Source organism: Pungitius pungitius, chromosome 12 (genome assembly GCF_949316345.1).
Source record: "Pungitius pungitius chromosome 12, fPunPun2.1, whole genome shotgun sequence".
NCBI lineage: Eukaryota > Metazoa > Chordata > Actinopteri > Perciformes > Gasterosteidae > Pungitius > Pungitius pungitius.
In genome coordinates, this window is record NC_084911.1 from 11,975,086 (window position 1) to 12,096,509 (window position 121,424).

At 44.1% G+C, this 121,424-nt stretch overlaps 14 protein-coding genes across 21 annotated transcripts; 7 read left to right on the forward strand and 7 right to left on the reverse strand.

The window, feature by feature from the left end:
- Positions 1-3,362: 3,362 nt before the first annotated feature.
- Positions 3,363-11,347, forward strand: csf2rb (colony stimulating factor 2 receptor subunit beta). Its single transcript, XM_037475274.2, has 15 exons — positions 3,363-3,492; positions 4,891-5,048; positions 5,534-5,651; positions 5,763-5,944; positions 6,070-6,224; positions 6,740-6,884; positions 7,829-7,961; positions 8,042-8,196; positions 8,647-8,780; positions 8,866-9,040; positions 9,221-9,317; positions 9,706-9,772; positions 9,871-9,938; positions 10,067-10,229; positions 10,969-11,347. The coding sequence occupies exons 2-15, from the start codon at positions 4,931-4,933 to the stop codon at positions 11,344-11,346; spliced, it is 2,088 nt and encodes a 695-aa protein (XP_037331171.2). The 5' UTR covers positions 3,363-3,492; positions 4,891-4,930; the 3' UTR covers position 11,347.
- Positions 11,348-15,622: 4,275 nt separating this feature from the next.
- On the reverse strand, positions 15,623-26,196 carry pdgfbb (platelet-derived growth factor beta polypeptide b). The gene is made up of 8 exons (XM_037477112.2): positions 25,522-26,196; positions 21,485-21,581; positions 20,509-20,562; positions 19,104-19,306; positions 18,815-18,997; positions 17,590-18,427; positions 17,234-17,384; positions 15,623-17,088 (listed from the first exon to the last, which is right to left on the reverse strand). The coding sequence occupies exons 1-7, from the start codon at positions 25,585-25,587 to the stop codon at positions 17,251-17,253; spliced, it is 1,575 nt and encodes a 524-aa protein (XP_037333009.1). The 5' UTR covers positions 25,588-26,196; the 3' UTR covers positions 15,623-17,088; positions 17,234-17,250.
- An 18,235-nt stretch (positions 26,197-44,431) lies between these two features.
- On the reverse strand, positions 44,432-47,536 carry tmem150b (transmembrane protein 150B). 2 transcript variants are annotated; one of them, XM_062565899.1, is made up of 6 exons: positions 47,420-47,536; positions 47,067-47,126; positions 46,866-46,933; positions 46,560-46,687; positions 46,289-46,457; positions 44,432-45,551 (listed from the first exon to the last, which is right to left on the reverse strand). In XM_062565899.1, exons 1-6 carry the CDS (start codon positions 47,482-47,484, stop codon positions 45,349-45,351), a joined length of 693 nt encoding a protein of 230 aa, XP_062421883.1. In that variant the 5' UTR covers positions 47,485-47,536; the 3' UTR covers positions 44,432-45,348. The 2 variants fall into 2 exon arrangements, with proteins under 2 accessions (XP_062421883.1, XP_037331926.1); XM_037476029.2 differs by having other exon boundaries at positions 44,432-45,554.
- Positions 47,537-47,771: 235 nt separating this feature from the next.
- On the reverse strand, positions 47,772-52,497 carry adsl (adenylosuccinate lyase). Its single transcript, XM_037476027.2, has 12 exons — positions 52,222-52,497; positions 50,698-50,901; positions 50,502-50,546; positions 50,152-50,231; positions 49,850-50,021; positions 49,705-49,751; positions 49,432-49,522; positions 48,928-48,997; positions 48,689-48,836; positions 48,347-48,527; positions 48,085-48,261; positions 47,772-47,989 (listed from the first exon to the last, which is right to left on the reverse strand). Exons 1-12 carry the CDS (start codon positions 52,363-52,365, stop codon positions 47,903-47,905), a joined length of 1,446 nt encoding a protein of 481 aa, XP_037331924.1. The 5' UTR covers positions 52,366-52,497; the 3' UTR covers positions 47,772-47,902.
- A 3-nt stretch (positions 52,498-52,500) lies between these two features.
- si:dkey-110g7.8 (GTPase IMAP family member 8) lies at positions 52,501-59,222 on the forward strand. The gene is made up of 6 exons (XM_037476026.2): positions 52,501-53,804; positions 54,551-55,109; positions 55,840-55,937; positions 56,037-56,168; positions 56,552-57,142; positions 57,241-59,222. Exons 1-6 carry the CDS (start codon positions 53,774-53,776, stop codon positions 57,312-57,314), a joined length of 1,485 nt encoding a protein of 494 aa, XP_037331923.1. The 5' UTR covers positions 52,501-53,773; the 3' UTR covers positions 57,315-59,222.
- A 1,150-nt stretch (positions 59,223-60,372) lies between these two features.
- On the reverse strand, positions 60,373-63,297 carry atf4b (activating transcription factor 4b). Its single transcript, XM_037476922.2, has 3 exons — positions 63,125-63,297; positions 61,793-62,251; positions 60,373-61,684 (listed from the first exon to the last, which is right to left on the reverse strand). Exons 2-3 carry the CDS (start codon positions 62,145-62,147, stop codon positions 60,717-60,719), a joined length of 1,323 nt encoding a protein of 440 aa, XP_037332819.2. The 5' UTR covers positions 62,148-62,251; positions 63,125-63,297; the 3' UTR covers positions 60,373-60,716.
- Positions 63,298-67,878: 4,581 nt separating this feature from the next.
- On the forward strand, positions 67,879-71,867 carry napsa (napsin A aspartic peptidase). Its single transcript, XM_037476008.2, has 9 exons — positions 67,879-68,088; positions 68,550-68,703; positions 68,780-68,903; positions 69,175-69,293; positions 69,431-69,630; positions 69,740-69,862; positions 70,143-70,287; positions 70,412-70,510; positions 71,106-71,867. The coding sequence occupies exons 1-9, from the start codon at positions 68,009-68,011 to the stop codon at positions 71,265-71,267; spliced, it is 1,206 nt and encodes a 401-aa protein (XP_037331905.1). The 5' UTR covers positions 67,879-68,008; the 3' UTR covers positions 71,268-71,867.
- A 68-nt stretch (positions 71,868-71,935) lies between these two features.
- mief1 (mitochondrial elongation factor 1) lies at positions 71,936-75,919 on the reverse strand. The gene is made up of 4 exons (XM_037476004.2): positions 75,773-75,919; positions 75,488-75,668; positions 74,833-75,104; positions 71,936-74,642 (listed from the first exon to the last, which is right to left on the reverse strand). The coding sequence occupies exons 1-4, from the start codon at positions 75,917-75,919 to the stop codon at positions 73,803-73,805; spliced, it is 1,440 nt and encodes a 479-aa protein (XP_037331901.1). The 3' UTR covers positions 71,936-73,802.
- Positions 75,920-76,199: 280 nt separating this feature from the next.
- LOC134132956 (mitochondrial ribosome and complex I assembly factor AltMIEF1-like) lies at positions 76,200-77,367 on the reverse strand. 3 transcript variants are annotated; one of them, XM_062565946.1, is made up of 2 exons: positions 77,241-77,367; positions 76,200-76,449 (listed from the first exon to the last, which is right to left on the reverse strand). In XM_062565946.1, exon 2 carries the CDS (start codon positions 76,410-76,412, stop codon positions 76,200-76,202), a length of 213 nt encoding a protein of 70 aa, XP_062421930.1. In that variant the 5' UTR covers positions 76,413-76,449; positions 77,241-77,367. The 3 variants fall into 3 exon arrangements, with proteins under 3 accessions (XP_062421930.1, XP_062421932.1, XP_062421931.1); XM_062565948.1 differs by having other exon boundaries at positions 77,237-77,354; XM_062565947.1 differs by having other exon boundaries at positions 77,145-77,353.
- A 1,203-nt stretch (positions 77,368-78,570) lies between these two features.
- Positions 78,571-86,714, reverse strand: LOC119220976 (uncharacterized). Its single transcript, XM_037477351.2, has 4 exons — positions 86,659-86,714; positions 83,562-84,024; positions 83,028-83,432; positions 78,571-82,875 (listed from the first exon to the last, which is right to left on the reverse strand). The coding sequence occupies exons 2-4, from the start codon at positions 84,003-84,005 to the stop codon at positions 78,976-78,978; spliced, it is 4,749 nt and encodes a 1,582-aa protein (XP_037333248.2). The 5' UTR covers positions 84,006-84,024; positions 86,659-86,714; the 3' UTR covers positions 78,571-78,975.
- A 4,719-nt stretch (positions 86,715-91,433) lies between these two features.
- On the forward strand, positions 91,434-98,532 carry LOC119220688 (uncharacterized). Its single transcript, XM_037476864.2, has 4 exons — positions 91,434-91,560; positions 93,053-93,515; positions 93,633-94,037; positions 94,387-98,532. Exons 2-4 carry the CDS (start codon positions 93,072-93,074, stop codon positions 98,278-98,280), a joined length of 4,743 nt encoding a protein of 1,580 aa, XP_037332761.1. The 5' UTR covers positions 91,434-91,560; positions 93,053-93,071; the 3' UTR covers positions 98,281-98,532.
- Positions 98,533-100,178: 1,646 nt separating this feature from the next.
- On the forward strand, positions 100,179-102,317 carry mpst (mercaptopyruvate sulfurtransferase). The gene is made up of 2 exons (XM_037477319.2): positions 100,179-100,811; positions 101,611-102,317. The coding sequence occupies exons 1-2, from the start codon at positions 100,223-100,225 to the stop codon at positions 101,904-101,906; spliced, it is 885 nt and encodes a 294-aa protein (XP_037333216.2). The 5' UTR covers positions 100,179-100,222; the 3' UTR covers positions 101,907-102,317.
- A 1,762-nt stretch (positions 102,318-104,079) lies between these two features.
- Positions 104,080-108,716, forward strand: LOC119220754 (SUMO-conjugating enzyme UBC9-like). Its single transcript, XM_037476977.2, has 7 exons — positions 104,080-104,429; positions 104,708-104,793; positions 104,903-104,986; positions 105,478-105,550; positions 106,129-106,238; positions 107,019-107,098; positions 107,443-108,716. The coding sequence occupies exons 2-7, from the start codon at positions 104,728-104,730 to the stop codon at positions 107,504-107,506; spliced, it is 477 nt and encodes a 158-aa protein (XP_037332874.1). The 5' UTR covers positions 104,080-104,429; positions 104,708-104,727; the 3' UTR covers positions 107,507-108,716.
- Positions 108,717-112,262: 3,546 nt separating this feature from the next.
- On the forward strand, positions 112,263-118,947 carry il2rb (interleukin 2 receptor, beta). 5 transcript variants are annotated; one of them, XM_062566312.1, is made up of 11 exons: positions 112,263-112,447; positions 113,161-113,258; positions 113,635-113,779; positions 113,879-113,945; positions 114,123-114,216; positions 114,361-114,506; positions 114,708-114,891; positions 115,742-115,847; positions 115,931-116,009; positions 116,983-117,455; positions 117,541-117,715. In XM_062566312.1, the coding sequence occupies exons 2-11, from the start codon at positions 113,174-113,176 to the stop codon at positions 117,587-117,589; spliced, it is 1,428 nt and encodes a 475-aa protein (XP_062422296.1). In that variant the 5' UTR covers positions 112,263-112,447; positions 113,161-113,173; the 3' UTR covers positions 117,590-117,715. The 5 variants fall into 5 exon arrangements, with proteins under 5 accessions (XP_062422296.1, XP_062422292.1, XP_062422295.1 ...); XM_062566308.1 differs by having other exon boundaries at positions 116,983-118,947; XM_062566311.1 differs by having other exon boundaries at positions 115,742-115,832; positions 116,983-118,947.
- The last annotated feature ends 2,477 nt before the right edge of the window (positions 118,948-121,424 follow it).

Here is a 121,424-nt window from a genome sequence, read left to right on the forward strand (position 1 = left end):
AACACTGATTTGGATTCATTAAAATTGAATTGTTCTTTTTTCTTCATTTTACCTGTAAAATGTTCTTCCAAAACAATGATATCAGAAGCGGAACACACGCCTTAAATATGATTTATGATTTATTTTCATTTGCAATGCTTGTTTATGCTGTGAACCCTAAACCAGTATCTTGAAGAGAAAGCCAAGGTCCATGACTGTGTAACACTAAATACAATATTTTGCATGAGAATGAATGAGCAAAACAAGTAGTACATCTCTGTGAATGTGGACCTAATGAGACCTTCAATTGATGCTCAGATTTATAACTGCACATCTTTGTTACCATCACAAACCACCAGAATAAATGGCCGTAATTTAAAAGCAGTTCACAATGCGTCGCCTCATCCGTATTGTCTTGAAAAAAAGCTGTTACCCGATGAAAAACACATGAATAATAATGCACTCTAATCTGATTCATTTATACTGTATGTATGTACATTGCCCAAACAAATATCACTTTAACATTAAAGCTAATAATATTAGATAATCTGTAATAACTTAAAACAACCACACAATGTCATTTTTTTAAATATGAATCTTATAGTTGGATGATATACATGACATGCACTGTGTAGTCTGCAAAATAAGTTTTTCTTGGAGTTCAAACTATATAAATAAAGGAGCACGAATGTGTCGTGGCGCGTGTGTCTGTGGAATCACACTGTGGCTGATGACTTTTCATTTTGGAGGTGAAGGTCTGTCCAAAACCGAGCTAACGTCATTCCAACAACCTTTTGAACCTATAGAGCTAGTTGCATAATTACAAGCCAGACCTCTGGCGCCACGTGAAATTGTCAAATTCACTCCAGTTTGTACAAATGAAAGGCTTTGTCCACTCCAGGATAAGATCAAAGACTGAAATAAAACACTACAATTGTGCCATTGTGTTCATTCCTTTCATCCACGCTCCGAGCCCGAGGCAAAGAGCAGTGACAGTCTGCCGCCAGTAGGTGGCCCGGTAGAGGATTATGACTGAATGCTAAGTAGATGAGAGATGTGCCAGTAGTGTTTACAGAAGAGTTTGCCCAGTATTTGTATTCATGGTGACCTGTGTGCCACATGGGACCTGTATAAATGACCTGTACCGTACTTTTATGTCATGTTACAAATCGACATTACTGATGGCTCTGTTCACTTTTTTGGACTTCATCCGCTCATGTGGGGTTCTTTTGGGCAGCGCAAAGAACATTTATTAAGCACTGGCTGAAACATTTCCTCCTAATTGACTCGAAAGTAGCCGCTATCTCAAAGTTGATGAGCGAGTTCCTTGTTGTTTCTAAGAAAGAAGAGGAAGTCTTTTTTTTCTGTAAGCTATTCTCGTCTCGCAAACACTGAAGTTAAGTGAGAACACGGACTCCTGTGAATCAACAGGTCCCACGAGTCACATTTTGTTTTGGAGTGAAAAAGAAAGACATCCTGCATTTTGAGAGAAATAAAGGATATATCATTGTTTTGGATTCCGATAAATTCTTAATCACAGGACTTGAATGTCAATCGTAATGTCAATCGCCCTGAGTCACAGCAAAGTGACAGCAGCAGAAATGAGGAACTGGTCGTGCTGCATATTCACTCATCATCAAATTTTTTCAGGCTGTGGCATTTAACATGTTTGTTAGCAGGAAGTAAAAGCAATAGTGAAAGAAAGAAAGAGAAACATGAAGTGGCTTTTCGATCATCAGAAAGAACAAAAAGTAAACACTGGGTTTCTATTTTCCATTTTTAAATAAAGATGTCAAACCCTAAACATCTGATGTGGTGCACGGATGTTTTTTCTTCCCAACATGGCCTTAAAATGTCCTTTAGGTTTTTCATCTTGGTCAAATTTATTTGGCTGTTTTCATTTTTTTATTAACTCAAAGGCCATCGGGGTAAGACCGGGATCTGCAGCATCCGCTCTCATCAAAACGACCCATCAAAGCTCAAATGTATGCACAGCGTGCCAACGTGACGTCCATGTGACCCACTAACCAACAGATAAGATCTAAAAGGAGTCTGTGATCACTTCTCATTTGTTTTTGAGTAATTATTGTAATGGTGACAGTTTAAGAGCCTTGTTTTTTATTCTGAAATGGTCTAAACAAGTGAAAAGAGACAACCTTTCACGATTTTCCATGAAATGGAGGGAACACATTGTTAAACAAATGAATTAAATCTCTTTGAAGGAAGTCTCCCTGTGTGATTCTTTACTTACAGTAAAAATAAGAATACAACTCTTCAAGTATACGCTGTTGTAACCAAAAAGGAGAGGAAAACTGCACTATCAGCAACATTTACTAATAGAATATGGTGTTATGTTATTAGAGATAATATAACTGATGCTCAAACATGCAAGTGTAAATTTCATGTTGTTTGATGTACTTTTACTTTTATTTTACTCTGCTGAACAAAGAAATTAACAACTGTCAGATAAACACAGAGAAAAATACAGTATTTCACACAAGTGTGCGAGGGTAAAGGTCCACATTAGTGTAAAAGAGTACAACTATGTCATAATCATACCTGAGAGCAGCTCTGTGTGTGCTTATACCATCTTTATCTAGTAAACTAAATGATTTTACCATCTTGTTGATATTCATCTAATCTAACAGACTAATGTAGTATAATCCTCTAATCTAGTGTAATTTAGTGTCTACACATTCTGCACGTTACACAAGCACAGCGCTGTGAACCTCAGAAAGTGGGCGAAACCACGCGGCGCCCCCGCAGCAAACGATTCCACTTCACTGCCCTGTGACTGACAGCAGCGAGGTCACGCCGGTCAGTTTGCCCTTCAAAGTCATTTGTGGCGAAATGGAATGTAGGTACTCAAGTGAGACAATAGCTACACGCTATAACATAACAAATGACAACGAGTCCAAAGGTAAACAACCCGGCTGAGTGTGACAGTTGGGCGAGATGTGTGACGGAAACCTTATCTCCAGCATGCGGTCGCGTAACCACTGAGGCGTGTAAGAGGATGGTATACCTTCAGCACGTGTGCCATGAAACCAATTCCCTTTGTGGCTCCTTTGTGTTTAATATTTGAATATTTTATGTTCCATGTACAGTGTGCATGCACACAGCTATATAAAAATATATACATATATATATGTATTGTATTTCTGGCTTATCCTAGTTTTACCTTTTTATAATTTTATTTGCAAAAGAAACTGAGTCAAATATCATGCATGGGTAAACATATACGGCCAATGGAGCTCAATCTGATTCTGATTCTGTGCCAAACAGTGGCGGCAAAATCCCAATCATATATTACATATGCTTTTGGGTTCCATAGTTTTTCAACATGTGCCCGTATCTTGTGAAGAGAAAGAAGTCTACAGAAAGGGGAAACTCAAGCCGTCACAGAGGAAACTCCCACAGTTCTCGACAGCGGTGATGAGGAGCCGGCTGACAAGAAGGAAGCAGCGTTGAAAGAAGGACGAAGAAAAACATTGAAAATCTTTGTTATGAGAGGTATGTGAATATAATTAACTGGACATACAAGGAGACGTGGTAAAGGTTGTTTCTATTTCAAACCACGGTTTAATTTCCCAGCTTGAAATTGTCTGAGCACTGTAATTATCACCTGGGGATGACTTAATATGAGTGTGATATTTTAAAGCAAAAGCTTCAGGAAAAAATCCAGTGCCTGTCAAATGAATTTATACAAAGTTATGGTTACAAACCGTCTCCTATTTGAAATTTGTTTGATACAAAAGAGGGAAAAACTCACAGTGGAAGTGAAAGATGGACGTAACTCGGAACATTTATTTTTTTTCATTTCCATTAGATATTACAGTAATATTGCTGTCATAAATTGTCAGTTTAAGCGTCGTGTTGTGCCTGGTGTATGAACTATGTGATGGGTATTCATGAAGAACTCTTTGTCCACCCTGTTAATTCATCTGAAAGGAGGAAGTCAAAAGCAACTCATCTTGCATTAGAACTGTTATTAATATGTGTTGAGATCATGTTGACATCCTGTGAATCGGATATGACTTACTGGTGAATTACAGAACTATACTGTTGTAGCAGAGTGAGTGGTAAGAAATGTTGTTTTATTGTATGTAAAAGATGATCTTACCCCCCGAAGAGTCAAATCATTTTCATTGTATATCATCGGGATTTCTTCATATCTTCTCAGATGCTTTGTGCATGCTGTTTTATGGTGGCCTTTGATCTCAGCAATGTCAGGCATGCCGTTGTGTGACCTGCTGCACCACGTTGTTGGTCGGCGTTGGTTCCCTACGTTCTCCTGGAGGGGCTATCCCTGATACAGAGGACCTTCTCTGGTTACTTGTTCACCTCAGTTTTATCAATCTGTTTGTTTGAGGGTATTATAGAATATCTAATGATTGTAAATTCACAAAGATTACTAAGGAGATCAAGAAGTTGAATTTCAAAAAATTCTAATCCTAAACATCAGTGTAATAGAAGAAGAGTAATAGAGTGATTAACAAGTGATTGTTAACAGATAAATAAGGAATCTACCATTAGATGTGATGTTCAATCGTTACTGGTGAGTTTTTTGGATGAAATTGTCTCCACTGCGTTATCAGGCTGTACATATTTATACCCAGTGTGTTATAGCAGTGTGGTAAATCCCCATGTGTGCCGCCAGTATTTGGTACGGTTTATTTATTGATGTGTTTGGACCCCAGAGACGCCATGTGTTCTTGGTGGGTCACATGTGAGTGGGAGAGATAAGCGGCAGGCGGATATGTGGTGACATCCCGCAACAAGCAGACTCTCAAAGCAGAAGTGAGTGCTGGGAGTGTGGTCATGACTCATTTCTTCATTATTTCTAGTAAATGCATTCTCTCCCTCCCTGTTCTCCACTTTTCTGTGGCATGGCCAACTTCTCATCTACAGACCGGTGGATGAGAACGTTTCCAGAGACAGTCGGAAAGGAATGTCCCTCGGAATGATGCCTCTTTTCTGGGTCCTGCTTTGGTCAATGCTCCATCCTCTGGCTCTCTCCTGTGGTCAACACTGTTGTATTGCTCAAGAGAGCGATGGCCTTCAGAAAAGTAGGTCTCCCTGTGTTCATCTGTATCAGCATTAAATATATTTCCCCACTTTCATCATATTTCATACAAAAGTTTCAACACATATCCTAAATGTCATGTAAGTACGTCTGGGATTATTTTGTTATTGCTGGTTTTTCTACCTTCTACTTTTCCGATGTTTGGACACTCGCCTCCTTTTTGGCCTTTGCTCCGAAAATGGAAAACTCGTGACAAAAAGTGTAATAACTAGTTTGTATATTTGTACAAGTTATGTTTGTGGGGGTAAAGGGGAACCCATGTAAGTGTTAGAATGTATAACCATCAGTTAATATGTTTTCTGTTGAAAAATGATGGTACTGGTTCTGGCTTGTTTGGGCCCTCTCATTTCCAATTAAGATACAGGTGCTCTTATCTGGGATTTAGATTGGTATTAGAAGATTTTGAACAACAGTCATTTTTATTCTAACTAATGTTCCTAATGCACCTTGTCTCGCTCCCTGTACCAGCGTCTCCGCTGCTGACGTCCTTGCGCTGCCACAACGACTACAAGTCCTTTGTCCACTGCGAGTGGAGGGAACTGGCAAACGAGTCGCTGCAGCTCTGGTTCAAGACAGAAAACGACGCGTAAGAACAAGCGCAAAACGGGGACAGTGTCTGCTGAGGATGTGGGATTGTGGGGGAACATTTCGGCACCAGAGTCTTCGGTCCCACAGCTCGGTGTTGGTGTCCTTGCAGGGAGAAGTGTGCGCCGCACAGCGCTGAGGTTCAGGATGGAGGTCCGCACAGGACGGCCCAGTGCAGGTACAGCACGAGTGCCTTCTCCCTGGGCATCAAACACACGGTGTTCTTCGTAGAGGGCAAAGCGCCGACCCCCTGCTCGTCTGGCAGACTCAAGCCCGGGAATCTTCATCAGCACTGTGAGTTCCACTGTCACATCGGCCACTTTTAAGTGAATAATAATACAATAATGCAGGTGGTTACACATTATGATGAATAACGGCGGCGCTTCACATCAACTATTGTGCCTGTTTGTGATGTACAGTGAGAACCCGCCCACCGGAGAATGTGTCCACACGTGGCGCAGGTGATGGAGACAGGCGGCTTGTTTGGTCCAGCCCTTACCCCTCCTCCTCCACCCTGAACGAAGGCCTCACCTACCAGCTCAGCTATAGGACAGACAGGCAGGACGACTGGACGGTTAGCACATGTCTCACTCCGCACAACCTGCTACTGTATTGAAAACCTTTTTTTAAATCTTCGAAAGGATCAGAAAAAGGCAGTGAAATGTCAAAATTGGATTTGTCAATTTTTAACACGGTAGAATTTATGGACAGTGGTGCGATTGCAGTCCCCCCAAAAAACGATGATTAAAACAGCTTCCTGCTTTGTGTTAAAGGAAGTTAAACTTGTTAACTTAAGTTAAGTTAACGGAAGTATAAAACACTGAGTATGAGTATATGTCATTTACGAGGCTGGCGTTAAAGCTCAATAAAAAGAAATGCAATTTAACACATTGCAAGCAGTAAAGGTTTAGATAGCTTTTTGGTTGCGGGAGTGTTTCATTTGAAGAACATTTTGTCTAAGCTAAAAATAAATTAGTACTTTTTTTTCCAACCTGAGAATGTACAGTAATTGAGTTTACATGATCTTATCTGTCTAACACATCTGTTTTCACACTGTGAAAGTAAATGCACAGCGTCTCTTTTGCGCAGACCGAGGACCTCACAGACACAAGTGTGAAACTAGAGAAGCGGCTGCTGCTTCCGGGTCACCTGTACGAGGCCAGGGTGAGGGCCCGGGCCAGCGTGGCTCAATGGAGCGTCTGGAGTCCTGAGGTGACGTGGCGCAGTGAAGAAGGTGATTCAAAGAATGCTGAGTGCAACCATTTAACTGTGCATCCTTCCCCCTGTGTGTGCTATTCAGCTTCAGCTCTGACATTTCTCACATATTTCATGTAATGGATCGTTTTCCCCCAGTCAGGTCTCCTCCTCTGGTACCAACCCGGCTCCTTATCTCCTTTTCTCACATTTCTAATCTCCTCGCTGTGTCCATTTTTCAGCTGTAATTCTCGGCTGTAGGCACGTGCACAGATAGACCCCCTGGTGGTGCTCAGTGCCCCGTCTGTGAGTTCTTGTTTCGGCCCAACCCCCCCCCCCCCCCCCCCCCCCTCCTCCTCCTCCTCTTCTTCTTCTTCCTCTGCTTGGTGCGCAGCGCCAAACGGCTGCAGCATCAGGCAATCAGGTGATGACCCCGACGTTGTACTACATGCGCCGCTGAAAACATTACATTGCAACTGGTCCGATGTTTCGTAAAAAACAAGCAAAAATTTCAAAAGCCACAAAGCAATTTAATTTAATTTAATTATTAAAATGAAAGATAGATCTTAAGTTAAACTATATGCCAATCTGCTGAGGTATATTAATAGTGTTTCTGTATCTTATGCTTCAAACAGTAAACAAGAGATGGTACCAAGGAGGATGCTCCTGTGAAGCTCCTTTAATTTATTCAGTTTTGATAAATTAGAATATTTTTGGATTATTTAACATATTATTTGGTTATACAATATGGTCTTGTTTTGTCTGTTTTTGCCTGATATTCATTTATTTATTCTTTGTTATTTTAAATATTTCAGCTGAAAATATTCTACTGTGTTTTTTATTTATTTATTTATTATTTTTAAATTTCATGAATAAATTTGGCGATGGGTGCCCTTTTGTTTTTGGTTTGAGCCCCCCCCCCCCCCCCCCCCCCTGTGCACGTTTCTGCTTAGCTCGCTCTCATTTCCGACTGTGGCTCTGCAGGCGCGGGGCTGCTTCCCAGTTTGCATTGCGTGCTGGATGGGGAGAAGGCGGTGACGTGCAGCTGGAGGGTGAGCAGAGAGGTGGATCACTACATTACCCACCAGCTGGCATGTCGACTCAACCAGACTGCGGCGTAAGTGGAAAACACCAAAAGGTTTTAGGCCCCCCCCAAAAAAAAGCATCCCGTTGCCATGCATTCCTTCCTGTGTTCAGGTCTGAGAGATGCTGCGTGAACCTCACGGTCAGCCCTGACCCCGGCAGGCCCGTGCTGAGGTACAGCTGCTCGCTGGCTGTTGCAGACCCTGCGCGTCTGCTTGTGGAGCTCCTTCCAACGCGCAAGGCCAAGACCTTCCATGTCTCCAAACACAGTGAGTGGAAACGAGAAGCTCCCATGGCACGCTGTACAACACTGCGGGCTGTGACGTGACCCCACCTAGTGTTTGATTGACACCACTGCATCCGTGTCTCTCGTGTTAGGCAATACGATTAGATCGCTTCCGTTTTATTGTGTCAGCCTTAAAGTTGCAAATAACACGCCACAAAACATGTGACATTTCATCTGTATTCCTGTTTAAAACCTGGAAAAAAATCCGATAATCACCTCATTGATGGGACCTTGATCTAAAAATGCCACTTTCTATTTCATCTATGCGGGTCTACGCCACGCTCACCACAGTCTGCACTTACATGACATTTAAAATGTCCTACACCGGTTGTCTCGTTGTAATCTAAAGAGCAATCAATCATCTCATTGCGTTCAACCTTTACGCGATGCTGGTGTTGTAATCGTCTCCATCACGACCGTTCTCGTTGCTCAGTTCGTCCCAGCCCGCCGCTGCAGGTGAAGGTGAGGCAGAAAGACACCAACTGGATGGTGGAATGGATTGAGCCAAGCATCGCTTCAAAAGTCAGACTGCATTACCAGGTGTGCTATTACAGCACAGAGGAGCAGGTGAGCTTTTATGTGTTTGAGTAACATTCCCTGTATGGCAACTATGAGCACCCCCCTAATGGACTCTATCTGCTCCTTTTTTCAGGGATCTTATGTCCTTCAGAACATTTCCAAGGGCTCCAAGTCCCTGAGCATCCTGGGGACGTCTCTGGTCCCTTCCCGGCGTTACTGGGTCAAGGTCAGATCACTGGTGAACCCCAGCGACTATGAAGGAGTCCCGTCTGAATGGACCGATCCAGTGGAATGGACCTCCCTAGAGGGTACCTCACAGGCAGAAGCAAAATATTCCACACATTTCTCCTTTTCCTGCGCATTCCATTCCATTAGTGGTTTTTTTATTCATGTGCAGCTTATTCAAGGGGAAACAGCATGTGCCAATACAAACTATGATTGATTATTATCATTATCAACATTAATTTTGATTTCTCTTCCCCTGACAGCCACCTGGTCTCCAACAACGCTGATCTACTTCACCCTCGGTCTGTTTGTAGCCGCTGTCTTCCTCACAATCTACTTCACCGTTCCAGCTTGTCGAAGGTACTTTATGTCTGTAATAATGTAGCTGTGTTCCTCTATTTACACCTGAGATTACCTGAACATTACCCTGAATCACTACAGCATGCACATCCATTCCAAAGTATATTTGAAGGGGACATAGCATGTTCGTTTGCTTTCATTGGCTTCTGAGAAAATGTGACTTTTTCATTAACAATGCAACATCTACAAATAAATTGATGTATGAAATGTACGCATTCCCATTACTGTGAACCTCTAGATGTTTCAGTTATGGAAATGTATGGCCTTGTAAAACACAAAGGTAGCACACAGGCTTCCCTACAAACCAAATGAAGCTTAAATGGACTCACCGTTGGACTCACCGTTTTTGATATCGCCCTGTTTCACGTGGTGTGTTCTGAACAAACAGGAGGGCGGTTCTGTGGGTAGACTCAGTCCCTTCTCCGGGCAAAAGCAAAATCCTCTCCGAGATCAAGGTGAGGCTTGATGATTGCACAGTTTGATTGAATTATCTCCATTTTTGGTGCATCAAGGTGTTAATGTGTAAAGCCCGATGCCTTTTTTTGTAATCCAGTTGGCCTCAGATGGGGAGAGCATGAGCATCTGCCAAGTCATGCGTTTGGACAGTGTCATGTCGACATGGTAACGCATTTATCACTAACGGATAATAATAATACTAATAACAAAGTCTGCTTTCATGAAAGAAAAGAAATACAGCTGTTATTATAGTCTAAATTAATTTGTCCGCTCTTTATCCGTCCCCCCCGAAGCTCCTCGGCCGCTCTGCTGTGGCCAATCAAGGACGCCGGTCAAAGGCACCTGGAGCAGGACGAGGGCTGCTGGGAGTGTGATAACCTGTCCCCCCCTGCTGAAAAGAATAAGCACTCTGACACGTCCTCCATGAGCTTCAGCGGTCCATACATCTTCTGTCAGGTTAGTTAGTCTCAAACAGTCCATTATCAGGTGACCAAATCAGCCCCACAATAACCGTCCAATACCCAAGGAAGTGTTTGACATTTTGAGAAATAGTTATTAGCATGTATGTATGTATGTATGTATGTAAGAAAAAGTTATTACTGTGTCCGAATGGCGCTCTGATTAGTGAGGTATCTAATTCCTTATTCTGGTCCGATAGCTGTGTTGACCAGAAGGAGGAATAAGATACCTCACCTATTAAGGTATCTTATGGCATCACCATATAAAGACATTTTCAGGCAAACAAAAAAGTGATGTAATGTATGATGTAAAAATGCTGTGTTTTTAAGATGGGTTATGTGATGAAGAAGTGCTTTACGTGACCCTCATGAAACTATAACGTGTCTTTTTTAACACCATTGCACAAATAAAACAAACGAAAGGTGCAGCATTTTTTTAAAGTGTGGTTTGGTGGGGCTGACTGTCTTTATGCTAAGCTAACTGGCTTGATGTGGTATTCATTCTCTCATCTAATTGTCAGCAATGAAAGGAAAATTATGAACATTCCCTTTCATTCAGTCCTCACACATAAAATTATATATTACGTCTTGAGTACTATGCAAATGTAGGGGGAGAACAAAAGGACAGTCACCCCTTGCACAATCTCTAAAGTACTTTATAGGTGATCAAATGTAGTCTAATAAATGCTATTTGTTCAATAAGTGCCACACTGAGCCACGTTCTGTCTTCCCAACAGTCATCAGAACCGAGCCACGAGTGCACGGGTGTCCGGGGTGAAGACAAGGAGATGCAGGAAGAGCCCCCGCCGGACGACTCTCTGTCTCCCTCCCCGATGATGTCCGCCCTCTTCGGGGAAGGGTACGTGTGTCTGCCCGGCCGCGGCGTCTCCAGGTCCACACAGGATCTCGTATCTCACAGCGACGCCGAAGGGACCCCACAGAGACACGGCCACGCCGAGCAGGACCAACAGTGTCTGGATGACACGGAGGTGCCGCCGGGCCCAAGCGAGACCGCCAGCGACCTGACCTCAGGACTCTCCTCGCCCCCCTGGTGCCAGGCACAGGCCTCAGGGTACTGCCACCTCCCTGCAGCTTTCGTGAGCGCAGCAAAGTGAACCCAAGGAGGGAGGGGGTGGGGGGGGGGGGGAGCGGGGCTTTCCCATCTGGGATTACTTGTTTTTAGATATCAGCTTTCCACTTTATTTTAAGCTACTTTGCTTCCATGTGAAAAAAATGCATTGAGTGAGTTTGATTTCATATAGAAATGGATGGTTTTATCTTATGTGACATTAGGCAATGGAGGGCAGTAGTGAGCTAAGTGCAATGCAAGACTATCTATGAACTTCAGGATGTCTTCAGGCTTTTTAAGTTGTTTTTTTTGTTGCAAACTTCCTCACACATTCCAGGTCAGGATGAAATAACAGAAGCACCTTACCATCTGATACAACACAATACAACTGCCCCCTCCTCCGTTAAAAAAATACCTTTGTGAAGTTCAAAAGGTTTCATTTCATGGTCAGAGATTCATCATCTCTTCAATTCAATTCACTTCCTTCCTTGTATATTTCCCCATAATGTAAATATGTTACACTCAGACATAGATTCTTAAGAATCCGTTGAAATGTGTTGAAAGGTAGCTCTTTTTCTTGTCCTTCCCTGAATTCCCCGTCTCCCTCACAGCTGAGGGGAAAGACACAGAATTATGTCGACGGCGTTTCATGGGAAAAGGGGGAAGGTGGGCTGGCCATGTTCACTGCGGTCATGTCTGCACGTTTGCACAAAGGTGTGTGAGTTGGGACGTTGTTGTCAATATTGTAGCCTATGTGTTGCTGGATGTATGTACATATATATATATACAGAATGTCATCTACACGCCAATGTGCTGCTATGTTGTGTTGCACCACCAATGTATGCAAGTCCTCTGAGGCCCACGCACACGTTAAATTAAACGACGATGTACACAGAATATATTTGGGTCGACACATAATACTTGTCTTCTTCTCCAGGTATGTTTCTTAGCGTGAGCTTTAGAAATGCATATAATAGAATAATCAAAAGGGAATTATGTTAGTTAACAATGTTTATGGCTCTTTTATATTGTGATAATCCCCTTTTTTGGAATGTCTGGAATGAATTGTGATATTCAGCTGAAAGATTAAGTCCAATCACATTCACTTTAAAACCTAAGAGCAACACCATCAAGTGTTCTCCATCATGACTGGATCTACCCACTAGCGTGTTGGATGTGTCCGTAGGCTACAGTAGACATATGGTCACGGACAGTGACAGGTGTTTTTGTGAACGGCACTTTCTTGTCAGTCTTTTCTTTTTTTAGATCCCCACCCCACACATACACACACACACAAGGAGCGTTTTGAAAGAAACGCTCCAAAGCCAAAGATTCTATTTTCTGAGTTTCCGAGGTTTGAAATTAAAAGACTGTAGAACTGTGTTTGTTTTTTTCTTTTTCTATCAGGGACACACACTGAAACGTAATTAATTCCTCTGTCTACTGCACATCTGTCGCCTTCTGGAAGCAAGTGTGTGGAGCACATGCACGTATTTATCATAGTGCATGAGCGATGCACGCAGTCTTTCTCGTCACTGTACAGAAAACACAATGCTGGAATTCCAGGCATGCTGATATTGACTTCCTGTGTTTTCAGCCCATCGCTAGGTACGACTTCCTGTCCGATGAAGCTGAGGAGCAGCTTGACACTCACCGACTGAGTCACGATGCCCGCAAAGACGCTCTCTCGCTTCTCTGTTTGGCCTTGGCTTGGGTCGCGGAAAAGCGATTTGATGTGTTTCCCCCAGCATTCCAGTCTTTTTCAGAGGCTCAGCCCCTCCCAAAAAAAAGTCACATTCCTCGCAGTCTCCGTCGGTCCGCTATTGTTCCCAGGAAGGAGAGTGTGAGTGGAGGATTCATATTGATCTGAATCAGAAAGGTGTGTGTTTATGGAAAGAGTGAGCATGTGCTTGTGCTTGATATTGGGGATGTTGTGTGGTCAACAGTGTACAACATGTACACTCTACATAAAAACAGGAAAATAAAAGCAGTGGAAGGTGTAAAGGGTGTGTGGCTCCACACGGATGCTTGTGTAACCTCCTGTTTCCTTACTACTGTACATCAGGGAATTCAGGTCATGCCGAAAAACAGTTTTGTCTTTAAAGGAAGTCTGTCAGGGGACTGTTGTTTCTGTTGTTAAAATATATTTCCCATGTTTTTTTGGGGGGGGGGGGCTTTAAAAGTCTGCAATCATCCACAAAAGCACACAATCATGCTTTTTTGTTGGTGTCTGAAAATCTGCAGTTGGACATTTGAATCAAAGAAAGGAGTCCCCCCGCCCTCCTATCAACAAGATAGGACAAAAGAAGAAGAAGGAACCTAAACAGGCTTTTAGCTGAATAACAATTGAAGCTGCTCTCATTCTGAATGGATGCACACTGCCAGAGGCCCACTATTGTTTAAGGCCACTTTCACACAAGCTTGTTTCCATCATTTAGGAGGACCTTGTGTTGACTTATTCTCCATTATTATTATTCTCCTGATTTTGACCCTGACCACAGTCACGCTTCAGCCAAAGCCTTTTTCCTAACCTTAACAAAACTCTAAACCAACATTTTGGGGACACACTGTTTCTCGTTGACATTGGGATGACTCCCCGTAATGTGACTGTGGGACTCATTTCCCCACAATGTGAGTTAAATCACCAACTGTGCTGCACCAACGACTCCCACCACAAAACAATGATTTGATTGGGACGAAATAATGCTAATAGTCGGGTCACGGTTTGTAAGCAGGCTGGTCTTCCTTCAATTGTCGGCAGGGTCCTGGTCTTGATGGGTCATTATATTGTTCCAGTGGTTGTTTGCTGGTTTGGTAACAGCATTGAATAGACCCAACAAGCCATATCGTCCTTTAAGGTCAACTAGTGAGCTATGAACCATCTCGTGTCTTTAGTCGCGGCCTCTGGTCCCCTCAGAGACCCTCCCACACTGTCATGGTGGTCGACCCCTGTGTGGGTTTGTCACAGCCAACAAGCCTCAAGGCACTTCTCTTTCCCGCTGTTGTTTGAAGTCAGCGGCGTGGGGGGGAGCTGCTGGGACACCTGCGGAAACACAGGCATCCCACCTCCATGCTGAATGTGGAGATGGTCCGCTGTTTAGAAGTGGTATGGCTGTGTGAGATTGCCAGTGGGGGCAACAGGAGGCAAGCAATGCATGAATACCAGAATACACACTGAAATGCGTACCGGGGGGGGGGGGGGGGGGTTAAGTGTGAGACAGATGCTGGCAGCTTTCTGCACAACTGTCATTTGATACACACATCAAACCCAATGATTAACGCACATAATTTCAAGCGATAACTGCAAGTACAACATAAGTGAAAATCATGATTAAATACAGCACCTTTCAAAACTTTCTCATTGAAGTGAATGAGACAATGTGTCAAACGGTGCAGCTGCCTGCTGAGTGAGGGAGGTTTTGCTGCCAAGAGTGAACTGGGTAAATGTGAAAAAACCAACCACAAAGAGAGCGTGTGCCAGAGTTCACTACATAAACCCCCTCTCCTTTTTGGTCAAATTGGACGTTGCACTTCACTGGGACTAACGCTCAATACAAGGCAGTGCTGAACCCTTCATGTAATAATGTCTCTCACAGCTATAGATGCACTGTGTAGACACAACTTAATACATCCATGGGTTAAGGAGGTGGTAGGAAAGTTCATAGTGAAAAGAATTTATCCTTCCTACAACAGTTTGGAGTTGTCTATATTGGTTCAGACTAAAGTACCGTGGTAATTGGATAGATTGCCATGACATTTGATGCAGACACCCATGGCGCTGAATTTAGCTCCCCGTAACCTTGGCATTTTTAGACTTTAAATAAATGCCTTGACAACTGTCGGATGAGTTTCTATGAATTTAGCACAAAAGGATGAATTTTAATCACTTTGTGGTGCCTTCACCTCTTTTAGTATAATCATCAAGTCAATAAAAATCTTTTATCGTTCCTGCAAAACTACATTCCCATTAGTCACAGTTGTATTTGTGTAGTAATAATTGGCAAATATTAGCATAGAACCATGCTAAATTTAAAAAAGGCATCAGCATGTTGGCGTTGCCATTTAGCTCGAGTTCTTAGCAATTGAGTTCATAAGTATGACCTCCCAGAGCAGCAAACACGACTACAGAATAAGACTTATAAATACAGCTTTATATGCTTTGTTCTCATCCACCTATTGCTCATCACGCATTGATATTCATGCCCAGTGACTCTCTAAATAGCATGTTGACCATTTCATAACAAAACTTTGCCATTTGGAAGCAAATTTGTGGTCATAGAAGATTAACCGGTGAAAAAGGAATAAAGACACAAAACACTGTAGACAAACAAGTAGATTTAACAACATCAGCTTCTTATACCCATATGAAAATAGCATTCATTATTGCAAAAATGTCATTTTGTCATAACAGAACAGACAAAAACAGTAACAGTTGTGGGTCGGCATTAAAAACGTGCAGGTCGTATTTTCAATAACTTATTGATTATGGATTATTGGACACAAAGAGCATCATCAGCATGTTTCAACATGTTAAAACTAAACTAATATGATTTTTTTTTAAATTGTCATGTTTATCTTTTAGCTGTCCTTCAAAGAAACTCTTAATTTTCTTGTTTTGCCCCTTCTCATTTCCTGTAATTGAAAAACAATGTGTTGGATTAATAAGACAAATGTAATGGGAGTCGTGAAAAAAACATGTGTAACTTGGGGTGTTGCTTGGGGTATGTTTCATTGAAAAGCAGAGAAAGAGACCGAAACAAACAGATTAATGCATTTACATGAGTATTGAGATGCATGACAGCATTGTACGTGTGGGCCTAAGCCCTTACACACACACACAACACTTTTAGTCATACAAAACACAATAAATGTTGCTAGAGAAGTTAAACACTGCATGAACCTGGTAGGACACAGAAGTGTTTGATCTTTTTCTTCAACCTCGCTGTCTTTCTGTTTGAACCATCCTGCCATGACAAAACCACATGTAGTTTGTAGTATGTAAAAAAATGGCAGTGATAAATAAATAAGAAACATAGAGCGACGTCAGGACACAGGTGTAACGCTATCATCCCGTATTCAGATAGCACCTGTTTCTTTACACCTGTGATGAGATTTTGAAATGCACCAATTTATCTTTTGTTCTCACATCTGTGTAATTCCAGTGTTTGCAATGAGTTAAATATAATTAAATAGGGTTAATGAGAACCATCGCTGTCCTACAGAACTAAGAATGAAAAACAGGTAAATCTACACAGCGTCATCTTCGTGTAGCTCATGGAAATACTGCACATTTCAGTCAACATCTGTTTTTGGTTGCAGATAATTGCTACTAAAATAATCTGATTAAAGTAAATGTCCATTTTTATGTCAATTATTGTGGCTGATGAAACAGTCTTTCAGGAAACAGACTTTGTTATTCAAACCCCATCTGTCAACATCTAAGGGCGGTTTTCTTTCAGCTGATATCAAAACAAAGTTTCAAGAAGAGTTCTGACATTGCACTATTGTCCACGGTCCTACAGCGATGCGCTTTCAGTCCACAGGTTCTGTGCTTTAGCACAAATTGTCTTCATACCGGCAACTGTCGTTGTAGAGGCAAGCAAGTTTTCTTGACAAGGTCCCGCTTTTATTTGTATTCCATTTTCTTCTTGCCGCCACGCTTTCTCCGGACAGATGGAGTTACAAGTTCACCAGACAGTCATTAGTAGTGTTACGGAGTGAAGTACTTAAATGAAAGGAGTCACTTTGCTTCACCTCTGAATCCGCAAAATACAGTTCCCTTGGCCTCCTGAGGTGGGAACATAGAAAGATGTGCTTTAGACTGCATAATATGAATACAGAATAAAGAAATACTACATACGGTCATTCCAATCCAAACCCTTTATAAATTGTTTCAGTGTGTCTTGAAATATTTAAAGACGCTGTGAACTCACTTGGCTTCATTTGACCTCTACATTAGCATTGCTCTCATAGCTGCCTTGCTGATTCGTTTGCGATTCTTCCTCATCCTTTTCTTTGGACGTGCCGGGGGTCTGGGGCCTGTGTGAACCGATGGCGGCTTTGTGGTACTCGTAGATGTTGTTGCTGTTGAAATACGATTCACATGTTGTTAATATTAGCTAAATTACACATTACCCTTTCACTTTGTGTTATTGTGAAAGTGTACATCAGAACAACCAAGAAAACTATGTTTCATTTAGCACATTATTTTACTCTGACATTGAGCTAAAAGCCAGCATTCTTATGTATGTTATTTTTACTACCCAAATTATTAGATAATGTCTCGTACCTGGATTTTGTGTGGTTGTTTGCAGATGATGATGATGTTTACCATGCAGGTGATTTTGACTTCCAGTTTCCTTTTCTTTCTCCCTTTCCTGCTCTTCTCGTTTCAACTGCTGGTATCTCAGTATCTCCTTCTCTTGGTCCAGCCTCTTGTGGAGAAGTAGAAGCTCTTTTCTCTCCTGCTCCAGTTTTTCCTCAATCTGTAATATCCTCACCTCCTCAGGAGTGTCATTGTCTCTCCGTCTCACCTGTTCTCGAGGCTCTGGATTTGGCTCTTTAGTCGCTCTTAACCTGATCCCAACTCTCTCACTGGGCGCCTCAGTAGGACTGAACATGGCTTCAGGATTCTGATTACCAGGGTGAGAAAATCCACTTCTCGAAGGTTTGGATTTTTCGTCTTGCCATGATGGACTGTGTATTTCCGTGCCTTCTTCGCCGCTACGGTTTCCCTCGTTAACGTTCCCTTGGGTGCTGAGGAGCAGCAATCCCTCCCCTCCCTCTACCAACTCGTTCCTTACTTCCTCGCCAACATTATCCACTGAGGAAATAGTCTTGTTGACATCTGAGATCCTTCCATTTTCTCTCTGCACATCTTCCAGATTTTTTATTTGGTCTTTAGTCTCAAGAAGCGTGGTGGCATTTTGCTTCCAATGTGGAGAAAAAGCAACAGCATCTCCGGTGCGGGATGGATCTTCCTCAGACAGGCTGTAAACGTCTCCAGGCTGAGTGAAGGTGTCTCCTCTGGGACTCCAGTGCTGCTCCAGGAGGTCCTCCAGGTGGGTCCTCTGGTTCTGCTTCAGATCATCCCACTGATGGAGTTCATCCTTGGAGTGCACCTTGACCTTTCACAATGAAATGGTAGAAAAGTCTAATTTAGCTGGATCTTAGTTTAAATCAACAAAGAGGGCCAACATTTTTCTGAAGTTCACACAAACATTTTCAATAAATTCAACACCCAACAGTAACAGTAAAAAGTAATGAATAAATCATATCTATGCTTTAAAATAAGCTGTCTGTCCTACTAAATAAAAAAACCATAAAACTATGCAAACGATATGAACTCAGCTCTTCTGGTAGGTGTTGGTCATGCATAACAATGTGTACATGCTTAGAATAGTCAGGTTTAGACCAAGTTTAAAGCTTACATATACATTTACACATCCACAAGTAGTACTTCTAAAGCATTCACTCTGCATCAAATGGCATGTAAAATAGCATTCCTAATGTACCTGTCCTTGTCCCTGGCTGAGTGTGTGGTTTTGATGCTGGTGGTTATGCTGTCTGCGCATTGACTTCCTCTTGGGCGCAGGGGGGTGCGAAGCCGGCCGACATCGGCACTCCACATGGTCGACAACTGACACCACGGCGTCAGCGTAAGTGGGTTTTTTGTTGACGTACTCGATCTTCAGGACCTGGAGAGGTTGGTAATAGTGGATTAATTTGAATACAACACAAAGATCAGCCTCCCGTGTGCTTAGATATTTGCGTACTGTGCGTTTTGTGGTTGTTGTTGTTTACCTGCAAGTATCTGGTGTGCGTGACGACAGGGACGCACCGCATGCTCTTAGTGTTGCAGCAACCAGAGCAGCGCTGCACCTCGACGCAGGGCGGCCACAACATGAAGTGACCATTGCTGCGGTCCAACATCTCCCTCGTGACCTCGACCACCTCGGTACGAACTTTGCACTGAGCTTGCTGAGCTTGCTGAGCCAGCTGAGCATCTGCGAAGCGGCACGAGATGAGTGTGAGCATGGAAGGATTAAGGAACAATGGGCTACTGAGCAAAGACACAGTGATTTTGCATCGGTCTGAGGTATTGCGCTTCTGTTTATGATAATTCTGCATCTCTTTGTGGCTGTTTTCGGTCTTAATGTGGTCATGTCGTGTCTTTATGCGGTCAGTAATGTGTCTCTTTATAGATGTTTTGCTGGTCTTTTGGTCATCTTGCATCTCTTTGTAGTTGCTCTGTGTGTCTTTGTGGTCATTTGGCGTCTCTTTCTGTGACATTTTGCAGACAAAACTTAAGGGGGCCCCTGACCCCTTGGCCCCTTGGCCTCTGCCCTGTGGGCCTGTTCAGTAATCCATCCGTGAGTGTGAGTAGGACTGCTTGAACTTGTCTTAGCATTATTGTTCAGTATTGTATAAATTATACTGTTGAGAAAACTACACAACATTCTCCCTTTTTGCAGATGTTTGTTTAACAAATAAGTAAAAGATCTGAATGCACATGGTACATGATTTGCAACAAACATCTAAACCCTCACAGGTTGCTAGGAGTTGAGCAAATATGAGCAGCTTAAACCCTTTCAATACTATTGTGCTGACTTATTCAGCCCTAGTGACTCCCCTAGCTTGTTTGCGTTTGTATTTAAGAGATGACTTAAATCCAGCTGTTGTTGAACAGAAACAAGCAGGTGAAAATGAAAATGTGTCTTACAGCTTCTTCTAATTAGACTTAGGGTTAATATCGCATTGGTCTGAAACATGAGGAAATTTGAGGATTAATGTTGAGCCATTAGTGTCTCCTCATGCTAGAGGGAATCTAACGAAGAGTGTCCTGTAATTCAGACATCTGCTGTATAGCAAAAAAAAAGGTTAATAGGTGGAATTTTACCGTGTCACCGAAGCCAAGACTTATCACATTAATCAACTCAAAGGAAGGCGGCCTGAAAACACAAGCAGCCCTCAAAAAATGTGGATGGAGTACTTTTACATTCATGAGGAAAATCAGGAATCCTCCATGTCAGCACTACGACCTTCTGATGACCCATTAGTATGTATCATTACACAGAAGTATCCTCACAAAGGGTCAACGGTACCATGACAATAGACGTACAATAAACTGGGACACATTGATCACACCAAGAAACCAGTCTATCAAATGACACTGGGGGGGAATAGATACAAAGGGGGGTTAGCTCACCTAGGCTCCTTGGTAGTCTATGACCTCCATTGGCTGCAATCCCGTCCTCCTCATCTGAGACAAAACAATAAACAAACACAGCGTTTGACTTGTGTAAACGTGGCAACTGATTTATCAATGGTATTTTTTTTGTTCAATGGCCCAATAGCGCCCCCTGTATGTATAGAGATAAAACAGGCCTAGCATGTAAATAGAGGACACAGAGACCAAAAGGGTGTGGGGGTTGCTATTGTGTGTGTGTGTGCATGCACATAGACAGAGAGACACAAATAGAGGCTAAGACTTAGACTTAGGAGTTGTTGTCATATGCTTACTCTGTTTATTTTTCATGTGTGTTGCTAAGGTCATGTATTTTCCCTGCTCTTCTGTTTATCTAACTTTTATTACTCGTGATGTTTACTTATCACAATGAGGGTAGAAGTATAGCCATGTCTTCTTAGTTTTCATTTAATCAATTCAAACTATGTATTGTTTAGTGATATCTTGAGGTTTTTCGTGCACAAATATCAACCCAAAGTCTTGATTTATATGAAAATATCGTTACTTAAGTAAGTAAGACTGCTTTTTGTTGTCTGTGCATTATTATTCATATCTGCCTTTGCATGTGTTCAATGCATTTTACACTTTAATTTGAAAGGACGCTCATAAACAAAAAGGCTGCATAGCGCTCTTTCAGCTTGTGCTGCATCTGTTTGTCATGAAATTGTTGTCTACATATCTGATGGTTTCTGCCTCAATAGCATAGCATTCTAAAAAATGCTGGCAACATTTTATTTGTGTTTGTGAAATATGGAAAATTAAGAACAGTCTTAATGTTAATGTAATTGGTTTGCCAAACTATACGCTTGAGTTTCGACATCAAACTTCCTATTCTGTTAATAGGAAATTTGAATATGTTGTCACGGTTCAAATAAGATGTGAACAGTCCAGTTTGAGCGTGTTTCGAACAGTTATGTGAGGATGGGCTGGTCTTTACCTACGGAGTCAGTGAGCAGCAGCAGCTGAAGGTCCTCTATGGAGGCGATGGGGCTGTTTCTAACCAGCTCCACCAGGGCTGCAGGCAGAGGCTCCCCCTGAAACACACAAGTATTTACAAAACCCTATAAGAAACATATAAGCGTTGGGCAGGTTTTGTTAGTGATTCTAAGAATAGCTAAATTCCCACCCGGCATTCATCCAGCATCAGACATTACAGACTCTTCCAAACAATTCCTCTCAGGAAACGGAGTAACCCTGCAGCACGTCTGCAACGTCCACTTCAAGTGTTTCTGTGTGTGTGTGTGCATGTGTGTGTGTGTGTGTGTGTGTGTGTGTGTCTCATCACAATAGGTCTCAAATTGACAGGTCTTTAAATACAAAGACTGAGACTGTGAGATTTGGTTACATTAGTGAAAGCTGACTGTTTGAGAGGAACAAAAAAAATCTTTTTTTAAATTTTCATTATCAAACCATAATGGTCCAAAATGACCGATTGGTATTTTGAATATTGTTTACGTTGACTGGTTATTTTAATAGAAAGATCTGCACAGCCGTATGTCTCTTTTTTGTGTTGTTAACAGTTTTTTGAAAGACAAGGATTTAAAGCATGGAGACTATAAACACTATCAGGTTTTGGCTCGAGGAGAAGTGCTTAATTCATTTCTGGATTATGTTGATAATAACAAAATGGTAATTTAACACTAGCCTCACACATAAGCGTCACGCATTTGATTAAATATTTCCATACCAGCGGACCAGAAACCAAGCAACAGCTCTACATTGTGATTCTATGGAGTGACCGTGGGTTTAACCCCCCCCCCCCCCGGTCATTACTGGGCAAGAGAGCTGAGAGGGTGAGGGGGTATTAACCAAAGCAGACACACAATGGTCACTAAGAGCAGGGTGAATGACTATTGGCGTTGTGTCTTCTCATCTGCTAACATTTAGGGGTCAAAGGAGCCAGGAAGGAGTCAGGAAGTGGGGGAAGGAGTGATATGGAGAGGAGGAGAGAAGGGAGGTGCATCTGAAAAAAAAGAGGGATAATAGATGAATAAAAGACGGGTTAACATGGACCAGGATCAGACATGGGTCGGGACACTGCTTTAAATCCCGTGGATGCGCTTAATTTGCGTCGTCGCCTCACGCCGAGATGGAAGCAGTAAGGACAATCTCAAGGCAGCGACATACGGTTTGATGTTATGACTCAAGTCCCCTCCAGTAAACTGTGTGTCCACTGCCATTTAGGTTCCGGAGAACATGATGAATCCCTACAGGCAGCCGGTCTCAGCCAAAGGAAGCAGCCATCCATACATGGTCATGTATTCTCATCCTGTCTGTACTATGCACCATGTACTTCACCCCATTGTTGGAGTCAAATCATACAGCAGGGGAAATACCCGCTGTGTTACACTATTTCTCCAATGCAGAGCTGCCGATGCCCCTAAGGAGCCATGATGATGACGATTTCTTCCCTGCTCGGCTAATTGTGTGTGATGTCAATTATAGGATGTGCGCCTTTGTTACCAGTGGTGCCGGCTGGCATGACGATTTGTGTCCCAGCAGGAAATACGGAATAAACACTTTGGTTCCGATAAACAAAACAGATGTAAACAGATTGAAAATCCACAGACAAAGATTATAATTATAATGAATTATCAACGTGTAACTATTGGTTGAGGGTTATGATACATTTATTATATCAAGGTAACGAAAACACTGCCGACAAGGAAATTCCATATGACACCTACAAGCATGATGATGGATGATGTCATTGAGGAAGAACTCATTTGTTGACCTACGTAATTGCAAATCAGAAGATATTCCGATTTTTTGATACACATAGTGTGTAAGAAATAACAGGATCACATAATGGTTTTTTTTTTAACCTATTTCCTTTTTGATTATTTTAAATAATTAGGATGTTTGTTTTCCAATAAGGGGTTTGTATGTACTGTCTGTGGTGCATTTAACTACTACCCAATAAATCATTCCATTGAGTTTAGTGTCCTTTTACAGGAGGACAACAGCCCGATAATCTTTATAATTTTCATATTATCCAATTCTTAACTCCCTTGTACAACACGACTGCTTCCATGTTGGTCGTACCATTACATTCCTCTTTTATTGTCATGAGAATTGTCCTAAATACTTTTTTCCATTCTTACGTATAACAGGATCAAGCTCTCATCCCTTGAAAGTCTCTTGGACACATTGAGGAATGCCAGGTACACGCAGCGGCTGCAGTGTGCCGGGCCGGAGAGGCAGCATCTAATCGTACATAATTAGGGGGTCCAGTGTGCTGCCGGCACACCGGCGGCACACGTGTAAGCCTTCACATGTAGTCACTGAAACGGCGCCAACACGTGCACAACACTGGAATGTGTGCATGAATGTTACTCTAATTCATTCCTTTGTCATCATTCAAATCTGAGTTGGAGAGGCGCCTGATGCAATTAAAGATAATGATGACTTTGTCTGGATTCCTCTCTGGTGGTCCACAGTTAAATGAACATGCACTTCATATGTATGGACCCCATCACTTGCTCTCAACACTAAATGAATCTTAATGTTCCTACGATTATGCTCTTTTCATGGGATCTGATTGCAACTAGAACTTTAAAATGAGTCATGGGGAATTCCTGGCCCTCTACCTCAAAGCCTTTTCTGCCTCTAAAGGACTTGTTCCGTGATTCTCTTTTACATGTGGTAGAGGAAATACAATATAAAAGGTAATTTAGTTGTGTTTCACCCTTAAAATGTAAAGTGAAACGGAGGAATGAAAAGCAGAAAGTTGTTTTCTTTTTATTTACGTTTGTCATTACTTTCATTAAAGCAAATCATTCTCAACACGTGCAGAAGTTTCTCAGTGACGGGTGCAACATGCAAGACCGAACCGCTCCTTCGCTCATGGTGAAAAGAACCTAAGCTGGCCCGTCTTGTTTGACTTGTTTAAACGTCCACTTGAGCGACTTGTTAACTGCGTGTGTTTTGACCCCATTTGGTTTTACAAGTCACTATGGGGATGAATTTCCTGGGTGGCAAACACAGGAGGCAGACGTGCAGATCAGATCTAATGCAATGTGGATCTTCGTAGTTGTTCATAGGCAAAAGAAGCCCAGATGTATTTTGGATCAACACGATGTCCATTGGGCTTCACTTGACCTCGGTGGGACCTTTAGTTAAGTTCTGTCTTCCTGTTCGACCTCAGCAGACGGTCAGACGTCGCCAATCTATTCTGCTTCCTTATGTCACTGCTGCCTTCCCCCACCCTCACAGAAAATATTATCCAGTCAGGTTGCTATTCAAATTTGCAGGACTGCAGAAATAAATGACTAAGAGTGGAAAACAAAAGTATCATTTCCAGCTGAAAGCGTGATGGGGATCTGCATGTGTTTTCAAAGAAACATATTAGTGATGTAATGTGTTTTAAGAGGCCAGTCGTTCACAGCACATCATTTGAACTCAAAGTTACACTCCAGCGTGTCAAAGTCAGAGTTCTCTCCTGGTTGCCTAAGTAACACCGTGTGATGACGCTCACTGACTAATTTATGGACTCAACATCTGGAACAGCATCCATGAACAGCATCTTTTCACCACGTGGGGCAGCCAGCAGTAGAAGGAGCCACTTGTGGCTAACGAGGCTTGTCGCCCACGGAGGGACGGGCCGCGTGCACATGGGCATCCGTCCATCGCGCCATTTAATTGGAGGAATAACAGTTATTTACTGTGTGCAACCCCCCTCGATAAAGCAAAGAGAGAAATACTTTATTATAAGACCGACTGGAGCAGGTGCACAATCTCCAAAGTAATTAAAAAAAATAAGAAACTCTGTGTTAAACAGCAAGCATATTTCACGGTATTTGACTTCATTTTTTAAATAGTTGGCATTAAATAGTTGCTACTCTCGTGGAGCAAATTCAAATAAATCTCACTTCACGTTAAAACATCAATCCGCAAGGAATCACACAAGGACTCGGTCACTTCTATACTTAGCCTCTCCAAAAGTCCGCCAAAGTGTGAAAGCTGCGCACTCACCTCGGTTGCGCCAAACCGCGGACACGCCGCCAGCAACGCGAGCAGCAGCGGCACCAACGAGCTCATCTTGCTGCCCAGCCTGGAGCCTCTTCGACGGACCGGGCATTTATGGAAGCGCGACTGTCCGTTTGCTCCTCCGGTAGAGATATCCGAGGGAGAGGGTGAAGAAAGCGCACTTGCTCAGCCAGGGAGTACGCGCCTTTAAGTCCCCGGAGAGATACCAACAAAAAGGGAAGCAGGAGCTGAATGATAAATCTCCTAGTTGTATTTTTTATTTTTTTATTCAGGCGCTTTGTCTTGACGTTGTGTCCAGTCTTCTTTCTTTAAGTCCGCCTTGCGCACAAGTGCGCGTTTTAACGAAAGAGTTCACATGTAAGTTAACAAAAAGAAGTTTACGACATTTTCCAGGTCACAAACTTCAAAAGACAAAAACTATCCAGGACACTCCAAAAAAAAGAGACAATTGCAGTAATTCCAAGGATGTCCAGCTTTTCTTCAAAATATATCCAATAGGATTCTCTTTAACCGTGACGCGTCCAACTCTCACACACGCTGAAAGAACGTCGCAGGTCAGCTCGCTAGTTTTCTGTCCTCTTCTTTCCAAGGAGTCTTATCACTAAGAAAAACCCCGTGTGGCTCGGTGCCCTTCAGCCCTGGACCTGCCTGATTACGCAGCGGTGGTGGTGGTGGTGGTGATGGTGGAGGAGGAGGAGGAGGAGGAGGAGGAGGAGGAGAGGGGTACAGCGCACTTCCAAAGAGCCTCTCTCCCGCCCCCTGCCTGAGGAATGGCTGATCATCTGCGCACGGAGGAGCGACAGCAGCCCCTCGGCCTGAATCATTTATTCAGATCCTCCTGAGGCCGAGCCAAGCTATTCTGTTTCTGCCACATGATCCGGTTTGAAATGTTAGTATTATTAACTCTGAGGGTGTAGGACCGTGTAAAAATATCAAGCTGGTGTCGGAACGCGGTGGTCCTGCTACTATCATGGTCTATTGGGTAGAGTTTCAGATAGTACACGTGAATATGTTCCTCCTGATGCTACTTCATTTACTCCAATATGGCCTCTACAATCCAGACAAGAACCCCTACTTGACAGCTTAGTAAAATGTTTCACGTTAACCCTTAATACCCAACACTGAATGTGTCTGCAGGGCCCTTCTTTTTTCATTCAAAGCACATTTGTCTTCTTTTACCTCAAGATTGAGTGTAGCACTTTACTATTGCTCAGGTTAAGGATAAACCACAGTTAACTTAGAAATAACGTTTTTGAAATCATTCCCACGTCTCATTTTCTCATTTACAATCAGTAAACTTGCCATGTCGATCTTTTAGTGTTCCAGTAACTTTTCACTTAAAAAGTTAATGAGAAATCTGTTATAGTTCTTGAATGAGTGTATTTGAAAGATGCTTTAATAAGCAGAGTGGTTACTTATGAATGACCTGTGACCCTAAATTCTGCATACTGCATTATGGACCTTTATGCTACTATTGCTGGAGAGATCACAGAGATAGTTGCCATGTCAACTGTCTCCCCTTGTTACCTCAGCATCACGGTGAGCTGCTATCTGGCAACAAAGGGTGTTTCTTAAAATCACAGGGCTCATTCTCAGTCCTGACCTTCGACGGTCACCCATGTTTAGGGAACATTTTTGAACAATGCCCGAAGGTGACTCTGCATGTTTAAATTCAGCCGACCCGCGCCCAAAAATAGCGTATCAGTCTGCCAACCTCGTGGACCTGTAACGATACCCAGCAGGGGCAAAAGAGCAAGAGAGTTTTTATCATTAAACACAAACATTTCAAAAGGTGAAGCGCTGGAGAGAACAACACTGCTCAATGAATTACTGTACTGATTCTGACTGGACTCAGACACCGCTGTGCTCCGGGCCATGAACAAAGCCAGTCCAATCATGGCACGGTGAATAATAGGATGCCATTGTTTTTCTAACAAGAGTCAACGGAGGAAACAGCATGAGCTATGGAGCTATATTTACACCGTTTCATATTTGCACGTTTGGCCAAGGCCACACAGCACTCTGGTGTAACAATCGTTACTGTGGACAGCGTAATGCAGCACTGTGCACATGTTGGTGGTGCAAAGTGAAACGGTCAAATGGTACAGCAAATCTTTTTCTATACATAGATTTGAAATGAATAGTATATTCTTCGCTTTAGCCCTCAGTTTAAAGTGATTTTTGAAACTCAAGATACACAAAACATCTTAAAAAGTAACTCAGTGAAGGTACGGATGTGCAATTTTTAATAATGGAAGATGTGGCCGTGATCCCGGTGAGTGAATCATGGACGTGATCATTTAACACATATCCACTTCTGAAAAAAGCTACAATTAAGGGGCATCCTTTGCGTTCTTCCTCTTACCGAGGCCGCTCGTGTTGCCAGTTTTACGACGCTGCACACCTCAAAACGTATTTTATAGTGTGCCTCAACCCGAGTGTTTGAGGAGGAGGAAGAGGAGGAGGAGCAGGGAGGTGGGGATTTTCCCAACCGGAACCGCCATCGGTCTCACGCCCCAGCAGACTTTCTCTCACCGACTCACACCTGCAGCCGTGACACCTCAAAGAGAGAAAGTCACCCATCATGTTTTACACAGGCGTCAACGTGAAAACATACATTGCTGTTCATGCCCCCCTCGTATTTAAAGCACAGCCGAGTCAGAGTGTGCGTGTGTGTGTGCGCGTGTGGACACGTGTCTGTTTCGGAAAGTATCATGCATGCATGCAGATACACTCTTGCATGTGCACACAAATCCACCCAACTGTACACACACAATCTGCAGACTCATTTAAAATTGCCCATGAAAAGCATTCACACGTGTTAAAGCACTGTTCAGTGGAACAGATCACACTCCCTCAAATATTGGCCCTCACACACACACACACACACACACACACACTGTCCCCAACAAATTTCAGAAGGGACAGAGGGCTCTCTATGCCTAACATTTTAGTGAGAAATGACAGTACTCGCTCAAATATTTAAGAACTTTTCAGAAGATCCGGGTAGGGTCACAGCACCCTGAACTAATCTCCCGCTGAACAATGACGCCATTTGATTTCAACGCGTTTTTTTTCCGTCGTTGGCTCAGAAGCTCCAGCCGTTCATTTGAAATGGCATAGTTTGAGTCCTCTCCACTACGGACGACTTTCCCAGATGAAAAACACAAATCTACTGTATTTGCGTTGCATGTCACAGTGTTGCGGTGTGTGTGCAACATGTGTGTGTGTGTGTGCGCCGAGGCGCACTTTTGTGCCGCTGTCACATGCATCAGGGTTGAGAGGCGCGACAATTGACCCTCGATTAGCCGCAGGGATGGAATCTCTCCGGCGCGTGTGTCTCAGAGATAATAGAGGATCATGTAGACCAAATGGACTGATGGGAAGTCATTAGTTGGCCCTTGGAGCCTGGAGTATGAGCGCTCACCCCGGCTCTCAGGTTACCTGATCCCGGGAGGAGGAATGTGGCTCAATCTGACCAACAGATTCACGCGCAGACACCCATGGCTGATCACAGCATATGCATATGCACACAAAAGCAAAAACACACTCTCTGAACAATCGGATATGAGTAAGACTACATCTTGGATGTGGGTATTTTATAAGGCTCGGCCAGTGATCAGTTTGTCGGGGTCAAAGCAGCTGAAAGGCTCTACGTCTCAGCAGGGATCTGTCACCAGCATTTAACGAATGGGTCTGACTGAGAGAGACTGACAGCTAGGAATTGTTGGAATGCACTCTCCCGAGACCAGGATGAAGAGGGAGAGGAGCCTGGAGAGAGCGGATGGAGATGCACACGCTGGGATGTATGTGCAAAATGGCAGGATTGATTGAAAGCCGGGAATGACGAAGGCCACACAGCAAATCTGTGGGGGGAATTTTTTTTATATATGCAGTGTATCGGCGATACATGTCTAAGGGCAGAGCACGCGGAGGCAGTGGCTTCTGGAACGAGAGCTAACAGCAGTCAATCCCTCTGATGTTTGTGGCCCTTCTGCTGCAACCGAGGCGGATTTACAGCCACGGAATCCTCGCAGCTGGTGTGGAGCGGCCTGCCCTCCTCGTGCATTGACTTCACACGACTGCGCCGCCACGTTTTAAGCTGCTCAGCCAGGATGCCTGAACTCCAATCGCTCGTTGGTGCACCTGCATATGCAGCACTGACTTTGAATGAAACAAATACAATTTGTGAAGACAAGGTCTTTCTGGCTGTATTGATCAAAGAAAATGCATGTTATCCAAGTCTTGAGGGCAAAAAATACATTTCCAGCACATAAGCAGCACATGCAGTATGTATACACGTATATATCTGATGTGTCTCTCCAACGGCGTGTTTTACAGCTGTAGCTTCCGACTGTAAACACTTTTTCCTTACACTTTCTTCAAGCATTGCCAGGATTGGGCGTATGTGACCATCTTTTTTCTAAATGGGGCTCTATTTGTGTTGGATGAGCGTACTGCTGACACTAACAGATAACAGTGAGGATGGACCACACCACGCTGCAGAGCATAAACATCTCCATGAGGAATGCCTGGTTTTGTTCAGCTCCAAAAGGCTGTATACAATCGCATTCCTCTGCCAGCCTCCCCTCCCTGTCCCGGTTCACAGGGGACTTCCCTGCTCTCTACTGTACTGAAACTACTTGAAGAATTCAACGTAGACCTACTGTATTTATAATAATAGTAGCTGTGTCATTGATAGTGCCACGCACAGGGGCCCAATGGCTTTTCTCAGTCTGAACTTTATCATCTGCCATTGACGTGGGCTCAAGTCTGACCATGTATCCTCAAACATACCATGTGTGGGCCAACTTATCAATAACAAGCCCGAACCATCAGTGCAGAGTTCATTTATTGGCTTCTCCCTCTGTTCCAAAATCCACATCAGCGCAAACTTAGCAAGCAAAAGAATTTTAGCGGAACTCATCAGTGTGTCTCAAATCAACTTCAAATTGTATGATCAGCTTCATCCACTTAGTCACATATTCATCATCTTAGTTTATAGCCAAGCTAGTGGTTCCACCACTTTGGTCCAGACTGAAATCTCTCAACTGTTGAATGGCTCTAAATTTCATAGAGGTATCGATGGCCTAATCAGAACAAATGGTAAAAACTTCCAGTTAATATCCCACAATTTAAATTCATAGATGAACCTTAAATATCTGAATTCCATTCACCATTACAAATTGAATGTGACTTGTAACTTAGTATTCAGTTTTGTTTTGTTTTTTAGACAGAAACAAAGGGAAAACCTATAACAAATGGTGTATTCTGTATTGCACGGCGATTCAGGCTTCACAGTTTCAATAGCCTTGAGAACAAAGAGTTAGAAGGCGAAGGTGGGAAGGTCGGGCGCATGTGAGAATAAAGGGGGACGGCGTGTGAGCGAGACTCAAAAAGCGGCCGGGATTCATCTCTAAACAAAATAGGGAAACAGACTTAGGGCGGGAGGAGGGGGAGACAGGAGTACAGGTGTGTTTCTAACAGTCAATCTAAAAATGCCTCCATGAACTTTGTTTTCTCTGTTTTTTTTCTTTTTTTCTGCTAACTTGCTGAGCCTCCCCCCAGTCGTTCCTGTTTACGAGGTTGCTTCCTGGTGACGTTGTGCTGAGTGTGTCACGGCCCGTCATCTGGTAATCCTCTCAGAGAGCAGCGCCACACACTGAACGCTGATAGTTTAACTCTGTCTTTATCGATTCTGAGCACTTTAAGTCAAGTTCAGAGTACACTCTTTCCTTCGTCTGACTGAGGATTCCTAACATTGAACCTTTGGGGATATGAGAGCTTTTCTAGACCCAAGGGCCTCAGATGTGCTGTTTGTAGTTCACACATCCTGCAGCAGAGGACATGACATTGTTCTCTGACTTTATTAAAATGACGAATTCGAAATTGTTGATCTAGCTGTCACAACCTGCCCCCTGGGGCCAAAACAAATATGGGAAGTGGACGTGGAAATGCCAGGGAATTTAAATTTCCTATTTAGGTAAAGGAAACAGACGGGTCTCACAGCAAAAGATGTAAAGAAGGGCTTCGGCGTGTGTTCAATACTGTCACAGTGACTGGTGCACAACGGAACCCAAAAGCACGACTCAGACAACGATGGGTGAGACGGGTCAATTTTAGGCAAGAAAACAAATCCAACAAATGCATGCAGGTGGGATGAAAAACATAACAGGATGTGGTCAAATGTGTGACAAATACAGAATATGTGACATAGTCTTACACACTTCCCTGCGCTTCCATCAGAGCGTTACTCCAAACAACACACGATAAACCCTACAAAGGACCTGTCTGCCCCACTGAAGTTACTTAAATCAAAAGCAAACAGCGGAAACAGGAGTTCAACTAAATAAATAATACAATTTAAAATATTGGATTAAAAGGTGGGCTCTTACATATCAGATCGCTATCAGATGTCATCTGAGACCATGTTGATCTATTTTGTCTTCCTGAGGCCTGGCTGTAGAATGGAGAATATGTCAGCTTTAATGAAGCGACTCCTCCAAGTAATGTTAATACTCATATTCCTCCAGGCACAGGCCGAGGAGCTATTCATGGCTCAAGCCTTTTAATAAACCTTAAACCTGAACTAGATTAGAACTCATTTGAATGCTGGGTTCTCAAGTCGTCTGCACCAGACCTGGAAAACAATCCAGCCGGTTCTCTTAGCTGTAGAGTACAGGGCCCCAGGTCCTTATTCAAAATAAATTTTTCCGAACAAGTTTGGTCGTTAGAAATGGACAAATTATAATGGGTGATTTTAGCCTCGGTACTGTATTCATCTCATTGTTTGGCTTCTGTCAGTGTACAGAAACCTACTCATTGTTTGACCACAACCTTGACCCTGGTTCTGGTGGATAGAACATTTAACATTCTTTCCACTTTCTTTTGTCGGACCATTGTCTGATAACGTTTGAATTCAGCACTGAGGCCGGACTGACAGAGCAGCAGCTCCGTTGAGTTGTGTATTCTCTGCACCTCACTAGTAACAACTTTACTTTATGAACTTCTTCACTGGTAAGATTCTGACAGAGAGAAAATGGATGGTCTCCTGCCTTCAATCAGTGCCGGACCTTGGATGCAGCTGTGGGTTCTGATACATACTTAGATGGCTTCTCTCCCATCAACCTTGATCAAATCCAGTCCAAATCTTCTACCACCCAGTCGGATCCGATTCCCAAGGAATGATTTCCTTCAGTTAGCACATCTTTACTGGATATTATGAATTTGTTGACAGGACACGTACCACAGTCCTTTAAGGTCGACGGGATTAAACCTCTTCTAGGAGAAACCAGAGGTGTTGGCTAACTATTCTCTAAAATCCTTGAGAAATCAGTGGCAAATCAGTTGTGTGACTTTCTACACAACAATGGTTTGTTTGAGGCTTTCGCGTGCATCATGGCCCAGAAACCGCACTGGTAAAAAATACGAATGATCTTCTACTTGCATCGGACAAAGGACTCGTTTGTTCTTGTCTTGCCGGACCTCGGTGCCGCGTTTGACACCATTGATCATCGCATCCTGTTGTACAGACTAGAACATTTAATCGGTATTAAAATGAAACGCACTCGGCTGGTTTACGTCGTATTTAAGGATGAATCCCAGTTTGTGTTTGCAAACGGTGAATCCTTGAATGTTGGATCCAATGTTGTCCATCCAGGGAGAGGGATCCTCATCTGCTGTTCTCCCTCAGGTTTCTCCCCTTTTTGTCTCCCCATTGAAGGTTTTTTCTGGTGCCGATGTGAGGGTGCTCTGAGGCTTAGGCGATTAAAGGTTAAACTAAAAAGCTAAAATCTATAAAGCGCAGTAAATTACACGGATGTCAAATCCCCTTTGGAAGTCTTTTATATGTGTGTACACATGCATTCACAGTCACATGTATGACATGCTACAAAAGAAAATGGCATGTGCACACACACACACACACACACACACACACACATACATGCATGCGCACGCACCTATCCGTCACTGCAATCCAGACACCAACGCTAAGAAACGCAGTCTCAGCACTCGCCATCGCTCACACATACTCAGGATACTTTTTAATACTTTGTTTGAGCCAAGAAACCTGTAATCAAAGCGAACAATCAGACAAGTCCAGACAGCACAGGAGTGGTGTACAGTGAACACCACACTGCATCCGAAAATGTCATAAATATCTCCCCTGTACCTGCTTATTACATCATGAAGGTAATTACTTCCAAATCCAATGGACTTGGTGGGGATGAAGTAATGTCGCCACTTTCTATAGAGGTGACTGCAAGTTACAAAAAGGGCATTCTGGCTAAGCAAAGATGAACCGAGTGAGGTTATGTTCACATTTGGTCGGATAGAATTGGACCAATAACAAGTTTGCTGCTGTAAGTATCCGATATGAGCCCCACCAGGTTCAGAGCAGGTACGTACAGAGCAGGGGGAGGGATGGTTTTGAATAAAAGGACATGATGATTTAACAGGGGAGGAGAGGAAATGAAAGGAGTGGTGCTAAATGAGAGGGTGAGAGCGAGGCGTTAGCTGTTAAAGAGCTAGGGAGAGTGGAAAAGGGGAAATCCAGGCTTTACCTCCCAGAAGTCAGTGTGTGGGACGAAGGGGGGGGGGGGGGGACAAGGGGAGCACAGCGAGGGGGGCCGCGAGCTACAACACACTCTCAGAATGCCAATGAGGGTCGTTGAGTACACAGGCGCTTGGCGTCTACTGCAGCAGCAATCTCCGTCCCCTCCCACTCCAGATACAATGAAAATTGTGTCTGCGAACAATGCCATCTGCAGAGACGGAGTGGGGAGAAACTTCGGAGTGGCCCGGTTCAGCTGCATGGCAGCCAGGGAACTGTGTCGAGGATGTGATGTCTGGACAACACAGCAGAGCCTCTGTCGGCCTCGTTTCTTACTCTGTGGCGTCGTCGTTACTTTGGGTCGTTCCGTGTCGTTTGTTTAAATCCACATAAAGTGAATAAAAAAAGAAAAAAGTTTGGGTTTTTATTTTGTATTCTGGAGCAAACCTTTATTCTCAAAGGTGGGTTTCAGGACAAAAAGGCATCAGCGTGTCATTTTTAAACCAGCTGCTTGGGTCACTTTGAGTGCACCACGTGAACGTCTTCCAGGAGAGACTGACTGAAAACATTAGCCAGTATTTTCAACCAATCAGGTTTAAACACTTCCAAACACCTTGTGTGAACCCGTTTTTGTTCTGAGTCTACAACTCTAACCTGAAGGACATTTAAGATTAATACCACTTTAATATATGACGGTTCAATGCAAAACTACAGCCAGAAATTTAGTTCATCTCAGAAAGTGATGCTTCTCTGTTGGAAGATTCCTCTTCAATAATAAACAAATAGCTTTTTTGATAAGGAAATGTGTTTAATGTTTCGTACGGTTTGCCCAGATTTCATAGGTAGGCGTCTCAAAAGCACGTTGAGCGCAGCGCTTCTGTCTTCTAAAATGAGCCCTGAATTCTCCAGGTCTCCATATTTAAAAAAAAAAATATCTTTATATTTAAGATACCCCTATGAACATAAGTATTTGGGGAAACACCCAATAAGTGTGTTGAGGAATGACCAACTCAAAAGCCCCACAAAACTTCACACAATTATTCTGGATAAAATGTCCCTGTTTTCATCACCGCGAGCTTGCGTCCTCCGCCATGCTGGGTAGCAATGTTTACTTTCCCTAACGAGTCCGGTGTTCTCGTGTTTTTTTTACAACTATGTGCTTCATGTCCCTTACTCACGTATCTACCAGAGCTTCGTATGTGCGGCTTCCCTTTCACGCCGGTCCGTTGTCTGATTGTGAGGTCAGGCTGATCTGGGTCCAGCGGTTTTACCTTGTTTCTCCAGCAAAGTTCTTCTCTCAGGTGGGTTCTGGAGGAGAGATTTTATTGAGTTAAGGTAGGCTCAGAATAGCGTAAAGTGGGCGCCTCGGGAGACTATCCCTGACAAGAGCGCAGCCTGGGGCCAGCCCCACCATGGCCCAAAGCTGGATCTATGTTAGGACGCTGGTTGGTTCCATTAAATGTGTAATTTATATCTTTAATCGGTCATTGGCTAAACTGCCTTCTAGACCAGCCTCTTTCGGGCGGAGACGACGTGCAGGAAAGAATGTATTTTGCGCAGATTTTACAAATATTACTGAGTAAATTACATATTTCAAAAACACAAATACATATATTGACTATTTTTAAAATACATTATTAATAAAATATATATATATATTATTTGTTTTTCTTTTTTTTGTGCCTGAAGGTGGGGCCAGGCCCCATGGCCCTCTATTGGCCCGCCGCCACTGCTCCAATGAAGTGTCATACTCATGTGTTATGTTGGCTGCCAGAATTTTCAGACTTAAAATACATACCATTGTCTCATTTTAACACTGTGGTCACTCACAAACCAACTTCTTCTACAGCAGCTCAATCACACTGATGCTACGCTGACGTATAAACCGGAACTCTCTCTTCCTGGACTCTCTCTCTCTCTCTCTCTGTTTAATTCCCCTTCCTCATCCTGCCTCTCCTCAGCCTCTTCTTCCTCTTCCCTTCTCTGGGTTTGTTTGTTCTCCCTTTGGCTCCCAGGTGTTTTCCTGCACGCCTCCATGTTCCTCTGAGCAGAGGCTCCTCTTCCGCTCTGACTCAGGTACAGCAAACCAATTGCTTCCCGTTTGCTGCAATACACAACACACTGATCAATATACACACGCGAGTGAGACACTCTGTCACATCTTGAAACAAAGGCATAAATCACACATATTGTGGTATGCAACACACACACTCGCACTGACTTATTCCAGCTCCCTCCCTCTTTCTCCCTCATCCAACAATAACACAACAAACCTTGCTTCCTGTTCTTGGGGGAACAATAGTGGGATAGCTTTGATGGCCAGAGGTGGTTTTTCGGGAGATCCTCCCGTATCGGCCACAGCATCAGCAGATCGGCTATAGATCCTGTCAACGTCCTGCTGTGTGCAACGGCTTTATCGTTTTACCAGTGTCAGGATGTCCAGGACTATGGACCACGAGCCGCGTCATTAACACACAGCAAAGTAAATGGCTTGTTTCTAGCAAGTATTTTGCCATGTGCTTCAGGTGGTGTGTATTTCTATGAGTGTGCCCATGTAACATGATTTGCTTCTTTTAATTCTATAATTTTGACTTCTTTGTTTACAGTTCACTTCAAGATTATATTAACTCTTGTGTTTGTTATATCAGTTACTTCCACTTTACCCACTGCACTAATGCCTGTTACTATATTAACAAATTAGGAGGTGATAGGGTTTGCATGTAGTGATGAACTAACATCATAATTGGCATCCTTACTATTGCATCCCACAGCAATAAGAAGCTTTTCAGAGCCCTTCAGCTCCTTGTATGTGTGTGTGAAGGATTTTTTTTGAGGGGGGAGGAGGGTCTTTCCAGCAGCGGGCAGCTGTTTTAGAAACTGAGCTAAAAGGAAAATAAATATTGGATTTCAATTTGTTGGATGGCACACATGATCACATACATTTGGCTAGATGAGCAACTGCTTATGATACTATCAACAATTTAACACATTGCGGCCAGTGTTGGGTTTGCAGCTCCGTAGTTTCTCTCAATCAAACATTGTTTTGTTTTCATATAATCCTCTATCAGATACATGTAAGTTAATTATGCATGCATTAATATGTTAATACGTTAATGTATGAATATGTTAATACAGGGGCACTGACGCACACACACTGCATATGCACACCATAGTATAGATTTCTGTATAGGTACAAACAATGACAGTATAAGTCAAGTATCTTCACCAATGCATAAATCATACATACTCTGTAGCTATCAAACACAAACACACACACACACACACACACACACTGTTGTCTCACTCTTCCCATGAGTATCAATACTACCATTTATTCAATAAGTCACAGGCGTTACTAGAATCAAAGCTGTGTTGGGATATCGGTTGCCCCGGGCAACCTTACCATCAGTCCGCCCCCACATCCCTCATGAAGCCCTCGTCCTTTTGGTACATTAGCTGCTCTGTATACCCAATGATGCACCGTGTGTTTGTGTATAAGTGTTACTATGGAGCTCCGGCTGACAGCAGCTGTGTACAGCTGTTTTGTGTGTGTGTGTGTGTGTGTGTGGGAACGATTGCGTGGGAGAAAGGAGGCAATGAATCATAACACACATACCAACAGGACACAACAGCTCCCCCTGTTGTCGGGGTAGGGGAAACCCCGGAGGGGTGGGTGTATTGTCAGCGAGAACAGAGCTCACCGTGACATCATAGGACGTCTCGCTCCCACACCGGGGGGGAACGGGGGGTGGAGGGAAACAGGTGGAAGCGCCGGATCTTTCTTTTTTCCTTTCTTAACATTAGCAACAGAATGGTGAGAGCAGAATCTGTCAGTCATTCGGGAGTTGCACTAATACTGATAACTGCAGCTTTCATCAACAATTAACTTGTATGAATGAGCCTCACTGTTAAGAGTCTGTTTTTTCAGTGGTATTTAGTTTAAGCATTGATTGAGAAGATGTTAAGGAAAGGAAATTATTTTTATTATTACATTAGATCATATCCATTCATTCAAAGATGATACATATATTGTGTGTGATAAAACAATTTACTGAATGTGTTTTAGTTTTATTAATACATGTATTCAAAAAGGCACATGCTTTGCTGCAACATGTCATACCATTGCATCTGTTTCTAGCGTTAAACGTCACAACCTTTGGATTTGAATATCAAAATCAGCAGCACAAAATGTGTGTGTGTGACTGTGTGTGTTTGTGTGTTAGAGCTGGGGGTGCAGTAAGTGTGAAACAGCATGCAAGGCCTGTGTACTTTGTTGTAAGCAGGCCCAGTTCACTAAAACACAAGCACACCGATTTATACGCAAGGAGAGGGTCCTCACACGCGCATCAGCTCATACGCTCACATGCATGTGTGCGCACACTCAGCAGGGAGAGGAAACTGCAGCACAATGATAAGGTCTGGGAACACAATGGGCTCAGCAGTGCACAGACAGAAGCCAGGACCAGTTTAGCTCTGAAAGGTCAACAAGCCTCTCCAAGCTTTCATTCAGTTCCCCCAGTTATTATTGTTCCAACATTATAATGATTACTCTGATGGCCTTTATTTCTTGAGTGTGGGAGCCATCCGGAAATACCAATGAAATATGAAAATGCAGCCTGGACCACGAGGAGAAGAAGGGAAAGAAGGTTACCTACGCCGTGGGGTGACCTTTGACGTTTCCCATGGCCAGGCTTTGGATTGGACTTCAGGTTCATCTGAGATCTCTGCTGAGGGGACAATCGAATGAACATCTGCTCTTATCCAAGCAACAGATAACCCTGTCATGATAGTGAAGGTACTTGAATTTGTTAAAGCCTGTGTACACACTCACATGTGATGTAGGTTTTTATTGTTGGCTGAGACCTCTGCTCAGGTCATAAATGCTCATCAACCGATAAAACTGGTGCTACAAAGCTGGAGATGTCAGTCTATTAGTTGAAAGGTGTCCACCGAGACCGAAGAAGAGGTCGAATCACCAAGATTAACTCACACACAAGCTGACCTGTAAAATGTATAATATACTTTAAAGATGCACCTTGAGACTCTGCACCTTCAAACTACAGAAACACTTGTCCAATACTGCCTCCATGTTGGCAGGATTGTTTTCATTATATGTGACAACAGGGATTAAAAAAAGAAAAAAAAGCTTCTTGTATCCTTCATGTGCGGAGAAATCTGCCCATTTCTGCTCCTTTAGAGAACATAGAGAATCTATTTCATGTAGGTTGATTGCCACGGGGTAGTCCCAGCCTCGTTGTGATGTCACCGAGTCTTAAACCAAGATTAAAGGTGGGCCCAGAAGACCGTCCAACCTTTGTAGACGAGTACACAGCCCTTAGTGTTGAGGCTGATCGGTGGCGGTCAAACACTGGAGCAAAGAAACAAAGCACACCCTTGAGTGGAGGACGGCCCTAAGCTCCATCCGGGAGGAAAACCTCTGCTTTAAAGCTCTGACCCACGAGGTACTGCGCGGCGTCGATAGTGACTCTTTGTTGCCTCGCGTCTTATAGAACGGGCCTGTGCCTTTCTGCTGGAGCCGCTGATGCTGCATCAAGACATCAATTCAGCCCACGAGTGGCGCCGACCTCTCGGGTCTGTCTGAGGGAAACGTCTGACTGATCCTCAAAGCAACGAAGGAGCAGAGCGGGTCACAGCCCACTCCCAAATGTCACGGCCATTACACAATCCCTGCCTGCGCGCGGTTTCTTTCTGTTCGGGACACAGCAGCTGAGCCCCTCTGCCCGCTCGGAAGTTCTGCAACAAGACAGAAAGGTCAAGAGAGCGGCGAGGGAGTCGGGGCACGCTCTCAGCGCTCAAACCGTGTACACGGCGTGTCGAGTGGGAATGTGGACAATTAGGGAATGACCTGGGCCCTCTTCTCTGACTTTGACCTATTGATCATGTCACAGTCACTCAGTGACGTACGTAGCTGTGCATTCAAGTTGGGCTTTGTTAAACTGCCGTGGTGTGTGGGCAGCTGGACCTTTGGAGGAGCTCAGAAGGTGGCTCAGATCAAATGACAAATCTCTCCCTTTCGTCATTTTATATTGCATCAGTCCCCATTAATGGTAATAGTTGGGAGAGCTGAACCAAACTCATGGATGCCACAGTTTGCCTTTTTGTCTCTCAAGTCAAATAAACATGACATGCCCATGAAAAAAGGGTTTTTTCGCTTCCAATTCATGTTGAATGCCAATAAACCTGACCTCTGACAAATAGCTTGTTTTCCTCTGGAAAATATTTAGCAAACCTCCTGGGACAAACAAAGCTTAAGATATTGCTGCCAACATCTAAAAGCAGCGTGAATAAAAACAGAAAGCCTTGGTGATGGCACCCATTTCTACGTAGACAGTAATTTCTCACCATCCCTAAAGCGCATGGAGCCCAAATACCGATCTGCAGCAGAGGCCCTCGTGTGAATATCTTCTCAAAGCTGAATGAGACTCTGTCGTTGAAGGAGGTTGGGATTTTCTTTTTGCCGTGAGAGTAATACTTTGTACCGTATGAAGATCTCTTTTTCCAAACGTTCAAAAGCAGTAATCTCACCAAAGACACAGACGATTGGAGCCTCGTAAGCGCTAATGACTGTTTGCTGAAGTCTGAGTCGAGCAGTCGCAGTTGTGTGAGGAAACCTGTGCGCGTCGGATAGCCAGCATCAAGGCAGGGGGTGCCGTGTGCACAAGTAAATGGGATTTGCCCTCTACTCATTCTGCATTTTTCCACTCATTAACAACAATGGTTTCCATTACTGTTACAAAGGAAACCATGCGTTTCACATTGATTTTCCACCCTTAAGAAGGTTGCCCAGAAGCTAACAATTATCTACAAATCTATATGTTAAGCTTTGGAAAATGCTCAAATGAGGGGTTTCTTTTCAATAAAGAAATTAATTTAAATATAATAATAAATGCAGTGACTAAGCTGAAATGCAGCACATTTCTCTTACAAAACGATCCAGGTGTGGCAGGGTTCTGCAGGTGGTTGCTAAGGAGAGGTGTCCTTTCAACACGGCTATGAGAAAACTTTTAAAAACAGGGTATTGCAGAAATAATTTTTACCTGCTATTCGGCTCTGTGCAAAAGGAACATAAACTCCTCACAAAATACACCAGGACTACTTATTATGGCAGACTTGTGGCCACTGTGTGGCAACCAGGAACTCATGTTCAATTAATTGATCCTGGTCAAGAGATGGTGCTGCACCTAACAACGTGTCCTATTTAAATCTTAATTTCTGTAGTTATTATACAGATAAGCCATGCAGGTGTTAATTCGATGACATTGGTATGTGGATTTTGTTAACTACACACAGCCAGGTTAAAAGTTTCCAGTTTGTGTGCTAGGCTAAGCTAGCTTTATATTTATCATAAGGATATGAGAGTGATAATGAGTGATAATGAAGGAGCTGATTAACTTTTCCTTTAAAGCAACGCAATGTTTGTAGATGTTGTGTGTCTCTTGATACAAATAACTGTGAACATGCATTGCCAAGGTAGCTTCTGGGCCCGATGACTCATCCCATGCAGGGTGTTTGTCTTAAGCGTCCCGTGCACAATGTTGATTGCAAAACACAATACTACATGTGTGTGGAAACGTTGGCGTAAGAAAGACTGGCCTCTGTGTGTGTGTGTGTGTGTGTGTGTGTGTGTGTGTGTGTGTGTGTGTGTGTGTGTGTGTGTGTGTGTGTGTGTGTGTGTGAGAGAGAGAATAACTGTCCAGTGGCTCTGCATCACTGCACACGCATGTAGGAAGGAGGGGGGCCATATGCTTCTTTGTCCATGTGCTGTTGGCTCGCTCGTTAAAAGCTAATTTCTCCCCCCACCATCTCCGTGCCCCAACACCACCCCCCTCCCTCTTCCCCTGGCTCGCTGTCTTGTGCGATCAACAATAGTCTATTCTGTGCTGTCCCGTGCGAGCGGAGACACACCCAGAGCCAAGGCCACGGTGCGAGGGGAGATTGTTGGGTGGTGGCCAACCGAGCTGGACACAGGCTCAATTCTCGTCTGGGTGCGTGGATCCCGCCTCGACAAGAGCAGCTCCGCTTGGCGATTTTTGTGATCAGCGACAGGTTGGCGCCCTGCGGCATGTCACCAAGGGCACATGGAAAGATTGGACGCTAACCAGATGCATTAGGTAGAACATTGATATATTCTTAGCTCTTTTCATTTATTTTTTGATGTCCATTTATTGATTAACCTGTAACACCTGAGCCCCGTTATGTGTTCAGAGCGCATGCAAACTTGTTGCGAATAAATTGCAAGAGTAGCTGGAATGCCAAAACGGAACAAGGAAGCTGCAAAACTGATTAAAGACAGCTTATAATTCACAAAATAGATGGAGCAATATATTATTAACAGTAATGGATACAACTTGAACAGGCCAAAGGGAGTGGACAAATTGTTTAAAATCGCTAAAACTAGCTGGTGAAAAAGAAAAGATTTAAAAACGTCCATCATGCCACCACACATGATAACATTAGCCAACACATTCAATAAAAAAATGTGTGCCAATATCCACTTTTATACATTTGACATGTTAAATAACTGCAGCACCATGCCATCCCTTTTCATTTGTCCCCAAAAGTCCCTCAAAAGTCCCCACATTTAACAGGATCAAAACACACACACAAACGCACACACCGAGGCCCAACCACAATACAGACCCCCTGATCCCGGGCCGGGCCACAGGCTGAAGGTCGTTCTATCGACCCCGTTATTCTCTATCAGTTCCTAACTGCCACAGCTGCCCCCCCCCCTCCACACACACACACACACACACACTGCTGCCTCCTCTATTACGACCTGACTCTCCTCATTGTGCGAGAACCTAAATATGACACACCAACACACCATCTGAAGGGTCCCCTGTCTGCACCGGGCCAGCCAAATTATATAATTATCCCCCGTGTGATTGTGCCTTTGCAGCTGAGACGAGGGCGGGCCTTTGTGTGGCGCTGGAATGCGGTGCGCTTGGCATTTTTCAGCGAAAGGGCAGCTTTATGGATGCCGCTGCCAGAGAGGAGAGGAGAGGAGGGTGACATCACCGCTGCTGGTGCCCACTGTTTCTTTTTCCCTCTCTCACTCCATCACTTAATCTCTTTCCTCTCTTTATCAGTCACTGGATCTTCCCCTCTCAATCCCCCCCCCCTCCTCCCACATACCTTTCTTCATCTCCCTCTCCAAACTTTCACGTTTGGCAGGTCCAGCTGTCTTACAGATGAAGTGGCCTTTCGAAACGGAATGCCCGGGATCTGGGCCTCTGCCCGAGCGCCTCGGAGGAGCCGAGCGCCGACGTTCGATAGCGAACCCGGAGGCGACTGCTCCGCCGCGTGATAGGAAGGCCTTGCTATTGTTTGTGGCGGAGAGCCGTTGAGGGGATAAGAGGGACCAAAGCGCGAGCAGGTGTTGGGCGAGATTACAGCGTTGGGCCTAGAAAGCGTGCACCTCTATTCTTGAATCAAAGTCAAAAGCAACAAGACGGGTGTCAGATATAAACCACGTTCTCCTACACACAATAATACAGGATTCAGGCCTTTTTCTGACATTTTCATCAAGGGCCCCTCAGTCTTTGCACATCGCTACAGGTGATTTCATGAGTTGTATTAGTTTTATCAGACTCCTTTCATACTCACTAATGAAAACAGCAGGGCTAAAAGTATTTTGGGCGCCAGCGCTTTTCCCACTGAATTCCTCCGAACGACCTCCTCTGTAATCAAAGGACACCTCGTCATTTCAGCTAAAATAGATGGCACTTTCAAAAAACTGTTCTTTTCACGCCACCTGAGGCGAAACCCTTACGTCGGGCGCTTCAAGTGGCAACGTTTCAGGTATCTTTTCTCAGCCCAGGTTTCGTACCTGGAGCTCAAGCCGCCAATCAGCTGCGGCAAACGAGTTCGACCACGAGAGTGATAAGCAGATCTGCCCGCCGTCTGCAGCAGAAGCACTGGTAACCAGCAGCACTTGAGAAAATTCCCATAGAATTGCGAGGTATCCGTCTGATCCCTGTGCCCGCTGGTCAAAGCCCCCCTCTGGTGATCACACAGCACGGGGTATGTGAAAGAATGCAGTCGGGACACAACGGGCCCCATGTATTCCCAGCACCAAGCGTCACCACATGCCCCTCAGTCATTTTCATTCCCTCTTTTTATTTTTAATTACATCAATAAAAAATACAAATAAAAGTGCGAATTTAAAAAGTAGTCCACGAACTAGGACCAGAGACGCAGGCCAACGGACCCTGAGACAATACGTGTAAATAAACAGAGAGGTTTGGGTTCCGAAGCCAAGAGGAGGACCTCTCCCACTATCAGCGCGGCTGGGAGAGCTCCATTGTTTAGCCCATCTCAAACAGCCCTGACAAATTACACTGAAGGTCCAACCTCTGTCTAAACTAGAGGCATCTTCCAAAAACATGCTGGCCCGGTGCCAGAGCTCGATTTTCCCATCAGGATTAATGACCGCACTGCTGCGCCCCCCGCTGGTCAGTGTAGTTACTGCTGCTGTGAAGGGCCGCTTCAATAAGCAGTTTACACATGATGGAAGACACGAGTTATGACTATAGTCCTTTTTGCAAAGCTCAAAATGTTTCAAATAGTGAGTTACGTGTCTCATTGTGCATTATGTTATAAGGAAACTCTTTTGCCTCTTGCGAACAAAACCTTTCCTGCACAACTCCATCCTCCGTTTCTATTCTATTGTATAACATCCAGCTGCCAGGTGGAGAGAGAGAGGGAGAAAAAGACCGGACTTTTCCTGGTATTCTGTATATGCAAGAAGAGATTATTATAGAGCAAGAAATAGTCTGGGAGTAATTATTAGAGTTTGAGTGAGTGATCCGTAGATACGTTATGTTACATTAAATTATTGAAAAGACATCTGTGCAGATTGAATGATAGTCGAATGGTGCCACCGTGTGTTAGTGCACATTTATTACAGTTTATTAGCTTCAGTCAAACGACTAATCATTTAGTCATTAGTCATAGTCCTTTTAAAGAAATAGACATGTTCTTTAATCCTCATAAGGTCTGGCAAAGGCTTGAGACATAGTAGACAAAAAAGTTTAAAATGCCACTTTTGTTATAAGAATAAAATTATACAGCAAAAATATTACTCAAACCTAAAATTATTGAATTTTTCAAAATAGCAAATGTATAAATGTATTATACAGAACATGTAAGGTAAACATGGTGAAAGTAATGCACAGGAAAAAGGAAAACACGGGTCAGATGGATGTTCATTAACCTCAGGCATTGGTGAGCGTTCAGCTGAGTTCATGTGAGACATCATCATACGTCTCTGCTGCGACCGGGTCGTCCATCACAACTGGGTTCTGCTCCGTGAGTTGGCAGCTGTCGATGTGTCTGAACTCAGCTGCGAACAAGCCAAACAGGCAAAAGATCAACATGGCGAAGGCCCATTCGCACGCAGCGGCCGCGGAGGGGAAGCCCGTGTATTGGAGAATCCCTACTGAGGGAGGGAATGAGCGGTCAAGGACATTAAATAAACCCAATCCAAATTGTTGTAGAAATATGCTTCGGCTTGCAGGTTCTTAGTGCAGATTTGCACGTGGCCTACATGTTACGTGTGTGTGTGTTTGAATTCTAAGCCCTTTCCTCTTGTGCCTCTGTCTGTAGTTTCCTGTCCTGGTTTGTGGTCCCAAACAATGTGAAAGGACCTTTCAAAACACGGTTTATAAATGAATGCTGACAATCAACATCAGCTAAATCTGTCATTTAAAAATATCCCTCTAAGTAATAGAGGGAGTTTTAACCTCTTTAGTAGTTTGACTTCAACAGTTACCAACAAGGCTGGTAATTGTGCAGCTAAAAATAATGGACAATCGCTGACGTAGTGAGCTAGAAGTATCAAAAGTTGTGGGTAGATGATCTAAAAAGTCTGCATTTGGTAGGTTAATAGTTAATTTAAAATAGCAAAAGGTTTTCTAGGTTAAAATCAAACTCTTAACTGAATGGTTAAGCGTCTTGAAATGTACGATCAATAATGTTAACAGACATCCAGTTTCCAAAAGTCTGTATGTGTGAATGAACCCATTTGGATCCCTTTACAATAAATGGCTCTGCATTACCACTGTGGTTGCAACAATAATCACACACGCCTTTTTAAGAATTCCTTGTATTCCCAATAAGCAATAAAAGCACAGCTTGTGTTTCCAATCTGCAGAAACCCGTTGGTAAGGATACGAGCGATGATCAGGCCGGTACAGAGGAAGCAGCAGGTGGCCCTGGCGGGCCCCACCCACCATCGGTCCGGAGACGGCAGGGTCAGAAACAGCTGGATCCAAAAGTAGGCCAGGCCCAGGAAGAAAGCCAGGAAGGCTCCCAGAAGGTGAATACTGTAGAAAGTGGTTACCTAGACGGAGGGAGAAGAGACTTAAGCACTGAGGGATTGTTATGGGTTTAGAGAACGAGGAGACCAACGTTGCTCTATTCGTTTCTTCCTGAAAGTCGTTACCTGGAAGCTGCCCACGATGGAGATTCCCAATGACGAGATCAAGCCCAAAATGAGGCCAGCCACATTGGCATTCCTGTGGACGCCTTGGTCCCGGACCTGCTTAAAACGCAGGGCCACGGTCCACAGGGCTGGGAGACACCGATGTGGGGACAGACCAGAGCACAAGACACTCTGATCTGTCACTTGAGATGAATTGATTAACGGAAAGAAAAACAGGGTCCACTTTGGATTGAACTCCCCGAAGAAAATGAGGAAAGAAACATCGTTCTACCAAGTCCGGAGCAATAGGAAGTTAGGTGCGTTTACCTAAAACAGAGCAGGTGCTGCAGATCTGGGAGAGGAAGCATCTCTGAGGGGGGTAAGCGCCGCAATGACTAACAGCAGCATGAGAACACAAAGGATTATCAGTCAACATCGAGTTATCCGCGATAACATCTGGCTCAACACCTGGCTGCGTTGCTTCGACTTTAGTGATTTGCCATCATGGGTCAGTAGAACCGTACCAACCTGATGGAAGGGAATCCTTGTGTAAGGTTGACTGTTCCGTTATACACAGCCATGGCAAATCTAACGGGAAGAAAAACAACCACTGCCTCGTTTTATTCACATTAATGGACTGGCTTTAACTGTATTTAGCTATTAGGTAATTATTTGGTCACAGATTTGTTACACCTCTACTCCCTCCTTTCTACCAACTGGAAGGGACCTACTTTATTGATACTAATATTTTGAAAACACTCATTTGCAGTTTGTAATCTGAAACATTCACTCAATACATGATGTAAATATATATATAAATTGTTTCCAGAACTCTAGAAACAACAAGATGGTGTTAATGAAGGAGGGAGCCAAATACTCACACAGCCCAGATGCCCACAGTGCCAAAAGCAGCCAGACCAGCGGGGAGCAAAGCCCACAGCCACATGTTCCTATGGCTGCTGCTTAAAAAGGATCCCTTCCCCAGCGCCACTTTTAAAGTTGAGATTCTTCACAAGGTTTGTTAATCATCAAGAGGAGGAAGGTAAAGTAACTATTTCCGTGAGAGGATGGCTTTGGACTTTGATTCTCTTTTACCCTCAAATAATACACTCCCAATAATAGTTATATAAATGATTTTTAAAAATGACTAATTTTGAACAGTCAACTTTTATTCAACTTTTTGAAATGCAGCAAGCAGAAACCAAAACACTCTGAGCTGAATGATTGATTGCTCTTTGCTCTTTAAAGCGTTCCCCATGGCCACACACCGGGGGGGGGGGGGGGGGGGGGGGTCCTTTTATCTGCTTGGTGCGAGTCAACAACTTGCGTCAGAGTGTGTATGTGTGCGTGTGTGTGTAGGCTTGTCAGAGCTCAAGCTCGATCTTGACATCCATCTTAGCCTTGTACGGCTCCAGCAGGGGGCGTACTTCTTCAGACAGGAACCGGGTCACCTGGACGAGAGGACACATTACACCTCGTTAGTATGCCGATGCTCCTGTGAAGCCAGAGCAGCGCTCAGGAGGGCGGCTGCAGGCACACGTCGTACCTGCTGGGGAGCGCGGCCGATGAAGGTCTTGGGGTCCAAGATGGCGTCCAGCTGCCCCAGGACGGGGGCGAAGTAGGGGTCTCGCTGGACCCTGATCAGCAGGTCGTTATCACCACCCTCCTGTTTGACCACAGCGGCTGCCTCCTGGGACAAGACCCGAATCTTCTCGTGGCAGTCCTGAAGGGAGATAGACAGATGTGGTTTTAAACTCCAGAGTGTATGACGCAAGGAATTACAAAACTGATAAGAAACAAGACAATACCTGTCGGTTTCCCCCCGCCTTCACCATGGCCATGATGATGTTCTCTGTGGCCATGAAGGGCAGCTCGTGGCGGATGTGCCTCTCGATGACTTTGGGGTAGACCACCAGTCCCTCTGTGATGTTCTGCAAGGTGCTGAGGATGATGTCAGCCGTCAGGAAGGACTCCGGCAGGGAGATCCTCCTGCACACGAGCGAGGGGGTGAAGTGAGTAATCGTGTAGGGGGAGGAGCCATTGTGTGATCAAGGACCAGCGACACCTTCTCACTGAATAGCTGAATGACACTGTGGGTTGTCACATGACCCTATCAGTACGTCTCACATATGCAGCGCATAAGGTCCGACCTGTTGGCGCTGTCGTCCAGTGTCCTCTCCAGCCACTGGACGGACGCGGTCTGCAGCGGGTCAGTCATCAGTGCCACCAGGTGCCGGGCCAAGCTGCAGCAGCGCTCTGCGCGCATGGGATTCCTCTTGTAGGGCATGGCACTGGAGCCTTGAGGTGAGGGAGACAACGTGAAGCTGACTGACGCCCGACAATGTGTCAGAAGGTGGTTAGGTGGGAGGCGAGCAGTGAGTCAACATACCGATCTGCTCTTTCTCGAAAGGCTCCTCTATCTCCTTCAGGTTGGCGAGCAGGCGGATGTCTGTACAGATCTGCAGCAGACAGACGGACAGAGGGAGGATGAGCAACTTGTTTCGGTCAGATCCTGATTCAAAGGTGGATCCGGTTGTTTGGGACAATCTGGTATCGAACAACGGCATTGTTTTGTTAAGGAACCACTTGCTACATTCATTTCTATGTGTTTTAAAGATCCAAGTCGAGTCTGATGATGCCTTACATTTTGATTCCAGTCACTTCCTCACGGCTGTTTTATTTAGAACCGTTTCTTGTTATCATAACTTTAAATCCAAAATGGTGTCTGTATCAGGACTGAATAACCAAAAGTTGGCTTGGTGCAAACTTAATGTCAAATTCAAACTTTAAGAGTGAGGTAAAAAGAGCAGGTCTAATCCTCACACATGCAGATTTGCATAAATACCACTAGATGGCACAGTTGCTCTACGTGTCTCCGTCTCCTGCAGTTTACCTTGTGAATAGAAGCTCCCAGACTAGCCAGGCTGGACAGACAGTCCACGTCCACCTTACGGCTGTAGGTCTGTCCTGTTACCAGGTAGGCTCTGTGTGGAGCATAGAAACAACACCATCAGGCCTTAAAACGCATTACACCAACCTTATTGTGCTCATGGCATTTAACGGTTAACACAATAACTGTGTGAGAATAATCATGACCCTTGTAATACACTGACAGAAACATGGGGAGAGGGATTTTGAATGTCTTTGATTTCAGCACGAGACTTACTTTTTGAAGCCGGCCATCTCTGTCACCATTCTGTCAAGATCTTCCACCTGATGAAGGAAGACATTACATTTATAACCTGTCATTATGACAATGTTGCTGAATCCTAAATGTCAACCGTTGTTCTCATGCCAGTGAGGGCGGATACCTTGTCATGGTCCCCTTGAAAGAGCTGCAGGAAGCTGGCCTGGGTGCCGGTGGTCCCCTTGACACCCCGGAAACGCAGGTCTTCGCGGGCTCGCTGCATGTTCCGCATGTCCATGGCCAAGTCCTGCAGCCAGAGACACGCCCGCTTCCCTACTGTGGTCAACTGGGCCGGCCTGCAGGCGGGGCAGGGGGAAGAAAGAGGGTGGCGGGGGGGGGGGGAATGTTAACGCTGCATTTTCTCCGTGTGACAAATCAAACCGACGCAACGGCAGAAACGGCGAGGTGCAGCCGCTCTGGACTCACTGGTAGTGCGTGTAGCCGAGCGTGGGGAGGTCAGCGTATTTCTCTGCAAAGTTTGCCAGCCGGTCAATGACTCTGGCGAGCTGTGGGGGCAGAGAACAAAAGGTTTACACCAAATGATTGCATTACGCGCTGTTATGTTACTTTCGGCCAAACCAGCCCCCCTGGAAATGCTACATTCATCCATGTATTGCATAGGGGTGTGACAATACACTGCAACGGAATAATTACTGCACACATTATTTCTACATCGTTACCAAACAGCTGAGGCTTGGAAAGAAGAAACAAAAAAATCATAACAATTAGATGCTCAACTTAACGTGTGTGTTTTCTGGCAAACAGCTGAGCCTCACCTTAGGCAAGAGAATGTCAAATCCATCACGTAGCATAATCAGATCCTGAGGAGGACACAGAGAACCTCTTTAGGGAACATAACTACACGCTTAATCCCAATGCCGTACTTTCTTTTCTTGTTTTTGTCACATGGCAATACATCACAGGACAAACATATGAGACTTGGTGTATAGAAAAGCAGTCCATCAAAATTACAGTATTGTCTCCCACGTAGCAGGAGGTGGCACCGAGGTGGATGATGGGAGCGGCGGTGGGGCAGCAGTGTGCGAAGGTGTGGACGTGGGCCATGACGTCGTGCCTGAGCTTGCGCTCTTCTTCGGCCGCCATGGCGAAGTCGATGTCCACTTCATGGCTCTCCATCTCCAGAATCTGGGCGTCCGTGATGGGAAGACCCAACGCCTGAGGAGGACAACGATGGGGCCCGGGAGAGGAGAACAGCGTTAGGGTGAAAGAAATGGAGAACTTTGCTGATGTAGATCATCATTGATTTTCTCATTCTTTTAAGAAAAATGATTGTGTCCCTGTAAACATCAGACAGACGTTTTCTTTCAACCGTCTCAAAAGGCATGCGCTCTCCTCGTGAGACTCTGATTAGATTACATTGTTTTCTAATGGGATTGAAAATCATGTGATGGGACTACAGAGTGGGTTCATTGAGAAATTGAGCCCGCCCCGGGGAAGTACATTGAGGTTACTTACAACTTCAGACCCTGACAGGTCAAAGGGTCACACTGATGGCCGCCCGCTTCCAGAAAAAAATAGTGACTAAACATGAGAAATTTTAAAAAAAAGGAAAAACACAAGCTAAGGCTATAATGGTGATGCTGTTGGACCATCAACACGCAGCCTCTCAGGGAGGCGGTCTCCGGTTACCGTGACATTAACTGCACGCTATTTTCACTCGTAAACCACAGAGTGGCAGCCACAGGCCTCGCTAACTCTGCACAGGGAAACTGTTAAAGTTACAAAAAGATTAGTGTGTGGTGACGTATATGTGATGCATGTGACAGAGGGCCCGTCACCAGTTAAGGAGCGATGTAGAATTATTGTTTCAGTACCGGAGAAACTCACATAAACATGTTAAGTAATTTTTCACCAGTAAATTATGCTCGGTTAAATTAACCTTGGGTCTTTTGGATAAACCTTGAGGAGGAGTTGAGGGACCTTAAAGGGATCACATAGCGATTTGGTTTGGGGAGCCAAACGTAAAGATGTTTTTATTGAGAGGGTTTATGAATTCTAAATTTCTGAATGAAAATATACATTTGATAGTGTGAGGGTTTACTGGTTATTAAAGTAGATCATAGGCAGGTATTTGGGATGTCTAAATGCAGGACAAAGGAAAAAATGTAACGTTTTATGTTATCCTAGAATATTAATCTGTTTGCACATATAACTGTTCTATTTACTTGAATTACAAAATGTCATTCAATTGCTAGAATGTGAGAATAAAAGAGTGAATACAAATTACATAGAAAATACTTTTTATGTATTATTGTATGACGGGCGCGCGCGCACGCACGCACGCTTTGGCTAAAGACCTAACAACCCCGCGGGGGCTTCGAAAACTATACTTAGAGCAGGGAACTTGATACAGATCTCTGAAGGTCGCGAACTTAAATAACGAAGACTTTTAGAGCTTGAGAAACGGTGCGTTTACAAACAACGCTCGAAGACACGGACATCGGTTGCTATCGCGCGGGCCACAATGTGTCAAACCTTCTCCGCCTTGGCCAGGTAGATCCACAGCTTCCTCCAGGTCGTGAACTTCTTCCTGTCACTGAAGTTGTAGGCCATTTCCTTGCTGGCGTACCTCGACACCAGCGGGGAGCGGTACTTCATGAACTCCTCGGCTCCCTCCATGTCGGTAAGGCGAGGTGGTGTTAGCGAAAACACAAAAAGTCTGCCCCGCAACTCCAACTACACTCACTCAAACACATGCGCACACAGCCGCTGGTTTGCCGACTACTGCAACGCTCAGCGTCACGTTGATGGATTTTACGACAGCGGCAGTCGGCGTACGGCGTGAGGTCTGAGGGTATGACGCTCGTCACGTGGACGTTCGACTGAGGTCATCGGCTGAGCGCTCCTCAATGGTTTTGCTCAACAACAAAAACAGCTGCGACGCAACAGAGTAAAACAACGCCCCAAATTACGCCAAGTAACGTTACGCCCGCACACGTCATTAATTATTATTATTATTTTCTTAAAAGTACACTGAACTAATTATTATTATGAATTGTGTTCGTCTTCTTCTACTTAATTTCAAGTCAAGTGGCGTGCACAATTAAGCCACTCATTTATTTCATTATTCAGAACATCCTTCAGATGTGACTCAGTGACTGTGCCTTGAATTCAATCTGCTTATGGGAGCTTTAACGTATTATGTAAGCAGTGGTTGTGCATGTATTATATATCATTATTGAAATGTATTTGTGCAGCAAAAGTCTCCCCCCATGCCTCACTGTGTTTCTATTTCTGCAGGCATCATATAAATAGTTGTGTTTGTGCATGATGCAGCAGCTGGGGAATACATCCAGCTGTAAACAGAGAACAGAGTCCTCCCTCTCCCTCCCTTTCTCTCTCTCTCTCTCTCGCTCGCTCTCTCAGTCCCTCCCTCTCATCCTTTCTCTCTCTCTCTCCCCCTCGCTCCCCCTCTCTCTGTCTATCCATCTTTCTATCTGTCCTCCTGACTGCAGTCTGCATACAGTGCTACGCTGCTGCTTCTGTGTGATACGAGCAAGTGGGAGGAACAGCTTCCTCTGTTTTTGCCTGGAAAAATGACGAGACCTTTCCCCAAAACTGTTGCTGCTGCTGCAGGGGAGGATTTGGCTTCCTGTCTCTTGCATTGCACAATCTGCCCCCTCTGCTTGGACAGTTAAAAAGACGGAGCTGGGGGAGAAGCTACAGAGGGAGGAACGATAGAGAGCCATACCGGGTCTGATGGGGTGTGCAGGGATAATAGATTTTTTTTTTTAAAGAAGAAGAAAGAAAAAAAAGGGGGGGGGAGGTTGAATGGCAGAGGAGGTATGAGGGGAGAAAGCAAGGCAGGGGTAGACACAGAGCACAGAGCGTAGAGTGAGCTCCACTGCAGTAGAATGAGGGTTAGAGTGAAAGAGAGAGCAAAGAAGCATTCGAGCTGCCAGCCTTTCGCACGCCACTCGGGGTCCGTTGCTTTGTGAAGAGGGGAGAAGAGGAATCCACCGTGGAGGCGAGAAGGAGGAGGAGGAGGGTGGCCGAGGAGGAGGAAGCCAGAGGTTCTACACACAAGATGGCTGCTGTGTCCTCTGCCTCTGACACTGGTAAGTGGGCTTTGATCCTTTGCTGCACACCTCGCTGCAGGACCCCCTCCCGCCCCCCTCCTTCTCCCCTCTCCCCTCTTCCCATCGTCATCACCATTCACAGCAATCGGGGCAAAAAAACACCAGAGCCGTTTTCACGTTTGGACAAAACATACTCGGAAGCTGTTGCTTGTGTCAACTTCCTGTGTTCAGCAGCTCACATGGAAAGTGTCAGCAGTGGTGACAGAATCGATCGACCTCCCTCTCCTCACATGCTCTCTCCCCTCTTGTCAGACAGAGCAGGTCGTCGTTCCTGTTGCCGTACACCCCCCCCATCCTCTCCCCTCCATCAGAACATTTGTCCTCTCCATTTAACTTTCACTAAATCACAGTCACTCCACATGCCGTTCCCTCTGGAAGGAGTCCAAGGCTCCGACCCAATTTCTCCAACGGCTAAAGACGGGGGGAAACAAAGAGGAGGCATGCTGGGAGGGAGGTTAGGGGGATGAGGACAAGAGGGAAATCGGGGGGCAGCTGTGGAGGGGGGGTATAAGGTAACAAGGAGCTCAGATAAGAAGGAATGTGAGGAGCGAGGTTAGAAAGGAGTGCGTTAGTAGGAGAGGGATGAAGCTGTCCTCAAGACGCCTCCCCAAAAAGACGAAGAAACACATTTAAACACGTTACAGGATAAAGTGTGATTAGAAAAATGATCAAACAAAGGCATCCTTTTGAGGAACCTCCGGTCTAATCGCTCTGTGTTTCAACAGGGGACCCCAGGGGCCGACACCCGCCTGAACGCAGACTGCTGATCCTTGGGGGGCCACAGTCCGGTAAGACCTCCACCGCCAACAGCATCCTGGGGGACGAGGTCTTCGACGTTGGGACGGAGACGACCCACAGCAACGTCGGCCAGACGGAGATCTACGGCCGGCGGGTCACCGTGGTGGACACCCCGCCGTGGGCCATCCCCGCCGAGCCGGAGGACAACCCCGAAGCCGACGACGAAGGCGAGAACGCCGGCGCCGAGTCGGACAACCCGTCGCGGCCCCCGGCGAGCCTGGACAGCGAGGGGCCGTGCATGGGGGCCATCCTCTGCCCTCCGGGGCCCCACGCCATCCTGCTGGTGGTGTCCATCAGCCGGCCTTTCACTGACACGGAGAGGAGGGCCGCGGAGGAGCAGCTGGGGGCCCTGGGGGGAGGAACCTGGAGGTACTCCATGGTGGTCTTCACCGGGGTGGACAAGCTGCCCAAGGGGGTCTTCATCGAGGAGCACATAGCCAACACTGGCGAGGCCCTGCAGTGGCTGGTGGAGAGATGTGGAAGCAGGTAAAGTATCTCTCTTTCTCTCTTTGAGCTCACAGAACAATCGATCTCTGAACTGTGGAGCTCTTCTGTGTCAAGTCTTTGTAAGTGCAAGCGAAACAGTCTCAAACGACTGCAATATCTCGTGGTTAAAGAGGCGGCTGGAAGGGGGACTGTAGACAGCATTTTGAATTGCGTGTGTACAAAGCCTTCTGCTGCTCCAGAAAGGCTTTAAAGGCTTATCTATTGCCTCACGTGATGTCACACGAGTGACAACGTCTGAAGAATGAATCAAATCTGGGGGTGTGGGACAACATCAGCCACTACAAGCATATTACACCCGGAAATCCGGCTTAACTTTGGGCAATCAAGTTGCATTGTGGGTAAATGTAGGTGCAGTACTGTTTTCACGGATTGACTTCTGCATCTGTAAACGCATTATTGTTCAATCATGCAATTTTGTTTGTGCTGTTTAAAAGGGCCCTCCAGGGATTTAGTATAGCATTCCTGTTACGTCATGGGATGGATGAAAGACAGATTAAAAAAAGGACAATGCAGCAGAAGCGGAAACATCCTGACTTACTAACCCCGATTACATCACTGTGACATCACCAGTGTTGTTTTTCTTTTTCAATCATTATACAACAGTTTTACTGAGCTGAAAGTAGGACTCCTCACAATGAGTAGAAGTGAACGTCATGTGTAAAATTAGTGAAGAGTCCATTTTACGAATGTGTTTGCTAACCCCCTGAAGGTACCATGCTTTCGATAACACTCGGAAAGACACAGAGGACAACACGCAGGTCCCCGAGCTGATGGAAAAGGTGGAGGAAATGATCACTGACAACCAAGGTTTGCATTTCAGATGGAGTGATATGTAACAGGAAGTCATTTTGTTGCACCGTTAGTGAACCCACAGACCGAAGAACAACAGAGTACTTTTTGTTTCAGGCTGGTACTTTGAGGTGAACGAGTTGATTTTACTGGAGGAAGAGCAAGCCAGGAGAGCTCTGGAGGAGGAGAGGATGAGGATGGAGGAGCACGCCAGACAGAGGGAGCAGATGATCGGGGGACCTCCCAGAGGTAGGGGGGGAGGGGGCTGTGTGTGTGTGTGTGTGTCTCTTCCTGTGGTTCAGTGTCTGTCAGTGTGCAGTGGGTGGGTAATAAGGTACAGGAGGGAGATGAGTGTCATAACGCTGCGCCAGAGGAAACCAGACTCCATTATTCATTTTCAATGACAAAGCAAACTCATTTTAGATCAAAACAACAGACCAATCAACAATAGACATCTTATTTGTCTCAGTCCCAAACGACTGGTTGATTAACTAAAGTGATCATAGTTGTCCGAAATAACAAATTACTAGACTAGAGTTATTAGTGGTCCAAAACTGCAAGATGCGCTCTCATTCTCTCCCCATCTTCCTCCCTGTGCCTCGCTCTGCCGTCGTCCGCCTCTTTGGGTTTAGAGTTGCGACTGCTCCTGTTGGGCTGGAAGGGGGTCGGGAAGAGCTCGGTGGGGAACACCATTCTGGGCCGCCGGTACTTTGAGTCCGGCCAGGAGACGGAGCTGTGCCTCAGGCGGCAGGCGCTAGTGTCGGGCCGGCGGATCACCATCGTCGACACCCCAGGCTGGGACTGGTTCTCGGTGAGGCGAACCCCGAAGCGCATCCGGCAGGAGTCCCAGCGCGGAGCGGCCCTCCTGCGGCCCGGACCCCACACCCTGCTGCTGGTCCTGCCCGTAGTCTCGTCCCTCACCGCCAGGAAGCGGCGGACGCTGCTGGCGCACATAGAGACTCTGTTCGGCGACAGCGCCTGCCTCCACACCATGGTGCTGTTCAGCTGCGGCGACTGGCTGGGCCGCACGCCCATCGAGGAGCACATCCTGCGCGGCGGGAGGGAGCTGCAGAGACTGCTGGAGTTCTGCGGGAACTATTACCACGTCCTGGACAGCAAGATCCCCGGCAAGGACAGGAGTGTGTCGGTGCTGCTGGACAAGATGGAGGAGATGATCAGAGAGAACGGGGACAAGGCCTTCCTGCCCATACAGACCGAGTGGTGTAAGTCGCGCCGTTTTTTGTCTGCAGCGGATCACCGAATCGCCCAAAGGTCGTATTCACGCAGCCGTCTAACATACCTGTGTTTGTGTTCATGACAGTGAGCGAGGAGAGCTCCTACTCCTCGGACAACACCGAGCCCGAGGATGACTGTCGAGGATGCCAGCTGCAGTGACACGATCCCCTCCCGCCCCGGCTTCCTGTTCTGGTTCCTGGTCTTCAAACACCACCTCACGTAACTCAAAGCTCATCTAGACATCCCCCGCTCCGACTCCAGAGAAGACAAAGGACTTGGGACAGGGACTCTCGTCACGAGTAGCTCCGTGTTAGAACTGATCCGAACTTCCGCCTAGCGTAAAGCTCGACCCCCCCACCCCCTCACAAAAGGGGAGAAATGCTGTGCTTCTGCTTTGCCCAATCCCTGTCCATGAGCATGTACACTGATATCAACTGCTGCTAAAGAGACCCTGTTTCAACACTGCAGAGTAAATAACTACTCGTCATAGTAACTGTGTCTCATCGGACACCAGGTGAACGCATTGAATAGAAACCAAAAGAGGAACGTTATCATGACCCGTCAGATGTTAGCTTGCCACTCCTGGTTATTGGAAGACCGACAGTCAGAACTCGTGTGATGAATTGACAACGCAGCCATGCCCTTCTAGTGCCATTTCTGTCATTCACTTCCAAAAATGGTTTGAGTGAAGCGCATGTGCCAAACAGTAATCATGCCAGCGCACTCATGTGAAAAGAATGCGAAGAGAGAGAGAGAGGGATGGAGGAGGGTCCTAAGTTGTTTGTGCACCTCAGTATCATGAGAGGAGATAGAGACATGAGTTCAATTCTCAGCATTAGCATTGGATTTGTTTCCGCTCAGGGAGTCGGGGTTGAATCGCTTCCTCCAGGGCAAAATCTGCTACATTTACAGAAACGCTGATTAATGCGGATCGCTAAACTGCAGGCGTAAGTCACACATTAAGTCAGAGTGGAGTTCCCCAGTTTTGTGGAAGTAGTAGTTTTCTTGGTCGTGATCGGTTCCTGGCATTCTTTGAAAGACGAAGTGGCGTCTACAGAGGTAGATCTCGTCCTTCCGGCCTCGGGAGGGCTGCAGGAAATTGGCCGCGCTGGAACCCCCGTGCGGCTCGGACTCGGCTCCGCCTTCGCCGCCGTCGGTCACGCGTCCTTTCTTTTTTTGTGCATTTTTCGACGAGGTAGATTCAACCACGTGCCTCAGCGTCGAAGCGGGAGTCCCGTGCGGCCCTGCGGCGGCATCCTGCAGGCTACGTGCAGCTTTCGCATGCTACTGAAACGACATAACCTCATGAACGATTCAAGCTCACACAGGGCTTTTACTACCTTTTTTTACATCGGTGAGACATCCGTTACCCTGATATCAAAAGCGATGGTTTCTTTTCATGTTTTGAAAAAAAATAGATATTTGAAAAGAAGATGTATAAATATATATATAGATATATATACAGTTCTCAGAGGCATGTTCAGACGACGCATGCGGATAAAACGAGTGCCTATAGAGTGGAAGGCAACGTCACTTCTTATCGCTCGGGACTCTCGCTTGAGCAGGTGCCATGTGGATTTCTGGTTATGACATCACAACGATGGCAAAAAAAAGGAATGGACAAAACAAAAGTTCACACTCTGAAAGGTACAACTAAGAGCATATATAATATGTGACCGATACCACTGCCATGCTGTAAAACCTTATTTTCTACAAATGATGTAGCCTATAAAATTTAAAAAAACCTGACACTGCTTCCCCCTCTGCTCCATCTAGTGACGTAGGCTACCACAGCACTTTAGGTGACAAGCATGACTTTACAGTTTGATATGAGGATGTTTTAAACATTCGTTCCGAGTCTTAGAGTCCCACGTCACCTGTGAATATATATATTGTACACGCTGTGTATATTAAAGTGTAGAACTCGTCACGTTGTTTGCTTCTAGCAAAGCGTTTTGCACTCTGTGGCCAAAGTGGTGTTAATTCCTGTGTGGTCCATCCCTCAAGTGGTGATTGCGTCATCAGTACTTTGCTCATCCTCACACAATAATAAAAGATGTAGAGGTATTGTTGTTTTTTTGTTTTGTTTTTTAAGTATCTGCCTTATTCCCACTGATGAAGTGAAATACTAACTAACCATTCCTACCATGTACACTGGCTACTTGGTGGTGGAGGTAGAAGATGTGCAGCATCGTCATTAGACGTCGTTGTAGCAAGCGAACCACAAACACAACAATAACCATGTGGACAACTACGCTGGGTGAAAACCCTTTAAAAAAAAAGTAAAATAATCTTTCTTTAATTCTTTAATCTTTCAGGTTTGCATTAGAAATATTGGCTTGTGCAGTAGGTATTCTGTGGTGTACTCTGTAGGGAGCCTCATACTGTATGTCACTGTGTCCTAAACCAACTCAAACCCTCCACATTTCTACTTAAAATAGCCCTGTTTTAGTCCTCCCTCATAGCGGTGGTTCAACTTATATTTGTCATAATTACAATGTTCAACTGAAACCAAATGTGTCCCTTTGAAAAATGGTAGCGTTTACAGGAGTGGGATCTATAGAGATAGCCAAATGTTTGTCCTATTACAAGTAGCTGTGCGCCACCTTGGCGCGCCTCCAGACGAAAGAGGCCCTCAGCTATCCGGACTAATTACTGTGTCCACAGACAGTTGTAGGCTGAGCACACACATTTCTTGTTGGGAATATTATTAATGTTGTGCCGGAGTCAGCACTTTAATTTATCCTTCTATTCACCCAGACTTCCTATCACTAATAAGAGTAGTATTTTATACACACGCTGCTAAATTCTGCAGCACACTAAAACCAGTCGAGTGGTTTCCATGGTGATTTGAAAACAGGGCATTTTTCAGTGGATAGATAAGCTCCACGCTGATGGTCAGGAGGCTCCATTACTCTTCCCAGTTTGGCAGAGGGACAGCCACAGGCTCATTGTGAAGGATTATCAGACCACAACAAAGCGCCTTTGTGGTCACATTGGCACCAAAGAGGGAAAACACTCAAAACCAGGCAGACACTTGTCCGTCAGATTTAAAACTTTACTCTGCCTTTTTAGTGGAGGGGCGCAGTGACGCTGTAATAACTAACATCGATGAACTTGTGTGATTATGTACACTGTTAACTCATAGTATTACTATATAGGAATAGTGTGATCATGAGCCAAGTGATAACAATGTTCTAATGAGGAGTTACTCAAATGACATTTAAGACTCTTTATTAAGAGATTTATAATACAGATGGTCCAGTTTCTCTACAATACAGTTATTAAAACACATCTTACCGGCAGGTTACACAGATGGAAAAAAATAAAAATAAACAAGTTTATATACTGAATTGAAAATACTTGTTTCCATATAAACACTCTAAACATGGTAAAAGTTTTCTATATTTAATACCAGTATTGCAAAAGGTATTCTGAAATCACAGCTTTGCTCTGTGGACAGAACACATACTTTACTGATACATTCTTGAATTTAAGAAATAAAATCTGCTGAGCCTATTTTGACTGATTATGCACAGCACATGTTTTTAGGTCCGACCTCTAGAGACCTTTGTTGGTCCTGGCCTGGTAGACCTCCTCCATCAGCTCCTTCAGGTACTTGATCTCCCGGCCCAAGGAGTCCGCCTTCTCCGTCAGCTCGATGTTCTTCCGCTCCAGCAGAGAATACTCGTCCAGAAGGGTGTCCTGCTCGACTTTCTTCTTCTGTCGGTATCGCGTGGCGGCCGTCTTATTCTGCGCCATCTTCTTCAGCTTCTTGGCTTTCGGAGTCTTCAAAGTTGCTCTTTCATTTCCGTCTTCATCCCGGGGGGGCTTGATTTTGCCAGCGGTGGCGCAGGCAGATGGTGGACTGGCTTTGTAAGTGGGCTCAGGGTAAGGTCTGCTTCTGCAGGACTTTGGAGCAGGAGAGGAATGAACTATTTGTGACGTGGTGGTGACAGTGGTGAGCCCGATTTCATCTCTGGGAGCGAGCACGAGGACAATGCGGGTGGGTGAGAGCACGAGCCTCGGAGCCTGGGAGACGACAGAAGCAACCACTGACTTCACCTCACTCTCTGTGACGTCCACCTCACTGCCCAGGTCCAGGGTGTAGGCCGGGGAGGAGGGAGAATCCACTAAGGGGGAAGAGGGGTGCGGAGAAGCGGGCTCAGATTTGATTTCCAGCTCCTGTTGTGGCTCCGGGGCACACAGGGGAAGCCAGGGACCCTCCTGCTCCTCAATGCAGGATTCAGGCACATCCACTGTAATGACACAAGGATCTGAGATCGTGGAAGGAGTTGGGGGAGGAATACTTTGAAGAGGAGCAGAGGGAGGACTCGAGAGTGCAGGAGTTGAGAGAGTGGGTATTGAGGAGGAGTCAAGCTCCATGGGGCAATCCAGGGAGGCTAAGAGTTCTTCTGGACAGGAGGGGGACTCTTCAGTAGGACTGCACGAGCCAATCAGCGAGTCCAGGTCAAACTCTGAGAGATCCACCCGCTCAGCCATCCAGTCCAGGTCCCCGAACACATTGTCTGTAAAGAGAGCAAACGAGGCATTATATTAATGAGCAGTCTGTTTTCCTCTTACACAATATGTTGATCAAAGATTGCAATTTGATTATTACTTTACACGACCGTTACCTTTGGTGTCATCTGAGACGGTCGGTCTCAGCTGACTAGGGTGGCCTAACCAGGGGAGGGAAAGCAGGTCAGACTGCAACCCAGCTTTGTCCCCCTGGAAGAGGACGGCCGGCGGCGAGGGAGGTGGAGAGTAGAAGGGAGGAGGAGACGAGGAAGAGGACAAAGATGAGGTGGTGAGGGGCGACAAAGAGGAGGTGTCGCCCTCCAACGAGGTCCCTCCTCCGTTCTGTTGATCTTCTTGGTCAGGGCATGAAGTTAAGAAGCTCATGGCGTCAGCCATGGGAGAGGAAGGTCCCCAGAGAAGGGCCTCCATGTCTTCCAGGCCAAACTGTGAGTTTGTCGTCATCATGGTCATAGTGGCTGTTGTTGGTCACAAAAGGAATGTGCGACGAGGACAGGATAGTTTCAAACTCTTTTTTGCTGTGGAATGCAGCAGCAGTGAGGGTTTCCACGTAGGACCTGAGGAAAGTGAAAGGGATGAGGAAATTGTGGCGAGATTGGCAACATTGATTTTGAAGAAATGTACCTAATGTAGTGTATATAATTAGAACCTATTAACATATTTAATGGTTTAGCCTATAATTGATGTTTTATACTGATTCATGACTCATAGTGTGCAAAAAAAACTGAATCAATTAAGTGTCACAGTAAGGGAATTGGCATCTTTTTTTTAATTGGTCAATTTGTCATTAAGTGGACATCATAAGATTCCAGCATCTTGAATGATTTTTACTGAGCACTAACATATTGTTGGTATGAAAATAATTGTTCCGATGTTAAAAGGCGCATTACATTTTTGGCGCAACACTGCCACCACCACTGCAGTGCACCTGCTCGACATCACGTTTCCACCCAGCCGCCGGTCTTGTGACTCTGACGTCAGTCCGGGCCACAGCGTCATCATCATCCTCCCCGACTATGATCAGCTACACTGCTGTTCTTAGTACGTCTACACGAGGCCGCCATTTTGACACACAAGGAAGCTATAACTTAGCTAACCATTTTTTAGCTACCAGGGTCGCAGATGATTAAGAAACGAAGTCTTTAGCTTAGGTGGTTTTGGTGAATTTAATCTATTATCAAATGTAACGTTTCCTATTAAAGCCACGTATTAACATTAACTTACGTCATCTCGGTGGCTATGCTTGAATTCCAATATAATGAGTATGTATTATAGAACCAAACGTCGTTTCGGATACAGTCAAAAGAAATGTAAACGTCGAACATTATTTTTAACTTGGTGACGTCAAACCGCTGACTCGCACGGCCACAGTGGGCCGCACAGCTGTCATCGACAAGATGCTTTTTTTTAAATAAAAAAATAACACTTACGACATGTTTCTGGTTAGGAAGTGGAGCAGTGCACTTGTTGGATGCACTGTTGTTGGCTGCTGGGACGCGGCGCGCTTCTACTGTGCCATTTCGGCCAACGGGGCGATGTTCGACAAGGATGTTGCTTCGTTTGTTGTTTCTCGGGAAAGAAGATGGCGTACGTTGTGGCACGGTCTTCATACAGTTCAAATAAGCAGTGGCGGTATCCTTCCGCAGTGGCCGCCATATCCCTCCGCCATTGTTTGTGTTCCACAGCCCATGCATACGCTTGGTCTTGGGAAAAAGTAGTCTGGTATTAGCGTCAAACATATATTTTCATTTACTCTGAGGTTTTATTACTTACAGTAAAATCATTTTGGACTATCTTTAAATAGTCAATATGCTAAGTAGTGAGACGTTATTACAATGATAACATTGTAAAACTGGTATATGAGGCATTTTTCCTCCAGCCTCCCTCACAAACAACATTCACAAACCAACAGGAAGTTCTTTGATTCAACAAAACATTCTCCACATGCGATTCAGGTGAAGTAGTTCTCAATTGAGATTTTCAGCCAGCAGGCAAACTCTACCCGAAAACTGGCTTTTACTCGAAATCTTCAGATCCTCACCTTCCTTTCCTGCAAAGAACGTATCTATTTCCTTTACAAAAGCCAGAAGCAGTCTTTCTGACGACATCCCTTGTTTCTGTGAAACGGAGGTCCCCCTAGCCTTTTTTATATTACTCCTCAACACAGACTTTGACATATGTGCCACCTTCAATGAATGTAGCCGGGCTCCTGCGCTTTGTAGCCTGGCAAAGCTGTGCCTTTAAAGCTCACTCATCCCATCGAGGATAAAGCCCAGGCAGTTTTTAAGATAGACAACATTTGCCTTATAATCAAATAGTAGTTTCTCAACTGTCATCCTCTTCACAATCTTCTTCTTGGCCGCCACCATACCAGCCCCAATAGCTGTAGCAATCAGAGAGGTACCCATGGTCACTGGAGCAAAGGCGACACCCAAGGCGGCGGTCACCCCCCCGCCCCCCCATGGTATTGTTCATGGTTTTGCTCTCCTTCTTTGACTTGTCCAGAGAGTCGGAAATGGAGATGAAATTCCTGATGTGTCTGCAGGTTTTCCTTGCATTTGATCATGAGGAGGTTGTAGAGATGCACGGCCGGTTCTACATCCGCCGCTCGCTTACTGAACAACCTACCAGTGACAAAGAAAACCTGGTTCTTTATCCAGCTCCAATTTTGTAACGCAGAACTCCCGCCAAAATGACTAAATTAGTTCACATGAAGGAATTAATATTATAGTGTCTGTGTGATTACCTGATTTCATTACATTACATGTTAATTAGCTGATGCTTTTATCCAAAGCGACGTACAATAAGTGCATTTCCACATAGAGATACAAACTGAGAAGAACAAGTAACAAGAAAGTACAATTTTCATCAAAAAAGCAGTTTCAAAACATGTTATAGAAAAGTGCCATTATAAGTTCAATTTAAGTACTACGATTTGTTAGTGCTACAGTTTGTTAGTTTTTTAGTCAAGGTAGAGTCTAAAGAGGTGTGTCTTGAGTTTTCGGCAGAAGATGTAAAGGCTCTCTGTGGTCCTGATGTCATCAGAGAGCTCGTTCCACCATCTGGGAGCCAGGACAGCAAAGAGTCGCGATCTCGCCGAGTGCTTTTCTCTCAGTGAGGGAGGAACAAGCAGCTTGGCAGATGCAGAGCGGAGTGTGCGGGTTGGGATGTAGGGTTTCACCATGTCCTGGATGTAGACTGGTCCCGATCCATTCACAGCATGGCATGTGAGAACCAATGTTTTGAAGTGGATGCGGGCAGCCACTGGTAACCAGTGAAGAGAACGGAGAAGTGATGTGGTGTGGGAGTATTTTGGATGGTTGAAGACCAGTCGAGCTGCTGCATTCTTGATTTAATCATTCAATTATGGTCTATTTTGTTTATAATTATTACAAGTACAAATGTTGTTGGTCAATACAATGTTGACAATAGTTTTTCAGGCTTCAAGAAAATGACACAATATCTGCATAAAATATAAATGTTGTACCTACTTGATACTCTTTTCAACCTTCTCACAGCTCATTAATGTCCCGGTGAGAAAAGGATGTATTCGTGTCAAAGCTCATTTTTTTTTGTTTTATTTATTTACTATTTTTATGTGTGTTGCTTAGGAAATTTATATTTATATAACATAACACCGATTGTTCTCATACTCTGCACGGCGTCGCACACAAAGTGATGATTTAGATGACATTCGTCACAGAGATAACATATATTTTATTCAGGACACTTTCTAAAACCCTAACCCCAAATTAACAAAAAGCTGTACCTCTGCATTGTCAGGGGTCTGTTAATGAGGAGAGTTTTGCCCAGTCGGGTAGCATCCTGTTGGCCTCCCTAGTGACTGCTAGTGTCTGATGGACACATATTAATAGATCAGCATGGAATTGGAGCAGGGCTGGCGCTAGCCATTTGGGTGCCCTAAGCACAAATGCTTGGTGGTGCCCCCCCCCCCCCCCCAACGAACCAACCAACCACCACCAAAGGAATAACAACCATCCAGAATTTCTTAGTTAGGTTCTCTTTATTCCCCAAATAACTTCTAAACATAAATAATTTACATAAATAAACATGAAAATAAATAAATGATATCAAAGATAAAATTATAAATACCAAATACCACCACAATTACTAAAAACACAGATTTGGAACTGAACATTGTAAACGCAGAAAGTATTGAAGTATATAACCGTGTAAGTAATAATGTGCACATTTCTTCATATAATATAAATAATATACATAAGTACAAATATTAATAATAAAGTGCAAATTTTAAAGTGCAAATAACCATACATAAGTACAAACTGCACAGTAGAATTTACTTTACCATCTCCATAAAAGAGACCATTCTGCTATCCGATAGAACTTTATTACAAAAATGTTCACTACCATCAGTTGTCAAAGGCCCTACAGAGGCACACGCCTGCATTTCCTAGCTGCAAAATCAGCTATCAGGTCATCATATCACATTGATATATTGATATATAGTGATATGTTTCTGAGCCACGTCCCCATTGATGCTGATGACAGCCAGACCACTTAAACGTTCCTGCCCCTTTGACGAGCGCAGGTACGTTTTGATTAGTTTGAGCTTTGAAAAGCTTCGCTCAGCAGAGGCAACTTTGACAGGGAGAGTCAGTGCAATACGAAGAGTAATCCACAGATTGGGATATACCTCTTTAAGCCGATTGTTATGCAGAAATGTCAACATTTCCAAGGCAGATGTCTGTGGTTAAAGCTGAGGAAGGTTGATGATTTCCTGCATCATCTCAGGTCCATCAATGTCCGCCAGTCCCTTATCCATCAGTGTCTTGTGTACTTCCTTGTAGTGTTTCTTCAAGTCCTCCTTGGACATTCCGTTCACTTTGCTGAAGTCAAGCAGCACTCCATATCGAGTACCGAATACAGCCCACCGGCAGGGCTGGACTGGTAATCGGGCATACCGGGCAAATGCTCCACCCCTCCCTCTCCGTGTGTCAGTCAGATGCATTCAGTGGCTCAGAGCCAGAAAGAAATCTGTGGATTACGATGGAGAAACGAAAATGTAAGAGCAAGGGGGGTGCGGAGAAATTGCGGGGGGGGGAGGGGGGGGTGCTAGCTTTGATGGACCCCATTGACTTCCATAGTATTTTTTTTCTATGGAAGTCAATGGGGTCCATCACTTGTCTGATTACCGACATCCTTTAAAATATCTTTCTTTGTGCTTAGCAGAATAAAAAAAACAGTTTGAAACAACTTGATGGTGAGTAAATGATGACACAATTTTCATTTTTGGGTGAACTATCCCTTTAAAACAAAGTAACCCATACTTGCAATTGTAAACTGGTCCATGGCACTTACAGTAGGTCTCAGCTTTGTATGGGTTTTTGGGAACGGAACAGTAGATATGCATATCCCCGTTCCCCGTTTTCTCGATTAATTTGGTCTAGGCCTATTACTCTTGTATTGCTTTTGCATGTTAACATGCTTTAGACATATTTTATTTGTTATTTATAGTAGTAGCCTACTGTGATGATTTGTCACATCCCAGATTTTTTGATGCCCTCCCAGGCACTTGGTGCCCTACGCGCAGTGCGTGATGTACGTGTGCGGAGCGCCGGCGCTGATCATAGGACCGTCCCTGGCTCCCAGGGCCTCCCTTTGACAAAGCGTATGTTGCAAACGGGTGACATGGATTTTTTCCAACAAAGTGTAACAAAGGCTGCTGTTGGGCTTGGGTTTTTTTAAGCTATTGTCAATAAAAGTGTTGGCCACAATTTTATTATCTGTTTCTCCCATGCAAAAAGTGAAGGATTTTTTTTATTTTTACATTTTATTAAGAGAGTAATAATGTCATTCATTACGCCTACAGGACCAAATAAATTCTTCACCAGTAGTGCAAGATGGAGCCAACATCATACTAACTCCTTTGCTTATCTCTGTTTTTTATCTGGTTGGATTTATGGTTTCTTTGTAGAAAGGTGCTCTGTTAAAAGAATGTTTTCTATTGTATGAAACGTTTTCTCAGCTGCAATGTTGTAAATATTAACACAATGTTCAAGTGTGTGCCCTATCAGTCGTTTCCCAGTCGACTCGTGACCCCTCAAGCCCGAAAAACAGGTGTGGCATGAAGAATGATGGACACCTTCCTCCACCAATGGGAGCACCTCACGGATCCTTTTCTCCAATCACTGCGCCCCATAGCGGGCGAAAGCCGAGTAAAAGCGAGTAAAGCCGGACGTTTCCGAAAAGATTTCACTGAGCGTTCTGCGTCAGTTGAAGGAGGTTAATGGTCGTTAGTATCAGACACATAGCAAAAGTGTCAAATTATTTCTATGAGGACTGTAATGACACGGCTGAAGATGTTTTTTATCATCGGGGCGCTGCTGATAACACAAAGCGCCGCCATATTCAGGTAAATGCTTTTTGACCGCTGATATATAACTGGTGAGCTAACTTTAACGGTTGTATAATCTGACAAGTTGTCTTTGTTGGTGATGCTAGTTAATGTGCGCGCGCGGTTACTTCCTCGTAATGTTTTCTGGTCACGTGTTTCCAATTACGGAAACGAACCCAATACAATGTCACCAAGCCGATGGCTCCTGAACGATTTCTGTCAAGCCCCTTTTTGATGATTTAGGAACATTGAACCTGCAACCCCTCCTTATTATAATATTTAAACTCAATATTTTTTTTTCTGAAATGATCTATTACCCAACTTTTCCACTTACGTTTTTTTTAAACACATTTCCCCACTTTTAACAGCAGAACGATATCGTTGTTTTAAAAAAATGGACTGTTCACATGATCAGAGTGGTGGGTTCCTTACTGTCTGCCATCAGTGTTTTAAATGTGTATTTGTCTCCTCATTTGCAGGGTGCCGCTTTATAAAACCAGGAGCCTGCGACGCGTGATGAGCGACAATGGGATGTCTCTGGAGGAGCTCCGGGCTTTGGCCAGCAGCTCCAGTGCCCCGGACGGCTCCCCCTCCCTCGACGTGCCCGTAGAACGCCTGACTAACTTCATGGACGTATGTATCACACAGAATCACGTCAATCAAATACTTTTGTATCGGCAGATCTCAGTGTCATCGACTGTCCCCTCAGGCCCAGTACTACGGGTTGATCAGCATCGGAACCCCTCCGCAGGACTTCACTGTGCTGTTCGACACCGGCTCCTCCAATTTATGGGTGCCCTCCATCCACTGCTCTTTCTTTGATGTGGCCTGCTGTGAGTGACTCATTCAGCATACACCTCTACATCTGTCTCTCTTGGCCTCGTCCTTTCCTCATCACATCAACATCAAGGAGTCAAGAAAGTACTTCCATGGTTCAGGGATGTGTATAGAAACTGTACAGAGGGGGGGATCACACTGCGCAAGTGAGTTCAGCGAGGCCTGGGTCCCCCATCTTGCTTCAGATTGTTTGTCCACTTGTCCATCCATCAAGGCTGCAGAACATCCTTGTGACTGGTGGTTCTTTCTCTCTCTCTCTCTCTCCAGGGCTCCATCGTCGCTACAACTCCAAAAAGTCAAGCACGTTCATGAAGAACGGCACCGAGTTCTCCATCCGGTACGGTCGAGGCAGCTTGTCCGGCTTCATCAGTGGAGACACAGTCTCTGTGAGTTTGAAAAAAAGAAAAACCCTGTCACATGAGCTCTTCTGTTTAACTGCATTTCTCAATTACAGTGGTCACGCCGTTCCTATCGTTTCATTAAAAGCCCTCCCCTCCCCATTCGCGTTGCCCTCTCCTTGCAGGTTGCAGGACTTCCTGTTCCCGGACAGCAGTTTGGTGAAGCGGTGAAGCAGCCGGGCATCACCTTTGCAGTGGCGCGGTTCGACGGGGTTTTGGGGATGGCCTACCCCTCCATATCAGTGGCCAATGTCACCCCGGTGTTTGACACAGCCATGGCTGCCAAGCTCCTGCCCCAGAATGTTTTCTCTTTCTACATCAGCAGGTTGGTGTCTGACCGAAGCGGTGTGGAAGAACCCGCTGCCACCTCTGTCAGAGAGACTGTTTGTTTATGGGGGTGTTTATTGTTCTGTCTGTCCACCCCCGACTCTTAGAGACCCAACAGCAGCAGTAGGTGGAGAGCTGATGCTGGGGGGGGCAGACTCCCAGTACTACACCGGGGACCTGCACTACGTCAACGTCACACGAAAGGCCTACTGGCAGATCAAGATGAGCGGGTGAGGTTGTTATTATCATTACTATTAGAGGAAACCGTGGAGGTGTACTAACTGGGCACATATTGTATATGCCTTAATGTCCATTACTTTTCCACCACAGTTGAGAATCATGTGCCTGCATGATCATATTTATTCATCCGAAAAGAAAAAGGTGTCTTTTTGGATTGCGTCAAAACATAACATGGTTTATATGAATGTCCTTTGACTTAAAAGTTGCCCGGCAACGACGACGTATCTTTTAGCATGTGCTTATGACTGCTGACTCTTGTCCGCACTGCAGAGTGGATGTTGGCAACCAGCTGACTCTCTGCAAAGCCGGTTGCCAGGCGATCGTCGACACTGGGACGTCCTTAATCGTCGGCCCCGTGGAGGAAATCCGAGCGCTGCACAAAGCCATCGGAGCGCTGCCCCTGCTGATGGGAGAGGTAGCGTTGATGCGTGCCAAACAAAAGCTGCCTGACTGAGGACGCGGTGCCCAGCGGTAGCACTCGTGCGTCCCCGGTGTGACCTCATAAAAGAGGACTAGCTCACTTTGTCTCTCTGTTCTAGTACTGGATCAACTGTGAGAGGATCCCATCCCTTCCTGTCGTCTCCTTCATCATCGGGGGGAAGATGTATAACCTGACTGGAGAGGATTATGTCATGAAGGTAGAGTCACTAAGCAGAATATAATTCCATTCTATACGATGTCCTATAACAAACCCTGCCTTTTTTGTACAGGAAAAGTGTGGATATTTTATATTTTTGACCTTTTACAACATATCCCATGAGCGCACCAAAACCAATAATGCATTCAAATACATAGGCAGACTAAACAAAAGTTATTTCCTCCTTAATGTGAGAGTTTTGAGGAGTTGGTCTCAGTAGGAGATTTGGGTTTTGGCTGAGAGCCTTTTGAATGTTTAGTTTTCTTATTCTAGAGTCTAGTTTTACGGCATAGGCCAGATGTGTACGTCGGCATTATATCGACTGGTTGTTCCATCTCCTTGCTGTGTGGAGAGAACATTACATTTTACAGGCATATGTGACGTGAGTTGGTCTGGACCAGTGTCCCAATTCTCTGTTGTTGTTGTTAGTGGGTGTGCTAATCTCTGTGGGCTGTTTAGAGAAGAGTAAATGAACAGTGACCAATAACTCACTTATGTGTGTACTGTGGTCTGATGGACTTTTGGGCTTTTTTTTTTGCAAGCGCTGAACAAATGGATCTCTTTTGGCTTGTGTCTTCCCTCTTAATTTGATGCAGGAGACTCAGATGGGTTCATCGATCTGTCTGTCGGGCTTCATGGCCATGGATATCCCGCCTCCCGCCGGGCCCTTGTGGATCCTGGGGGACGTGTTCATCGGGAAGTACTACACCGTGTTCGACAGGGCTGCCGATCGGCTGGGGTTCGCCCCGGCCAAGTAGTCAACCGTGAAGAGCATTTGCACCGCTCGGTTCTTGCACTACTTGCTTTTTCGAGGTTGCAACAACCAAAGCTGCATTTGGCCACAGACGTTGCGTTGTTTAATTTGCAGCCAATCAGAAGCGCTGAGTTTGTGTATCCCTGCAGGAACTGGTTGGCCACATTGATATCTCACATCTGCTTATGATGTGTTTTCCTTATGAGCATGTCCGGATGCTCCACTGAACAAAGACTTTCTTTCAAGCTGCTTTTTGGTTTGATATGGGAGGATTTAATCAGGCCGCTGCTTTTTGACGTATTATTGCTGTTTTTATACTTTTTGTCATTTAGATGCCTGGGCGGAGCAAATGCAACGAAAGCTTTGGTACAGACATTTCTTTTTGCTATTCCTAACATTTACATTTTTAGTTCCCAATGTCTAACGATAGATGTAATTTGGGCTGCTTTTGTACACTGGTGGTATTTCAGCTGTTTTCATTTTACACCAAATCTCAGAATAAAACTTAATGTTTTGTCAAATGATGAAATCAGTGTAAACATTCATTTTGACAATATTTCGGACTGTAGTAATCATTGCGCACGGCAAAAAGAACATGCGATTTGGGGGGGGGGAGAAAGTACAGGCTTGCAGGACAACTTAGCATTTAATCAAGTATACAAAGTGCTGAACTTAGAAAAGGGGAAGAAAAAAAAAAAAGCATGCAACAAATAGGGCTAGTGTGAACCCCACAAGGTAAAGGTAGTGATCTACTTTGAGTATTTGTTTCACAATAATACAAATGTGGCACAGTGAATCTCTTCAGCACAGCAGTGATTTGTATCGTAAATAATATGCAAACAGACATGGGATTCCCTTTAAATCAGAACCCCAAAACAAAGCACAATAAGGGATTCTTTACATGTGGAGTTGAAGCAAATAGTCTGCTCTTATTTGGTTATGAATGTACAATAAATACAAAAATATTCACCTGTCTCCGTTATCTGGATGTTAACTGATTCCCAACAGGACTATAAAACGACACGAATCCCTCCGCTTCGTACACCACACAAACTCACTCATGTTTTCATTCTAAGGCTAAAAGTGGAACATAAATCAACCATGAGGTTATTTCAGACAACACGTTTACAATAGTCATTTATTAGAGAGAAGGCTTTGTTTTAGTGACTCCACCTACTGTCACCTGACTTAGCAGCACAAACATTGGCTCCCAAAGCGGCTTCTCTCCCACTGATGCTCTTTGAGTAGATCCCGGTCTGAGGTCACCTGTAATCTATTAATACAGACAGGCCGGCCTACTAGCAGGGATTATGCAACATGTCTCGGCCTCGCTTACTGCACTAATTACATGAATCCAGGTTTAATGTGGCTTAAAAACAAGAACTGGTGTGTAGACCGGGACCGACACGGAAAACTACTCTCGCTGCACTGCGCTCAGGAAGGTGATACTGAGAGGAATTCACCAAACAATGAACGGTGTCGCTATGACTACAGTGAGGCTGATAAACTTGAAATGATCAGTCAATCCTGAGGATGATCTTAAATTGAAGCGAAAACCAGGAGAAAGTGCTTTCAGAATGTCTTACATTTTTACTAACCTTCAATAGTGCAAAATAACCTGGGATGGAGGTTGTAAAATATATATACAATTAAATAAAGCAGATTTCACCTGTGCACCAAAGCCACAAATGAGACTGAAGAAAAAATACTTTCATAAACAAAGCTGCTCTGTCTTCAGTCTATAAATAAATGAGAGATTATGGTGGCAACCCCACATTTTAAAATCACCAACAAAACGGACAATTGAAGTTTCCGTATATTGTAGAAGTAGAATACATTTTACACTCAGCCACTGTATTAGTTAGTTATTCAAACACTGATTTCAAAACTTCATCCCACGACGAGCAGTATTTTCTGTGTGGTAACAAAAAGGAGCATAAAAAGACAATTAACTTGCCTCTCTGGGCTGATCAACAGTTTATTAGCTTTGGGTTTGGCATACACACAATCAATGTCACACTCTTCCTTAACACAGTGGATCCTTCTCAAAACAGAGCAAAAGACATTTGACTGTAACGTGCCATGTGTCTGTCATCCTGAACCTCTCCAACAGGTTAGAAAGAGCTGATGCGGGGATACATTTTGATAAGGGCCAACCAATGGCTCCACCCAAAGTCTTTAGACCCTGACCGCATGTCGCCTCGTAACTTCATTAATACTTTGGCTCCTCGTAGGAGGCATGAACTCTGATGGACCGTCACTTCCAAGGATTAAAATTGTATTCGCATGATCACATCGCATCCAGCTTTTATGTCGAGGCTCACACAGATCCCGAGACTAAGTAACTGCTACTGTGTGTACACTTGATGAGAATTAAGACCAAAGAGGCCGAGGATGATTCCATGCTGCCGTTTGTTTCTTTTAAGTTTCTCCCCAGGAACCTCATCGTGACTCGAGGTCACGAGTGCCCACAAAACAGTGGTTGACATTTCAACGCAGCGTTGCTGTGCAGAGGCGCTCTTGTACGAGGGGGGTGCGGTCAGAGATGGGGCGGCTGGGCTACCGCAGTCCTCAGCAGCCCCTCGGGGTCCGAGAGGGCACAGTAGAGCGTGTACCCCAGCTCGTCCACTTCCTGTTCGGTCAGCTCACAGAACAAGTTCACCTTTGGGCTGAGGGCGCACAGCAGCCTCCCCGCCTCCAGGTGTCCCACCAGGGCCCGCAGCAGCTGCAGGAACCGGTCGGCCAGCGCCTCCTGGGTCCAGTCGCCTTCTTTCTCGCAGAGCAACAAGATGGCGTTGGTGAGCTGGCTGGCATTGAGCCGGTTTAGGGCCGGGTTGAGTTTGCACACGGCCTTCGCCAGCTTCAGGCAGTGGCATCGGATGCCTCCGTCCTCCTGGTCCAGGGCCCTGAGTCGAGCTGTCTCGGCCACGCGGAAGCTCTGCCGCCACAGGTTCCCGTGGCGCTCTGCGGCAAGCCGGTGGGGTTTGGCGATCAGCGAGGTTCCGTCCTCCATCACGAGCAGCGGCAGGAAGTCCACGTACAGTCTCCGGTCCGTCTCGTACTGCACCTCCAGGGTCAGTGTTTCCGAGGGAACCACAGGGCGAATGATGTAGTCGAGCACGCTGCCGATTGCCGGCCAGTTGATGGAGCCTGCCACCAGCTTGTCGAAGACCTCAAGGACCGATTTCGGGGAGAGGTAACCTCCGACCATGCAGCGGTCCCAATAGCTGCTGCTGCGCGGGAAGTACTCCAAATTCTCCCTGCGGACGAGCCAGAAACCCGGAACGTTCATGATGGTGTCCTCCCCGGGGATGGACGACCACAGGTTCTTCTCCAAGATAAGAGGCACCATGAGCTGGGCGTGATCCGCTGTTACCACCTCAAAGATGGAAGAAGGGGGGTTAGAGCAGAGACAAGCGGAAGACTTTCACAAAATAAATGCCTTCTCAAAGGGGCGGAACGATTAAATTGTCCACAATGGAGGTGAGGCGGTGAGTAGAGCTTCGGCTCAGAGTTGACGTTTGGATTCCTTTATCTAAAAGAAGGATGAAGTGTAAGTAAGCGCTTACCTGCAGCTCATCATACAGACTGCCACTCAGGTACATCTCTCTGAGAGGCATGTCGGGCAGTTTGGCGTGGAGGAACACCCTGAGTTCTGCACAGATGTCTAACGCTGCTCTCCTTGCCAGAGCCTGCTCCTCAGCGGGGATGTTTACGTTACTTTGGTAGAACTCCCACAGATGTTCCTGCAGGGACAGACGCATTCGGGCCCGCTGCATGTCCGACTGAGTGGCGCCACTGCCTCCCACAGCGGCTCGACCCACAGCCCTACGCAGACAGTCTGAAGAGAGGAGAGGCCATCGAACGGATTTGAAAAGGAGGTAGTGGGCAACGTTGAAAAAGATATGGGAGGTGTGGGTTTGTTTTCAAAAAATAACAATCTACCGACACTAAAGAAAGGGGCTTGTACGGTTTTCAACAAGGTACAGCATCCAGAAAAGTTCAACTACATTTAAAACAGCCGGTTGACTAACTAACTGCACAACAGCGAGCCAACACCCACTGTAAAGGAAGAGCAAGAATCCTCCAGATAGGCAGTCTGTCAGAGAAATAAAATGACAGCTGGCTGAAAGTCTTAACCACAAAACAGGCCGGTCAATAGTGCGTAATACAATAATTCAACATGGGGGGGGGGGGGGGGGGGGGGGTGTCATTTTTCCTCACCTGGTTCAAAAGCATGCGAGGAAGTGGGCAGAGACTGCAGAGACCTGCTAACTGTGGACTTCATGTCATGGTTCAGTACCCGCGGTGACGAACCCATCCAGGCGGGCTCCTCCCAGCTTCTCCTTCCTGTCGGCTCAACGTTGGTGGGGCTGGTGGGAGCACTTATGGCTCGGTCATACATCTGCACGGGAAGAGGCTTATGAGCAGGTCGTTCACGTTGGTACGGATGCTGAAGCATGAGCGTCTGTGGGAGTGGAGCGGTGAGATAAATCGCCTCTCACTTACTCGTTTGACGGCAAGCGTTGCGATGCCGAGCATGGCGGCTCCTCCCACTCCCAGCACAAGCTTGGCATTGGAAAGCATGAAGTCAATGGCAGTACCAATCCCATTGTCATCCTTCTTCCCTTTACGGTCTCCATTCACCCCTGCCATCCTACCACTAAAAATAACAGGAGAAAGAAATAACATTTAGACAGGGGAGGCTTTCTTCAGCTGCTTAGCTCAGAGGGCGTGATTGAATATTTCCCCAACAGAAGGAAAAAGTATGCGTTGTCAAAATGATCGTTATCCTAACCTGAAAAACGGTCCACCACCACCCACAAAAAGTAATATTAATTTCCACTGCTTCTGTAAAGAGTAATTCCATATGTGGACACCCACCTGGTGCACCTCCAGATGACCTTGAACCCACCCGCCGATGACCCCTTTCCCCCTACATAAGCCCACCCAGTCGGCTGTTGAGGAAGAACTGGCCCCTCCTCAGCGCGTCCTCCTTATCTTCAGGCGTCGTCAGGTCTTGGCAGCGGCGAAACTCGCGAGCCACGGCGCGGCGATAGTAGTTGCGATCAGTGTGCTGAAGGTGACGCCCCGCGCGGAGCAGCGCCCGGTAGAGCTCCAGCACGGCACTGCGAGACCAGCCGCCCATTAGGGACTACACATGGAGAGGGGGGACACCCTGGCTCCTAGGGGGAAGGAGAGCAGTCATGTGATGAAGGAACTGACATGGGAGAAGGCAAAGATGCAATGAGCTAATAAGAGTGATGATGTGATCTTAGAAAGGTCCCATGACCTGGATCATCAGAGGATGAACCTAGTTCATAGAGAATGAAGAGTGGCAGAGAGAGAGAAAGAGTTCGCTACTGTAGAGATGTATTTGTTATGTAAAGATGTTTCATTAAGAAGTCATGCGAAGTCTCAGGTTAAGTTTACATCATTTCACGATTAGTAGTAGTGGTAATTGCTCGGTTCTAAATATTTGTATTCAGTTAAACAAAAAGCACAAAATTAGCACAAAATTAATTCGTGACTAATGCAGAAAATATTTTGCCCAATCAGTCTTTGAACTGGAAAAAGTGACGTTAGGTAACGTTAATCAGATTACATTTACATTTAAGAGGAATCTCTTGACAAAAACTGGCGTTAAGAAGCCAGTTTAGATTTCGCGTTGGACAGTTCAAATGGTTTTCATTCCTCCGCATAGCATGGGTTCTGGTTTTGGCTGTACCGGTTGCGAAACAATGTTATTGTAATCTACCGAGTTTAAAGTGTCTTCAGAAAATGGATGCCTTAACTGAAAGTCTCACATTCGCTCACTCTTGATTAGCATGATAGCTTGACATGCTAACTAGCTGCAAGGCTACGACAGCGCTGACCTTACCTTTAAACAGCCATGTTGACAACACGCGCTCACAGAAAGAGCGCGGGGGACAAAGTGGAAGAAACTACACGGACTATTAAAAACACACAAACCTACGTTTGAGAAATGAGACCAAAGGTTATGTTGTCAGCTTCAGACAGAAGTAGAGCTGCTCTCAAGGCGGAGGGTCAGAGTCGACATCGAGAACCGGAAGCAAATACTAGTCACATACTACATCCGGGTTATGATAACTTTATTACAACCCATTTTAGAACATGATTGATGTATTATTACTTTACTCCTTTACTATTCTTTATTAATTATCTGTTGCCAATGTTTAGGAATTTTACATAAAGCATTCAATAATTGTGAAAATGCTGTTTAAAAATCGTAGTTTTATGATGTAAGAATGACTTCTGGTGGTTGCTAGGATCAATTAATATAAAGTACTGGGACACTTTGATATAGAATGAAGAGGTTGTCATCCATTTTTTAGGTTCACCTAGAATATTATGTTCTACAAGAAAATGTAAATACAAAAGATTACAATATGTAATATAAAAAAATACAAGCTCAGTAACTCAGCATCCTGAAATTCAAATCAAATATCAATACTTGTTATAATGCTTAGCAAACATAGTGAATTCTACAATATTACTAATGTAATAGTAAGTTCAAACCGCTCAGGCATTTCATTTGCAAGTTGCCATCCGTTATAATTTGCATAAAAAATAGCACAGCAAATGAGTTTGATTAATGTGACAAATTTTCACTGAAATGCAGTACGCTGCCTTGAAGTATTTAGGTGCTACATTAGGCACAGAAAAGAAATGTACTGGTTTAATTGAAGCCTTTGCAACCTTGAAGAGGCATAATGCGTCTGGGAAGAGATACGTCTTCAGAACTTTAAACATTCTTCAAATAATCAAAGTTTTCAATGGCCATGTTGTGATAACAAGTAAACATTTCCGTTATACTTATAATATTGTGATATTGTGTTACTTTTTACCAGAAACCTGCTTTACATGCTAAATGTTAAATTGTGTGGGTGAGCAAATTCTGTCTGCATTCTTAATTTGTGAATCAATTTGCCTATATTATGTTTCTATGTATTCTATGCTTTTTGCTTAGGCATGCATACTCATAAGTTGCTGGAGAATAATATTGACCAATGAAATTGGTAGTCATTTTAAAGAATTACTTCTAATTCTAAAGTAGACCGAAAGGCAGTGTTTAACTACTTTCTTAGATGTAAATAGACATGCCTGTTTCACCGATGAAATGACCAGAAAAGTAATTAAAAAGAGAAACGAAACATTATCCAAATGACTTTCACAGAAATTCTTTATTTATGAAGACTGTTATGTAACAATACAAGTAATTTGAATACATTCATAATAATAAAACGTATTAGTACTACAACAAATAGTTTTAATGAAAAAACAGTTATCATGTGTATTGGACAAAATGTTCCCATGGATTGTTTTGTACTTTTAATGAATTGGCAAAAGGTTTACAACTATGAATGAAAACCAATTATATACTGTTAAAAAAGTATAAAGATAAAAAAGTCAACAAATTATTTACTTGCTGCAACCTAAAAAATCGTTTTTTTTTTACTTTGAAGAGAACACGGTTTACATAGGATTAAGGAGCGTATAGTTTTCCCCAGGAATGGGGGACACCAGAAGAATGACAGGATGGAATAAAGACATTTGAAACTGGGTGAAAGTCTAAGGATATGGATTGTTTAAGTATTTTAGGGGTGAAATCCAAATTAAATATTTCTCGTTGGCCCCATAATTACAGGTATATCCTTTCTAAGAGGCTGTTAGCCTGTAGATAATTTTGATCAGGGCATGTACTTAATTCCTTTCATCCTTGGAATGATATGTAAATCTCTGATGTCATCATGCTGAAACAGCCAACACAAATAGCGCTCCGTCCCCATGCCCCATCCACTGGTCTGGAGTGGTTTCACTTGCCGCATGTCAATGTACCATTTGTAGGACTGCTCTGGCACTGCATGGTGCTTGAGGGCTTCTTTCACCATCTCAGGATTAGAATGACGTTCGCCAAGACCCAGAGTCTCTCCCAGCCCGAAGAGAAGGTCAGCGGCTTTGGCTTTTCTGCGCCCAGTGCCCTCCATATAGGCCTGGTAGAAAGCAACACCTAGATGGTCCATCTCGGTCAGCCAAACTGCACCACCATTTTTCTCAATCAAGACTCGCTCTCCTTTGCGTGTCAGCTTTCTGCCAAACTGCGGCTGACCATCTTGCACCCACTCAAAGCAGTCAGCAGAGGGCATCATGGGAATGGCCTGGTCCAAAGATACTCTTGGGAGAGGAGTTTTTCCATCCAGCTTACTCAGCATGGCTTTCACATGTGCAAGAGTCCCGGCAGTGTTTAGGATCATGTCAGAGTGTTTCTTTAACATGGACTTGGTTAGATGAGCCAAGTACTCTTCTGCTGTAGAGATGGCTTTGTCCATGTCTCCCAACAGTTCACACTCCACATGGTAGAACTGATTCAAGTGAGTGGCATCAGGATCCTCGCCTCTGAAGCTGGAAGATATATAATATGTCCCTGGCAGGTTCTCCTGGAAGCGAAGGAAATATTCAAGTACAAATTGCATCGAGTCAGCCAGGTAGATGTCCTGGCCCAGCAGGTTAACAGAAACTGGTTCTGAGTCCGATCCCAAGCCCATTGGTGAGGAGATGGTGTCAGTGGTGAGGGGGGTCAGAGCGTAGGAGTACTGGCAGGAAGAGTGGAAATATTCCACTGTGCTGTGAAAAAGAGTGTTTTGAATCTGGAACAGGTTGCGATACCACTGGCTCTTGATGGCAAGTGTGGAGTGAGACTGAGGGTCCTGCCATGAATGAGAGGGCTTGCAGTGGGTAATTTTTGAGTGGATCCCTTTAAGGGCCTCAGGGTCGGCAGCTGGGCCATCCATTGATGACACATATCCAGGGTAGCTGTGGAAGAACTCTGGTTGCAGATCAGCAGGCTTAGGACCATCTGGAAAAGGTAACAGAGGGATTAGCTTGGCATGGGCGTAATCGATCTCAAGGCCCTCAAAGATCAGTCCAACTCCTTGAGCTCTCAACCCCCCTTCCAGTAGTCTGGCAACTTTAAAAATGGCCAAGATCAGATTTTGGTAGTCAGCTTCCTCAAGTTTGAAGATGTCACTGGATAGATGTTTGCGCGGCACCACAACGGTCAATCCAGGTGTGTTTGGATATGGTGTCAGGAAGGCAACATGTTCACTGTCCTCCCACACCCTCCACTGTTGCTGCTCTCCACGTACAATTTGACTGAACAGGTTATTGTTGGAATGGTCGCCGCAAATATCGAAGCATGAAGGTGCATTTGGTGTTGGCAGTCCATTTCTAATCTTGGCTAGGACCTGGGTCAGTGCCTCATCATCCCAGCGTGGCCCACTTTTGGAGGTGCAGTAACCAGGATTGTGAGTTTGGAATTCCTTTTCACTTGCAAGGTGAGGCTGCCATTTTGAATCTAGGCCATGAAGAGGAAGCAGTCTGATTTGTGCAGGTTGATCAGGGACTGGATTGAAAACCAAGCCACAGCGCTGCACTTCCAATCTCTGACAGAGCAAGTTTGACACTGTTCTCGCTCCTTGTAGCATAGCCACAAAGTCAGGTGTAGGCAACTGGAAGATGCTTCTGACCCCACTAAGACTTTTTCTGGTCAGAATGGTTGACCCTGGAGTCCAGGGGTTGGGAGCCAGGTAGGCAACCAGGTCATTGGTTTCCCAGATGACATATGAGAAACTCTTGAGAGGCTTGAAGACCTCTACACGTGATATGTCATCAATCATTGAAGCCACAAACATCACTCCGGCATTTGTTTCAATGACGGCATCACCTTTGGTGTCCAAGGCAATGATTCCTGCACAGGTTCCGTCAAGATTGTCCGCCATCACTTCTTTACATGCTTGCCTAAGGCTACAGCCAGTGTGGTGGTAGAGACTGGCTATTTTCTGTGCAACTGTGTGCCTCAGAAAAATATCTCCATCTCCAGAGCAGGCAATAGCCAACTTGTCATCGGCATATATTCCCGCCCCTACTACTGCCGTATCCCCAACTCGTCCTTTCAGCTTTCCAACTAACCCACCTGTGGAAGATGCAGCGGCCAACCCACTCCAGCGATCCAAGGCCACAGCTCCAACTGTCTGAGGGTGGATGTTTTTTGAGGCCTTCTCCTCACTGAGCTTTGCAGTTAACTGACTGTGACGTATATCAGTGTAGAAATACTCCGCCCCAACAGGCTTCTCCATCTCCAACCCTTGTAGAAACTCCTCAGCCCCATCTCCCACAATGAGTGAATGTGAGCTTTTCTCCATGACACATCTTGCAGCCTTTATGGGGTTCTTCACACTTTGCACACAAGCAACAGATCCTGACCTCATTGCATTTCCATCAATGATGGTTGCTTCCATTTCAATTTTGCCATCTTTGTTGAATACTGAGCCTTTACCTGCATTGAACAAGAAGCAGTCTTCCAGAGCTTCTACTGACTTCTGAACAGCGTCTAGACTTCTTCCACCTTGTTGAAGCACTTGAGATCCAAGTGTTAACGCTGTCTGTAGCGCAAACTCAATAACACCAATGATGTTTGTGTTCAGCATCATCTCCTCTCCCGCACCACCATGGATCACCAGAGTGTAGTCTGTGTTCCTGCCAGAAGTGGAGTTACTACAGGTCTTGCTGTTGTCCTGGCTGTTTCGGACATGGTTTGTCTCTCCATTCTCAGTTGGACTCTGATTCAGTGGGGCCTCTAGGGCTCCCATTTGGTGTGCAATGGCGTACCTAACAGCCAGAAGCATCACTAACTTCAGGTTCACCTCCAGGCTTTGTTGCAGCTCCTCTAATGCCAAAGCATAGGTCCCTTTCCCATTTAGAACAATGCGAACCTTGTCTCTCTTACCTAGGTAGGTTACAGCCAGCTGATCTTTGGCATAAACATTCCCTACTCCACATTCTACACCCTCCATCAGATCTGTACCTGTGAGGTACACAGATGGACATCCAAAGGCTTCCAGGTGCTTCTTCAGGGGGTTGTCAGATGGTAAGGATTGACGCAAGACGGCTACATGGGGACCAACTCCTTTACCACTTTTGGTGTTTTTGATGAGGCTCTTATGCTCCAAGAAAGCGGCATGGAACAACTGAAGGAGTTCAGGCGTGTATTGGATTGTGTTATCTGGGCCAATGGAAGCCTCCAACACCCTTACTAACTTGAGAGAATGCATGGTGATGGAGTATGTAGGATCACAACGGCCATGTTTGTAGTGACGCATATGGGTTGGTGTGACAAGTAAATGCTTGGCAGCAGCTTCACCAAGGGTCTTCCTCAGGGAAAGCTGCAAAGAGAAGTTCATCCAAGCATCATAGAGGCCTCTCTGCCCTCTCAGAGTCGAAAATACATCAGGATAGGCGTACATATCAAAAGTGAGAACTGGATGTGTTTCTTTTAAATCAGGATTCATCTTGGGTGTATTTACTCCTTGAAAGGGGAATGATAATGATGTTGGACAAACACATATGACATTGTTTGCCCATTGTTTGGACCCATCCACTTTTTCCTTTTCCTTATCGTCAAGATTTAAGTCAGCAGTTTCAGACAGATTGTAAACATATTCTGTAACAAGTCCTGCCACCATCCCATCTACAGCGCTGTGCTCAAACACCATCCCAGCTGTCTTGTTCTTGAATACAACCAGGTTCAGCACCTGTCAAAAAAAGTATTAGTCCATTAAAAATCATTGAGCACCACGTTTAGATAAATCAATGTTATATATTTCTACAGCTTTATTTCTAGTTTTTCTACTTTAAACTGAGTGTGAAAGACACCAGGAATTGTTATCCAGATTTTATCCTATACCTTGTCATAGTATCTCAGACATGGACGATCTCCTTCTCCCCCTCCCAGCCTCACAGCATTCAGGATGTCAGCCAGATCAGATGGTGCGTCACAGTCTTCCAGACTGAGCGTCAGCACGGCACTCTCCATCAGCCCAAGTGATGCCGCCGCTTCCCCTCCTTGCTCCACAATCTCTTCCCTGATGGCAGCCCAGGCTTTGCGTTCCAGAGCCGAGAGGCTGCAAATGGCAGAGGGATCTTTCTGTTTTCCTGCACTGGGTTGGTCCATCACCTGAACCAGCTGGTTGTATATGTCAATGAACTGTCGAGCAGAAACCGGCCCACCAGTGCTGGGACGCTCCAGTATGTCCACAGGGAACACTCCTCCAACACAGGTGACGATGGCATGGAGGCTGTCTGGGTAGACCTAAAGATAACAAAGCATCAGATTAGAAAGATTACAGACCTGACGTTTTGAATTAATATCTTCTATTATCTATCTATTATGTATTAATCTTACAGGTTATCTCACAAAGCAATCTTAATGAATCTTAACCTTGATCTCATCTTGACTCCTTCCAGGAATCCGGGTGGCAGCAAATACCTCAGACTGCTGTGTGCGCTCCATGGGCACGTTTCCCTGCAGAAGCAGGGGCTCACTGTACAGCTTTGCCGCTGCCCAAAGCAGAGCCGCTGCCCTCCCCAGCTGGGTACATTTCTTTTCTTTTGATGGAGGAAGAACAGCGGGGAGGGCAGTGGAGGTGGGCAGGGGCTCAGTGCAAGACAGCAGACTTCTTTTGAACTGATCGGTCACCCAATTCTCTTTGCTTGAAGTCCCAGCGGACAACTTGTCCTGGGCCTCTTCAAGCAGATCCCTCTGCTGTTCCAACGTACTTTTGAACTCTGGGTAAAGGTCAGGACCTAAACTGAGCTGCAGGACACGGCTCACTTCTTGCAAGGTGACATCCAAGTCTGGGAGAGGGTAGTTGAGAAGGGTCATCCTGTTGATGTGGGGGAGGCTTAAAAGAGAAGGAGAAAAAGAGAAACGTGATTGTGAAAATGATTGGTGATGTCAGGTGCAGTACTTTGATAGGAATGTGCATCGTTGATATAACAGAATTAGATACAGAGAGAAAACAAAAGAAAATCAATGCAAATGCATTAATAAGTATCGCACGTATTAGGAGGCCCACCCAGGAAATTAACAGGAGGCTTTATGAGTGTTCTCATTTAACCCCATGTATCAACCAAGTTTAAAAATACATGTAAAAACATTCAAATTCACAAGGGTTATATCTCAAATATTTTTTGCATTAACCACAAGCATCTCACCAAGCCCTTTCAGCACTCTTCGGGAAAAAGCACAACTCTTTTGCATTTTACAATGCTGTGATCCACGTCTTCCCAAGAAGAGAGCGGCAAATGTATTTGATGTACTTATTGTACGTCGCTTTGGATAAAAGCGTCAGCTAAATGACATGTAATGTACAAATACCGAAACTAGTTCGGGCTTGATAGTGAACAGATAAGTGTGGTTGAAGGAATGCCAACTACAAGCCATTTGCCTTAATGTTCAATTGAGCAGTGTGTGTTTGTATTGTTGCTGACTGACAAACATAATTTTGTCACTGTGCAATAATTAAGAAATAAAGCACAGGCCGGACTTGACTGTAAAAGGCCTGCCTCGAGTTTTGAAATTAACGATAAAGATGGTTTCATTCTGATGCTGGACATTAACTACTGGTGTGTTTGTGTGTGTGTGTGTGTGTGTGTGTGTGCGCGAGAGAGTAGTAATAAACAATATGTCATCCTAATTGGACATTTCTCTATAAATGTATACTGTTTTGCCGTGTTAGCCTAAAAAACAAATTGGGTAATCTGTCTGTTAGAACTCAGACTTACTGACATCACTGCACATAACTGCATATTTCACAATATCACCTTCACATCTTGAACTGCAATCTTGTGGTTTTAGGTCATGTGTTTGCCTAGAACCGTACACCACACACTGTTAGTGGTCCTTCTCAATGTCACCAGCTCTGAGTTGAGTAAACTTTTGAAAACGTTTAAAATGACTGTCCAGATAATGTTACAGGAACTATTGGTGTAATTGTTTTTTGTTCTACGTGCGGAACAAAGGGACCTTATTAACAAATTCCTGTTTAAAAACCAGTTCCAGATGTTGTCCTGACCTCCCTGTTTTAGTATTGTGTTATCTTAATTAAATTATTTGGGGCATGAGAGGAAGACCTTCAAGAAGCCTCGACGCATAACTAGTGTGCGTTATAATTCTGTGTCTCGCAAGTATTATTAATAATACTATGTACGTTTTTTTAAACACACACATACACATACACACATGCACACACAGGCACACACACACAAACTGGAACTTTTCTTCACCCTTGTCAGATCCTTCACATGATAATCTGATTTTTGGCAAGGCACAGGTGAGTCTAACAGAGGTCTCTTTGTGTGTTAATGTTGCAAACATGAATGGAATGTATACAGACTGTATCTGTCGTGTGAGACAATACTCCCAGGACTCAGAATATGGACCCAAGTAATAACTGATAATTAATTGCATCTGGTCCCACGTGAAAGCAGTTACTATCTCTTTGCCACCATTTTTGGCTGCCGGTTGTCAAGGTAATGCATCCCGTGCAGTTGGAAAATTAGATTTCTCCTGATTTGTCTCATCGGCTCAAGTCCTCCACACAATGCTGACTGTCTTCTGTCTGAGGGAGGATTCAGGTTCTGCATTGAACACATCATGTGGTTCCAATTCCTCATTTACTGAATACAAGCAGTAATACCAGATAACCCAAAATTCACCAATGGATATTCCCTTTTTACACCATTTCTATTTTATCTGTGAAGATAACCATTACTGACCTTTCTGTCTCTACTCTGGTACCATCAAGTTACAGTAAATGGAATCTAGTCTTAGTAAAGTAAAGTACATTTCTTATCAACAACACAGTCACTTGTGAAAAACCCCACACAGTTTAACAAGGAAAAAGTACTAATGAAGAAGTTTAGGACAAAAAAAAGTCAGCAGCAACACTGCTGACGTTGCTTCCACTTTTAAATCTTGTCTATAGACACATTTTCACGACTTGCCCTTTCTCCTGACCACTCATCATTTTAGAAAATGATCTGCATGGAAAGCATTTTGATCTCAAAGCTTGAAAAGTAAAATGCAAATAAAAAGACAATTATTTTCAGTATTATCATTATTGTTAATATAATACTTTTGGGAAAAACATTGTCTTTGTCAAAACATCATTATGCTGTATTTATACTTCAGCATTCATTCTGGGAACTTTTTCTTCTAAATCTTAGGGAAACATATTATTTGTGTCAAGACCTTTTGGTGATTAAAGACTTATTTATGCTTCCATTTTAAAACTGTTACAAGAAGTCACCCCAAAACTGCCAAAAAAAAATAAGTGACAGAACACATTTTTCATCTAGTAATATATCACAATAACATATTTCTTTAGGTTTTTTGTTTTAATTGAAATACCTTCTATGCAATATGAAGACTTACAGATTTCCTGGCTTGTATTGATTCACATACTTCACATTTAAGAATTGAATTACATGTTAATTGCATGATGTTTTTCATTTAAGAGTAAAAATCTCCTTACCGCAATAAGAAAGATTTCCCTGAGATCTGTCCAGTCGGTCGGTTGGAGGAGCAGTCAGTGGAGAAACTTGGTTGGCCTACAAAAACATGGGTATAATATAGAAGCAGTGACTCCAATTAAGCAATTTAGCGCTCTTTCTCCCTCTCTCTCATAAACCGTATCCTGTCTGATGTACATACAGAGCACCGTTTTCATATTCATGGCATGATTTAGACTTTTCAAACAGGGAGTGCTGTCGTGGTAAAAGCACCAATCATCTTCTGAAAACAGCATTTTGGGAGACGGTCTGCTGTATTGTTAAAGTTTGTCTGACAGAAAAACAACCTCTTTATACCTGCCATTTTTATGTTGTGCTCTTTCTGTGTTTCCTCTCTGTTAACAACTCAACATGAACCCGAGAACCACAGAGACAGAGTAGGAATAAATTTTTTTTAGTACATTTTCAGTTTTCAATGTTTTTCTGAATTTAATCTCAACATAACATGTCTCCATTGTTTTTGTCCGCTAAAGCTACAATATTAGTTTCAAAAATGTTTTTTTAGTTTGAATTTACATCCTAGTATGTCCTCTACTAAAAGGTTGACTGAAGTAAAACCAGAAGTATAATCATCAACACAAAGCTCAAGTACTGATGCATTAATGTCAATTTATTTTAAGCTACGTTAATATGTCTACAATAATGATTTGTTATACATTTGTTGAATAAATGATGAATGAATATTGATGTGTTTAATAGTACTATCTGGACCTTGAGTCTGAAATAAAAGTTTGATTGATTGATTTGAGCATCCGCTGCTGATTTACGGAGAGGGTTCACAAAGATTAGATTAGAAAACCTCCAGACAATGCTGACTGTCTTCTGTCTGAGGGAGGATTCAGGTTCTGCATTGAACACATCATGTGGTTCCAATTCCTCATTTACTGAATACAAGCAGTAATACCAGATCAACCCAACGGATTCTCCCTTTTTACACCAGACCATTTCTATTTTATCTGCGATGATAACCATTCCTGACCTTTCTGTCTCTGCTCTGGTACCATCAAGTTACAGTAAATGGAATCTAGTCCTAGTAAAGTAATGAACATTTCTTATCAACAACACAGTCACTTGTGAAAAACCACAGACACAGTTGACACATTAGAGGCAACCTGTTTAACCATGAAATAGTACTAATGAAGAAGGTGTGCACTCAGCTGGATGGATGAACAGGGCGTTGTTGGACTGTTACAAAAATGTCTTCTTTTAGCAGCAAACCTGCTGACATTGCTTCCCTTTTTTAATTGTGTCTAAAGACACATTTTCACGATTTGCCCTTTCTCCTGACCACTCATCATTTAAAAAAATGATCTGCATGGAAAGCATTTTGTTCTCAAAGCTTGACGTAAAATGCAAATAAAAAGACAATTATTTTCAGTATTATCATTATTGTTAATATTATACTTTTGGAAAAAACATTGTCCTTGTCAAAACGTCATTATGCTGTATTTATACTTCAGCATTCATTCTGGGAACTTTTTCTTCTAAATCTTAGGGAAACATATTATTTGTGTCAAGACCTTTTGGTGATTAAAGACTTATTTATGCTTCCATTTTAAAACTGTTACAAGAATTTGCTCCAAAACTACCAAAAAATGATCAGTGACAGAACACATTTTTCATCTTTAAGTTAGTAATATGTCCCAATAACATATTACTTGAGTTGTTTTGTTTTTATTGAAATACCTTGTATCCAAAAATTCACATGTAAGTATTGAATTACATGTTATGAATCTCTTCTCTACATAATTGCATGATGTTTTTTCATTTAAGAGTAAAAATCTGCTTACCGCAATATGAAAATTTTCCAGAGATCTGTCCAGTCGGTCTGTTGGAGGAGCAGTCAGTGGAGAAACTTGGTTGGCCTACAAAAACATGGGTTTGCCTATAATATAGAAGCAGTGACTCCAATTAATCAATTTAGCGCTCTCTCTCTCCCTCTCTCTCTCTCTCTCTCTCTCTCTCTCTCTCTCTCATATAAACCATGTCTGATGTACATACAGAGCACCATTTTCATATTCATGGCACAATTTATACTTTTCAAACAGGGCGTGCTGTCGTGGTAAAAGCACCAATCATCTTTGGAAAACAGCATTTTGGGAGACGGTCTGCTGTATTGTTAAAGTTTCATGTCAAGGGTTCATAAAGATTAGCTTACAAAACTTTATTAATCCCTAGTGGGGAAACTCATTTGCCACCAACAAATGTGTACAGACTCATACAGAGAACAGTAGACACAGTCCACAGAGCACAACAGAACAAAACCAGAAGATGCCTTATAAAACATGGCCCGCGTTCAATCGAAGTGGGCAGTATCTGCCCCGAACTTGAAATGAAGTTGACACCCCTGCTCAAGTGGGTCCGGTGGAAAGACAATCACTGAACCAGCCTTTGTAATCATTTAATTGATCCTGTTTTTGTCATCCGTAAGGTCAAAAAGGGCTCAAAAGGGAGGGTGCCGGCGGCGCTGTCGGTCTGAACGGTGAACGGTGCCATTGACGGCGGCCGGAGTTGGAGACCCCTGGTTTAAATACACGCAAGTGTTGCTTAGACACAAAAGGATTCAATCGGTCAATAGACGGTAGGAGCTTGTGTTTTCTCAAATGCAGCTGAAGAGACAATATGAGCAAGGGACACAGATGGTTTAAATACAGAACTTCAGTTGATTAGAAACAGGAGGCTTCAACCAAGGACGAGGAAGACAATCACATGGCAGGAAATATACTAAGTGAATTCATGGCACAAGAAGCAGGGAAAAACAACCTACTCAACACAAAAACCCATCCCTCAAAATCCAGCTCGTTCCACCGATCACTGGAAGCAGATTCTCATCCAGAAAACATGCACGTCACTCATAACACACTGACCTAAAAACTAAAGCATAAAAAGAAATGATTTGTTTTCCTGCACATCTGAACAGGTTCAGCCTCTCCCTCCTCTCTGAGGCAACCTTTGTCTTCTAAAACACAACAATTACTTTGAGCTGAAATTGCAACTAGCTTGGACTGATAATTCTTTGATTTTCTGCTACGATTTTCTATATTTCAAAATAATTACTATAGAAATGTTTAAAATTTGTAATCTTTCTGATTTGAATGTGCTTTCATCAGTTTTGAAATCAGTGTGTTAGCATATGAAAAATTGAATGCATTTTGTCTGAAAGCAGTGAAAAATTATTCACAGTCAGGTCTGTATACACGCTGTGTGTCGCTGAATGTGTGAGTTTTGAAAACGTGGTTTGAGTATTGAACAATTCTTGTTAGGCTAAAAAGGTCAAAATTCCATATTGACTGAAATAATGAATTCCATATTGAGTAACATAATTAATTCCATATTGAGCAACATATTGAGCAACATATTGAGTAACATATTGTGTAACGTAAGAAGTTAGCCTCCCCTCAATGATGCAATGTTTTCTTTTTCTTTCTCTACTTTCAGTCGGCCCCTAATCTTGTCCCAGATCTATTGTTTTGCATGTGTTAAAATGGATAACAACTATTGGCTGAGCAGTTAGAGCAGTGGTCTACAACACCTGGGCAGCAAGGCCGCAGAGAAAGAAGAAAAACAACATTCATTTGACTTTTTTTTGTTGAAAAATGACCAGATTTTCTCCCAATTACATGCGCTCTCGTTCGTGAGGCAAACAGGTTGGGGTTTCCCACTACAGTTTTTTCAATTGCTAACAAGCATTGTTCAATACTTAAACCACATTTTCAAATTTCTTCACACATTCAGTGAAACACAAATGTAAAGAGTGTTTCTTATCCTAGCAGAAAATCAAAGAATAATCAGTCCAAGCTAATTGCAATTTCAGCTCAAAGCCGACCCAGACGTCCTGCTTTAGTCTCATCACCACGTTAAAAGGCGATAGCTTGCAACTTATTTTGTTTGGACATATGGATCACAGAAGACAGGTTGGTGGGGAAAGAGGAGCGATATAAGGGAGAGTGTGTGGAGGACAAAGGAGAGGAGAGCGGTGATGTCTGATGAAATAAATATTGTAAAACATGGTCTCACTTTGAGAGAGGCCTGTATGCTTTAGTACATTCAATAAATTCAATATCTGTTATTCTATAATGAAATAATGTTTGAGGTAATGTTTAAGGTAATTCACTTTCAATAACTTTCAATAAAAGTTCGTAATTGATGTAATGCTCCCTGTTGCTAGTGTTTTTTAGATCAGTGTGTTTTCAGTCACATGCATCTTTTCTGAATGAGAATCTGTGCAGTGGTCGGTGAAACAAGCTTATTTTGAGACATGTATGAAGTGTTTTGTTGGTCTGAGTGAGTTTTGGATGATAGATTAACTGTTTGTCCAAAAATGTATCTTGGCAATGCAGACTGTATGAAACGCTTTGAAAGTATGATTTCAGTGTTGAACAATGCATGTTAGCAATCAAAAACAACTGTAAGATAAAGTAAAAGTTTTTCGCTTTAATTTGACTTGTGTGTGGCTGTGTGTGTGTGTGTGTGAGCAGTGTGTGTTTGCATTGTTGCTGACTGACAAACATAATTAGTCGCTGTGCAATGATTGAGAAATAAAGGACAGGCCGGACTTGACTGTAAAAGGCCTGCCTCGAGTGTTAAAATTAAGGATATAGATGGTTTCATTCTGATGCTGGACATTAACTACTGGTGTGTGTGTGTGTGTGTGTGTGTGTGTGTGTGTGCGCGTGTGCTAAGTGTGTGTGTGTGTGTGTGTGTGTGTGTGTGTGTGTGTGTGTGTGTGTGTCTGTGCGTGTTTGAGAGAGGAGGGATCTGTGATATGTATATAAAGGCTGGTAATATTATTAAACATCATTGACCAGAAGTCAGTTGTGTGGAGACATCACACAAAAAGCTACGCGGTGACACAAAAGAAAAATGTAAGTTGGGGGGTTTTGTTGCTTTCTTTTGTCCGGAATTGTGTACGCTTGCATTTTATAATTGTTATCATTTTTTCGATGGCCTTATAACTGGATATTCTCATAGTAATACTTCGATTAAAACAATGCCATTGTTGTCACAGTGGATATTAAATACATGTGACATTCTTCCTTAGCACTATTTTGGACAAATGCGATTTTTTTGCGGTGAGATTTTGGAAGAAAAAAAGGTGTGGCGCACCTTGTTTGCTTGTGGGAATTGCCCACTGTTATTTTTATTTAGTTTTTGAGTAACCCTATTCATTTCTAAAACCAGATTGTAGGTTATTGTAATTGTTACTGTAACAGTGAACACCATCCAGGATTCAAACGAGAAGGTGACATTTAACATTATAAACATACATCACCATTTATCATATTCTATTGAATAATATAATGTTGTTTTTGAAGGCAAGAAAGCCAACAATGCAAATCTGAGTTCCAAAAAATGAACAGGCAGTGTGTGTGTATGTGTGTGTGTGTGTGTGTGTGTGTGTGTGTGTGTGTGTGCGTGTGTGTGTGTGTGTGTGTGTGTGTGTGTGTGTGTGTGTGTGTGTGTGAACATGCATGTGTGGGTGTGGTGTGATTGTGCGTCACTTTTGAAGAGTCTGAGAACAAATGGGGAAATGAAAGGACTTCACTTGAGTGAGTGATGATTGATATAATATGTATATTTATAATGATTTTGTATATATATATATTGTAATAAATAATAATGATAGCAGCAGCAGAACACAGTCCAGACAGATCCAAGATGGATTGAAACCTGCGAGGCGAGAAAGCTCAAAAACTCTGGGGAAGAGGCTGAATTAGGGATGTGCATTGGTGAATTGGTGCATTTGCTGTGTGCGATGTGAGGGTTTCGGGACAGAGGATGTTGTTGTGTATGGACTGAAAATATAAGCTATAGAAATGGGGTAGAGAAAATTAATAAAATATATTTGTAGGGTGTGGGTGACTCAGGCTCCGGACAAAGTACCGCGACCACAGGGTGGATAGTTTAACAATTTATTTATTTGTTTGTTTGTTTCTCCGTCACTCGCGCCGGCGTTCCGCTCGCTCCTCACGCACACCCGCTCGCTCGCGAGCCTCACTATTTAAATAGGGACGGGAGGACACACACACACACGTCAATCATCATCAGTCAATTGTTCCCACCTGGCACTGTTCCCCGAGCCACTCCCCCTCTCTCCCACCTGCAGCCGGGCTGAAACCACGCCCGCCACCACAATATTGAATTGAAAATTCATGGCACCTCCACTGCTCCAACAGCTAAAAAAATATCAACTCAAAAGTCGTCTCCATTAACCAATTCACTAAAGACTTGCCCTTCCTACACGCTACCATGTCATTTCATCTTCAAAATGTAAAAAGCTGCACATCATATATCATTGAGCACATTAAAGTAAAACTCAGGTAATAACAGTGGATACTTTTTTTTCTCCCACTCAAGCCTCCCCCACATCAACAGGATGACCCTTCTCAACTACCCTCTCCCAGACTTGGACGCCACTTTGCAAGAAGTGAGCCGCGTCCTGCAGCTCAGTTTAGGTCCTGACCTTTACCCAGAGTTCAAAAATACGTTGGAACAGCAGAGGGATCTGCTTGAAGAGGCCCAGGACAAGTTGTCCGCTGGGGCTTCAGGCAAAGAGAATTGGGTGACCGATCAGTTCAAAAGAAGTCTGCTGTCTTGCACTGAGCCCCTGCCCACCTCCACTGCCCTCCCCGCTGTTCTTCCTCCATCAAAAGAAAAGAAATGTACCCAGCTGGGGAGGGCAGCGGCTCTGCTTTGGGCAGCGGCAAAGCTGTACAGTGAGCCTCTGCTTCTGCAGGGAAACGTGCCCATGGAGCGCACACAGCAGTCTGAGGTATTTGCTGCCACCCGGATTCCTGGAAGGAGTCAAGATGAGATCAAGGTTAAGATTCATTAAGATTGCTTTGTGAGATAACCTGTAAGATTAATACATAATAGATAGATAATAGAAGATATTCATTCAAAATGTCAGGTCTGCAATCTGCTTTGTTATCTTTAGGTCTACCCAGACAGCCTCCATGCCATCGTCACCTGTGTTGGAGGAGTGTTCCCTGTGGACATACTGGAGCGTCCCAGCACTGGTGGGCTGGTTTCTGCTCGACAGTTCATTGACATCTACAACCAGCTGGATCAGGTGATGGACCAACCCAGTGCAGGAAAACAGAAAGATCCCTCTGCCATTTGCAGCCTCTCGGCTCTGGAGCGCAAAGCCTGGGCTGCCATCAGGGAAGAGATCGTGGAGCAAGGAGGGGAAGCGGCTGCATCACTTGGGCTGATGGAGAGTGCCGTGCTGACGCTCAGTCTGGAAGACTGTGACGCACCGTCTGATCTGGCTGACATCCTGAATGCAGTGAGAGTGGGGGGAAGAGGAGGAGACAGTCCATGTCTGAGATACTATGACAAGGTATTTGGATCATGCTGGATGCCTGCGTGCATTAGATTAAATTTCCATTTTAATGTTGCATTTAAATTTCTCCCTTTTGTGCTGTCAGCCTGAATGCACAATTAAGTGAAAAAAATCAATGCCACTAAAATTGGAAAGCAATATAATGAGTGGTATAAAAATACAAAACCAACAATAAGGAGAATGAATGTTATGATTTAATGTAGACCATAAAACAAAACATTAGGAAATCAGATCAATCATAGACGCCAGTTCGGAATCAAAGACGTATGTAAACGAACCAGGCAAAATTTATTTAAAATCTAAAGAGGGTTGGTTCTGATTACATCTTTATTTTTTATTTAAACAGATGCTGAACTTGGTGATGTTCAAGGATGGCGTGGCTGGACTTGTGTTTGAGCACAGCACTGTGGATGGGCTGGTAGCAGGGTTCATAACTGACAAATTGTACAATCTGTCTGAAACTGCAGACTTAAACATAGTTGGTCCTGACATACGTGTGAATAAGTCGGTCAACATCAAAAATGCCAATTTTGTTTGTCCAACCTCCCTATCATTCCCATTTCAAGGAGTAAATACACCCAAGATGAATCCTGATTTAAAAGAAACACATCCAGTTCTCACTTTTGATATGTACGCCTATCCTGATGTATTTTCGACTCTGAGAGGGCAGAGAGGCCTCTATGATGCTTGGATGAACTTCTCTTTGCAGCTTTCCCTGAGGAAGACCCTTGGTGAAGCTGCTGCCAAGCATTTACTTATCACACCAACCCATATGCGTCACTACAAACATGGCCGTTGTGATCCTACATACTCCATCACCATGCATTCTCTCAAGTTAGTAAGGGTGTTGGAGGCTTCCATTGGCCCAGATAACACAATCCAATACACGCCTGAACTCCTTCAGTTGTTCCATGCCGCTTTCTTGGAGCATAAGAGCCTCATCAAAAACACCAAAAGTGGTAAAGGAGTTGGTCCCCATGTAGCCGCCTTGCGTCAATCCTTACCATCTGACAACCCCCTGAAGAAGCACCTGGAACCCTTTGGATGTCCATCTGTGTACCTCACAGGTACCGATCTGATGGAGGGTGTAGAATGTGGAGTAGGGAATGTTTATGCCAAAGATCAGCTGGCTGTAACCTACCTAGGTAAGAGAGACAAGGTTCGCATTGTTCTTAATGGGAAAGGGACCTATGCTTTGGCATTAGAGGAGCTGCAACAAAGCCTGGAGGTGAACCTGAAGTTAGTGATGCTTCTAGCTGTTAGGTACGCCATTGCACACCAAATGGGAGCCCTAGAGGCCCCACTGAATCAGAGTCCAACTGAGAATGGAGAGACAAACCATGTCCCAGACCGCCAGGACAACGGCAAGACCTTTAGTAACTCCACCTCTGGCAGGAACACAGACTACACTCTGGTGATCCATGGTGGTGCGGGAGAGGAGATGATGCTGAACACAAACATCATTGGTGTTATTGAGTTTGCGCTACAGACAGCGTTAACACTTGGATCTCAAGTGCTTCAACAAGGTGGAAGAAGTCTAGACGCTGTTCAGAAGTCAGTAGAAGCTCTGGAAGACTGCTTCTTGTTCAATGCAGGTAAAGGCTCAGTATTCAACAAAGATGGCAAAATTGAAATGGAAGCAACCATCATTGATGGAAATGCAATGAGGTCAGGATCTGTTGCTTGTGTGCAAAGTGTGAAGAACCCCATAAAGGCTGCAAGATGTGTCATGGAGAAAAGCTCACATTCACTCATTGTGGGAGATGGGGCTGAGGAGTTTCTACAAGGGTTGGAGATGGAGAAGCCTGTTGGGGCGGAGTATTTCTACACTGATATACGTCACAGTCAGTTAACTGCAAAGCTCAGTGAGGAGAAGGCCTCAAAAAACATCCACCCTCAGACAGTTGGAGCTGTGGCCTTGGATCGCTGGAGTGGGTTGGCCGCTGCATCTTCCACAGGTGGGTTAGTTGGAAAGCTGAAAGGACGAGTTGGGGATACGGCAGTAGTAGGGGCGGGAATATATGCCGATGACAAGTTGGCTATTGCCTGCTCTGGAGATGGAGATATTTTTCTGAGGCACACAGTTGCACAGAAAATAGCCAGTCTCTACCACCACACTGGCTGTAGCCTTAGGCAAGCATGTAAAGAAGTGATGGCGGACAATCTTGACGGAACCTGTGCAGGAATCATTGCCTTGGACACCAAAGGTGATGCCGTCATTGAAACAAATGCCGGAGTGATGTTTGTGGCTTCAATGATTGATGACATATCACGTGTAGAGGTCTTCAAGCCTCTCAAGAGTTTCTCATATGTCATCTGGGAAACCAATGACCTGGTTGCCTACCTGGCTCCCAACCCCTGGATTCCAGGGTCAACCATTCTGACCAGAAAAAGTCTTAGTGGGGTCAGAAGCATCTTCCAGTTGCCTACACCTGACTTTGTGGCTATGCTACAAGGAGCGAGAACAGTGTCAAACTTGCTATGTCAGAGATTGGAAGTGCAGCGCTGTGGCTTGGTTTTCAATCCAGTCCCTGATCAACCTGCACAAATCAGACTGCTTCCTCTTCATGGCCTAGATTCAAAATGGGAGCCTCACCTTGCAAGTGAAGAGGAATTCCAAACTCATAATCCTGGCTACTGCACCTCCAAAAGTGGGCCACGCTGTGATGATGAGGCACTGAACCAGATCCTAGCCAAGATTAGAAGTGGACTGCCCACACCAAATGCACCTTCATGCTTTGACTTTTGCGGAGACCCTTCCAACAATAACCTGTTCAGTCAAATTGTACGTGGAGAGCAGCAACAGTGGAGGGTGTGGGAGGACAGTCAACATGTTGCCTTCCTGACACCCTATCCAAACACACCTGGATTGACCGTTGTGGTGCCACGTAAACATCTATCCAGTGACATCTTCAAACTTGAGGAAGCTGACTACCAAAATCTGATCTTGGCCACTTATGAAGTTGCCAGACTACTGGAAGGAGGGCTGAGAGCTCAAGGAGTTGGACTAATCTTTGAGGGCCTTGAGATCGATTACGCCCATGCCAAGCTAATCCCTCTGTTACCTTTACCAGATGGTCCTAAACCTGCTGATCTGCAACCAGAGTTCTTCCACAGCTACCCTGGATATGTGTCATCAATGGATGGCCCAGCTGCCGACCCTGAGGCCCTTGAAGGGATCCACTCAAAAATTACCCACTGCAAGCCCTCTCACTCATGGCAGGACCCTCAGTCTCACTCCACACTTGCCATCAAGAGCCAGTGGTATCGCAACCTGTTCCAGATTCAAAACACTCTTTTCCACAGCACAGTGGAATATTTCCACTCTTCCTGCCAGTACTCCTACGCTCTGACCCCCCTCACCACTGACACCATCTCCTCACCAATGGGCTTGGGATCGGACTCAGAACCAGTTTCTGTTAACCTGCTGGGCCAGGACATCTACCTGGCTGACTCGATGCAATTTGTACTTGAATATTTCCTTCGCTTCCAGGAGAACCTGCCAGGGACATATTACATATCTTCCAGCTTCAGAGGCGAGGATCCTGATGCCACTCATTTGAATCAGTTCTACCATGTGGAGTGTGAACTGTTGGGAGACATGGACAAAGCCATCTCTACAGCAGAAGAGTACTTGGCTCATCTAACCAAGTCCATGTTAAAGAAACACTCTGACATGATCCTAAACACTGCCGGGACTCTTGCACATGTGAAAGCCATGCTGAGTAAGCTGGATGGAAAAACTCCTCTCCCAAGAGTATCTTTGGACCAGGCCATTCCCATGATGCCCTCTGCTGACTGCTTTGAGTGGGTGCAAGATGGTCAGCCGCAGTTTGGCAGAAAGCTGACACGCAAAGGAGAGCGAGTCTTGATTGAGAAAAATGGTGGTGCAGTTTGGCTGACCGAGATGGACCATCTAGGTGTTGCTTTCTACCAGGCCTATATGGAGGGCACTGGGCGCGGAAAAGCCAAAGCAGCTGACCTTCTCTTCGGGCTGGGAGAGACTCTGGGTCTTGGCGAACGTCATTCTAATCCTGAGATGGTGAAAGAAGCCCTCAAGCACCATGCAGTGCCAGAGCAGTCCTACAAATGGTACATTGACATGCGGGAAGTGAAACCACTCCAGACCAGTGGATGGGGCATGGGGACAGAGCGCTACTTGTGTTGGCTGCTTCAGCATGATGACATCAGAGATTTACATATCATTCCAAGGATGAAAGGAATTAAGTACATGCCCTGATCATTAACAGGTGAATAGGCTGTAGGACATGACTAATGTTGAATTGGGATTGTATTTGATCAATTATAGCGTATACGATTTAACATTTCAAACACCGGCGTGGAATTATCCAATGGCTTGACTAAATCAAATTAAAAAACGTACCTTTTTTGTGAAAGCAGTTGTTTAGTCTTGATCCTTGTTAATGAATGGAAACAGTATTTGGGTTGTGTTGGTAAAACTGTAATGAAATCAATAAAGTCTTGACAAATGGCTTTTTTGTCAATGCTAAATGGAGCACATCTCAAAAAATATATTGTTCCTGGGAAACTTTAACCTTGCAAAATAGTTCTTATTATCTCACAAGTTAGGGTGGGTCATCATATCTGTATGACATAGAGAACCAGTTCTATGTTTGGACACACTTTCTCATTCAATGGTTTTCTTTACCTTCATTTTCATCACAAAATTCATATTGAAGACATCAACACTATGAGGGAATTATGTAGTAAAAGAAAGTGTTAAGCAAACCAGAATCTTTTAGATTCTTCAAAGTAATTACTTTTTTCTTTGTCAGCTTTGCACACTCTTGCAATTCTTTCAATCAGCTTTACATGAAGGGGTTCCCATACTCTGATTTTAGTGCAGACCTTAAAATGATTAAAGACAGTATCCGTAGTAGAGAGCATTTTCTTATTTAATGAAGAACTTTAGGGCAACAACATCATGACATTTGTAGTGTAAATTGTTAGTGTTAACATGATGCACATGCGATCAATCAGGTTAACTTGAAGAAGTAAAGAGGATACTCAGTTGATGTCACTTCAATATTTCAATCTTCAGTAATAGTGGTGCGTGGAGGCAATGAATGGTTACGGATCAACTCCTCAGTCATCACTTCCAACACTGACACTCAGGGGTTTCTTTTGCGTGTACACCCCGGGTTCTCTGTGTATGACGGCTCCTGGTATGAGTGGCTCACCAAGAGATGTGGTCTCCGAGGTCAATCCGAAGCTCACGAATATTTGACAAAGCAGCACTTAGAAATCAGCTTTCAAAATTTACTAAGTACAATCGCAAATGTTTAAGTTTTAACGTTGATGTGACGCTTAAATATATGCTATGAGTGTGCTCGATAGATTTAAATGAGACACATATCATTGCTTGTGAAAAACGGCTGTGTGATAAAGGTCTTTTGGCAGTTTAGCCCTGAACATAATATGACTTCAGTGTAATGTCGCAACTTTCTTGTAAAGAAAGGGAAATGAGTGCTGCTGCTGCCAGACTTCCGTTAGAGACCTATTAATGACAGGTTAAAGAATAGTTTTTCATCGTATTTGATCCTACAAAATATTGTGTTAAAAAATCTGGCACAACCTGCTGGTGGGTTCGAAGAAGTGGACTTTAAATATATGGATACGCCCCCTCCTTATAACTCATTGCAGTCAAGTTTAAAATGGGGTAACCAGTGAAAGCAAGGAGGCGTAAAAAAGGTAAACAAAGAGAACGGTACACGTGTGTTCAGACTGTCATAATAAAATGTATACATTAAAAAACATCAATGATTAAAGCTGGAGAAAAAAACCGTGAAATCAGATTATATTTAATAATATATTCGTGAAATATAAACTTTGTCATCGAAGCAATTTAAACAAAAAGAAAATAAAGCACTATTTAGAATTAGCTCTTATTTCGTGAGTAGACGTTTAATTCTGAGAGTGATATGTGACAACAAAGTTCTGTCCCATATTATATTATATTATTATATCCCAGAAGCCCTCACAGACTCTCACACTCAACCACGTCAGTTAAGGCACTAAGGGGTCAGGGGTCAGGGTTCAGGGGTGATATTGGGATTGGGCCTCGTAGCCTCTCGGGTTTCCTTTCCGCGTTGCCCTTCGCGCGCGCAGTCCCGAACCTTTCCCTCTAGTGCGCGCGTCCTGTACAACGCGAGTGCCTCGTCATGGCGGCGCAGACCCGGGCGCTGGTGTCGGTCCAGTGGCTGGCGGATGCTCTCCGAAACAACCTCGTCGGGCCCAAACTTCGCGTTCTGGACTCTTCGTGGTACCTGCCGAAAATGAAGCGGGACCCGAGAGCTGAATTCGCGCAGAGGCACATCCCGGGCTCCTCTTTCTTCGACATCGACGACTGCCGCGACAAGAGCTCCGCTGCGGATCACATGCTGCCGACGTGCGGCCACTTCTCCCGCTACGCCGGGGACCTCGGCATCGGCAACGACACGCACGTAGTGGTGTACGACACCAGCGACTTCGGGTCGTTCTCTGCGCCCCGCGTTTGGTGGATGTTCCGGCTGTTCGGACACGGGTCGGTGTCGGTGCTGGACGGCGGCATGAGGAGCTGGCTGGCCGGAGGTCACCCGGTGACTTGTGTCGACTCCAAACCGGAGCGCGCGCAGTTCAAGGCGACGCTGAACCCGTCGTGGGTGAAGAGCTTTGAGGACGTGTTGGAGAACATCCGGAGCGAGAAAGTCCAGTTGGTGGATGCCAGGTCCGCAGGGAGGTTCAGGGGTACTGAGCCGGAGCCCAGAGACGGTGAGCTGGACTTCTAACTATCGGAGACCCAAATTGACCTCATCTGAAAGCTGTTAATATAAAGATTTAATTTGTAGATACGGCCTCGCAGAGTGGTCAACTTGTACGTGTCATGAATCGGAAGTAAAAATAAATTAGTACGAATAATTTGTTAATTAAACAAATTGTGCAACTGCAAAAGACCTTAATGTGTTCTAGTGCTCTATTATCTCTGCAACCCTTGAGGTTCATTTGACTTCCATCCAAAATACCACCCTAAGACTTTAAGGAAAACTAGTAAACGGCATGCTCTGATACGGCATCAAAACCCTTTTGAGCTATGAGATTTCTGTCCCAAAATGCAGAGTTTATTATTATGAATGGGCACCTAAGCATCGAAAAGAGCCCATTATCCACGCATCCTGAGGTCAGAGGTCAGGGCACCCGCCTGTTCTACCAGTTCTACCAATCCAGAATTTTACCAAAAGTTTGTACCGTTAAGCAGCCCATTTCCCGACAGGTTAGCGACAGTACCACATTTACCGAGCTGTCTATTTTTATTGGAACACATTATACACATATGAATGACGGGTAGATCTATTCCACATCCAACATAATGTAGATTTTGTATTATGAGAATGTTAAAATAAAAAAACAAAAACAATTTACAGTGATTTAGATGGTCATGGTATACTTCAGCAGAATGAGTTGTCTGCTGCTGATGGGACTGCTGAAGGAACGTGATATGTGGAAGAAACTTTTTTTTATTTTATTACCGGCAATTCACATGGTTTGTCACTCCTCTGCCTCACTCTTACAGACACACTACCGGGACACATCCCTGGTGCAATCAACATGCCGTTCACTTCTTTCCTGGATGCCTCTGGCAACGAGCTGGGAGCTGAGGCCCTTTCAAAACTGTTCCTAGAGGCGGGGGTGGACCTGGAGCAACCACTGTGGGCTTCCTGTGGCTCCGGAGTCACAGCGTGTCATGTTGTTCTGGCAGCTCACCTGCTCGGGCACCCTGGGGTGTGCGTTTATGACGGCTCCTGGTCAGAATGGTTTAAAAGGGCATCGCCGGAGCATATCATCACAGAGGGGGAGGGAAAGAAGTGAAGGAAGAGGAACGTCAGTCGGTCACTACAAGCAAGAGTCTGGTGGGAAAGCAGTGTTCTCGCTGCCATGATGAGTCTCATAGAGAACTTTTCAACTAACACGGAGGAGATCGTTCATGCTGCGCACAGAGTGAACTTGTTATAAAAAATCTTCTCTCCTTATGCAAATTATCTTTTTTTCCTTGTATAATGCAGAAAGGTTTGCAATATTGTTAGAATGGTTAACATGGTTTTTGATGTCACGATTATATTTTGTCATGTTAGCGATGGTAAAGATAAGGAAATCTCAGAGGTTTTTTGAAATTACGGGATGTAGGGTTCTGTGAATTGTATTTTTCTTAACAATGTACTGATGAAATATTTCACTTTTCAATAAATCGTGAGGCTGTTGCTTTGTTATGCTTTAAATCGATACATTGTCATCTTTTTTTCCTCTTTGAATCATTTCTATCTCATGACACAAAGGATTTACTTCTTTATTCAGTAATCAGAAAAGTAAATATTAGTTTGTTATAAGGGCAAAAAACTGCATATGGAGGAAATAGACAGTGAACACCATGTTTTCCTCACAGTTAATGGAATTATATGGAGCTTTTTTCTCTTCCTGCTTAATTTCATTGAAAGTGAAAATTGTTTCTTGGTATTTTTTTAATGTAATTTGTTTTCCTTCGTAACATTTTTAATCAAATTGTTACTAAAATAAAACTGAACCCAGAAATGAGAACCACAAAAAGGCTGCAGAATACAACACGTAAAATGTGTTTTTTTAATTTGGATGCTGACGCAGAGAAAATCAAATCCAGTTTAAACTGGTTCCTGTGCTTGATTTTAGGTGTCTGGCAATATGCCTGATCTTAACCACTAAGTTAGTATATTTCACCTTTTTTTCACTCCATGGTGGTAAGCTATTATCTGCAAGTGTACAATGCACATTATTTAACTTAAATGGGAAAGAAAATGTCTACTAATTTAAGATAAAAAATTAGAACCAGCTGAGCAAGAGTTGTATTTGGAGAGCTGTTTAGAAGATTGCGGGGAAAGTTGTATACTTGTTCCAACCTGCATCATTGTCTTTTGTTACAGGAAATATGGCACTGCCACCTTTTTGAACTGTGGACAATAGCAAGTGAAGCATTATTAGCTATTGTGTATGATGTCAGCTGTTGCTAGGGGCCACCAGGGTGAAAAAGAAAAAAGGGAACAAAGAATTACCACTGGGCAAAAGAGAACGATCAACCTTTTTTGAACAATTATTCTTGAGTTGTGAACTTTGTTCACTATGTCTACAGTTGTGTATTAATTACAAGCTGTTTGCAGATGTGTAATTATTACAGGTGGCAACCTCTGGTTCTGCAAATTAAAGTAAATGCCTTGTACTTGCATTCTCTCAACAGGGCAGCAGGGGCCGACTCCTCTGGTTGCAAAAAAACAATTTTGATTGTATAGAGGTCAAGGAGAAAGTTATCTTGTTTCTCACTTGATTCATCACCTTCAGGTTATGTTCTCAATTGCTAGTTTATATACAGCATGATGTCCGTTATGTTAATAATTATGGTGACGTCAAGTTTGAAATTGAGCTATTTTGTGATTGACTGGTCACTGCGGCTACAAGCTGGTGCTACCAGATACCTGTATGGCGTCACTTACGTTTGACAGGTTGCAAAAAGCCAAGATAGCGACGTCCGAAATGCTCAGCTTCAAGCTTCAAAAAGGCAGTCCACATACCTGGTGGTTGACATTGTGATGACTATGTCTTCTTATATAAGTCTATAATCGCTCCAAATTAACCAAACCTTCCTTTCGGGGTCCGACAGAAGCTTCTCCAGCGTATACTTCCCCCTTAATGTCACACTCGTCAGCTCAAAGGCAAAATGAGTTGAATTTTTTTCAGCCTCTGCCTGTATTTTCTTATATTACTGTGTTCGGGACATCCGTCAACCTCCATTTAATCTATCAAAACTATCAAATAAAATATTCTGTAGAGCCTACATGAAACAATTGAGAAACAAATTAAAAATGGCCAGTGAAAGGTGAGTCGTTTAGGATCTGGCTGCATGACTCAGAATGATGGAATCTTTCAACGGCGCGAACTTCCCCGAATGCATCCAATGCCACAACAAAGATGGCCGACCGTCTCAGACGTGTGTCACTCGCATATTCCCAAAAACTGCCTGAAGGTCCTTACGAAATAAACAAATTGGGGTCCTTTCTCGCGATAGGCTAGCTGTGGAAACGGTGTTGCGAGTCACATTGTTGTAACACATCTGTGGTTCATTTGGGAAAAATAACACCAATATATGTCGATAAGATTATTTGGGAGATGTTGATGAAATTGAAGTTTCTTTCGGGTTGGTCGTTTTCGCCCTAACTGGCCCACTAGTTCCGTTTTTGAACGTCGAAGGGTGTGTTTCTGTTGGGCCGCCGTTAGCATAGCAGCAACGTTAGCCTCAGCGAAGCAGTTAAGCTAACGTTCTCAAACCCGCGTCATCGTCGGTATTCAACGTTAGCCAAATAAAAACCAGAGGTAAGTTCGGTCGAAGCGAGGCAATTGTTCGTCGTCTGTTGCTTTTGTACATTTTGTCCTTGTAAGGAATTAACGTACATCGGCCCGATCTAACGTTACCATGTAAATCTAACGTTACGTATCTCATTTAACAACGTTGAATACGTCCCGACGTTTGGGTAAATGGTGAAACCTGTAGCGCTATTCCCCGAAGAATACATCGCGGCTGCGATGCACGTACGTGGAGGATTTAAATTGAATAATAAACGTGTTTGTGGGGTTTTTTTCTCCCCCCACAGGGAGGCGTTCATGAGCAGCAATGTCTGGCATCGCTCTTAGCAGACTGTCTCAGGAGCGTAAAGCCTGGAGGAAAGACCACCCATTCGTAAGCAACATGTCGATACTTATTCAACAGGAACGGGTGCAATTTACACAACGTAGATGACTAATTAGTGACCACTCATTGATGTTTTGGGTCTCTGTAAATCTCACAGGGGTTTGTTGCTGTGCCCACAAAGAATCCCGATGGGACCATGAATCTGATGAACTGGGAGTGTGCGATTCCGGGGAAGAAAGGAGTAAGTTAGTTAGCAGCAGAAACTGCAGTGAACCAGCTACTCCCACCGGTCTGCAGAATGACCAGCTGGAAACCCTTTCAATGCACAATTCATTAAGATGTCATTCTCCATGTTAGACAGCAAACCTCACAACCAGGTATTTAACATGGTGCTTTATTTGTCACCAGATCATCATGTTAAAATACTGCAAGTGATGGAGTACTATTCAACATAGAAATATGCCACTGAAATAACAGGCATGAGCAACATATGAAGGTCATTTACGATTTTTAAATCCTGCATTAGATAATGATAATACATTTCAAACGGCATTTAAAGGCCAAAGTTTGAAAGAAAAGAAAAAAGAGCAAAATATGCGGGATGCTTGAAAAAACCAAGATGCTTAGGTCTTCATATCCATAATGGCACTTTTATGTTCGTCAATGTTTTTAATGTTTTCTTGTATCCTTTCCTATTTACTAAAGCAGTTTTTTCCCCCTTCGTCTCGTTAGACCTTGTGGGAAGGAGGGCTCTATAAACTCAGAATGCTGTTCAAAGATGACTACCCTTCCTCACCACCAAAATGTGAGTAAACACTCCACACCCGGTGCTCCAGTCCACCTCATTTACATGCAGGTGTCCGTTCAGCCTAAAATAAGAGGAAGTGCAATAATTAAGAGTTTGGGCAACAATGTCACTGTATCTTGTTTAGTCGGTAGTGTGTACTCGTTGTGTAAGTAAAAGATGACAGTGTTTTATATATATATATATATATATATATATATACCGTATCTATTTTTAAAAATTTGACAGCAACTTTATTCTTTGCTCGGGTAAACTTTTCTCCACTGTTTGCAAAGGAAGTAGTTTGTGGATATATTGATGCTCTGACTGTATCAAATAGAGAACCTTTGATTGAAAGCTTAGCGGAGTGAATTTCTAAGTTGTTTCTATGTTGAACAAAGATATTGTTTAGCTATTGATGTTGGTAAACAGATGTGAGGAACATTTCTCCATCTTGACAATACTTCCTAAAATCCTCTTGGTTTTGAGAGAGATTTCAGGTTTTCCCAACAATTACTTAATGTTACTATCTAAGGAACATTTTGTGTTTTCCCAAGTCAGTCTCGTTTTGACCTCTAAAACTCACATTCATTTCTCAGGCAAGTTTGAGCCACCAATATTCCACCCAAATGTTTACCCATCCGGCACTGTCTGTCTGTCCATCCTGGAGGAGGACAAGGACTGGAGGCCCGCCATCACCATCAAACAGGTCTGAACACTCAACGGTCTCCCTCATACCCGTATCCACGCAGCATTGCACTTTTTAACTTAAAAACCAAATACCAAGAATCATCAGGAATCGGGAAACATTTATTGCCATAATATGTCAGACATACAAGGAATTTGACTTGGCGGTTGGTGCATAACATACATTTAGACATTGGACAACAAGACAACATAGTGCAAGGAATAAAATAAAAACATTTTAAAATATCTAATGCTAAATAACAATACTTTCTAAGGCGGTTGCGCAACGCCGTCGGCCAATCGAGCATGGCACATGCATAGTACATTTATAATACAAATAAATTAAACAATTCATTGATTTACCTGGTAAAGCAGACTTTATTTTACATTTATATACATACAGAGAATGAAAGCACAATTTGAGATGTACAATACATAATCCTTGATAAATCACTCGAAATACACACAAAAAAAGAGAAAAAATGTCAATAATTTTAATGAAAGAAATTACTTGAAACAATTTGCTCTGAGAAACAATTGAGATGTGAGAAATGCATTCAGCAACAACAGTGTGCAGACAAATGAATATTCCTCGGCCACACATTTCAAGCTTAATGAAGCAGCACACTGCAGATGCAGTACTTTTGGTATTGTGTCAACCCTCTGCTGCGGTACTTCATCCACTGGCTCACCCTGGCGTTGGCACTGTGAGGGTCCTTATCACATGTGCCGGCCTCACACTACTGTGGGGATGCAGGAGGGGTGTAGGATCTGACTATAGGAACGTTGGCTCTGATTTCAGATCCTGCTGGGAATCCAGGAGCTGCTGAACGAGCCTAACATTCAAGACCCCGCACAAGCAGAAGCTTACACAATTTACTGGTAGGTGCTGTGATGACCCGACCCACCCCAAAGCCTACAAATGAGGCCTGAAAGGAAGCTGATTTTTTTTTTTTTTTTACATTTGCCATGTTAATATTTTACAGGAAAATACTTTGTGATAGGGTTTGATAACATTTGAGATAATCCAAACAGTGTATGTAATTTCCTTCAAAGCCCTGACTGTTTTTGAGAGAATTCCATTCCTAATCACAGCCCTTTGGAGACCAAATGCAAGTCACAACACGAAAGGAGAAATCCACATTTCCTTATGAAGTACTACCTGGACGTAAGCTTCTGAATGACATTAGGGGGTTCTGAATGTCTTCATCTCTTTTGTGTTTCAGTCAGAACAGGATGGATTATGAGAAGCGGGTAAGAGCACAGGCCAAGAAGTTCGCCCCCACATAGAGGGGGGAGCAGACCCCGTCTGAGCAGCCTCAACTGATGGAGGTCACAAACAGGAGGCAGGCAGCACCCGACGGACCACTCCAATAAGAATCCCATTTTGAGTATTACCATTCAATTACAAAAGTGACGAGAGCCTGTGTCTCTTTTCTTCCTTTCTATTTTTTAAACAACAAAAGTTCAAAAAGATTCCAATTCGATCTTTAAGAAATCATTTCAACATTTTTAATGCTTAGCTGATGACCACAGAGCGACTTTGTCATGAGCTCATTCAGGCCTCCATTAATACTGTAAGTCCGAGTAATCATATCAACAGAGCTGTAGAAATAAGATGTCCAGGCCACTCTGTGTAGTTCAGTTGGCTGTGTCAGAAGAGGCGAGTTTGTTTATTCTTAAACTTCCAGTTATTTTTTTTTTCTTTTTCTATTGAACCCAGAAGTATTGTAGATAGTTCATGATTAGGGGCACGAGCTGAGGTGAAGCCGTCGGATGCACAATGGCAGTAACATCCTGCCGTTGTGCTCCTGATCCCTCACTTCGTTCCGTGCCACACGTCCCTCCAAACCGAGTTCCCAGAAAAGCATCTAAAGAATACATGTACGGATCGTCCCTGGGCCGGTGCATTGGTTCTAAGCTAAACTCTGGCAGGAAGCGGCGCTCAGTCCACCTCAGAGAATAGAGGAACGATTCTTAAGATCACATTAGTTTTCCAATTTAATTCTCTGCAAATCCATCTGGGAGTGAAAACTATTCGTCCGGCGCAGTGGTGGAACTTCATACACATTCAACTCCGGTTTGTCATCTGCTTTCCAAACTGCCGGCAGGACGAGACGTTGCATAGTACGAGCAAGCTGTCGCCGCGTGCTGTAAACAGCGTACCATCACGTTGGTGGTTCTTCTCCCACAATGCTCACAAAGCAGAAACCAACCTGTGTGAATCCCCAGATGCTATTACAACTCTTGAGTCCGACTGGCAAGCAGAAGCTGAGAGACCCTGAATGGAGCCCCTCGACCAGCAGGAAGACGGATGAAAGTGCACTCGGGAAGGCGAAGGCCAGAGAGTTTTTTGCCTCTAAGCGTATGAGTGCATGTACATAATATAAATAATGACAAATTGTGGAAGTTATGTTTTATATTGTTTTAGCCAGTTGACATTTGTGTGTGGTATTATGACAAAAAAAACACAATAAATGGCATAAAATTGTGAAATAAAGGTTAAAAGAAATGCGTGAGGTTTGTCTTTTCAGTTTGGGATGGGTTTGGGTTTCTTGGCTGATCATATTTTTTTAAAGTGTGATGTTTTTGTCCAAAGATGGAACCTGATGTAATGTTTTCGGGTGTCTTGCATGACATTCTCCAGAAATGTAACACCTTTTGTTTTGACTCCCCCGCCCCCTCCCTCCAGTGCGGTTTATTATCTCCGTATGACCTCAATTTGCCAAAAGGACGTAAAACCAGCAAAGAAAAAAAAAACTTTTTTTTTTTTCGGCCTGTTGCGTGTTAACACTGTGTTCTAGTTTATGATTTACTCTGAACATGGTGTTTGGTAGGTGAAGCCCTCAGGTGCCGTCCCGGCTGCTGCCTCGCTATGCTGATCTTGGATCAGTTTGTTCGTACGCTCGAAGCTCGGGCCACTGTCTTCACACAAACACATTTACAGGTTTGTACTTGCCTTTAATCAGGTGAAAGGCCTCCTAAGCACAATTAACTGTGTAAATAACGTTGTAGTTTGGCCAAATCTGGAAAGGTTTGACTTCTAAAAGTTGCAAAAACAGATTATTCCTTTAGGGTTAGGGTTATCATTCCTTTTTTTAAAATTTATTTTGCAATAGATTACTTGGTTTGGCATCAACTACTGTATGGTGGCAAACGTGTGCAAGCTTTCACATAATCCCTGCTCTATAACAGATGCTATTGTGTAGTTGTTGCTCCATTATTTAACATTGAATGCTATCTCATTGCTGTTCTGAAAATGCATAGTTAATAAAAGAAGACATCCTAAGGTTAAGTGGCCAAATGTTTAATGCAACTTTTGTGACTTCAATTAACTGCTGCAAGTTGTTAAGAAGTGAAGGGTTAACAACGTTAATTTTTTGTGTGTCAAAATAGGAGCTTTGCAATACTTTTTGACATACAAAACATTTACCTTCATATCAGCGTTAGCTGGATGCGTACCTAAGGTGTCAAATTTCATCAGGTGGACATAAGAAAAGGATCGCAGCTGAACATCCCTGTTGTATCTTGGCATATTTATAGGTGAAACACCAATAGAAAGATCATTAGTTTGCACACTCTAGCGCGGCAGTGTGTGTGTGTGTGTGTGTGTGCATTGATTTAGATCCAACTAAACTGGTAAATCAGACTGTTTGACCACCTTTTTCTTCTCTCTCAACATGAGATACGGATCATTGTCGTCTAACATGTAGCGACCATTAAAGACAAAAAAGTCCCTCATTCTAAAAGTACCTAAATGGCTGAATGCTATCAGCAGCGTGAAGAGGTTATTTGTGTGATGTGTAAAAGCAGTAGGATGGAGGTGGTTTCAACAAAAACCACTGAAACTTGCTTTTTGTCACAACCTGCTGCCTCTCCTACTGAGCCAGGCTCGGATGACGAGTATCTGTGGCCCTTATCTGATCCGTACTTTACTACGCAGAGAGAAACGCAGGTTGGGAGTAATGGTGGATGTCAGCGCTGATCCAGAATGGACCAAACACGCTCATCTGTCACTCACATGACGCCTACGTCGTGGTCCATGGTCCTCATAGCAGTTCACGCGACATGTCAGATGATGTTAGACAAAGGAAATCTATTCATCTTTGTTTCCACACTGTTTTGCAATCATTCATGCTTCATATTGGGAATCCAAAGCCTTCCACAGAATCAAACTGTTGTTGTTGTTCGCTGATATGAGCTGCATGATACTGGTCTCAATTAAGAATACATTGCATGGAAGCTAACTCATGCCGTCACATTGGGATTATTTCACATGTTTTTGCCATTATATTATCAGAACTCTTAAGTTTAACTAGGTTATGACTCAATAGTTGCCGAAGTATGAACGGGTCCTTCCCCTCCCATCAGCTTCTACAGAGGGGCCAACTTGTGTTTTGTTACCTGATGAACACTGGGACGTCGTGGTGAGCTTGTTAACATGTGAACGTTAGCATGTAGCTCAGAGCACCACAGCGCTTTGCACCCTCTGGCCTCTCTGCGATGACTCAAACAGTATTGAATAGACAGAAGTTTATTACATTAGGTTTTTTTAAAGGTTTTTTTTCCTATGAGGCTGCCCTCCCTTGTTCTTTTCTCATCTTCAGACCTCACCCCCCCCCCCCCCCCCCCCTGTCTTTGTGGTCTATTGATGGAGACTGTTTTCTTGTTGCCTTTCGAGCACAAGTAGCCATCTCAGCCGCTTCCTGCCTCGGGCTTGGCGGACCCTGACCTTAACCCCGAGAGACGTGCGCTGTGCTTCCTGTTGCCCTTTCTCGGCACACCTCAGCCCTCCCCCTTCCTTTGTCTCCCCTCTTACCCGCTGCGAGCTGATGCCGACACCTCAGTCAATGCATCTGATCAACCTCTGGCCCACTACAGGCCTGAAACCCATTCAGGCACCCAGACAAGGCGGCTGCTGCCTACGGAGTTCAAACATAATGTGTTGCAACAGTTGTTGTGTGAGTGAATGCGTTGTGGTCTGTGCGCCTGTGTACAGCGTGGATGAGTGTTACACAATGGCCCCTCATTGAACTTTAAGAGCGAGAGGAGCTCTTGTAGGTGATAACGTTGTATAGGTGCTGCTGCGTACAGACGTTTCTTTTGTTTCACCCTCGCTCTCCATCCGCAGCACGACGTTGTTATCTTTCGCTCTACATTGTCGCATCAAGACGAACAAAGCCTGGCGATGGCAGTTGGGGGCTGTGTGAAGGTCGTTGGGCCGCGGCATGGGGCAGAACTTTATATTTCACATGAGGTGACATGAAGAAATCACCCCCCCACCCTCACTTAAAACGAGATGTGCTAATTCAATCAACAAAAATGATTCTAAACAACAATTGATGCGAACATATAAAATTGTTTTTTTCTATTCAACTTTTTACGAGTCTTCAAAGAAAAAAGTCAAAATAATATACACATTTATATTTTTGATTATATATCCCTCCTACTTTCAAATAACTTAGACGTACACAGCCCCATGAAGGTTATTCCCCTCTCAGGGACAGTTTGAGACCAGAGGTTTGTTTACAGGTGATCTCTCGAGGCCCCGTTGTTTCAGACATGAAATGTTCGGTGACCTTTGAGTGAAGAGCAGGCTGCAGATTTGACTTCTCTTTCCTGCTGCAGAAGTACGTGAGAAGGGCACCTGGGGGGTTTGCAGTGGTTGCCGCTGTAATAACAGTGGTTTTGATGCCTTACAATGCTTGAATGTGTGTGTGTGTGTGTGTGTGTGTTTTTAATTTGAATGAGTCCACGGTTCCACATCTGGATGCTTGTGCCAATTTAGTCCTCAGTCCATCCGTGAGTCCCGGGAACCTCGTTTCCCTTTGTACGACCCGCTTTGGGACTGAAAGAGGATGTGGCGTGGTTCGCATTTCTTGTTTTTTTCTGGACGGATCGTCATAATGACGTCCAGGTAGCTGGAGGAGGAGGAGCTTTGCCCTGCAACCAACCCCCCCCCCCCCCCCCCCTCCCCCCCCCGGCCCCCCGCCCGTCCTCTCACACTTTTTGAGGCTTCCTGTAAGCCCCAGAAACTGTGTGGTGACAAGTGGAAAATGTCACTGGGCACTTTAAAGAACCCACTGGGCCGAGACGGAGGAGACGGAGGGATGAGCGACAGACAGACAGAGAGAGATCACACCAGAGACACACGCAAGGACACAGAGACAAATCTCGTCAGTCCAGCAGAGGACACTGCAATGTTTTTCTTCTCAGGGAGCTTCTGATCAGGTACCGTACCACTTTATTCTTACTATTGCTTTCAAAAAACACCACAGTAACGTGTTCTAACAACTTGCTCATATATTCTAGTGCTTTCATTTTTATCGTCTTTTCACGCCGGCTTTTACTGTTCGATTGCATCGAGATTATATTATAATAATAATATGTCATTTTGTTGTTGTTTTTCCCCTGCACGTTATGATAAAATATCCACACAGTTACTTACTAAATGGCAAAACACAGTAACGACCTTTTGACAAATGTGTACCTTTGTGAAATCTCGAAATGATTATCAGCACCAGCACAGGTGCTGGTGATCGTAGTCGAGTTTCGCTCATAACCGCTCGTTCGGGGTGGAATTAGTATGGTTTCCTCTCAAAGCTTTACCACCGCTCGGCCGATTGTGATGCAGTTTCAGAAATGAGTTTCTCTATGTAAAGAAACTTGGTTGGGGTCACATGTTCTCAAACCACCTTGTTTCATTTCAATAAGGTTAAGTTACATGAATTACAAGGACAACAGCATCAAATGATAATGGCATTATGAAGGAAATGAATGAGGTGCGGTGAGGAGATACTTTTGGGTTCAACGTGTAAACAACCGTCTCTTCCAGTTTCGATTTCTTTTCTGCATGATGATGTTTATAATTTATAATATTAATTCACATTCTCAAACTGCTGTTCATTCTCTACCAATCGTCTCTGACTCTTCTCTGTCCACAGTTCAGTAGTGGCCATGGCCGTGGAGGTCCTGGTGTCCCTGTACGTCCTCGCGGTTCTCTTTTCAAAGTCCGCAGCAGACTCTCACAAAGACTCACCCGGTAAAACTGAGACTCACCTCACAAGGTTTCACCTTGTTATTTATTTTTTCCCCATGTGATTTTTTTGTTTAAAAAGAGACACAACATAAACATACCGACAAGAGAGCAGTGACAACCCGCTGAGTGATGTCAGAATGTGTGTGTTTGTGCGAAGGAGGGGGGGCCTGAGCCAGATATTCCCAACATTTGTATTTTCGTAGCAGTGTGAAGAGCCAGGGCCTCTTTTCCTCAAGTCGTAACAAACATTGACGGATTCATCAAACTGGAATTTTAGGCGTTCTACTTCTGCCCAAACGAGGCCGCTGGTTTATTGGAACATGAAGGACAGGTCCAATGCCACCGTCCTCATGTCTCTGTTTTGTCTCTGTCACTGAAGGTCTCTCTTGCGTGAATGACTTTGTGAACAACGTGAGCTGTACGTGGGACGCCTCTACAGGGGCTTCTGGACTGGACTGCTGGATCGTTGGTATGAAGATAACCTGGATCTACAAGAACCAGGGGAGACATGAGGGAACGATTATGTGAGATGTTAGAAATACATATTTATACTGGCAGCTCGGTCAGATGGTCCAATTTTTCCGCAGTGCTTGTGCTCATTTTTTGTTCATTTTCTCAATTAGTCGAAACTGCAAACTGAAACAACACCGGAACTCTCCATCAGGATGCAGTTTTGTCTTTGAAAATGATGTAAGTCACAAATATATTAACCATGACAACCACATCTAAAGCACGTCTTTATTTTACCCTGTTGAATTGCTGTTTGGTTTTTAATGTATTTTCAGTAAAAAAAAAATGCAGCAGAGCTAAATGACCCATACTACATTTGTTTTCAATGTCATGGATTATATTCTGTGCCCCCCCCAGGAGTTCAACCCTTTGAATACGATGCCCTACATACGAGTGGAGTGTAACGGGACGACGGTGGAGAACATCACAAACTACTCACCATTCGATCACAGTCAGTGGCTTTTACTTCTTCTAAAAGCTGGGACAAGTCCAGTTGCCTCTGTAAAGTAATTCACAAATCAGGTTCTTCAAGACATTTGACATCATTTCTCATTCATTACAAGGGAGTAATGCTGGTGTGCGTCTGTGTTCACAGTCAAAATGCATCCTCCAGGCGTTCCCAATGTCAGCTGCACGGCCAATGAGACCCTGATATCCTGGAGGCCCGGGGGCCCTCCGTCCATCTTCCTCAAATTCTTTGATTTCCAGGTTCAGATCAAACAGAAAAAACAGTCGTGGGATGTAAGTGATCATGCAGTTGTAAGATCCATGCTAACATGCTCACGATGACATTGCTAACATGATGATTTTTAACGATTTATTTAGCAAGTTAACATGCAACGATTTGCTTAAATTGCACAAAACACAAAGTACAGCTGAGGCTGATGGGAAACACAGCGTTTGATGTTGTAGAAATCCGTTCAGTTGTTTTTCTGGTTGAAGGAGTCCAGCACTCTGTTCACACAAGAACAAGAGCTGATGGTGGATGCTTGGAAAGTAACGGGGCCCTGCCAGGTCCGGGTGAGGGTCAAACCCACTCTCAAGAAAAGCAGCCACTGGAGCGACTGGAGTCCAACAACATCTTGGCAGGGTGCGACAGACATGGGGCCAACAACACAGGACGAAGGTGACAACATTTCAAAACCACTTTTGATGAAGCCCACTCTTGACCTATCTACTGTATTCTGAAACATTATTTAAAGAGTGGTCCACAAGCAGTTACTCAACCTCCTTAGAGGATCTCCACCCACCTGTCCTTTGCCCCAACCGCAGTACAGAACCAGCGCTTCGTCATGACTTAAGAATCAGTCGTGACAATGGCAGTGTCTCCATTTTGGTATTATTCATGATCATTTTGAAGGGGAGGCTTGGTTTGTTGGCCTGTAAGGATCAGCACTGGACTGTATTTTAGTGTCATTATGACAATCCAGCTGCCGTGCAGGGGGAGGGAATTTAAGCTCCATGTGGTGGTGCCAAGGGTTTCATTTCAGGCCCACTATCGTTTTGTTTGTAACTGCCCCTGGGTCAGCTCATTAGGACACACGTTGTCTTTTACCATGCTAAATACAAACAATGGGAAATATACAGTAGTACGGTGCATCGAAAATATTTGGATTCTATTGGTTTTAAATTTCATGTCAGCAAACTATTTTTTTAATATGGCTTTAAATCACATGTGTCACTTATATTCGTCGATTTTTGGTTGTGTTTTCTTTTGTCTCAAGTCGTATCTTGATGCCATCAATGTAGTGTAGTGCTACAGCTTCTGTGGTTGCTCAGAATGTTTCTTGCATCCGAAACCCACAATGACCCAAATCTAATAAGCATTGAAACACAAAGCTAAAGCGATTGGGCAGAAAAGGAAGGTTTGGGTTTGTGTTGATGGCAGCCTGTAAACAAATGACTAAATGTTATAGATTTGAGGATTTACTTGCAGATGCATCGTTGCACATTGAAATGTCCGCTCTGTGTTCCAGAGGGGGTTCTGGGCACGTTATCCATGGTGAGGCTTGTTGGGGGGTTCTGCTTGTGTATCTTCGTCATCGTGGCGCTGGTCCTCTACAGGAGGTGTGCGAGCAGAGGGTGAATATAATGTTTGCTTGTGCGTCTGCCTTTTTGTAAGCAAGCAATGTGTCTTATTTAATAAATCCCTTTTGTCATTTCAGGCTCCTCAAAGGGAGGCCGGTACCAACCCCTTCTAAATATTTCCACACTCTCCACTCTGTACACGGAGGAAATGTAAAGGTAAAAAAAACCTATCAATTTTACTACTTACCACATAGAGCACTATGACAGACCAACACACACAGATAACAACTCTGATATACTCACACCCTTTCCAAATGCCAAAAGGTTCATTGTTGGCGTTTTAGTCATCTTATGTTAAAATGACAATAGCTGCTTGGTTCACTGTGATTCCCGGCCACAACAAAAGTGTTTAGGATTTCACATAAATGGAAACAAAAGACCGCGGCGTCGTGTTGTGACACCGCGGAAGCCGGAAAGGTTTTTTAGTTTCATACATCTCAACTCTCGTAGTTTGAGTATCCCAGGGGTGAAGGCAGGGACCAGTTGTACTCTCACTGTGTAGCGTTTGTTTAGTGACAGCTACACTACACACGTTTAACCTTAGTAAAGAGGACTGACATTTTTGTGGAAGCAGCAATACGTCACTATAAAGATTCTCAAATTTATTTGAAAGCCCTGCATTTTGGGATTGTACCATTTTAACAGGTGTGTAGTTTTTGGACCCATACTGCAGGTTTAAAGTTAGGATTTCTCTTCCTCAGCTGCATCCAGTTTTAACAAAATTCTCTCTTCTGCATCGTGTGGATTGTGCAATTAAATAAATGTACAATTAAATAAAACATTAAGGTCATTAAATATGCAAAATCCCACTGCCGGCCTTCCCAGGAGCTCATGCTCCCCCAGTCGAAGTTGAATTGTGATCAGCCTTTTTGCTGTTACTGCCCTTCTCATGTTGAACTACTTCCTTGCCTATTTGCAGTTTGCAGCTGTGGTTCAGGTTAATACAAAGTAAAAGCATGACAGCATTGACAGCCAGTCATAAAGGACGGGCTAGAAAATCTCTCAGAATGACATGTCTCTTTTGTCTCACACTCGCATACAGATACAGCGATGACTGTAAATTCAAGAAACGCCACTGTGACTCAGCTGCATTTTGTACTCTAAGCCTCTCTCTCTCTCTCCTAACCAGGAATGGCTGAATCCTCCGTCGGCTCCTGAGTCGTTCTTCACAGCCCAGCTGTGCGACAGCATCTCCCCGATCGAGATATGCGGAGGCTTGGACGTGGTCCCCACCACCTCTTCCCCCTCCGGCTCCACCAGCGCCATGCTTCACTTCAGGAACCACCCTCCGGCCGGCTCGGACACCAGCGGGGTAGTTGCCGATTCCTCCTCCTCTTCATCCTTCTTCTCCAACAAGGGCTACTTCATATCCAGCTCCTCCGGCAGCGTAGCAACCACTGGCCTCAGTCTTGCTTACTTGGCCTATTGCAACGATTCCAGCAATCTTCGCAACACCCTCAACCTCCGCCTCTCCCTCCACCCATCGCTCAATGGCCATCCAACCTATGAGAGCTTGAAGAGGGAGCCGCAGAGCCCAGACTCCGGTTTAGGCATCGGAAAGGAAGATGAAGACGGCAATGAAGACGGAAATGAAGATGAAAGGTTTGCTAATGTGGAAGAGAAAGGGGTCTCAGATGATGAGCCGAGCCCCGCTCTTCTCATTCTCCCTCTTCATCTTCCTTCCCAGATGTGCCCGCCCTCCCGTGCTCCACCCACACCTAACGCTCCCACCCTAACTATGATACCCTCTGAGAGCCAACAGGTGGAGGTAGCTGTGGCTGCTGCTAATGGCCATTATGCGGCCTGGCCTACGGCTGGTGCCATGTGCAGGTCTTCCTCGATGCCCGTGGAGCCCTGTAAGACAGGCTACCTGACACTGAAAGAGCTGCAGACGACATTCAGCAATAAATCTATCTGAACCACCTGTAATGTTTACCTAAAATAGTCCCTCTTATTATGAAATGTGTTCACAGCCGGACTGACCGGATTTGATATATTTAGGCTAAATGAACATAATTCATTTCTGGCATCCAAAAGATACTGAGTATTATCAGTATTTATATTAAGCGCGATTACTGTAAATCCATTATTAATCATCTGCTTTGCTTCAGTTTCCACCAGCTACTTGGTGAAAGATTTGACCCCTGAGCTGCGAGATGTTCCACCTTCTTGTTTGCTATACTGGACAAAAGAACAGTTGCCCGCTGGGTCATTATTTAGCCAGAACATAAGTAGAATATACATACGTTGAACTGTAGGACTCCTTGGTCAGTAAGTGTGTCAAAGCATTGAGTTTGAAGTTACTTTAAAATATATGCAAGTAGTCTTTAAAAAATACACAAATATAGTTTTGCTGTCTGTTTTTCATTTCTTTAAATTAAGTTTAACAAAGAACAACAAAAATCATTCATTTCTGCAGGCAGATTTGGGATTTTAAAAGCATGATTTAAATGTATTTTGACAATGTAAATATTGCTGCATTACTTATAATATAGAAAATATGTATTTATTAGATTGCTATTTCTAGACCTCTGGAAATCATTGAGGTCAGCGATAATGTAGCTGCTCTGTTCTCATGGTGTATAATTCTGATGCACATTGACATCTGTGCAGAGACCGAGTCAAAATTAAAAAAAAACTGCTCGAAGAAATGGGTCAACCTTTGACTTCCTGTGTCGTTGTGGAGTAGCGAACAAGGGCTGGGCATGTGCGATGTGAGAGTGTGAGGCGACAGAATGAGTTGTGTGCGTGTAGTTTTCAGTGTTGACATGTCCTGTCAGGTGGTCCCGGCGGTGTGTGTGTGAGAGTGAGAATGTGTATTAGAGTGTGGTTTGACATTTAGCTACGATGGAACCAGCGACATCCGTTCATCTCACAGAGAATATATGATATTTAGCCAAGTCAGGGAGAAATAACACAGATGTCGCTCCTCACTGCTCAGAGTTTCCATTCATGTCACAAAAGAGCTCAAGGTGTTATACACAAAGAACATCTAGACACTTTAGTGGACTGCACACAAAAGTAGTGCTATTTTTAATCAATAGAGCACTTTCATTTTCCTGCTCAGTCTCTTTTTGTGTATGGTTGGCATCTATCTGCATCATCAATCAAACGCAGGACAATGGGTTATGTTAAGTTTTAAGCTAAAGTTTGACCTTTTGTCGTAAATGGAAACAAAACGCATGTGTGACAATCCAAACTGTAAAACATGCTCTTAAGAACCATTCACAAAATATGATCATGTGATGTGTAAATAAAGAGCTTGAATAAATCATAACACATTCTATATTTAGTGTGGGCAAATACCACAACAGTAATAAAAATCCTCAAAAGGGATTTCGATTTTTCAGATACCCCTAAAATTATATTGTACTCCTGTACTAGTGCAAAGTTGTGAAACACAAACACCTTATTAAAACTAAAATGTGTAATGTGTGAAAAGTGCGGAGTAAAATGCATTTTCATTTGCAGTATGCAAATAAAAAAATAATACAAAAATAACATCTTAACTTTGTTAAACCGTGTGGGGGTGAAGAGTTTAAAATGTATCAATAAAAAACACCATCTGAAGAATTTAAACAAAATGTTGTTTAATGGCTTTCATTGGCAATTCCTCCATTAATTCTCTATGAAATTTATAACTTAATAACTAAATAAGATGTCTTCGCTGTTCAATACTATTCACTTTAACTTTTTTATGACAAACTGTCCTAAGACATATTATATCATTGAAGGATGACATTTTAATGACATTTCTGTCTCATTGTTATTCTAGTCAGGTATCTGCTCACACTGGGTTGTGTACATTCTCCGGTTATCTCGCTGTTATTGCAAAAGAAGAGTTCACATCAGTGTGTCACTTTGTTGTATGGGAACGTCCTTGTGTCGAAGCTGTTTGGTTGTTTTTTTGGCAGTCTGGAGTTCGCACAATCCATTACATTGGAAGCCATCACAAGGCGTATTGTAATTTAGCACGGAAAGTCATGAAATTATTGTGGTTTTTCCAAAAAAAGACAAAAAGCTTTATTAAAAAGTATACAAGAAAATAAAAAAGTCACAACATAGTATGTCCTAAAAAGTCATAAAATGCCTATGTATAATGTTAAAAGATTCATAGTTTGGTACGTTAATGAAAGTCCTAGTATAGTTGTATTTAAATAAGTATTGAGTGAAGAATGTCCGAAAAAGTATTTAAAAGTTTAAATGACATGGAGAGCAATAGCTGATTTTGGCAAGAAATATTTTTATATAATGTGGAATTAAATTAGAATTCAAATAAAAAAGAAAGAAAATAAATCATACTAAATCATGTTGAAAAAAGTCTTGAAATCGAATCGGAAGCATGTTTAAAAGAAGTGGTAACATAGTATTTGTGAGCCTTGTGTGTCTGGTTTGCTCTCGCTGCTGAGAGCACACCTGTATGAGATGTCGTCAGTGGACTCCTGCTGAGAGCACACCTGTGTGAGATGTCGTCAGTGGACTCCTGCTGAGAGCACACCTGTGTGAGATGTCGTCAGTGGACTCCTGCTGAGAGCACACCTGTGTGAGATGTCGTCAGTGGACTCCTGCTGACAGCACACCTGTGTGAGATGTTCATTTAGGTTGTGCGTCTCTATATGTCTGCCTACAATGCGCTGAATTCCTTGTGTGTAATTTCTCTGGAACTGCTTTGAGTACGCTGAAAACGATTCACTAATGTCAAAATAAGTCATAAATAAAACTAACATAGAATGTTGATTTAACACACGTAAGCAGAGAACAACTCATAATCATTTAGTTTATTCCTATTATTGGATTCGTCCGACTGTGAACCATCTAGTCCTTCCTTAGCTGAACCACAAGCATTTTTTAAGGTCTATGTTATGAACCCAGCTCTGTTTTTCAACTCTGAAGACAGTTTTACCATAATTACATCAGCCACAAACTTTTCTTTTTTATGGGAAGAAATCAGGGCGAGGTTTTGGTTTGGCAGCTTTGGGCCTCAAAAGTATCAAGTGTCTTGCAATTGCAGAGTGACTTCTCACCCCTCTGAAGGTTGGAGAGACGAAGAATGTGAAGGATGTCGGATGGAAGGATGACGAAGGATGTGTGATGCTGCTGGAGCCCACAAAGCAGAACCCCAACCCAGAGTTTGATTAAACAGCCAAAACGCAACCGGGGGAGGATTAGCAGGGCCGGGCGGTGCGGTGCGGGGGGGCAGCTGACTCCTGAGCTCCACTGAGTGTCTAAAACCCAAAGACAACAGATAGCGAGTGTTTACATGAAGATAGCCTCTGAGTGTTGTTTTTTTCTCGCATGAGCCTCTCAACGGTGCATCAGCGGGATAGCGGAGGAATGTTGTGCTGCTATAGCTGCAGAAGGAGCCTGTGAAACCTCAACCCTCAGGGACGCAAAGGCAGTAATGTTTAACAGCTGTGCTCATGTTACACGTGTGCACAAACTCTGCATTCATCCTCTTCGGCCTTCTGTAAGCAGACCACGGGACCCACCTCCTCTGCATCCTCTGCGGCTTCCTTCAGCGGGGAGACAATGGATGTGTTTGCAAGTCCAGGGTTAGGATTCCTGTTAGCT

Bases quoted from the DNA above. Each gene is read 5' to 3' on its own strand.
- csf2rb (XM_037475274.2), top strand. From the start codon at position 4,931: ATGTCCCTCGGAATGATGCCTCTTTTCTGGGTCCTGCTTTGGTCAATG. The intron at 7,962-8,041 runs GTAAGTGGAAAA...TCCTGTGTTCAG, and splicing joins CGACTCAACCAGACTGCGGC to GTCTGAGAGATGCTGCGTGA. The intron at 9,041-9,220 runs GTACCTCACAGG...TTCCCCTGACAG, and splicing joins GGAATGGACCTCCCTAGAGG to CCACCTGGTCTCCAACAACG.
- pdgfbb (XM_037477112.2), bottom strand. From the start codon at position 25,587: ATGAGCTCGTTGGTGCCGCTGCTGCTCGCGTTGCTGGCGGCGTGTCCG. The intron at 18,998-19,103 runs GTAAACAACAAC...CAACCTCTCCAG, and splicing joins CGCACACCAGATACTTGCAG to GTCCTGAAGATCGAGTACGT. The intron at 17,385-17,589 runs GTACGAGACATT...GTATTTCAACAG, and splicing joins AACAACCACACAAAATCCAG to CAACAACATCTACGAGTACC.
- tmem150b (XM_037476029.2), bottom strand. From the start codon at position 47,484: ATGTGGCTGTGGGCTTTGCTCCCCGCTGGTCTGGCTGCTTTTGGCACT. The intron at 47,127-47,419 runs GTGAGTATTTGG...TCTTCCCGTTAG, and splicing joins ACTGTGGGCATCTGGGCTGT to ATTTGCCATGGCTGTGTATA. The intron at 46,934-47,066 runs GTTGGTACGGTT...TGCTGCTGTTAG, and splicing joins CAAGGATTCCCTTCCATCAG to TCATTGCGGCGCTTACCCCC.
- adsl (XM_037476027.2), bottom strand. From the start codon at position 52,365: ATGGAGGGAGCCGAGGAGTTCATGAAGTACCGCTCCCCGCTGGTGTCG. The intron at 50,022-50,151 runs GTGAGTCCAGAG...CCCCGCCTGCAG, and splicing joins CTCGGCTACACGCACTACCA to GCCGGCCCAGTTGACCACAG. The intron at 48,998-49,431 runs GTAAACTGCAGG...TGTCTGCTGCAG, and splicing joins TGGGAGCTTCTATTCACAAG to ATCTGTACAGACATCCGCCT.
- si:dkey-110g7.8 (XM_037476026.2), top strand. From the start codon at position 53,774: ATGGCTGCTGTGTCCTCTGCCTCTGACACTG. The intron at 53,805-54,550 runs GTAAGTGGGCTT...GTGTTTCAACAG, and splicing joins GTCCTCTGCCTCTGACACTG to GGGACCCCAGGGGCCGACAC. The intron at 55,110-55,839 runs GTAAAGTATCTC...AACCCCCTGAAG, and splicing joins GTGGAGAGATGTGGAAGCAG to GTACCATGCTTTCGATAACA.
- atf4b (XM_037476922.2), bottom strand. From the start codon at position 62,147: ATGACCATGATGACGACAAACTCACAGTTTGGCCTGGAAGACATGGAG. The intron at 61,685-61,792 runs GTAACGGTCGTG...CTCTCTTTACAG, and splicing joins CGTCTCAGATGACACCAAAG to ACAATGTGTTCGGGGACCTG.
- napsa (XM_037476008.2), top strand. From the start codon at position 68,009: ATGAGGACTGTAATGACACGGCTGAAGATGTTTTTTATCATCGGGGCG. The intron at 68,089-68,549 runs GTAAATGCTTTT...CCTCATTTGCAG, and splicing joins CAAAGCGCCGCCATATTCAG to GGTGCCGCTTTATAAAACCA. The intron at 70,511-71,105 runs GTAGAGTCACTA...AATTTGATGCAG, and splicing joins GAGAGGATTATGTCATGAAG to GAGACTCAGATGGGTTCATC.
- mief1 (XM_037476004.2), bottom strand. From the start codon at position 75,919: ATGGCAGGGGTGAATGGAGACCGTAAAGGGAAGAAGGATGACAATGGG. The intron at 75,669-75,772 runs GTAAGTGAGAGG...CTTCCCGTGCAG, and splicing joins CAACGCTTGCCGTCAAACGA to ATGTATGACCGAGCCATAAG. The intron at 74,643-74,832 runs GTAAGCGCTTAC...TCCATCTTTGAG, and splicing joins GTCTGTATGATGAGCTGCAG to GTGGTAACAGCGGATCACGC.
- LOC134132956 (XM_062565946.1), bottom strand. From the start codon at position 76,412: ATGGGCGGCTGGTCTCGCAGTGCCGTGCTGGAGCTCTACCGGGCGCTG.
- LOC119220976 (XM_037477351.2), bottom strand. From the start codon at position 84,005: ATGACCCTTCTCAACTACCCTCTCCCAGACTTGGATGTCACCTTGCAA. The intron at 83,433-83,561 runs GTTAAGATTCAT...TGTTATCTTTAG, and splicing joins GGAGTCAAGATGAGATCAAG to GTCTACCCAGACAGCCTCCA. The intron at 82,876-83,027 runs GTATAGGATAAA...TTTTTTTGACAG, and splicing joins GTCTGAGATACTATGACAAG to GTGCTGAACCTGGTTGTATT.
- LOC119220688 (XM_037476864.2), top strand. From the start codon at position 93,072: ATGACCCTTCTCAACTACCCTCTCCCAGACTTGGACGCCACTTTGCAA. The intron at 93,516-93,632 runs GTTAAGATTCAT...TGTTATCTTTAG, and splicing joins GGAGTCAAGATGAGATCAAG to GTCTACCCAGACAGCCTCCA. The intron at 94,038-94,386 runs GTATTTGGATCA...TTATTTAAACAG, and splicing joins GTCTGAGATACTATGACAAG to ATGCTGAACTTGGTGATGTT.
- mpst (XM_037477319.2), top strand. From the start codon at position 100,223: ATGGCGGCGCAGACCCGGGCGCTGGTGTCGGTCCAGTGGCTGGCGGAT. The intron at 100,812-101,610 runs GTGAGCTGGACT...TCACTCTTACAG, and splicing joins TGAGCCGGAGCCCAGAGACG to ACACACTACCGGGACACATC.
- LOC119220754 (XM_037476977.2), top strand. From the start codon at position 104,728: ATGTCTGGCATCGCTCTTAGCAGACTGTCTCAGGAGCGTAAAGCCTGG. The intron at 104,987-105,477 runs GTAAGTTAGTTA...TCGTCTCGTTAG, and splicing joins CGATTCCGGGGAAGAAAGGA to ACCTTGTGGGAAGGAGGGCT. The intron at 106,239-107,018 runs GTCTGAACACTC...CTCTGATTTCAG, and splicing joins CCGCCATCACCATCAAACAG to ATCCTGCTGGGAATCCAGGA.
- il2rb (XM_062566308.1), top strand. From the start codon at position 113,174: ATGGCCGTGGAGGTCCTGGTGTCCCTGTACGTCCTCGCGGTTCTCTTT. The intron at 113,946-114,122 runs GTAAGTCACAAA...TGCCCCCCCCAG, and splicing joins GTTTTGTCTTTGAAAATGAT to GAGTTCAACCCTTTGAATAC. The intron at 116,010-116,982 runs GTAAAAAAAACC...TCTCCTAACCAG, and splicing joins TACACGGAGGAAATGTAAAG to GAATGGCTGAATCCTCCGTC.